This window comes from Festucalex cinctus, chromosome 4, assembly GCF_051991245.1.
Source record: "Festucalex cinctus isolate MCC-2025b chromosome 4, RoL_Fcin_1.0, whole genome shotgun sequence".
Lineage (NCBI taxonomy): Eukaryota > Metazoa > Chordata > Actinopteri > Syngnathiformes > Syngnathidae > Festucalex > Festucalex cinctus.
The window spans coordinates 12711212-12836505 of record NC_135414.1 but is presented as its reverse complement, the minus strand read 5'-3'; the positions used below and the strand labels follow the sequence as shown (position 1 = coordinate 12836505).

Sequence of the window (125294 nt, the reverse complement as noted above, 5' to 3'; positions counted from 1 at the left end):
CTAGCTATCTATTGGTCTGATCACATCACATATCAACAGTTGACCTTCAATCGGAATTATTTCAAACAGAATAACCAAAAAAAATAAATAAATAAATCTGTTTTGCTATCCATCGCAACTATCACTAAATCTTTACACCTCTGTGAATACACTGATGAATTTAAGAAGCTACATCTTCTTCTTTTTTCTTTTTTTTTAAGCAGAACATTTTTCCAAAAGTTCAAGAGCAAAATCAGAAATCTGACTTTTCCACAAGCCCTTCTATTAGACCATATTGTGTGGTATGTTTAGTGTTGTTGCATGGCAGTGAAAAAGCTAGTGAGCATGAGAGTGTCTGCACATAACTGTTACATCCGACTGCTCCAGTTGTGCTGAATGAAAAGGCCTCGTTAAAATTTAATTGCCTCACAGGGCTGAGTGCTTCACTATCTACATAAGATGCATGCAATCTTTTTTGTTTCCTCACTTGCTTCTAGCAAATGAGTGTGTACGTTTCATTTGTCCTCTTGTTAACGTAGGAACTGCGTAATTAAATAAAAAGGCTCCTGGAGGAATCATGGGCACATTTAATCCTCACCACTTTAATTGTGAAAACAAAACACAACTGCATTAAAAAGATGTTTGTATTTATTTGTGTATCAAAGGTTTTATTGGTGAAATGTTCACAGTCTGGTGAGATAAAATCCAGGAGCTTCTTAAGTGGACCTTTATTACAATTTTTCTCCATAGATTTGGCACATTTCTTGAAACTGAATGACATTTTCAAAACTGCAAGCTCATTTGACCAAACAGACTTATATTTGTGCACAACCTCAGTTCATTAGCGAAAGCACTTACCTATCCCAAAAGTGGTCACACATGCTTCACTCCAAGCCAGGGCTGGATTTGCCATCTGGCATACAGGGCAGATGCCCGGTGGGCCGATGTATTATGGTGCTGATGTGGTGCTATTCAATTATTATTTTCCTCTATTTTAGCCCAAGAGACCAGCCCACAATTTTTCTCTATGTCATATAAAGTAGTCAGTGCCCCCACAATGCATCATCTCTTTGGTAATGTGAGCACTGCAAGTTAAAATCATTACATGTTTTGTCACAACAGCAGAGGTGTTGCTAACAAAATACAATTATATATAAAACTGAGGGGATGGGGGGTTGGAGAGGGTGAAGGATTTTACAAGAGGAGTTTTCAAAGTTTGCGGTTTGACATTCTCTACTCACAATCAAGGAAATTGCAACAGTTTTTATTCACATAAAGTTGCTTACATATTAGAGTGCAACAAAAGAAAGTGTAAGCCGAATTCTGTATATTCATGAAAAACTAAAATATAATAAATAGTGCACATCGTAAATGACGAACCAACTACTGTAGCACTTTCACTACACAGTAAATTATGTAGAGTAAATTTGACTCTATTTAGAGTGGGACCAAATAGATTCCGTTTAAGAGTGGTATTTATACTTGGAAGACAGTAAAATCAAGAATTGAAAAAATACATAAATAAAAGTCACTCAAGGGTTGAGGAACAAATTCACGACCTTGATTGACTTTTTTTTTTTTTTCAAATTCTTTATTGTACTCTCTTCCAAGTGTAAATATTACTCTAAAACTGAATATATTTGGTCCCGTTCAAAATAGAGTCAAATTTACTCTAGATAATTTACTGTGCAGTTACTATCGTCACCTTCCCCCTCTTGTCTATCGTCCTCATTCTCTTGACCACCTATACGCTGCTCTCTGCTTGGCCAGAGAGCTTTCATCCACGTTGCAGCGGATATTTTCCCTTGCAATGCAGCGAGGACAAAACGGAATGCCATTCAGTTGACACCAATTGTAAGGTTTTTAGATTGGTCCAGGGTATTTTGAAAATGTAATTTTAGTTTCAAGAAATGTGCCAAACCTATGGAGAAAAACTGTAATACAAATGCATGTTTTAGGGTGGCCCTAAACACAATGCAGTGCTTTCCATTACTTGTGTTGCAATGGGAATTTACTGTAATCTGCAACTGACAAAATTAGCAGATATTATTTTATTCTTGATTCCTACCCTTCTGTAGTACAGTACAATTAGCCGTTGAACTAATTGTATTGTGAGTGCTTTGACAAGATTATGTTGATTAAAATGTCAATTTCCGAAACTGTGCCTCTGTGTCAGCCATTCTGGACTACCTAATTTACCACTCCAAGTTTATTCACCCATGACTGGGTTGCTACAGTATCATGTAAAAACATCATTTTACATCTCTCAAAAGTAAATATATGTGCCACTGAACATGTCAGTACCATCGGAACGGCAAGTCTTTGAGTCAATGGGTACGGATAACACTGTCAAATTACGTAGTCACGTCAATGAAACCACAGACTGTCCTGATATGGGCATGATTCTGGTTTAAACAGTTGCCTTGAATATTACAAACCACATACTCATATTTTCAATCATTTCAGTCTGGTTGTTTCCCAAACAAAATGAAATTGCTCAAATAAGATGAGTTTACTTGCGATGATTCTTAATTATTATTATTAGTTTTGCTACGCCCACAACCACCAAAACCCGGAATAAGACAGTGAGAGCAGCACTGCCACCTACTGCAGTGGATGTGCAACTACACTTTACGCGCTGCTTAACTCACGCACAATACCGTGTTTAAACTACTGGACCTGCAAAGAACATATTGCAAAGACATGTTGTGGTTTGACTTCCTTTTTATATACCAAATCATGAAGTCAATATGGTTTTAGAGACAAAAGAATTACTTCAGGGTGGCACATGCACATCACAGTGCGGACATGGGTTTGAATCTGGGCTCTGGCCTTACTGTGCGGAGTTTGCATGCGTGGACGTTCTCCAGGTGCTCTGGTTTCCTCTACTGGTCAGGCTCTACTCTTTTTGAGTCAAATAAAAAAAATTCCGAACCCAAAATAGATTAGGCAATCTTTTAAATGTGACCTTCATCAAACCGTGTTTGAAATAAAAAGGACATTTATTTTATTTGATTTATTTTTTTGTTCCTTTCAATGACACTACTTTGACACTGCTGTTTTAAATTGAGTGGGTAAAACATTTTAATTCTAATTCTAATTTAAAATAAATAAATAAAAATCACAACTCAACAAATGTGCATCCTAAACTCAGCTAAAGTACTGTCTGATCATTAAGTGTGCAGTCTGTACTGGCACTGTAGCCTACACGACACAACGGTAATGTCAGCACCAACCAAAAATGGACAATATAGCGACTACGTGTTCCAATTGACCACTCAAGTATCTGGAGCAGGGTTGCTGTTCTCCTTGCACACACAAGCAAGTGCACAATAATGGCAATGCTAATGTTTCAACTTGACACTTGTACCCAGCACTCAAAAGTAGACAATGCATTTCACACTCCCCACCAATGGAATTAAAAGCTTCAGGTTGATATAAAAAGAAGCCAAGTGATGAGGAAACAGCTTGTCTGGGATGCATGATGGAGGAGATTGCTGTGTGTTTATCGTCCTCCTGTCCTGGATGGGTGTTGCATTACAAAGAACTGTCTCCAACCTGACAAAATCAATTACGATGAATAATGAATGTATTCAAATGCTGATAGTTTACTGCTTATATATTGTCAGAGCTGCCATTCTCCTTGCAAATGCACATTAGTTTAATATTGCAGGTGTAGACAGTTAAGTGAATTCTTCAGATAAGAACATGTATTTTATCTTTTGCTAAAATATTTCTTGCATCATCATTTACAAGAGGGCCTTTTTTCTATTTGTGATCTTACTCATAGTTCTGCTCTGTACTTTTCCACAGCCTCATCACTAGTCCAATTCATAGCATAAAGGATGTGTCTTTTTGATTCATATCACCATCTTGTGGTAGCCTCCATTATCTCTTCTGAAAATGCATACAGAATGCTTCTGCAGTTCCCGAAAATCCTGATTCAAAGGAGTGGAAATGATACAGAACACTTTTGGAATTGATACATTAATTGTTCACTGGTGTAACAGAATAAGCCAGTTGACTTCAGTCACATTTGAATAAATTTAAGTCAGGCCCATTTGTTCCTATTGTCTCTAACTGTACACAGGTTGTGACAGTGTGTAGTATTGTCCTCTGCAACTCAAATCTCTACTAAAAACATGGATGTTACATTAATTGAATACGCTAAATTGCCCATAGGTGTGAATGTGAATGACTGTCTTTTGGGTGCCGAGAACATGGGTGTACTCCACTTTTCGCCAGGCTCCAGCACATCCATGACCCTAATGAAGAAGCATTGTAAGAAAAAATAAAAAAGAAAAAAATTGATGGATATTTGCATTTTAACATTTTTAACAGTCATCCACAGTTCATAGAACTTGCATCTTTAAATTCATATCTGTAAAGCTTGTTGCAGGTGGAAAGCGAGAACGTTAAAGTCGATCATACATGTTTTTGGAATGTGGGTTGGAAGGAAGCTCAAATACCCATTAAAAAAAACAAAAACAAAAAAACGGGTAAAAATGATGAGAACATACAAACTCCACACACGAGGGCCAACCTGGGACGACTCTATTGTGAGGCAGTGTGCTAACCACTGCCAATGTATTTATGCATTAAAAATTAACAAATTGTGGTATGGGGTTATTTTTGCTGCTATATCCTAATAAATGTCACATGTAGGTCTTTTGAGAATAACCATACTCGTATACTAATTTTACTAATTAAGTTATGGACAATTATCGTGTGGAAGAAGTGCACCGATAATGGGTGTATGTCAGACTCAATGCATGTGTCCATTAAAACAAAGAAAAACAGAAGCTCATGATTGCCGTCGTGCTTTGTTTATCCAAAACTCAAGATGTATTCAGAATGCTAGAATATAAAGCTCAATTTAAGGAAACTTAAGGGCTGGAGTCACTAATGATTTAATAATAATACTACTAATACTACTACTACTACTACTACTAATAATAATAATAATCATAATAATCGCTTAGTTGAAACAGTCTGAAAATGCCCATCCAGAACAGCTGTAAATTTAAATATATGCTTAAAAAAAAGGAAAAAATAAAAGTCACATTTCACTATTGGATTATGTGGACCTTTCTTTCTTTGCTCCGGTGACGAACTAACACACTGCAATAGATAAACTGCGACCTCTAGTGTTCTTCATCAAGAAACAACATTTTGAGCATTATTATTTCTTGAGCCACACAACACAGCTGCATGTAGTAGCAGATCGCTCTGACAGCTACAGTTATAATAATCCTACATGATTTGGTACCCTAGGCGAAAATGTACATGGTAGCCCCCCCCAATCCCATAAAAAAAAAAAAAAAAAAAAAAAATTATAGATATATTATATTTAATTAATAGCACACCACACAATAAATACCAAATTCCACAAACAAATAAAAATAAGAAAAATAACAGAAGTACAATGCAATGCAACTTTTTATTGCAATTTTTGCAAAATGACAGTATTTAAAACCTCAAAATGTTTTCACTATGTACATTAATAATTGTGTAAGATACAAAAAATAGTAAATGTATCAATATACAAACTTTGATATATCGTAAAACTTTGGCAATAAGGTGATTCACAGATAATGTGAATAGTGTGCAAAAAAACTTCACGAAATAACTTAGGAACATAACGGCAAATACTTAAAATAGTGCACGCCGGGACCTCCTTGCAGCAAAGGCATCAATTGGTGCGTCAAAGGATAGCTGCCTGGATACTTCTTGATTGATGCTGATAAGTGCCAGTCTAGTTAGCCGTTCTTGTGGCATGGTAGACCTTAAATAGTTTTTTATTAGTTTAAGCTTGGAAAAGCATCTCTCAGCTGATGCTACAGTCACTGATATGGTAGCGGCCACTCTGAGTGCTACCCACATGTTGGGATAGATTTCTCTAAGTTTTTTCTCCTCTAGAAAAACTAAAAGTTCCATGCTTGACATATTGGATTTTGGCCAGGTAAGAAATGACTGCATCTCTGCTAAGAGTTTTTTTTATTTTTTATTTATTAGAGTACATATTGCACAAATAAGTAGACCCCGAGAAAAAGGCTTGTTAATTCCAGGCCTAGCAGACATGTTGCTACCCATAACAGTCATGGAGCTCATAGAAAATACTAGATGTAGTCGTTTTTGTTGTGGGTTGCTTTTTTTTTTTTTTTTTTTGCATTAGTTAATTTGATTAAATTGAAGATTTTGTAATCTATGCATCCCATTACAACCTTACTTTCATGTTGTGAGTCAAGTGCGTATTCTACAGAAAACATTTTGTCAATATTTTGGAAATTGTTCTTATGTTTATTGAGATATTGAACATCCATCCATCCATCCATTTTCTTGACCGCTTATTCCTCACAAGGGTCGCGGGGAGATATTGAACAAAATCTTTACATTTTTCAAAGGTGGTATACTCATATATGCTGAGCACTGTACATGATGCAGCAATAGCTGATATAACTGAAATAGTCACCTGGATCGAGAAGATCGAGCTTTGTGTCACTCAAAGTACTGCTGATTGGTGCTTGACTGGCTGTTGCTTCAGCTGTACATTAAACAATCTACATCACTTCAAATTATTTTGGTGTTAAAGCAGGGAAAACAAATCCATTTGCATTATGATAGAATACAATGTCAGAAATTATGGCTGTTTGTATTAAATGCACCATCCATGCACTTACATTCAGTAGCCTTTGGTGAAGATGACACTGAAGGATTGTTTACCACAGCTTCTGCAGGTGCTTGTTGTGGCTGCAAATATTTTCTCAGCGCATCTAGTTAAAAAAAATGCATTTACTATATCGATGTTTGCATTAAACCAGCACATAATTCTTATTTTCAATAAATTAATGTGGTTATGTGAAACAATGACTTGTGCAAATCCATTTGCAGGTATCTGGACTTACTGGCTGTTTTAGTTTAAACTCAGCAAGCGTTGCCCCACTCTTGTGTGCAAAGTAGCTACTAGCATGGATGTAATGGTGCAGAAAACAAGTTACAAGCAAGCTAAGAAGCTAACGCTATTTTCGTGTTTATTTTATAAACAATGATGATTGACTGACATACATACCTCTACCCTGGGCCCGTTTTTCCTCCTCCTCCTTTCGCCGCTTTCTTAATGCAGCACGTGAAGGCTTGGACCTTTTCATTGTTGTCGATGTCAATGTATAAACAACACAAGTGTGCCAACCATCTATCTTTCTAAAGTGCTGCCACTACACTCTGAGATGATATACGACCCCTCCCCCTACCTTTCATTCATTGTAAGCGGCAGCAGCGGGTCAGGTTCAGGGCGCCAGGACAGCAGGTCGTGAACTCACAATCATTTATTTGAAATAGAAGTAATTTAAAAAAAAAGGAACTCAATAAAATATATTTGCTATATAACATTTTATGCTAGAAAACACGAGAGGGGGGGGGAGGGCTTTTTGTGTTTGTGTTTTTTAAATTTTATTTATTTTTTCCTTTCTGCAATTTGGCGCCCCCTCCACAAGATGGCGCCCTAGGCGATCGCCTAGCTCGCCTGTAGCCTGGGCCGGCCCTGGTTATAATATAATACTGTACTGTAATACAAACAGAGAAAATGGGCAAGGAATAAAGGAGAGTGTTGATGTTTCAGAGGCTCTTGGAAATTGCCCCATTCATTGATTGCACTCACGTATATATGTGTCTGTTACTCACCAACAGACGCTTGTTTACTTCAAATTTAGCTAGTGGCAGGCGTACGTGACGTCAGGTATGCTGTGCTTATGACATCTTGATTCACTGAATCGCTCTAACTGCTTCAAACTACAAAATGGAATAGAGAAAAAGATTGCTGGTTTATTACGATTGTAGCCTATTGTTTTTTTTTTATGTATTCTGTAAATTGCTGCTGGGAAAGCACTATATAAATAAAATTGAGTTGAATTGATATATACAGTACATTTATTAAATACATCTCTATCTCACTAAATTATCAGTACAATTGCATTCATGGCTGTGACTGTGTATTAAGATAACTAAAATCAAGCCATTGTAAATTAATATTAATGCTTCATAGAATAAATCAATCACAAAATGATTAAAATATTTGCTTAGCACAGACATTCCAACAACACACACATGGATATACACATATATACACATATATATATATATATATATATATATATATATATATATATACACATATATATATATATATATATATATATACACATATATATATATATATATATATATATATATATATATATATATATATATATATATATATATATATTTTATATAATACAGGCAGTGATGGATAAAGTTCTCGTAAGCACACAGTTGTTGAGCACATTAATGGAAATAATCTTTCGATGAATCTTTACTTTGTGTTGCTGCCCTTGTTCCCTCTCTGCAGATATGACCGGGGTTAGTCATTAGCTTGACCTTTGGTCAGACTCATCTGCTAGCGTCCACTGCATGTGTGCACAACTTCAGTGGAGCTGACCACCAGCGGGACTATGCCATGTTGGCAATGAGCATGTTATCAAACATATAGCAAATAACTAGGCTACTTGTAAGGAGAGAGAGAATGACGAGTCAAGAGCTGGAACATAACTTTTTTTTTATTTTGCAGACAGACCATCCTTTTATATGAGAAAAAAATAAAATAGAAAGCAAACATAAAAATACTAAATTTACCAAAATCTGACACAGCAATATGTGCCTGGCTCGAAACAAGTCCAGGGTGTACCTCGTTTCGCGCTGAAGTCAGCTGTGATAGGGTCAAGCTCACCCGTGACCCCAACGAGAACATTATAGATGGTTCTGGATTGTGGGAGTAAGACAGCAATACCCAGAATAAAACCCTCACAAGTGTGAGAAGAAAATGCAAATGCCACAAAAGAAGGCAAGACTTAAACCGAGAACCGCACAACCGTGATGCAACTTTTTACGTTATCTCTGAAAAAGTAATTGGCACTTTTAAATAGTGTTGTTTCAATACCATTTTTTGGCCCCTGGTACAGATTCTGATACCTTGTTGTTGTTTTTTTCTCAACATGAAAAAGATGCCCTGCCATTGGCTCAGAGCATTCAAAGGCCAATAGGATATCTTGGTGCAGCACACATCAGTGAATGTCATGCATGAGAAAGACACAAGATGCTGCATCCAAAGTCCAATATTAGTGTCAGAAATAACGGGATTGGCATGTTACTTGTTAGTACTTGTCGATGCCAATACCACTGTTTTAATGCAGTATCAGGGCCTCTCCCGATACCGGAACAACACTACTTTTAATTAATTAAGAAGCATCTTTGCCACTCTGATTTGAATGAAATTCTACCCCTAAATAAAAGGCGATGCGTTTTATCTGTTGTCAGACAATCTGCCTCATAGTTGAGAGAATCTGGGTTCAAATCTTAGGGTTTGACCTTTGCATGTTCTCCCCATGCTTGTGTGGGTTTTCGCTGGGTACATCGGCTTCTTCAAATATTCTAAAAACATGCATGTTAGAGTAATTAAATTCCTAAATTTAAAAAAAACAAAAACAAAAACAAAAAACCCCAACTAAATTACCCATAGGTATGTGTGTCCATTTCTAGTCCAGTCATCTAGGATAGGCTCATCATACCCACCTGCCATCTATGACCCAAATGAGGGCAAGGGGCAGATAAAATTATTATTTTTTAATTTACAAAATGTTTATTATTAGTTAGTGTAGTACCAATGGTGTGTATTTCATTTCCATAGCTGTTCCATTTCCGTTCCACGTGTAGGTTCATTGTCTTTTGGGGGGGATGCAGTCCTGTCACTTGGGGGGAGGGGAGGGGGGTGCGGTAATTTCTTCAGTGTAACTGGAGTAAAAGAACAGCTAGCAGTCGACAACAAAACCCCACCCAGTTCGATTCCATTGGTGCATGCGTATGTAAATCCGCTCGCTCTCATTTCAGCGCATCTCATTGGTCGACAGTGACGACAATCCCAAGCCCGCGCCCCCGCCCACCTTACCGGATCAAGTTTGAATGAACTGCAACAGCCTTGCTCTGGAGGCACCAGGAGCATTTGTGGTAATTATTAAAAGTGTGTATCAAAGGGCGAACTGAACCAGGATGGAGATGAAGAAGAGAATTCACCTGGAACTGCGGAACCGTACTCCGTCAGACGTAAGTAAACACGCGGTCCATCGCTTTCGCGTCTCACCGGGCGGTGAACGCTGTCGTGTGCGTTCTTGCCGTGGTGGAGAAAGAGAGAGAGGTACAAAGTTTTTCAAGTCTGAGGAGGATGCGGACGTCTTGCTGCGTTGTTGCGAACATGTTGAGAAGAGACAGGTGCTGCCAGCGAGTCAATTCTATCTCCGGTGTGCGGCCGTATAAACAAGGCGAGCGGCGTGAGGAGCCATATTAGTAACTTTTGATCTCTGCTCGGCGCTCGTAAATTGTTCGTGCCCGTATTTTGACACAACGCATCTGCACGACCATTTATCGAATAACAACAATTTTTGAACCATTGCACACGCAAGTAATGACAAATTAATGATAAACCTCGAGGTGCCGCTTCCAGCTCCACCCACCCAGCACCTCTTGTTAGCGCAGCTCCACACTTACTGTACAATGGTGAGGGGCAGACATACTGTCGTGCAGTGCCAATGTCGACAGAAAGCGCCACTCGTCTCCACCTAGAGGCAAAATACGCCGACATTCTCATTACATGACTGTAAATTGGGTTCTCGTCGATGGTGTCGTGTCATGACTGCGTCGTAGCCACCTATCTAAAACACTTCGCTCGAACACCGGCGCGTGGTTGTTTCTAGAAGTAGGACACACGCCGCCATTTTACTACCATACAAAGGTCCTATTTTGAAGCACTTGAACGCCGCGTTTATTCGACGCAAACGACGCACGATTTTATAATACATGGTTATAATTATCAACCTTTAAGCGATCCTCGATCCTATCTGCGTTTGTTTGTCGTAAACAACAGGAAGAAACGTTCGCCTGGCAGCGGCGTAATCCGCTTTAGTTGCCCCTCCTACTTACAAACGAGCTTGTGAACTAGGATCTTTGGCTCCGATTTGTTTGTTCGAATAAACGTGACTCTTCGTCGTTCGCACGCGTATCTGCTCAGTACAAAAAATACATTAACCGGTTATCATAATGATAAGTACATAAATTTATTATTTGCGCAATGTAAATGAGCCAATTAATCGCGAGAAGAATAACTGTAGCGGAATAATATTATGCAGGTCTATGTTCCGGTTCTCGATGCTGATTGGCGTCACATTGAAGGGCGCAGCACACGTGAATATCCATCCGCTCAATTCACTCACTGTTCTGTATACTGTATCTGTACAGCTAGTACAGTACTGTGCAGTGGTTTTTATGCTGTACTCAGTACTGACTGCTGAGGTAATAACTTTAATAGAATAACACCATGAAAGAACAGAAGCGTACATACGTTCTGACCAATACCAGTCCTGTTTGTTACATCAATTTAGGTTATTTTTGTGGTTAAAATTGGTTAATTCTAATACATTTGTCATGTACACATGTTCTCATTTAATATTTGGTATTATTGTAAATCAATTAATGCATTTTACATATTTATTTACATGTGAATGAATGGTGTTTGTATGAAAACAAACCATGTTATACACACATTTTTATTTATTTTCTTTCTTTACTTCTTCATTTCTTTATTTATTTTAATTACCTGTTTAAAAACAAAACAAAAAAACAAAGGTGTATCCACCCTTATATTAAAGTTTTGGGTAGGCTTCTACATTGATGCTAATTGATGCTGTACTTGCTTGAATTTTGTCATAAAGATGTTATTGACTTATTTTTGAATGAAATATCCCTCTTCTCTAAACAGCTGCCTTGAGTTTAGAATGATGTTGTTAAAGTATCGCTTCCCATTTCAATAGTTGTTAATGCATAGTCGGACAAAAATCAGAGCAGTGCTTCTTAAACTTTTTACCTCTAATACCACCTAAAAAATATTTAGCTATCCAAGTACTTCCAATATGACCAACATTAAAGGTGGAGTTTACTGTTTTCTAACTGGTATGAAGATTTGAATGTAGCATTCAAATTGAAACTGATATCTAATATTCTAAGGCACTGTAACATTTTATGATTTGAAAAACAAGTAGGTTTTATTAATATAGTAAATAGTAAGTTTTATTAAAATATATTGCAAATTAAAGTTGAGAAAAACGTGTATATTGATCAAAAACGTATTTATGATTAAAAGCAAATGTGTTGTACTTAAAAGATAAGTACAACTAAACTGTACAGTACTATACTTGATTATTTTGCGTACCAGTAGAGGGAGCCTGCATACCATTGTACTTGTACTACTCTTTTCTGCTAATCACTGGATTAGAACAATTAAAATATGATATGTATGCTATTAATTGACACTTAATTCAGCATAGTGTCCTCCCAAAAGTTATTTGTGAGGAGGATTCTGCCTGTGTGTGTTATTTTTAAAAAAAAATGTATTTTATTATTAATCATTTGGTTTTGCAAATGATAACCAGACTTAAATGTTTTTGTACTGTAGGTCAAAGAGCTTGTTCTTGACAACTGCCGCTCCAATGACGGCAAGCTCGAGGGTCTCACGGATGAATTTGAGGAGCTGGAATTCCTGAGCACAATGAGGGTTGGACTGACCACAGTCGCCCACTTGCCGAAGCTAAAAAAACTCAAGAAGGTTGGTTTTGATACATAAATAAACTGTTAAGAGTGTGCATCTTTCTGACTGTTTGAATTATTCACAGCTCGAACTCAGCGATAACAAGATCTCAGGAGGCTTGGAAGTGTTGGTAGAGAAATGCCCGAACCTCACACATCTCAACTTAGGCGGAAATCGGATTAAAGACCTCAGCACCATTGAACCACTGGTGAGTTAAACATGTCTGAAAAAAAACAGATGTCAATGTACAACCACATTATTAAACATACATAAATTGCTTTCCATGCAAACCAAAATGTGGCATAACATATCATAGCTTAAATTGAGTTGTCTTGCACATTAGTGCAAAGTGAACAAAATTGAGCAAAAAATGGAACTCCTCAAGATGGAAGGTCAAATAGTCATCTGTGGGTTGTGTTTCTTTAACTGTGTCGCTTACAAACGACGTCATCTTGCAGCAGCCAATAAAAAAGCGCCATCATAAGAGCGCTGAGGTTGCGTGTTTGTTTTGGCCTGCTTTTGTCAGTTAACGCACCGTCAAAAGGCGATGATAGGTAACAAGTGCTCTCCTTTTTTGGTTGAGAAAAAAATAAATAAATAAATCAGTGAATCCGTAGGTACCGGACCACAAGTATATGTGTGTCCAGTGTCATTTTTAAAATGTTTGTTTTTTTAAATTCCATTAGTTTTAATTGGTTTAGAGTGTATTTGTTAGTTGTTTTTTTTTATTTGATTTAGATTTTTATTTTTTTAGAAAATGCGTTGTCATTTTAGTTTTATTTGTTTTAGTATTAAGGTTTTTTTTTAATTAATTAACAAAGACATTTTCGCAATAATTGTAATTAATTTTAGTTAAACATAAAATGTGGTTTGTTAAGCACACTCGTTTTTCTTATTTTGTTAAAATATTTTTTCATTTTAGTTATTTCTTTCGTTTTTTGTTTTTTTTTGTTAACTCTAATAATCTTGGAGGGCAGGCATTTCAAAGACCCAGCTAATTGCTTGCAAACAAAAACAGTCAATATTGCGTAATATATGCCTCTTTAAACACAAAGGACAAATTTGAGCTGTTGTAGAGCGCATACGTTGCTGCTTTGTTCATGAGACTGGTCCTTCTGACAGAAAGATCTGGGGACCCTGAGAAGTCTTGAGCTGTACACGTGTGAGGTGACAAACCTGAGCGAGTACAGAGAAGGTGTTTTCAAGCTACTACCACAGCTCACTTATCTGGACGGATACGACAAAGATGACAAAGAGGCGTCGGATTCGGATGCCGAGCTTTACGCAGAAGGTTGGGAGTGCGGCGATGAAGATGAGGAAGGTACAGTATATTTACATTCAAATGATTATACAGTACTGATAGATACACATACATTTTGCTTAAAGCCCTTGGTTTTACGCAGATGTAGATGAAGAGGATTTTGATGATGATGCACCATCAGGAGGAGAAGAGGAGGATGAGGGAGATGACAATGAAGAGGAGAATGAGGAGGGGGGCCTCAGCGGAGAAGTCAGACTTCAATTATTATTGAAATATTTTAATATATTGAATTTTTTTTAAAGTTGTTTACAAAATTGTGTGTTGGAGTGTTTTCTGCATGCTACAATACAGTCTTAAATTATGTGTCATAGAAAGTTCTTTTTGAAGTAATGAGACAATCTGATCCTCAGGAGGAAGATGAGGAAGATCTGAATGACAAAGATGTAGATGACGATGAGGAGGCAGAGGAGGAAGCGGGTGAGTATGTAGGCTTGCTGACAAAAAAAAAAAAGAGAAGAACCCCCCTATTTTAGGGAACACCTGTTGTAGCTGACCCTGGTAAACATGCAAACGCAGATGAACTCGACTAGTACAAAACATCTGTCCTTTGTTGGCACCGTGAAAATAAACAAACAGTCAAGCAAAATAGTAAACAAATCAGAAAATAAACACGAAAATACAGTCCATCCAAAACCATACACATTAGGGGTGGGAATCTTTGACAGTCTCACAATTCGATTCCAATTTTTGGGTCTGCGATTTGAAATGATTTGATTGACAACGATTTCCACTTCATTTTGTATATGAGCAAATAAATGTCAGGATTTACTCCAGTCTAACTCTCTAATACTAATTAGCGCGCTACTTTTATCCCTCGAAAGAATGGCTATTCATACGAAACGCTTCAGGAATATATACAGAGAAGTATCTTAACATTACTCACTGGCATATGCTCTTCCTACGCTGCAAAAAATAAAAAATAAAATCAACTTTTATTAGCATATCTTGATTGTGACTTTTTCCTTCTACGCTCTAATGTGGCTACAACTTAACTGTGTATCAGAACGCACAGAACCACACTGCCTGCAAGTGGCCAAATTGGGTACAACATGAACATCGTTCCCAGTACACAAACAAGGGAAAGAAAGTATAAAATAATTTAAATAAAATCGATTTTAGGACATTTAAAATCGATTCTGAATTGTACTAAATAAGAATGGCGATTCTTATGAGAATCAATTTTTGTATTTTTTTGGCACACCCCTAATACACATGCAGTGAAATCCAGCTTATCACGGCAGAAACCACAATCACATTATTCATTTGATTTAAACACCTGCTCCTACACAAGTTTATACAAAAATAAAACGCACATAGCTCGTTCTGCTGACCAAGGGTGCTAAGCACAGATGTTGAAAGTGTGGGCGAAGTACGCGCATTCACAAGTTAAAATCTCGAAATGACAAAAAGTAAACCCTCTCACATTGACATCATTCGCTATGCAATTTACAACTCCGACAAGAATAAACTACTCATACCTCGCTCAGCTGACCGAGGACGCTAATCAAATCACAATGTTGGAAATACGAACGGAGGCGATACGCGCATGTTGATTCATAAAAGTCGATGACGACACTTTAAAGTTCACCCGGTCAGCTAATTAAATAAAGAAAAGTGATAAATTGCACAAAATAATGGAAATACTGTTGTCAACAAAGAAAGAAAAGTGGGGCAGTTACACCTAGAAAGCTTATTCTGACTTCATAAACAATTTGACTGTTGCTCCAATAGAACAAGACCGGGGTCAGAAGCGAAAACGAGAACTGAATGAAGAAGGAGAAGACGATGACGATGATGACGATTGAGGGTCATTTTGAGGTTAAATGTGAACTGTTTGAACTTATGTCCCAAGTCTCTTCCCAATAACCAAGTGTTTTTCCCTTCAGTAGGAGAGCTCTGGTTCTTTGCCCTTTATCACAGGCTCTGCACCTTTGTGTACCTTTTGAAGGTCTTTACAGTCCACTTTTAACTACTTTGCAGACACATTTTATAAGCGAGGCAAGGACATTTGAAGAGATATTTGGGGTGTTTTCTGACTCTTTGTATGAGACCAGTTTGTGAATAAATCTGTAATTTAAAAGGAACCCCAACTGTAATGACATTTTTGCTCTCTAGTATGATTTATTCGGTTGTTAGTGTAAGTAAAATACCAAAAATATTTTCCAGTTTAATACATTTTGGAAAAACTATTTGCAAATCCGTCGTTATTGTTGTTTACGTTGCAAATGCGCTGGGTAGTGACGTAACATGGTTGCACGCTGTTGTTTTTAACAGTCACAGTGATCTTTTTAATCTTATTTACACTGAACAAAAATATAAACATTTTTCCGTGTGACAGAGGTGTGACATATATTACCAACAACCTGATCAACTGAAGGAGATGCATTGAACTGGGTGAGGCAAAATGGTGGTCACACCAGATGCTGACTGGTTTTCTGACCCCAACCACAATTAAGCAAAAACATTTCAAAGTGGCCTTTTTGTGGCCAGCCTGTGGAATAGTCATGCTGTTTAATCCACATCTTAATATGCCACACCTATGAGGTGGGATGGATTATCTCGACAAAGCAGAAATGCTCACTCCAGATTTGTGTGCACTACTTCGGGTAGGTGCTGCCTTGAATGATATGAAATGACAAGAGCACAGTTACGGGTCTTTGGGCAGGTGGATGCTTCCAACTGCATCCGTCCACTGTTTTCTTAACTTTCTTTAGGATAGCTTATGGAGGCTTACTTACTTTTTCTTTATTCCCCTTTGATTGAAAATTACATCCAAAAGCCGCGTAGTGTGGCATTTCACTACTGACGCAACTTTGCAATTGTTTTGGTTTGCTCGACAGAGGGCAGCAACCATATCACGTCATTATCCCAGAATGCATTACCCAAACAAAAACATGGTAATTGGTGTGAATCAAGTTATGTTGTCAAAAATATTTTTTTCATTTACAAGAACTTATATAATTTTTAAACGTGTTTATTGAGGCCGTTTGTCGTTATGGTCGGGGTTCCTTTCAAGCCCCTCACATTAAAAAGTACGTTAAACCAACATAATAATGCATGTCTACTTCTAAATCTAAAGCCAGTAGTAGTTCAGATATGTGAGCTGTGGTCCAGTCATCACAGAAATGTTATTTTTGCATTATCCTTTTATTTCCTAGAAATAAACCATGTGTGCTATGCTATCTTGATGTGAAATGTGTGCTGAGGAGAGGGTGACCCTCTGAGGCATTTAAACTATAGCAGAAGTCAACCCTTGTCAAAACCTAAGCTTTGATAGTTCGGATATTACGTGTTCTTGTAAATATTGACCAAATCTATTTTTTTGTATTCTCTTTGATGGCAGCAGACATTAAGCATATAACTGATGTGAAACTATACATTGTAATAAGATATGAATGATGTATTCTATTTTACCCGGAATGTGCAGTGTGAAGCTTCTTGGATTTGGACGGAACTTTTTAATAAGCATAATCTCTCCATAAAGATGATTAATTCCGCATCAGAATTCTCTCTGTGTCTGTCCATGTTCTTTTCTATGACAAACAATTGCAGCTATCCGGAAATGTCCTGGGAGTACAGAGAATGTCTCATTGGTCCAGGAATAGTAAAACTGCATATCATCGTTGCTTTGTGAAAAAATTTCATTTTTTTTTTTTTTTTTTTTTTTTTTTTTTACATTTGTATGGTTTTGGGAGGAAACTAAATGCAGTCATCCCAAAAAGCGTAAACATTGACACAAGTATTTTTCACATAGCAGTGACGATATGTGAGCTGCTAACAACCACATTTACAGTATTATTATTTGAATTTTCACATTAAGCAACATGGTCAAATCATCAATACTCATTCCATTTGTTATTTGCTTTTTCCATTTACAATAAAACCAGTTTATATTTGGAGCTTTGTAGTTTTTGCAACATGATAAATGTATTCCTCATTTTTGAATCTAGGTTTATCATGCATCCTGGATAATGTTACTTGCTGTAATTATCAATCATTTGCCATCATGTCACACTACATCCTGTTGGAAGAGGCCCTCTTACGGCTCTTATACCACACTTCAAAAAGTGACTAGTATTCTTTTTTTTTTAATGCTACTCAAACATGTTGTTGACAGGTCAACTTGACATGACACACCTAAACGTACCCCTCACCACATTTTATATTCCCATTCAAGATAATACTGCTCAGTTTTGAGTCACACCGATTGAGACTTATTACACTTCACATGTTTAGTTCTTGTGTGTTGTCATTGTATTATACATCTGATTAGTGCTACACTAAAATATTTGTTTACATTTGGCTATTTAGCATGAATGGTCAGATATATACTGCAGCCTAAAAATGATGCAGGTTGCAAACACAGCAGGGGTGTCCAAACTATTTCATTTGAGAGCCACATACAGAAAATCAGAAGGACGCAAGGGCCACATAATGTTATGAAGAGAAATTGTTTAGTCCTAAAAATTGTACAAATAATTTATTTGTGCTTTTGCATATTTAGAAAAATGCTACACTATATAAACCAATTTATTTGTAACATGGCAGTAGGGTTATTATAGTTTTGCAATTTTTCATTTTAGTTTTTATTTTGTTTTGAGTTTTGTTTTTTTACATGTAGTTAGTTTTAATTAGTTTTCAGGGTGGTTCTGTTAGTTATTGTATTAGTTTTAGTTCTTTAATAAATGCTTAGAGTTTAGTTAGTTTCAGTATTAGTTTTATTTTTTTTTATGTGTATTACCATCCATCCATCCATTTTCTTGACCGCTTATTCCCCACAAGGGTCGCGGGGGGTGCTGGCGCCTATCTCAGCTGGCTCTGGGCAGTAGGCGGAGGGCACACTGGACTGGTTACTTTTATGTGTATTACTTGTGCTCAATATTTAAAAAACACCATGGGCGTGACGTCATTATTCCGGTTTATATCAAAATAAATTACTAAAAATCACATTCAAAATCATCCCCATAGGCTCATGCAAACACTAAAACAAAGGACATTTTTGCTATAATTATAGTTTTATTTTAGTTAGTTTTGTAAACATAAAATGTAGTTTCAGTTAGTTTTCTTTTTTTTTAAAAAAGCATCTTCGTTTTTATTTTATTTCGTTAACAAAAATTTTTGAATTTTAATTTTTCCATTGGTTTTAGTTAACTAAAATAACCTTTAATCGCACCTGTGTTTTTTAATACCCTCCCTTCTTACGTTGACCATCTCCAAACATTTTTGTTTTTATTTTATTTGAACTGAGTCAAATGCCATTTTTAGCATATGTCAAGGGCCACTGAAAAATGGACGGCGGGCCGCAAATGGCCCCAGGGCCGTAGTTTGGACACACCTGACTTACAGGATTCTACAATGTACTAAAAACAAAGTAATTGACACAAGAAGTGCTCAAAGCGAGAGAATGTGTGGAAAAATCCACCTTTATCTAAAACTTATTAGAACTTCACATTTCATTAGTGTTGTACGTATTCTGTAACCAACATATCATTCACTCTTTCAACATCCACTCAAGACAGGATCAGGATGTTTCTAAATAGCCAAGGAAAAAATAAACAGCAGTTTTATGGCTATTAAGTCAAAAAAGGAGAACATATGGGCTTTTAAAACACATGGTTTAAAGTTAGCATACATGTCTTTCCACTATTAGAGGCAGAGCAAAATTAGAGATTCGCTAGTAGTAAACATGGCTTATAGTAACAGTGATATAGAACTAAAGGGATTAGTTATTGAGAATATAATACCTATACATATATCTACCTTGTCTGCAGTTATGGTGTCATTGTCAACCAATTCTACAACAATCTTGCATCATTTACATGTAAACGTTCAGCAAAATCCATCAATCGTCACAATCATTACTTGCCCAGCCACATAGTCATAAACAATATAAGAAAAAAACAAAAAAAACAAATAAATAGTAGCAAATGTATAATACAACCCGGTCCCTGTAATTAGCCCTAAAATCAAATAAGTGACAACAAAAGTTCCCTTAAATGCTAGTGCAGACCCAAGGGTGCACACCAGCTTGTTACACGTTGATTCTCCTCAGAAAAAGACAGTACTTGAGCAGTTGGGAAGACGTAATAGAAAACGTACACAAGTACATGCCGACCATTTTGAGATGACGCTGTAGCTCCCTGCAAACAAGCTGCAGTATCGTTTAAGGCCTTGAGAGAAAATGTTTTAGTTGAATTTTATCCACTAATTTGGCTTCAAAAATACAAATACTGTTGCTTGTCAGTACTTATAGTGAACATACAAGATTTGGAGGCATTTTAGATCAAGTGTAATGGCTGAAAGTGAGCCAATATGGGTTGGATGGAAAAGGTGCAGTAATACATCACCTTTTACAATCCAATGCATAGCATGTAAAATAACATTTTACTGATTGCAATTGTCTATTACAATATTATAGTACCGTAATCAAAAAAATATATATATTGTTCAGTGACCATCAAATGTGTGAGGCAGGGCAGCTGGAGTTAGGCTATATTGTATAAGGTCAAACATGGTGGAGGGCTCCAAAGCTTTTTGGAGGTCCAAACTAGAGGCAAAGCAGATGGCCTTGTCAGAGGTCAAATGTTGTTGAGACTCAAATTCTTCATGTTGTTGAGTTCCAGCTCCAGTTGGCGTATTCGCACATCCTTGGTGCTCAACTCCTCTCTCAGCCTCCGCAACTCGTCCTGCTGCCGGAAGAACATCTGCAGGAGCTGCATTGGGAAAAGAATAAAGAATAAAAAAGTGAGGATAATTGGAACGTTTATTAATTAATAATACATTGATATTACAGTCCCGTGGAATTAATATTAAATATGGCCAACTGTAGTCACAGAAACATCAAGCTGCTTGGAGATGGTCTTTATAGTACCTGTAACGTGTTTATAATTTTCTATCAAATCTACTCTCCCCTTCGCATTCTGTAGTCCATGTTCAGTGTGGCACAAACCATGTCACCAAACGTCACAGTAACTACTAGTCACCCTTGAAATAGGCCAACTGACGAGTTACAAGTTTGAAGACACCTGTGATGCTTAGATGACACACCTTAGTTGAACATGTCCCTATGGTCAAATTAGGCTGTACCATAATTTGTATCCATGCCTGTTTCATGAATTATTTATTTTTAAGCCCCACTTACTAACTTTTCAATTAATATTTTCATAACTCTTCTGATGAAACATTGATTTACAGCTAGATTAATGGAACCTTTGTAATTGCCTGAGGGGGTCTGTCTCGTTTTTAATGGCGCTAAGCAACTTTGAGGACGCTGGTGGGAACACTGCCACAAAAAAAAACTACAAACAAAGGTGCAAAATAACCCAACAAATGTCTATTTTTGTTTGATGAGACAAGCTACCCATATATAAAAGCACAGTCCAGGGTTAATATTGTCCTGGCTTTCACTCACTGGCGTGAAGTCAAAGTCAAGGAGAGATTTCCGACAATTAAATCGACAATTAAAAATTTGATCAACCTTGCATAACTTTCATACATTTTAATTTACATTAATTACTCTTATTATGTATGATAATGTACAACATTTATTTTAATATTAAGACCAAAAAGGGTTAAAAGCTCTTTCAAATGCATGTTTTGTTTTGTTTTTGTTATTTTCTACCTCATTTTCTGTCCTGGGTGGTATGTTCTCAAGCAAGTCAATACCATTCACGACCACGTTTTTCTTCTCCTTCACTGGGGCCTTGAACACTAACTTGTTTGGTCGGCGGAAGCCATCCTTTAGTGACATTAAGACTGGATCTGTTTGCACAAAACAAGCCACACGGTGATACCATTGATCAGAAACACACAACATACACAAACGTGTCAACTGTGAGTTTTGAATCTGTTTTCACAAGTTTCCCATACCTCTGTCGATGCCACTGAGCCACTCGGTGGCTGAGAGTGCAGGTTCTACTCCCGCCGTCATTGGGTAAATGTCTTCTTGGTATGTGTCTGACTGTAAAACATATATACCGGTACATCAAATCCACTGCCAGTGAATTCACTCAGCATTGTTATTGTTGTAAAGGATTTTCCACTAAGATTCAAAGAAAAAAAATATTATGAGCTTTGAGCTTCTCACTAACCCTTCTTGGGACGATCATTGAAATGGGTTCTATCAAGCCCTTCAGGGTGATCAGCTTGTAGAATCGGAACACCTCGCAAGCTCCCACATCCAGACCACGCTTTGGCATCACGCCTGTAAATAAGAGTAAATAATGTGACTGTCATGTGCTGGAGGTTGGATCCCAAAGCGCAGACACAAATAAGGTTTTAACTATTTATTCACATAGAGAGGCAAAGAAAAAACTAGATTAGACGAGAAACAAAGAGAGTTGCACAGAGGGACACAAAGCAATAATCCGTCAAACACACACAATTCTCAGACTGCTACTACAGACAGTGAATTGATCTGATTGGTTGTCACTAAGTAGAGGATTAAAGATTGACATCACATAGGTCCAGACATCACATAGCATAAAACCAGTTGAAACAACACATAGCGTCTTTCCAGTTGAAACCAGATGATGGTTACATCAGTTCAAAACAGACAATTGTTACATCAGTACATAACAGACACTTGAACCCAACTTCTAACAGGTCATGAACTCAAACTTAACCCTGGCGTGACCCCAGACATGACAGTGACACATCGATGACATAAAAGGTGAAACTGAACTAACTTGGACAGCACAGGACAAATTGGGGGTGAGGGAATTTTCAGTTGACCTGACTATCTTTCATTACTTCCTGCTCAAATCATTCCTCTTTCTTTTATAAGACCACTTTAGTACAAAATACATTTCCATTGTGGCCCGCTTGCTTGCCTTCTACTGTCACAACGGACTAATAATGAAGTAGGTAGAGCCTTTTTTTTGTTAAGATGAGCTCCTGATGGTGATGATGTATCATAACAGATCATTAAAGCTGCACTGTGTATCTTTACAATTGCCTTATTTGACCATTTATGACTGAAACGTTTTAGTAGATTAACACATTAGCTCTTCATAATGGGAATTCCTGCAAGCTTCCGCCCAATAGTTTGCAGACAGGATTCGGGTTTGAATTTCCCACCCTCTGTCTGCAGATGTGACGTCATGTGAGCAGGATATATGTGAAGAGGGAAAATGCAGTCTCTTTAAAATGAACTGAGATTTTTGTTCAGGAATTTATGCAAGAAATGTTCTTGAGTGTAATTATGTTCTGATTGTCTCAATAAAAGTTTGAAAAAAAAATGGAAAATGCAGTTTCATTTTTTTCGGCCACAGGTGGCAGTAGTGATTCGAAATTCAATTTTCTGCGTTCAGTAGCTTTTATGTAAAGCGCTTTGTGACAACTCAGGCTTTTTGAAAGCGCTATATAAATGCACTTGAGTTGAGTTGAGTTGAGTTGAGTTAACTGACTTACCTAATCCTCTCTGAGGAGCCGGGGACCGGAACTCCATTAGATACTGGATAAATGGTTTCTCTGTCATAATCTCAAAGTAACGGATGTTGCCATCTCCCTAGGAAAACAAGAATATGTTCAAAGGTGTGAGAGCAACAGAGTCATGTAACTACTCTGAAGATTGTTGACCATTTGCCACATTTCCTTTGTAAACGGTTTTGAAGAGAACTAATATAGGCCTAAGTGAAAAAATTGAGATAACCAATGTTATGAAAGTGCCTGGTGTAGTTCTGAAAATTACATATTGTCTATATTAATAACCACTTTACTTTACTTTGCTTTTTCCAGTATGGTCTAGTATCTAGTAGTAGTAGTAGTGGTATGTAGAGTTTTTTTTAATTTTTTATATTAAATAATAAATTAAAATATTTTGCATTATTTCTATTGCACTACCCATTATTTGGGCAACAAAATACAGATTCCTTACAGTAAATATGACTTAACTACAAAAATATGTTCAAGTTTGAGACAGAAGTGTGCACTGCTAACCTTGCCTGCCAGGTACAACATGTGAGTGTCAGAGTCATAGAAGGGAAACAACAATCCTGAGAGACCATCTATGTCCTCTTCCATCAGTGGCATGGATAAATCCTCCTGGGAAGAGCAACATACATAAATATTGATGCAAACACAAGCACACACTAGCTCCTCCCATTCACAAACTGCCATACGGAGGTTGACCACACCTGATCCCAAAGAGCAATCTGACGTGTGTTCCAACGAGAGACACCTGTGGTGAGCAGCCGCTTGAGGTTGCCCAGGAAAACCACTCGGTTTACCCGGTGGTTCTTGTAGCTTGCTTGCTGGAGGAGGAGCACAAAGAAAGAGTGTCTGGGATGCTCAAAAGAAAGAGCTTAACCTTCAAATGTATTAACAAACTGGAATCAACCATAAACCTAAACTCAACTAGACTAAGTGCAATTTCTGGAGAAATTGAGTGGAAATGCTGAAAGCTGAATGGTCAATGCTAAGATTTCAATCCATGTAGAATGGTTATAAAGTAAATTGAGAGATAAATTATGAATTTATGGCCTCCTGGTTACTGGACAATGCACTTTACCAACTGTGCCAGCGAGCAGTATCAGACACCTGGTAATGATGGTAAGTTAAATGTATGGAAGTGGGCGTGGAAAGTGTACTTAGAAAAAGTTCAATGTACGTCCCATTGAAAATGAATGGGGAAAAGTTGATATTAAATGTTAAATTGTGCAAATACTGTGCAAAAAGTAATGTTGAATCAGATGATATATACCCCGGGAGATGTGAACTTTTTAAGTTAGTTGAAATTTGAACAATGTAAACTGGAAGTATTAGGTGGGAGTTGTTGCAAAAAAGTGAGGAGAATAAAAATCACAATAACATATGTGGGAATGCTTCAGCATTCCCACAATTAGTGAGATTTAATCAGCAAGCTAACTTAAATCATTTAAAAACTGGAATTGTAATATATCTGTGAAAGAATACTCTCCTTCTATCGAACCTACCTGAAGGACTCTTCCAGAGCGCGGCTCAATGACTCGCAGCTTCTTGTCTTTACAGCTGGTGGCCAGCAGGCTGCCGTCTGTGTTGAAGGACATGCTAAGGATGACATCTGTATGGCAGTCAATCATTTTTACTGGCTCTCCAATCTCCAAGTTCCAGATGAGGATCTGACGAAAAGGGGTGTGTCAGTGGAGTTGATAGGCTTGTTTTGATGTGTTTTGAAGTGGCCTCTGGCAAAAGAGTTAGATGCTGATTTGCTAAAGTAAAGGTTTGAATGTGGAAAAAAGGTCACAAACATGATTATCTCATTCACTCCCAGCCATTTTCACATTTCGCAATCCCGTTCGCTCCCGGCTGTTTTACTGAATTTTGACTGATTTTGCAAGGCCCACAGAATATTGTGTTCTATTGCTATAAATGCATGGAACCTAACAAAAGAAAGATTAAAGTCTCTTAAAGCATGTTTCTATCTGTTTCCATTTTGCAGCAATTAGCATTAGAAGAGAGCTAAGTTTCATCAGTTTTCAAAAATCTATTTAAAATTGTAAGTAATTTAGCTTTTTTTCTAGATGGCCCTGGTTGATCTCCTTTGCTCTGCTGCCACCTGCTGGCCATTTGTGTAATAACTGCCATTTCTGCAAGCGTTCTTTGCAGTTGAGAGGCTGCCTCAAAGCCTTCTGTATGCTTTAGTATAATAATAATAATTTAAAAACAAAAACAAACAAAAAACGTATAAATACGTCTTTGGGACACTTAAAAAACTATTTACACGTTATTGGGAGCAAATGAGTTAGACACACAAACAGATGTGGAAACGGATCAACTAACCTGGCTCAACCAGGATTGTGTCAGCCAAACTATTTGCCGGACAAATTGTTTTGCAAGGTGTGGAAACCATGTACATATAAACTGATGTGATTCAATGTGATTTACCAAATTTGAGTTGAAATGCACTGGATTTTTTTTTTTTTAATTCCAACAAAAATTATTTCAAAATATCATCTATTTAGTAATGCCATTTTAGAGCTTCTGAATAGTCTTATTGCTGACTTGGAGTCAGTTACAAGAAGGAGTCATGCCTTATGACAAAAACTACTTTTCTATCTGCCTTTTGGTGCATCTGCGTCAGCAGGTTTTCGGATGCAGTCCCGAGTTTTAAACAAACAGGATGGCTACATACCTATTATGTTGTTTTATTATTATATCCAACATTCTATTGTCACTCACTTGGGGCGCAAAGCATGACTTTTATGTGGTTTCTGGAAATCCTCCCCCCAAATGATCGGCACAATATATTTATTGTCTCTTTCTCAGTAACATGTTTGTCGTAAAACACACTATAAATGTGGCTGTTTACAGTGTGCACAATCTGCCAGAGTAATTAAAGGGATACTTGACTCATTGAGCCATTTTCAACGGAAGAAGATATTTTCTTTTTTTGTCTACAATGAATGGGATAACTTAATTATTTTTCATGAACAATTAATACATTTAATAACAAAGTTTTCCACTTACACTCGACTGAAGATGACATCACCCGTGCTCACTCAGGAATGGCTCAGTTTTCTGACCAAATCCAGAAAACAGGTGCACCGTGCTTGGTCCTTGCTTAATTCCTCAGCACAGGTGATGTCATCTTCAGTCGACAGCAAGTGGAAAAAATGTGTTTTTTAAAGGTTTTGAATAATGAAGTTATCAAATTAATTCTGGACAAAACTGTTTACTGCTGAAAATGGCTCAATGAGTCACCTTTCACTTTAAACACGCAATTTAGTGCCTGCTATTTGGGATGTTAGCAAAAGATCACAACCTGCGCAACATGCTCGCCAACAATGCACGTAATCTGTTCGAAATGCTGTCAGTCAATTAAGAGCCCACAATTTGGGATCATAAAGCTTTGACCATTAGTGATGGTGTTTAGTGACTGATCAGCTGTGTAAGTTGCTTATAAAACTTAGCATACTGGATGGCCAGTTATGTGATACGAAACAAAAAAAAAAGAAGATTGTTTTAAACACACAATAGTTCTTCTAATCTGTGTACTGTACATTAAATCGTGTTTGTGAAGAAATAGAGAAGGAAAACAATTGTTTTTTTTTTGTTTTTTTTGTTCCAATATGAATAGTCTACATTACTCTACAGTTGCTACATTTGAGGCTCATATGTTTTGCGTGTTATGATCTTATCACGTCAACGGTAGTACTGATGTGATACCTTATAATCATAGCCAGCGCTGAATAGGATGCCACTGCTGGTGGGATGCCACTCAATCAGACCCACCCGTCTGCTGTGACCGTACAGCTCCAGCACTGCCTCCGTCATGTTACGCCTCAGGCCCCCGTCTGGGATCTCCCACACCCGCACCTGTCACATTCACAAGTCCAACTGCATCATGAGACAGGCTAACAGAAACCTACAAGCGTATGTGGATTATTTTTGTTAGGGAAGGCCTCATTTTGTTCAGTGGCCTTTATAAGGATCTAACCAGAGATCCACTGATCATTAGACTGGATTACAGCTATGGCTGGAAGCACTATGATGACCTAGAGGGGATTATTCATCAACCGTGAAACTACTATACAGCACCTTCTGCATTATAATGTATTCACTGTGACGTCATTGTTGAAGTTGTGCAATTTATGTAGCTCAAAATTAAGATTGAAATGAGCCATAGACAGGACCAATCTATGTCTAAAGATGTCTGCTAGTACTTTAAAGTACAATACTGAAAGGACAAAGGTGAATCCGTAAATCTAAATAGGTATACTGTAATAGTCTTCAATAACACGTCCTAAATCAGGCAAAGATGGGAGTAAAGGGACATGAAAGTTTGTGTTCCACATACAGAATTTGCATGCCCTTAAGATCTGGGACCAATTTCCTCCTGAGCTAAAAAGGAAGTCTTCATGGAGCTCAAATTTAGCATGCTTAATAACAATCTACTGAAAGGGATAGAATAAATGTGGCGAGGGTTACTTGCCGAGCTGTCCTCCGAGCATGACGCTATGATGTTTTCAAAGAAGGGGTTCCACTTGATGTCGAGTACATTGCTTTGGTGCCCGCATACCTTTGGATAGTAAGTGTCTAGACGGCCTGACTGCAAGACAAGGGGAAGAGGCATGTTTGCTTTTCTCATGTTTAAGCATGTACAGTACAATACAACATAGGCTAGCTCGCAATGTAATCTCATGAATGAATGAATGCTGCAGGTGAAAAAGAACCTATTCCATCTGACTTTGGGCAAGAGATGGGCTACACCCTGGACTGACTGGTTGCTAGCCAAACAACAAATACCACACGGGAAGGCCTGAGCCAAGATTTGACCCTGAACCAGAGAACTGTGAGACAGATGTGCTAACCGTCATTTCATTGTGCTAGCCAAATTATTTTGTAATCAAACAAAATATCATTTTTAGAAGAAACACGGTTTTCCAAGCAATATTTTAAGTTAAGCAATCTAAGTCGTAATTATACATTATACAATAAAATACAAACGGAATATTGTTCAATACTTGTTGCAGTAACCCCTTGTGTCCACTGCGGGGCATTGTCTCATAATAGCAAGATACGAGTAAATTGATGGGAGTGATGTAATAAATGTTTGATGTCACTTTAGTCCACTGACCTCTTTTTTTTTTAATTCCCAAGAGATTTGTGTTATGTCACATTCAGTCAAATCAGGGTTCTGAGCTCTCAGTTTGTTAATGTGTGCATCACTCTCCACGCTTAACTCTGAGGATGAACAAGACACATTTTTTGACACTGTGTAGTACTCTACTCATGTCATTTAAAAATTGAGAAGAAAAGAGAACTACCCTAACTGCTATAAAAGTTGACACAATGTGATGAATATTTGAAAGTTCACAGCAGAGAAAATGTGCAATCATGATTTCCATTGCTGTATATTTTAATAAGGTTCCAACAGAACAGTATTTAGTAAAAGAGGACATTGTCCATTATAAGGACTAATGCTGAATCCACATTAATATTCTGTATAATAGTTGCAAAGTATCCAAAAGTATTGGAACAGCAAAGGTCAATTCATTTGTTTTTGTTGTATACTGAAAAAATTGGGCTTTCAGATTCAAAGATGAATATGAGACAAAAGTTCAGAATTCCAGCTTTTTATTTAGCATGGTATTTACATTTAGATGTGTAAAACAAATCAGGACAGAGTATCTTGTTTGAAACCATCCACTTTTCACATGAACAAAACTATTGTGGACTATATAAAACTATATGTGACTAATGGGTGTTTGGAGCCGCTCAGGTGTTGCTGTTTAGATTGATTGGTTGATTGCACATTAGCTAGAGATGGTGCTCGTTTTTGACTTTCTGTTTCACCTGTGAAAACGGCTTTTGCTCTTTGGCAAACATGAAGGCCAAAGAGTTGTCTATGGGAGATAGCAAACCATTTTTGAAGCTGAAAATCGATATGAGCTATTGCGTAAACATTGGGCACAATGAAAAACAAATAAGCGAAGCAACAAAGGGGAACTGTAAGAGTTCATAAACGTGTTCTGAATCAAGAATTCCTCAATCATTATCCTCATTAAAAGACACTACAAAGAAAAAGCAGTTGGGCTAAACGATGGATGGATAATCTTTACTGTTGAGAACCATATTTCCTAACAAAGCTTTATAAAGAAGCTTAAATGAGGGTGAAGCACGTCATTTAATAGTAGTACTGTAGTACAAACTGTATTGTATTGTATTGAATTGTTTGATCTTCAAATTTGCAGCACTTTTATATTTTTACATTATAACTAAAAAGTCTGCCAATCTTTTCAGAACAGGTTATAAATATTCCGTGGCATATTCTCCCACATGGCCAGCCACTTCTCATTAGACTTAAATGAATATGCTGAGTCATGCGTCTGGAGGTTAATTGCTATTCTGCTGCTGTAGTTTATCAGATGGACAAAGGCATGCTGCTGCTGTTTAGTGTGGATAGGCATCAGAGCTGCTTGTTTTTGAATCAAGACAATAGATGGTTATGAATGGGTATTAAATACGGCCGCTTGTTAAGGGGCTACTAGCGTTGTGTGTGAAATTGTCTTTTTTGTGTTCATGACAGTCCCAGTCATAGATGGAGGAAGGGGAGCAGTATCTACAAATTACAGACTCCACGTCTGAGGTGTTGGTGAGTGATCCTATGTGGCACATTGTGGGTCCTTCTGTGTGCCAGGTGGTGCCAGTAATAGCCCTTCCTCCTGCTGATGGCTTTTGTGTGAGGGCCAGCTGTGTGGTCGTTACAGTAGCAGTCATCATAATATGGCAGCCTCGATGGAGGACATGACCTTGGTGTCGACATCCGGGGAGGAAAGGGAGGTGTGTCACTCAAAACCACCTTCTGGCCCAACACATTTTGGAGATTTAAATCATTTGTCACTCTTTTTTTCCCCACTCGGTTCTGTGCAGCATTACAAGCTGCATATTTTACTTATACTGCCTTAGGGTCACTCCTCTCTGTCATCATTCTCTGTATTCTCATGACTGTATCAAGCGACATCTCAGGGACAGTTAACGAATGAGACTCAAATGGATGCGGTGCACTTTTGTGTATGGCAATGGCATCACTTATTCAGCCTAGATGGTTTTATTTTCAGATGCAGTTGAGCTGCAGAACCCTTTCGCATGGCAAAGTTTAATGTGAATGGAACTACACACCAATCAACAAGGAGTTTTAAGTGGGAGATCAACCTCGATTTTTTTTTTACAATATCAGGTAACAGCCAATCATGGCTCAGCTTCAGCAAACAGGTGCACCGTGATTGGTCGATACCTGAACCTGAGCAACTTTGATGTCATTGTCAGTCGAAAACAAGTGGCAAAATGGCTGCCCCTTGAGATTGAAGAATGTGAGCTTTTGCTGCTTAACTCATATTCCACAAAGGATATTAATATCGTGTTTAATGGTGCTGCATAGAACATATTGTAAAGGAAATGTTGGGGTTGACTTGCCCTTTAATTTGATAACCAGCAATGTATTCCTCCTGCATATCCCTGAATTTTGTCCCAAGGATTAATATATTGCTGTTTGACAATTTTTCTGTCTGGCCATGCATGGGTATGCATGTGCTTTTCAAACAAACAAACAAACAAACAAACAAACAGAGAGAGAGAGAGAGAGAGAATTTACTGTAAGATTTAATTTCTGTAAAATAGAACACCAAAAAGGGTGAACATTGTTGTCGTTTCAAAATAGTAAATGTATGTATATTGTCTGACTATATCTAACAGTGAATATAGGCTAAATTGTTGTTTATATCTGTGCAAAACAGCTGCCATTTCCAGAGAGAGGTTATTGTCTGTGTTGCACAGTAACAGGATTAATGTCAACTCTGAGCTCATCAACTCAGCGGAAGAAAGGGCCAGTAAATGCTCAAGATCCACTTTGCCCACTTGAAGTCTTTGGGTGGTAATGGATTGTCCAGAAGAGAGTGAATTAGTGTTACAGGAAGTTAGAAACAGAATGACCTAAGTCTGAAGAATGAATGGTGTATGGAATTGAGGTTGCATGAAAATAAGAAACCTTATTAAATGAACTCTGTAGACTAAGAAAAAAAAAATCAAGACTAACAAGGTGCATGAAAACCCTCTGAATTATCGTAGAAATCAATTAATTGAATGCATTATTATTATTATTATTATTATTATTATTATTATTATTATTGCCATTATTAACTAATATAATTTTAAAAACACCCCCTTGCCTGCCTCATAACTGGTGTACGTTTGTGTGTTTCAGTTCCCTTTAGATGTATTTTCCGCGCACCGATCACCGCCATGTTAACAGCGTGCCTCACCTGCGTTCAATTGAAAGGTAATGAGGGGAGCCGCCTCTATTGGCCTGGACTCAATAGTCGGCTGTGATCACGCCCACAGCGGCATAATCACATATTTCTACTTCTGGACTTCGCATTAGACTTTCACTGCATGGGCACGAAAATAGAGCCCTAAGAATGTATTTAACAGACATCATCATACTGTATGGATTAACACAGTGTGATACTGTTTCTGATCTCCAAGTCCAAGTGAAAGGCGGGTGGGTTTGGCGAAAGACTTGAGTTAAATTGGGATCTGTTAAGAAGGACCATCTGTTTTTTTCCATTCACAGAAACACTTACACATGTTCCATGCAGCGGCCCCCTTCACTCTGCATTTTGAAGTGGTACTGTACAATTTAATCTTTTATAGCGTTCATATAAGGCCTGTTAGTTCATACAAAAACTAAAAATAGAGACTGATTGCAAACATACTGATGTCATTCAATGAATTTCTCAACATGAGAAAAATCTTTTTTTTTCAATTTCTAAACAACAAGGTAAGATTTTATGTATGCCAACACAAACAGAGATTCACTGATGACGCATTTGACATGTGGCATGCAACTTTAACAAGAGTGTTACCTGGGAAATAGGAATGATGATGAATGAGCCCCCACCAGCGCTCTCGGTGACCACGGCCAAGAACTTGGAGTTGACGGCACAGAAGTGGTTGTCGTGGACGTTCTTGGTGATGGGGATTGCCTCGTAGCAGTGCTCCCGACTGCCCACCTTCCCGTAGACGTTTCGAAATTTGGAGCTTCGGTAGGTTGGGCGCCATGACATCTGACATCAAAAGGATGTAGTGGAAGTTAAACACATATGTTGTATGATATTTGGTAGAAGCCAAATGTTCTCAATACTCATAAAAGAAGCTTTCAGTTGAGCTGTTCCCTCTTACACTTCTGATATCAACCAGGAGGCCGGCAAATGTCATGAACTACATGCGATCAAATCACTGGTGAAGAGGATCTGATTGACTTTCATTAATCCATTTGCCTGAATCAGAAGTCTCCGAATGTAATCAACTGGATATCTAACTTCATGGACTTGATGAACTGAGTGAAATTTTATCATCTCTGCTGATTTTCATTATTATTGCTTGATTTTATGCGTCCTAGTTTAGTATGGGGGCGGGAATTTATAAGCTTTATGCTTCTTCCTGCCAGCCCTTTTTCTTTTCGGTTATTATATGTCAAAATTGTATGATGAAATGTTTGATTGTCAACAATGCTGTCCGAAAGGAAAAATGAACAAATAAATCAAATCAAATCAATCAAATCAAATCAAATCTGCAAATAAATTGTACCCCATCTCTCCAACCACCCCATTGGATCATTTTCAGGAATTTAACTTCGAAAGCAAACTCATAAAAAGTTTTACTAATTTCCTAGAATCATTTTTTTTTGAGTGGACATGATAGGCTGAGGGAATAATTTGTCACATCTCCATCGAACAAAACCACAGTGACAGGGTGGGCTGTCCCATCTGTGTCTGTCTGATAAAAGTCACGCATGAAGTGGTGGGAAATACTCAATGTGAGGCTGGATGGATGATATCTATCACTCTCAGATAGGGACTGATAAAATTCTTTGCTGTTAAACATACCATTGGTAAGATTTGTGAGCCATGCAAAATCAATATTGTTAAGATTTTTTTAACTGCTCAGATGCGATCAGCTTCAGTTGACGATCAGAAATGGCTTGCTCAACACTTTGCACTCACTACACGGCCCAACTTCATTTAACATTATCTGACGTGCAAATAAGAAATATAAAAATAATAAAACAAAAGTTTAAAATCTGTGGAAGCGTATTGCGTTCACTTGAAAAAACAAAACAAAAAAACTCCAGGTTTTTTTTTTATTATTTTTTTTTCTGTTTTATTGCATTTTTTTGGCATTAAAAAAGATTCAGAAAAACAGGAGGCAAAATTACTCTAATTGGAGGATAGCTTCCACCTCTTTCCCCACCTGACTACTCAATGTCATCCATCCATCCATCCATCCATCCATCCATCCATCCATCCTTTTAATTTTCACTAAGCACACAAATAGACATTTATCCATTGCTGATTTAAACCACTAATCTTCCCCCGAAGAATCACATTAAAAACTGTCAACAGTCCATCACGACAAGGGTGCAGTGCCTTCATTCAATTGCATGTTATGCACATTTGCATTAATCCTCATGACTTCTGTTCTTTGCTCCTGGGATTTTTATCACATTCCCTCCCTTCGTAATTTGTGGTGCTTAGTTAAATCCTGTGTGAAATGATTGGATTGCTGTGACATTTTGGAAGACATCTTGGCCCTGTCACTGGGTGAACAGAGATAGTCTAGCAAAGCAAATTAACCTTCACCCCCAAACTGAATGTAACTAAAACCACACATTTGGTTTCAGTCATGAAATCGTCAAAAAGAAGTAAAATAGTTTCTTTGTGACATGATCTTACCCCTATTTATAAATGCATTCCTTATTATCTGTCTTGGAGGTTGGCCGTATTTGTGTGATTGACGCCAGACCAAAAAGAACTGCCTGTTTTGCATTCTTTCCACTGATCCTGAAATATTTCTTCTTTTTTTGAGGAAGAAATAACCACAACAGCCCCAGGTCAGAGGGACCGACGGAAGCAGGGAATGTAAAAAATAAATAAATACAAATACAGTATCCCCTTGATTATTGTCTACAATTTGTTTGAAATGTCTCCAGCCTCACTGCATGCTTTTGGCCTCAACATTGACAGTGAGAGAGTGTACATGTGATTTTGATATAACATTTAATAGCTGTAAGGCGGACAACTGCAGAGAGCAGGGTTGTTTTAATTTTGTTTTTGTATACCTTGCCAGAGGATACTGCTTCTTCTCTTTCTGCCTCCCTTTCTTTTAAATGTCTCATTCAACATGCTTCTGCTGGTCTTGTGTGTGAATTCAAAACAGCCAGTGGCATGTTTAACTGTGTCATTTATGAATGTATGTATCTCACAATGTTTAGAGTACATGACAAGCTAGCAAAGAGATTGGCTAGATAAATGCGCTGCCAACCTCTTTGGTAAAACACAAAAATAAATGCATTAATTTTATTAACTTTGTAGGGATGTGTTACAGTGGTCACACATAGTTTGTCTATTATGAGACTATGTCAGGAAAACACAATAAAAAGACGTGTTGTTTTTAGTATTAGCGCCAGGAACATAGAAAAAAGACAAACAACACATCAGGATAAAGACGCATTGAATTTAAAGTGGAAGTCAAACTGAAACATTTCTTGACAATAATATGTTATACATGACCTCACCAGTTCTGAATAATATTACATTAGTGGAATATGAGTTATGAAGCAAAATACAGCCTTTTTTATCCCTCTCAGGGGGCGGCCATTTTGCCACTTGCTGTCAACTGAAGATGACGTCACAGAAGCTCAGGGTGCAGGAAACAACCAATCAGAGCTCACCTGTTTTCTGAAGCTGTGCTGTGATTAGTTGTTACCTGAGACCTGAGCACCATCGATGTCATCTTCAGTCGACAGCAAGTGGCAAAATGGCTGCCCCCTGAGATGGATAAAAATGGCGAGATTTTGCTGCTTAACTCATATTCCACAAACACAATATTAACCAGAATACCATATTTTAGACTAGTGGGGTTGCAGAGAACGTATTATTTAAAAAAAACAAAATGGGTTGACTTCCTCTTGAAGAAAAAAACAAAAAAAACTTTGTTAAACACCTTTAACTGTCATTTTGACATCACCCAGAAGTTTGAAGCAATTTCAATTGGGGGGGACTTCAGCTGTCTCGGAATTGAGGCATTTTGACCATCTGGCATCATACATTCTTCTGACACACAAAGAAATCCACAGCATGAGAATAACTCATGTCATTTAAATATATCAAGGCCCAGTCAAGTCACTGTGTCATCTGTTTGGGCTTCCTTCACAGTGACAGTATGCAGTCATTTATCATGACTTCCTTTCTCAGAGAAAAGTGAACCTCACAAAAACAGAGAAATGCTGTCACTGCTTTAGCCAAATCCAAATTTTTGCTCAGCTTGAAATGAGCTTCCTATTCATTCACACAGGAAGTGTTGCCATTTGGCTGGAATAGTTTTCTCTGCCGTGGGAAGATGGCAACTTTTTGACAGTCAAAGCAAAGCCTTTGCACTTTAGTTTGTGAAGTTCTGTGAGTGAGTGAGTGAGTGAGTGAGTGAGTGAGTGAGTGAGTGAGTGAGTGAATGAGTGAAAAAATAAAATAAAATCCGTGTGTGCTTTCAAATTGCCAATTGCAAGCTTGATACTGAACTTTCTGTTGCCATTCATGTTGTCATCAGTAAGTGAATGAGGCGTTAAAGTGCTTTGATGACATTGAAGGGAGAAAAGTGCAAGTCAATTTCAGTATAGGAACTGGATTACACAGATAAGGCCCAGCACTGAGTATGTTTTGGTGGAAAGAATATTTTCTTCATTTTGTTCTCATACTAAAATACAGTCATAATTCCGGGAGACTCAAAAGCAGAGCAAAATGGCATTTCAGGCCACAAGACACCCCCAATTGTGACAGGAAATACTGACATCCTGCACAGCACACAAAGAATGGCTTTCCCAGAAGCCACCCATCTTCACTGAGGGAAAAAGAGATTTATTGTTCAGTCCAATTAATGTACTATTTTTGCCCCATCCAAAATCCTCACCAATTATAATTTGTTTGACACCCACAAGTCTGTCTCATAAAATGGTTCCAGACAGGCATTTGTTGAAAGAAAAGATCAAAATGAGTAATCTCCCAACCCCCATAGTTGTCTGAGCCAATGTACAATATGACACAGCATATCACAGACAGATGAATTCCTCTTTGTCATACTGCCAATTAATTTGAAAGGCATAAAATTTTACCGTAATACTATTAGTGGTGTGTTTTTTTCTTTAGTCACCATACACACTATAACAAAATCTCCTTTTTGGCAGTCATTCATTATATGCTTAAATTTGGCAGAAAAACAGTACAAGGGTTGAAACGAGAGAGCAAAATTAAGTGATACAGCTATTATACTGTTTGAACATCATATGATCATTGTGTAGCAGAAACACAGTGCAGTTCTCGTTTGGGGGGTAAAAAATGTTTGATGAGTGTACCCACTCCATCCATCCATCCATCCATGCTGCTCCAACAGGATAATGAGCCAAAAGCAACCATAGGCCAAAAAACGTACATATCCAAAAAAATAGAACTAATGTGAATTGAAGAACGTGTTAGCGTCGAGCAACTTCCCCCGCTGCCTCGGCGCTCACAATAGGTGTGACAATAGCCCTCTGAGTTTAAGCATCCAAGGAAGCACAGAAAAAGAAACTAACAGAAACAAGGTCAGTTGATTATTTTATTTATTGCTACTGAGATTATTCTATTGCTGAATTGCCTTTATGAAAGCTCACATCTCACTGTGCGGTGAAGGTTTGCAAGGGTAGCGGGTGCTGATTTTTTTTTTTTTTTTTTTTTTGTCAGGGTTTGATCAGGATTGCAATTTTGCCAATAGTTTGGTCACAATTTTTAACAAGATAGTTTTGAACATTAAACTGTTTGCAACCATTAAAATTGTCTGTGTGACCTTTTGTGACCTATCACAGAAAACATATAAATAAGCAACCATTCACACTGACACCTTTGGACAATTGAGTCTTCGATTAACCTAACATGTACACAGGTATGCTTTTGGAATATGTGACAAAGATGGATAACCCAGAGAAAACACACAGAGGACAGAAAGAGTACCCACCATAGAAAATGATTTTAATATAGTACATCTCTGTAATCTAACTCTCATTTCTGAAATAAAATCTCCCCTGGCAGTGTTTCACCGATTAAAGCCAAATCGCACAAAACCTAGCAGGAACTTTCATCATATTATAAAATATATCAAAGCCCATAGAAATGGCACTGGATAAACAGCTGTGAATTTTTAAATCTTGAAATAAAGATGCAAAACAGAAAGCTGATTGCTCATAATCTGTTTCAGTTTATCCAGGAAATGCTCCTCGTCCATCTAATTTGGACAAAATGAAAAGCTTTCAATTTTGGAATCACTGGGACTCAGTATGCCAAAAAAAAAAAAAAAAAAAAAAATCACGCTCCACTATTTCAGCAACCACATGGACTGAAAATCATTTTCTTATCATTAGCTTGTCGATCAACCACTTTTGAGCTCGATCTGTCTTCAATCCTCTCTTTGGCTCTCGCCATCTCTGTCTTTCCTCCCATCACTGGAAAGACGGAGTGATGAATTGATAGAATGAAAACACAAGCCCAGATGGAGGACACGAACGGCAAAGTCGAGTGCCAGACCATCTGCCTGGACGAGACTTCACCATCCGGCAGTCTGAGGGTTCTGTTTTCATAAACGGCTCATCTGCACCTTGGCACTATGCTGTCAGATCGTGATGTTCTTATCAGTGTAAAAGCTTGCTGCACGTGCTAACCAATTTGGCAGACCGATCTCCGGCAAGACCATCATCAAAACGATTGTCTTGGAGATACGCCTGGCTGAGGGACAACTTGGTGTCAGAAAGTCCATTGAAACCTTAAGGATGTTCACACCATGTGTAAATGGCCGGCACAGCTAACAACTGGTCCAACGCGACATATTTCATTCATAAAAATGTAAACACTGCAGGCATGAACCCCTCTTGTATTGATTGCAGTATATATTTTTTAAAAGCGTTCGTCTTCAAAGTTATCAACATCAGGTCTAACCCACACTGCATAGAGTTACGCTGCGCAGGAATTACTCCAGGCAAGAAAATAGACTTCTGAATTGCAGCCCACAAGGATTTATATTGTTAAAAAAGCCGATCAAGTCAGTTTGTTTCTTTCTGAACCACTGTTCAATGTCATTATATCCACAAGGCTCTATGGCTGACGTCAAGGGGGAAGTTATGTTTTCCCATTGTAAAATATTTGCCACGTTAATAAATTCAGATGGTCATTGGAAGACAGAATAATCTGTAAATAATACGCAAAACAGACATCGTGGACATATTGGTTTACATACACGCTATATAAGTATTGGAATTAGAAGTAATTCATTGCCATTATGGCGATACTGTCTGAATATCTTAATTCTCTCTTTAGTTATTATGAAGAGAATAGCTATGAAGCAGTGTTAGGCCACACTTCAAAGAAATCCAACAAAAAGGAAAATAGTAGAAAAAAGTTGTAAATCTTCAATAACAAATTTATATTATGTTGATAAAAAACACATTTTTCTTGTATAATAGTCATAATATAACAACATAATTTTTTATTTTATTGTATTTTTTTTAAGTTTTGTCAGAATTCCTCCACAAACCTAAAAGTAGCAGTCATCAGCAACAACAAAAATCCCTTTTTTTTTTTGCCTTGCAGTATTTTTACTTACACTTACTTTGCTTTAGAACTATTATCGTAATATATGCGTATTTTCATAGTTACTGTATTTTTTTCACTAATCAGTCTGACCCTAATAATACTCCTTCCTAAATTGCATAGCAAAACAAAACCAACAACAACAACAACAACAAAAGAGTACAGGACTGTCTCAGAAAATTAGAATATTGTGATTAAAAAAAAAAAAAAAAATGCCATACATTCTGGATTCATTACAAATCAACTGAAATATTGTAAGCCTTTTATTATTTTAATAATGCTGATTATGGCCTACAGTTTAAGAAAACTCAAATATCCTATCTCAAAATATTAGAATATTTCCTCACATCAAGTTTAAAAAAATGCCATAATCAGCAATATTAAAACAATAAAAGGCTTGCAATATTTCAGTTGATTTGTAATGAATCCAGAATGTATGGCATTTTTGTTTGTTTTTTTAATTGCATTGGAGAAAATAAAGGACTTTATCAGAATATTCTAATTTTCTGAGACAGTCCTGTATACTGTACATCAGGGCCATCTTCGAAATTGTGTATTTTTGTGCACATATAAGCAGATTGAATCCCAGCCTCAACATCTGGCTACTTTAATACAAAATTTGACAAAGGCAAATGTAGCTTTATTCATACACACGCATGCATGCAACCAGTCACAAGTGCAAATCCAGGTATGAAAGGACTGTAATGTAATATTATGGTTGATCGGTATGTGATTTGATCATTGAACAACACACAACAGTGATTCATACCTGTATGCACGATTGTGTTTATATATCCAAATATACATTCATAGAGGCCGCATACCGGTACATACATACAGTACACACACATTATATTTCATTTTTCAATCTGCTGCAGTATCATAAGCACCACCAATGATAGGAAAGTGCTTGACGAGTATGTTATGTTAGATAGCGTATCTATTAAAAGGTCACTCATGCACATCTTTCCAGTCTGCTGCATTGATCTGTTTATTGCCAGCCTGTCAACTGGACTTCCACAGTACAGTAACCCTGTAGCTACAGTAGCTACTTTTCACTATACTTTTTGGACAAATATAACATTTGATATTTTATTACATATGTTTTTCCCACCCCCTTTTTTGTGGTGTCATCAATTGCTTTACACATTAATGATCTTGATCATTTGACAATGAATACCTCCACAACTAAGCTTAAACGAATTAACAGATTTGTGTAATACGTCCTGTGTAGATAATACAACATAAACCAACACTGAGAATAAGAGGGAGCAGAACAAAGTAAAAGAAACTGTATTATGTGCTGCGAATAAAGTAATATCTATATTTACACTGCTATCAGAGCCTATGGGCATAATACATGGCTGAGTTTGACCTGAATGAACTTCAGCATGTGTGTGCGCGCGAGTGTGCGTGTATGTGTGGGCGTTTGGATCATTCACCATTGATGTGCTCTTCTTGCCCCTCTCAGCACTCACTAATGTTCACTCAGCTCTCTGCTGACAGCTCAGGATGGGTCGTGTATTTCATTTTAAATCTCGCTGCAGTAAAACGAGAAACGGAATCATGGACAACAACCAAATCATACGTTGAGAAAAAGCTGAGGATGAGGACGACACAAGGCAAATGTGAGTTGATGTTGCGCAAGCATATACAAAATGACAACACGTTACAGTATACAGTACTGCTATTGTCAGTCTCACGCATGAGAATGTGATGTGGGATCAAATTATGTATTCAGATTCCACAAGACTTATCAGCCAACTACTGTTTGAGGTTGAGAACCATCATGATTGACCATCAGTAGCACAACAGCCTCCATATTTTCGCCAAAAATATAGCGTCAAATTTAGTCTTTTTCACACGAGCTGGACACTCAAAGGATAATAAATGCAGAGAAGAAGCAAGACGACAAGAAAAATATTTTTAGTTCATTTTCTGTAGCTACAAGTAGGGATGTAACGATCATGGCAATATAAGTGCCAGAATATCGTCGTCGTCATGTCTCGATTTTAAAATAAGCACATCCGTTAAAAAGGCAAGGTTGTATTTCATTTACGCAGTTCAAGCACCATCTGGTGGCTAGTTTATTAGTACAGTTTAATTTGAATTATGAATGTTTTGGCCACACCTTGTGAGAAGTAAGCGGTTAACAAAATGGATGCATGGATGGATGGATGGATGGATGGATGGACATCAGTTAAAAAGGCGAGGTTGTATTCCATTTGCGCAGTTCTGGCACCATCTGGTGGTTAGTTTATTAGTACAGTTTAATTTGAATTCTGAATGTTTTGGCAACACCTTGTGAGGATTAAGCGGTTAAGAAAACGGATGGATGGATGGATGGATGGATGGATGGATGGATGGATGGACATCAGTTAAAAAGGCGAGGTTGTATTCCATTTGCGCAGTTCTGGCACCATCTGGTGGTTAGTTTATTAGTACAGTTTAATTTGAATTCTGAATGTTTTGGCAACACCTTGTGAGGATTAAGCGGTTAAGAAAACGGATGGATGGATGGATGGATGGATGGATGGATGGATGGATGGATGGATGGATATCAGTTAAAAAGGCGAGGTTGTATTCCATTTGCGCAGTTCTAGCACCATCTGGTGGTTAGTTTATTAGTACAGTATAATTTGAATTCTGAATGTTTTGGCAACACCTTGTAACCCCGGGTTTTCACTGGATGCGGTTGCGGTGCGGTTGCAGTGCGGTCCGGCGACGCAAGCAATTAGATTCCATTCATTCGAATGGTGCAGTTTACACCGCTTGCGGGTGCGTTGCGTGTCGACTGCGGAAGGCCTGCGGCGTGCCGCAAGCCTTCCGCAAGGATAGACCTATTTTCTATTTTTGCCGGACGCCGCAGCGGTAGGCCTCCGGCAAATGGCAAGCTAGCACAAAACACATCGAGCGGGACAGGAAGACCGAGGCAGTTTCAAAATAAATTTCCGGTTACCTTTCAGAATAAAACACTCGCCAGCTCCTATTTCGCAAGTTTTTCATCAAAACGTGATGTGGGCGTCGCCGCCGGGCCATGTGCTCATTCACGGTTTAGACACCAGCGAACATGGACGAGGAGAGGTTTATATTGGAGGTGGAAAACCACAAAATAATATATGACACGGCACATCCTTTTTATAAGGACTGTAATGTATTGTGAGTTTGATGTTCGCGATTGCTTGTTGTGCCCGTCTCGCTTGCCGTACTGAGCGGCAGCCGGACGCGGAAGACAGAAATAAAGAGTGGACCCGCACTGACCCGACTCTCGTTATTAATATACTTTACAAGGACAACCAAAAAAAGGATGCTGCATGGAATCTCATAGCAGAAGAAGAAGAAAAGGTTAAATCAAAAGAAGTCCACCTCTCTTTCTGCTTCTCTGTTGAGCAGACTTTCTGTATGTTTGTCGTTGTGAAATGCCACATGATCGCGCGCGCGCGGTCCCGCGAGACACGTTGGGAAGTGGGCGGCGACGGAGCTGCCGGACCGCAGATGTGCGGAGCCGGTGTGGATTGACAAAAAAATTGACCCGTCCGGAGCACGCAGTCAAGACGCACCGCACCGCAACCGCACCGCAACCGCATCCAGTGAAAACCCGGGGTGAGGATTAAGCGGTTAAGAAAACGGATGCATGGATGGATGGATGGATGGATGGATGGATGGATGGATGGATGGATGGATGGATGTTTTGGCCACTGCGGCGGTTATCACGCCTATCGATCAGTCAAACCAGTAAATATTTTTCAACGTCACCATCAAAAAAGACCTTACCAGTACTTTTGGCCTGCTTCAGTCAAATTAACACAACATTGTGAACTACATAGACCATGATGCTTTGCGCCACTGAGCCAATAGAAACACATGACAAAGACATGGCCAAGCCTTTTTTTCTGTCACTGCTGTTATGATGTACAAAAACACATTGTGCTGAAAAAAAAAAGGATTTTATTTATTTATTTTATGTATTTATTTATTTATTTATTTTACAACATAGTGCATTTTCACACATTATCATGACCTTTTTTTTTTTTTTTTTATTTTTTTTTTTTAATCGCCAACACAAACTACAAGCCTCATTTTCCAGCACAGCACACTCTAATCTGCTATAAATTGTGATCTAATTGTATTTGGACATAAGGGTATGATGCCCATATTAAATTAACAACTGGTTTGTGTGTTTGTTTTGTTTTGTTTTTTAAACCTGCCCTCTATTAAATACAAATATGAACACTACAAAAAAAAAAAGAAAGCAACAAACCATTCCATTGAGTGCTTTTCATATTAGTTCCAGTCTGTCACTGTCATTATGTGAATGCTTTCAGCATGTGGTGAATGATATTGTCTACACAGAGTGAGACATAAAGAAGTGGAGACCTTCCCCATCTCATATGGAAATGTACTTGAGCCCATTCAGACAGATTTGAAATGTACAGTTTCACAAACCCATAGTCCCAGCAGATTGGACGTTTGCTGACAGGCAATGAGCTCATGAGATCTGAATTTCTTCCAATGCAGAAAACCTTTTCTGTGGCTTTCTCACAGCTATTTACACTTTACCCTCTTTTGTATCATACCTTTTGTCTACCCCTTTGCACAACTTGCTCTTTCTGTTTATCTCCCTTGCGTGTGACCGTTATCTGCTCTTTTCAGGCTGGCAACAAAAGATTAACTCTGGATTTAATATTCTTAATCTCCTACACTGGTGGGGTTTTCAAACGTCAAGAAAGGATATTTAATTTGCTAGATTGCCGAGTTAGCTGCAGATGATTCCGGAATGTGTGGATGAGTGTGTGTGAGTAAACAGGCTGCGAATTATCCAGATGCTTAATTCAAACTCCAGTTTAGATGTATGGTAGGCGTTGAGTTTCAACAGGAATGTTCTTAAAGACATGCATAGATCCGAAAATATAAATAGAAAATATGAGCCTCTCAAGAGGTGACATATAAAAAGAACTTGTATCATTTTAATTAAGATACTCAACTAGCAGAGGCTTTACCATAAACACATTTCTCAAATCGTTCAAACCACATATGAGCGAATGACGTCAGAACAGCATCGGCCTCCTGCATAATTGGGGTGTGTGCAGATATGTAATTGCAAACACACTCGACACAGCTGGAAGCGCGTTCACTCACATCACTGGGATGGATATGATGCTTTGGCAGTAAACAAATGTGTTTATGCATATGTATTTTCCCCCAATGTGAGCACACTGTGGGTGCTCACCCTTCAATCACAGTTCAAGGATTCAAGTCAAGTCAAGTCAAGTTCATTTATATAGCCCTTAATCATACAAAAGTCTCAAAGGGCTTCACATGCCCACAGTTGACAAATAGCAACGACATCCCCTGATCAAACCACAAAAGGGTAACATCTTCTGCTCCTAATTTGGGGATTAAAGCTAAAATTGGTTTCAGATTGTTCAAATCCCAGATACTTTGTTGTGCTTTTTCAATATGGGCTAGAAACATCAATGGAGTCCTCAAAAAAGTAAATAAATGTAATCTTAGGAAGCACAAGAGTGAGACTAAAGGCCCTATTTTCGTGTATGTTTGTTTTGTTGATTGATGACTTGACTTGACTTATATATTGTAATAGCACCCCATGACCATCAAATAGAGAGTGAAGTAGATGATATCTACCACACACTTCCGCGCAGGGCCAAATGAGTCTGCTTGAACCTCGATCAAATCCATCAAAATGCCACCTTCGCCACTTGTTAGACCTGGTTTTACAGAGTCTAAAATATTGTCTACTTTTCGTCACCAAATTGGAGTCTAATCACACTCCTGTTTTTAGGCCAAGTGTAGTCTAATTACTGTTACCAAATTGTGCGGCAGAGGTGTGGCAGCTGTGACTGCTAGATCACTCAAAAAGGCACAATACGGTCCCAAACACGGAACAAAATACTTGGCCCAAAACAAAAATTGATATGGGCCCGTTTTTATGCCAAGCGTGTGTGCGTCTGTCTATGAAAATTGAGCCCATATTGTTGAGATGTTAATAAGTGAGCAGGTTTACACAAAAATAAACTTTCAATTAGCAAAAAAAAAACTCAGGAAAGGATGAAACATGTGAACGGTAATGAACCATTACATCTAAGGAAGAATCTGGATGAAAGTGTAGATACATGATATATTTTCTACTTACATCATTCATTGTAATGTTTGAAGTCATTCTCCATGGACCAGGAAGAATGACTTAAAATGAACAGATGACTGACTGATGGTTTGCTCTTGAAAGAGGCTGGCATTCAAATTAGTGCCATTGTCGTTGACAATACTTTCAAACAAACACTATTTAGTTTTAACTAGTTTTATTTGTTTCTGGTGTTTAAAGTAATAAAAAAGGAAAAGCTGAAAGTCAAGGTCCCTTAGTACTGTCTGTCATGTTCAATCCTCTTGTCCATCTCCTACGACTCACTCTCATTCATAACACACTGCTTTCTCTGTAGTGCCCCTCACAAAACAACGGGACCATTTGAGGACTTCATGTACAAATCACAGCCATCAAATGGGGTCTATGTGCAACCTTTCATGCCAGTATCTGGCTATGAATCCTTATGGAACTTCTGAATAGTTGCAAAATGAACAGAAATGAGTTTGAACATAAGGCACAATTCAGCTCTTTTTTTTCTTGAATCCCCAAATTCTCCCACAAGAGACTTGCAGACAGATTACAGTCAGAAAGCCTACTTGAAGCACTGACAAGGAGTGCAGGTTGTGCAACTATCAGCACGAAAGCCTTTGTTAATGGAGGAAACTGTCATGAGTTCCGACTGAAAGAATTTGAGAACACCATATGGGGTTCCTTCTTCCCACTTCGATCTTACGTAAGGCAGCAGATGCAAGCTCCGGGGTTTTATTTAGAAGCCTTGAGGATGTCCACACAAAGTTGCACACATTCAGGTCATAAACCAGGATAATGGTTCTTTCGAATCATAGGAACTCCAATAGACTACACTGCTAGAAATCTGCCCACCTACAAGTTATTTGTTCACCAACTCACAGTTCTGCCCTCTCGCTCTCTCTTTCACACGCACACGCACACACACGCACACACACAAACGCATTATTGCAATATTGTCATGCTGAGCCATGAGGTTTAAGCTGTGAAGCTCATGGCATGACATGCTAACCCCGGGTTTTCACCGGTTGCGGTTGCGGTGCGGTTGCGGTGCGGTTGCGGTGCGGTCCGGCGACGCAAGCAATTAGATTCCATTCATTCGAATGGTGCAGTTTACACCGCTTGCGGGTGCGTTGCGTGTCGACTGCGGAAGGCCTGCGGCGTGCCGCAAGCCTTCCGCAAGGATAGACCTATTTTCTATTTTTGCCGGACGCCGCAGCGGTAGGCCTCCGGCAAATGGCAAGCTAGCACAAAACACATCGAGCGAGACAGGAAGACCGAGGCAGTTTCAAAATAAATTTCCGGTTACCTTTCAGAATAAAACACTCGCCAGCTTTTTCAGCAAAACGTGACGTGGGCGTCGCCGGCCATGTGCTCATTCACGGTTTAGACACCAGCGAACATGGACGAGGAGAGGTTTATATTGGAGGTGGAAAACCACAAAATAATATATGACACGGCACATCCTTTTTATAAGGACTGTAATGTATTGTGAGTTTGATGTTCGCGATTGCTTGTTGTGCCCGTCTCGCTTGCCGTACTGAGCGGCAGCCGGACGCGGAAGACAGAAATAAAGAGTGGACCCGCACTGACCCGACTCTCGTTATTAATATACTTTACAAGGACAACCAAAAAAAGGATGCTGCATGTTATCTCATAGCAGAAGAAAAAGAAAATGTTAAATAAAAAGAAGTCCACCTCTCGTTGTGAAATGCCACATGATCGCGCGCGCGCGGTCCCGCGAGACACGTTGGGAAGTGGGCGGCGACGGTGCTGCCGGACCGCAGCTGTGCGGAGCCGGTGTGGATTGACAAAAAAATTGACCCGTCCGGAGCACGCAGTCATGACGCACCGCACCGCAACCGCACCGCAACCGCATCCGGTGAAAACCCGGGGTAAGGCAGGGGTGTCAAACTCATATTAGCTCAGGGGCCACATGAAGAAAAATATATTACCAAAGTGAAGTGGGCCAAACCGGTAAAATCATGGTTTCTAATTTAAAAACAATTACCAGCAGTTACCAAATTGTGCAGCAGAGGTACACATTTTTTTTCTCATTTGCAGGCCATCCCAAAATAGCGAAGCACAACTGTAAATATATCCATCCATCCATTTTCTTGACCGCTTATTCCTCATAAGGGTCGCAGGGGGTGTTGGCGCCTATCTCAGCTGGCTCTGGGCAGTAGGCGGGGGACACCCTGGACTGGTTGCCAGCCAATCGCAGGGCACACAGAGACAAACAACCATCCACGCGCACAAGCACACCTCGGGACAATTCAGAGCGCCCAATTAACCTGCCATGCATGTCTTTGGAATGTGGGAGGAGACCGGAGTACCCGGAGAAGACCCACGCGGGCACGGGGAGAACATGCAAACTCCACCCAGGAAGGCCGGAGCCTGGACTCGAACCGGAGTCCTCAGAACTGGGAGGCGGACGTGCTAACCACTTTTTTCACCGTGCCGCCCACTGTAAATATATTGTTCCAATAAATAACACAAATGCAAATGGAACACGGCAATACTTTGCACGTATGAGTTCCGGGTGTGTTATATCTTCCTGTTTTGCATATATATTCTTCCCAGAATAGAATGCACTGTGTGGCATAATTAATGAAGTTATAGGACATTACTCGATGTCATGTGTTTGTGTTACCAGTAGCTGAATGTTTTTGTTTGATTTATGTTGGTCTATGTAAAAAAAAAAAAACCTAACTTTAGTTTGTTTATAAAACAGTGACGTCCAGGCCAATTCCATGTACAAGTTGCATTGCCCATCTGAGAATTGCTTGTAAAATTACAAATTTATATGTTTTGATTTTGGCCGCCTGATTAATTGGTCCAACATTACTTACTTTTTACTTTACAAGATCATCTCATGGGCCGGATTAAACCCCTTTGCGGGCCCGATCCGGCCCGCGGGACGTACGTTTGACACCCCAGTGCTAAGGTATGCAGCAGGAAACATCGCATTCAAGGAAACAGTGGTCACTACTTCGCGGTTCACTTATTGTGGATTCACTCAATCACAGATTTTTAGTTGGGTTTATTTATGCTGCTATTTTTGTCCTTTTTTTTGGTATTATTTGATTCAATAAAAACAGATCTTTTTTTTCATTCAACACAATCAAAATATAAGAAACATGCAACATGATAAGTTTGAAAAAAATATATATTGACATTTTTTTTGCTTTTGAGTCATCTGAGCAAGTCAGTGTCCCAACACTGGGAAGCTATTTTTAGAGCAGACCACAGTTAGTAAGGCCAATGTGTGTGTCTTATTTGTCCGCCCTGCCTTCTCCATGCACTGCAGGAGAAGTAGACAATCAACTTAATTGAAGGCAATTAACTTCAACAAGGCCACTAGTTTAAGCAACTCTGCAAGAAGAGCTCATTAAGGTGACAGACAGTATAAGCCGTTATTGAAGCGGGGGAGGGGGGGCAACTTTTTTTTTAACGACCTCTACTACATGGGCGTGGACCGTACCACCCACAAAAAGTGAGGGAACACTATCTTCTAAATAAAATCTGTCATTATTCATTGAAATGTTAATTTATATGTATTCAGTATGTGAATTCATTTTACAAATCAGTAATCTAAAAGCAACAACAAGCTTGAGTCGAACAAATCAAATTTTGATTTTCCATACAAAAATGTTTGTATTGGCTCAAGCTCCAGGCTCAAAGAAAGTGGACCAAAGTGTCAGTCCTATAAATAAAATTGAGTTGAGTTGAGTCTTAAAAAGGTTAAAGAGCTTACGTTCCTGTCTGTCTCACAGACGACTCAACCAAGTGAGGCCTTGTTTGAAGTCAAAGGCCAAGGAATTAAACAAGCGGTGACCTATTTTCATGGCACTAGCTTGGTGCTTGATGTTCAGTATTATGCTAGCTGAGCTTAGAAGCTCATTCTCTAGAATGAACAAATGTTTTGGTTTTTTTTTGTTTAAATTTCAAATAAAAAATTGTTTCATTCATTCAGGGAAACTACTTTGAAAGTTCTAATTAGCTCCGTAAGTCATTTGGAATAATGAAAGTTGGACTCGTGGAACCATGTCTCACTTTTTGTTCTAACGATTCCATTTTAAAAGGCAGATGTAAAGTTGATATTCTTTTCAATTATATATTACGAACTTCAGACTAGGTGCTAGTCACACGACATCTTTGTCTAGTTATCTATGTGCACCATCCTGTGTGGGTGTGTCCTAGTCCTAGTATCCACATTATCTCCTCTAAAGGAACATCTTCATGAATAATAAATATGATGTTAATGATAATAGAGAAATAAAAAAAAAAGCCTGTCTACAATATTGTTGCTATATGCTGAGGCATGTAGGGTCATTCAGCACTGTCAGCATGGTAGCACTTGTCCCGCATCCTGCCCCAAGGTGACTTTCTGCTGTTGGCAGGCAGAGCTGTGAAAATGGCTCATTTTCATCTCTGCCTTGCTCCTCCCACTCATCAAAATTTAGTCAACAATAACATCCCCCCCATTGTCTTTTTTTTCCCCTCTTCTCTAAATTTTGGCCAACTGCATAATTGTTTTGCAAAACAGATGAGGAAAATTCAGTGCTCGTCCTGTCTGGAGACCGACTTTGGCATTGGCTCTTGTCTAACAAAGGAGCACATGGCCTTTTCCTATTTCAGTTGTCATAGTGGAGAATCTACGCAGCAGCAGCAGCAGCAGCAGCTCTTACACCTCCCACGTAATCACACACAGGGAGATAATTTGTAGTTTGAGAGTTTGCTTCTGTGTTCTTATCTGCGCTGTACAAGATGAAGAAATGACTGTTTTATATTAAAGGCAACATTTTGGAACCCAAATGAGGCCATTGTCCTGTGCCTCCACTAGGTCATCTATTTTAGTCCAGGTTAATTCTCCTCCTGGGCATAGGTGTCCTCATTTCCTTTATCTGTCTTCCTGCCACTCTTCCTCTCTCATATTGTGCTATTCCCTCACCTGGTTAATTGATTAAGAAGATTCAACCTGATGCTGCAGTCTTAAGCACAAACCACAATCTTGGCTCCACATAAACACTCAGATCAACTTATGACTGTACACACACGTCACCCAGAGATGTTGCAACAAAAAAAAATTGCCTATTGGACCTCAGGCCTTGAGAAATGACTGACACTGACCTGTATCCATGACAAACTTAAAGGCACAGCTTTAAAAATGGCAACATTTAACATAGGGCCTTTATTCACTATTGCTCGACACCAGGTAGTATTCTATCACTATTTTGGGGGTTGATGGGGTCCACCCCTCTTCAGCCTATCCCCAAGCTCTTGTTTGGGTTGCTTGACACAATGGGTGGGAAACCTTCAGTCCAAGGTGCACATACGATCAAATGCAAACAGTCATTCAATTCTAATGAAAATGTTTTAAAAAGCCCAAACTAACAGCGAACCCAAATGAGCTATTAACACCTGTTTGTTTTTTTTAAATTAAGATAATTTATTTTTTTTTTAATCCATAGGCAAAAACAACTTCTGACACCCCTAAATAAAATAAATAAATAAATAAATAAATAATAATAATTTAATATCCACTGGCAGAAACTGAATAATAAAACTATATATATATATATATATATATATATATATATATATATATATATATATATATATATATATATATATATATATATATATATATATATAATTATTACAGGACTTGGAATTTTCCATAAAAAAAAATCCAATCAGCCTTTTATGGGGGAGAAAGATTCTTGCCCCTGCCTCCCAGTTACTAATCATCCTCAATTAGGTAGTTAGTCCATGTGATGCAACTGAATTATTATAATTAAACCCAGTAATTGCAGCATCAGCTAGTTTGTATTAGAAAAGCGGATGCTAGCATGCAAAACGGATCATGTTGCTTCTCTGTTACATATTTAAAAAGAAAAAAAAATGGATTTTGCAAATTTGAACGGGTATCTTATCAGATTTTAACGGAAAAACACTTTACAGATGAAAACTTGTAATAAAGTAATATATTGCAGATGAGAAACTGCCATCCTTCAGTTTACCACAACCAGGGTCTGCTACATCAACAAAAGCATGTTGGCAACTAATCAGCACACACTTCACTTAAACCAACCAATCATATCATAGGAGTCATCCGGAAACAGAATTAAGCCATGCAGCACCTCTTACCTTTGTGACAGTCATGCAGAATCAGTGGTTGAGCTGCAGGCCAGTGTCCCGTTCAAACAGAGATCAATGCTGCAGGAGTGGCAGAGTGATGAGGAGGAGAGGAGGGCAGCTACGGTTGCTGGATATGCAGAGAGAGAGAGAGAGAGAGAGAGGGGAGTGGACAGACAGGTTAGTGTGTCTAGCCCACTAAGTACCGAGAGGCTGTTTGCTGCTGCAGTGAAGTCACGGCTGGTGCTCTGAGCACGGTTGGTTACTACCAGAGAGGGAAAAGCTTCCCCGCACTCTGCAGGACACACCCCTCCCACCCCACCACATGCACGCAAGGAAACAACACATGCGCTAGCCTGGGATGGTGCACACAAAATCTGGCTGCCCTGCTTTTTCACTCACTATCACAGTATGATCAGTGGTGGCTTAATACAGCTCATTGATGGGTAGTCAGGCAGAGCTATGCAGGAAGAATGACTCTGCAAAAGCACGATGATTGGTCGGAATTGGAGAGGAATGTTGGACACTGTGTCGCACTTTGCTGCCCTGACTGCTGCACTGCTGTGCATTGCAGTGCTGAAAGAATAAATGCATTTTTTTGTTATCTGAACAAAAAAAGAGAATTATTCTACATCAGCTCAAATTTGTGCCCTGATGTGTCTAACTAAGGCAATCTTCACACTTCAGAGCAGAAACCAGTTGATATTTTGTTATCCTTATAAATACCACGTTGTATTGTTTACTGCTGTAAGATGAAATATGTTCTGAAGTGTTTTGGGCAATATTATATGCTCATATTCAGTCAAATGCTTCAGAACTCATTTGGCCGACGTTCACAGTGCAGATGGACAATGCCCTGAACCATACTGCAAAAGAAACCAAAGACTTTTTTAAGGCAAAAAAAAGTGGAATGTTATGCAATGGCCAAATCAATCATCTGACCTGAAATTAACTGAGCATGCATTTCACTTGCTGAAGACAAAACTGAAGACAAAATCAAATTGAAGACAAAATGCCCCAAGAACAAGCAGGAACTGAAGACAAACTGAAGTTGTAGTTGGAGGCCTGGCAGAGCATCACGATCTATGATTCTAGTATCCGATGATGTCTATACGTTCCAAATGGCAACATTTCACAAACATTCCACCAGCATTCATATTTTAGCATTCAGCATTCACATGCATTTTCTCCAGAATTTGCACAGTCTAGTTAAAAAGTGCAAGCTTCATTTATGATTGTTAATTTGTCCCATTATTTTTGGTTCCTGAAAAAGTAGGAGGCTACAATGTACACCTGATTTGGATGTACAAAAAAAACAAAAAAAACAACAACATATATTCAATCGAATACATAACAAAAATTTTCCGACTGACAAACATTATTCTTTTTTCTTTCTTTTTATTTTTGTTGTTCGTACTCACTCATGTTGAGTTTAATACCTGAAAAACGTTCCTAAAAAGCTGGGACCTGAGCACGTTTACCCCGTACATCTTTTTTTTTTTTTCTTCTATTAATTTAATAAGCATTCCTCAACTTTCCAAGCTTTTGTTCCCCTCTCCAAACTTTTTGGGAATTTATTTGTTGGAATAAAATTCAAAATGACAGAATATTTCCATAAAAACATTTAGCAGTTTAAATAGTGAATACAGTGTGTTGTCAATGTAGTGTATTCAGCTGGATATAGAATGAAAATGATTTGTAAATCATTGTACAGTATTTTGTATTTATAGAAGTCCCAACTTCCTTGGAATTGGGGTTTGTAAATATCCTCAAATTAAAGCGGAACGTCTGCAGTTACAGCACTTTCTGTTCATTTCAAGTCTAAGTGTAAAACTAAGTCTAAGTATAAATCCATTGTGGTGGCATCCACAGCCAAATACGGTAGGTGAAAACTGTGTCATCCCAATATTTATGGACCTGGCTGTATCTTGGTTCTAAAATGTTTTGGTGTGTTCATAGTGCGTTGAGGTTTGCAAATAGAAGCTGTGATCATTCCTTGGTGAGGACATGGTGTTGCACAAAAGCAGTCTTTGGCCAGTCTCCCAGAGTCACGTTTGTCATACTAATCTGTTTTCATGGTGCGATGATAAAGACAGGCCAAGATTCCAACTCTGTCTCCATGGTTTAACTTTATTCTGTGACTTGTTTTTCTTGGTTATACAACAAACAATACTGACTTTGTTGTTGTTGTTGTGTTCTGATGCGTATTAGAAGCTTGTTTGTGTGTCGCTTTTCTTTTTACTTACTGTAGTTCAATTGTCAAAGACAATTATCATTCCCCTCTTTGTGTTTTGAGGCACCATTCCTAAGTATTTCCTGTGTACAACAATAGTTTTCCTGAGGACAGAGTCTTTGAATTGTTATTTGGAAAACAAATGAGCTGAGTTTTATTTCGCTATTGAATATTGTGCACCCAGGCCAACTTTTTTTTCTCTATTTTCTACTGTATGGATCATCCTCATTCAGGTGACAGACTTTGGTTAGGAAACGTGTTACACCCTGGACTGGTTGCCAGCCAATTGCATGGCACACATAGACAATACAACTCACACTCACACCTGGCCAATTTAGAGTCTTCAAGTTAACAGGAAGCCTGAGAAAACCTACACAAGCATGGGGATAACAAGCAAACTCTATAAAGGTAGGCCAGAGGAGATATTTAAACCAGAAACCTCAGAACTGTTAAGCAGATACATTAATGACGTGTTCTAATTTCCATCCATCCATTTTCTTGAATGCTTATTCCTCACAAGGGTCGCGGGGGGTGCTGGAACCTATCTCAGCTGGCATTGGGCAGTAGGTGGGACACACCCTGGACTGGTGGCCAACCAATCGCAGGTGTTCTAATTTATATTGTGAAAATGTTCTCATTTCGAGTGTGTATGATTTTGTTTTTGAACATTATAATATAATCTCCATCTGGATGAACTTCAATAATCCATGCTGATGTTTTTCTTTATTCTATCCATTTTACTGCTTGTCAAGGCCATTTACTATGAGGAATCCTAGAATCCCCTCATAACTAACCGTTTGCTGCCCTCTTGTGGTAAAGTTGCGTTATTACTATAAACCGTTTGCACAGTAAAATCACCCACCTCCCTCCTCAGTGGTAGAGTGGTCATTTTGCAACCGTGAGGTTGTGGATTTGATTTCAGGCCATTGTGACCATGTCAAAGCGTCCTTGATACTGAACCCCCAGTTCTCCTGATGCTGTTAATATTGTAAGAAGAATTAACATTCACTATATACATTATATAATACATTATTATTACCATATTTGACCTATTGTGTGGAAATTTGGGGAAACACATATAAAACAAATACAGACACTGTTTTTAAATTGCAAAAAAGAGCCATAAGGATTATTAATAGATCAAAATATACAGAATCAACACATCCACTATTTATTAAATTAAATACAATGAAATTTTATGACTTGGTTGAGTTTAAAATAGCACAAATAATGTATAAAGTATACAATAATCTACTCTGCCACAGTACTCAAAAGTTGTTTGAAATTAGAAACTGTCCTTATGAGATAAGGGGTACAAGTGTATACAAAAAACCCAAAACAAGAACAAATATTAAGCAAAGGTGTGTCTCCGTTAAAGGAGTTAATTTGTGGAATAACTTGGGAACTGAACTGAAAATATGTAATTCACTTGTTGAATTTAAAAGAATGTTTAAAAGTAAAGTTCAATATTATTATTTAAATCAGATATGAGTTAAGAAGATTGTAGAAATGATTTATTCATTTACTTATTTTTTCTTTGATGTATTAATATGAGTGTAATGAAATTTGTATATATGTGTGTTACTATTGTGTATTTTTATTTTTCTATTTATTTTATTTTTTTATACGAGTAGCATTATATTTTCTTTTATTAAAAATGTAATTTATTATAAATAAGGGGTAGGACTGGATAAGTTTTCAACTTCTTCCTACTCCCTTGAACATATACATAGATATTTATTGGATGTTTCTTTTATTTTATTTTTTTACTTTTAACTTTATGTGTTTATATAATTATACGTGTATATATGCATATGTTCAATAAACTTCAAACTCAAACATGATCAGTGTCATCATCCATCCATCAATCCATTTTCTTAACCTCCTATTACTCACAAGGGTCGCGGGGGGTGCTGGCGCCTATCCCAGCTGGCTTTGAGCAGTAGGCAGGGGACACCCTGAACTGGTTGCCAGCCAATTGCAGGGCACACAGAGAAGAACAACCACTCACACTCACAAGCACATCTAGGGACAATTCAGATCACCCAATTAAACTGCCATTCATGTCCTTGGAATGTGGGAGGAGATCAGAGTACCCGGAGAAGACCCACACAAGCACAGGGAGAACATGCAAACTCCATCCAGGAAGGCCGATGTCAAGAAGTGGGGGTGTTGGAGGCAGGACCCAAATGCAGGGGGCAACAAAAACAGGTCAAGGCAGGGATGCAAGTAAAAAAAAGGGGTTTAATTAACAAAAAGGCAAACGAGGTACTCTGTGACTAAAACAACAAGGTCGAAAACACACAAGGCATGGCATGGCATGGCATGGCATGGCATGGCATGGCATGGCATGGCATGGCATGGCATGGCATGGCATGGCATGGCATGGCATGGCATGGCATGGCATGGCATGGCATGGCATGGCATGGAACACAGGGACAACAACAGGCACAATGACTCCACAAGAACCGAACGGAAAACAGGTGACTAAATACACACAGGCTAATTGACAATGACTAGGCACAGCTGGGCAAGACACAAGTGGCAAGGGAAGCTGATTGGTGGATACACTGGGAAGGGAAGAAACACTCAGGTGGACGTGGTTTGACATAACGGGACAAGGGAAGAGACAAGGAACACATGACAAACAACCAAAAACACCAAAAGCAAACAAAATCCCACCCCCCACAAAACCAAAACATGACAGCCGAAGCTTGGACTCAATCTTGCGTCCTCAGTATCAGGAGGCAGACGTGCTAACAACTAATTCACCGTGCCGCCCCATGTCATCATACATTTATATCATTAATTATTAAAAACAACAATATTATTAAAGTTAATTTGAGAAACTGTTATTCAAGTAGGCTGACTGTGGCAAGTATCTATATTATGTTCTTTTATCATTATCTATCGGTTATGCTATACATCTTTGTAATTAAAGGTTCCTAAATAAATTACAATGTTCTTGTAAGGTCAGCAACAGTTGAGTGACTGACTTGCCTTTTAAAAATGTGGCCATTATGAAATCTCACCACACCATAAATTTTAAAACTAATGATCCAAACAAAACTGTGAACCCTCTTCCACAACATCGAATTTCTCTGGTGGCGAACAGACTATGAATCAAAGGTTTCCCTGCTGGTATCTCTACAAATTTGGGTCCAAAAGGCATTAAAAGATATGTTATGCCTGCCAACATCAAAAAGAGATCTGGAATGCTGAAGGCCTCTAGTTTTAATCCCGAACCGAGTTTTCCTCAGCTATTTGAAGTATGCTCTTTATCCAAGTTTAATACCATAATAGACGTCTACTCAACTAATATTTGTATTTTTCATCATCTTTATTACCTAAATTGTTGTGGTTTCGTTTTTCAGGGACGGCGTGCTACAAAACTCTCAGATTTTAAAGTGCAATGACATCTTCGATGAGAATACTGCAGTTTGCACCGAGACCACCAGAGGGCATGGTTGTAATAATCAGCAGTGCGCCTATTAAAAAAAAAAAAAAAAATAAAAAATAAAAGCCTCCTCTCACTCTTCTTCCAACCCTAAATCCCTGAAGCCCCCCTTCACAACCGCCCCCACAATTTCCCTTCAGAGAAACTGTTGCTCGATTGGAACATTTAATGTACAGCTCCTCAAATTTCAGCTTCTGGAACTGATGGCACAGAAATCCAGTCAGCCGCAGTCTGCGCACAAAAACACTTCCTCTCGCCTCAGCAAAATGAAGAAAAAGAGGGGAGTGGAAGAAAGGGGAGTGGAAGGAGTAGGACTGTGAAAAGAACAGCGAGAGGAAAGTGAGCACCATTTGGATTAATGTCATTTTGTCTCACCGCTGCTTGACCGTTCCATCATTTATGGATTTATTGTATCACTGAACTCACACCTTCTATTAGTTCGTTTTTCCACGATTGTATAGACGTCTCTTTTGTCAACTTTTCCCTTACCAGAGCCACTTGTTTTAGCCTACCCTCTTGTTTTTTCACCTGGCGGGCATTTATGCTGATTTATGATCAAATGGTTGGGGGTTTAAGATGCCTCGCTATAAACCCTGAAGATACCCTAAAGATCATACCCTTGTCATAAAAGAAAGTGGGGGTTTAAAAGCTAATAGAAATATTGAATTAAGTGAGACGTGTTTTTTTTCTTCTGCTATTTGGAATAGGGCTCAAAACAGTCATTTCTTTACTATCCTTTACTTGTTTTTATATCTTGCACCATTTAATTATACATACATTGATTACTTTGTGCTGGTATCCAGTGAAGGATGTACCTCACCTTTTGCCCCAAAACTACTGGAATGGGTTCCAGCTCATCTGTTAGCAGAAATTGGATGGATGGATGGATGAATGAATGAATGAATGAATGAATGAATGAATGAATGAATGGATGGATGGATGGATGGATGGATGGATATTTTATTGTGTCTTATATTTGGTGTTGTAAGTCAAGATATTTCCTCACTATATAAAAGGGCTGAGAAGAAATATTTGCCCTCTTCTCAAATTCCTGCACTTTTGCATAATTTCTCCACTTTAATGTTTAATATCATCTAACATATAGTATGTAAATATTAGTGTTGTTCCGATATCGTTTTTTTTTTTGCCCCCGATACCGATATAGATACCGATACCCAGCTTTGCAGTATCGGCCGATACCGATACCATACCGATACTTAATTTTTTTTTTCCTCAACATGAAAAAGCTGTCCTGCTATTGGTTCAGAGCATTCAAGGGCCAATAGGATATCTTAGATCGGCATGCAGTGAACATGTCACATACCAGTGAATGTCGTGCACGAGCAAGACACAAGATGCTGCATCCAAAATCCTATATTAGCGTTGGAATTAATGGTATCGGCATGTTACTTGTGAGTAGTCACCGATACCGATACCACTGTTTTAATGCAGTATCGGCACCTCTGCCGATACCAGTATCGGAACAACACTAGTAAATATCAGACAACACTTGTTGTCAGTTGTTTTTCACAAAGGGCTAAGTCACATGTCTGATGATTTATAAATAAATGGGGAAACTATTTTTTTTTTTAAAAGAGAAAGAGAAGAGGGCAAGCACTTTTTCAAGACACTGCACTTATTTAACACATCAGTTTATGTTTGCATTTCTGTTTATTTATTGTAAACAAGTCAAATTTATAGCCTTTAATCACAAAAGAGTCAACATTTAATCCAATTCTATTATTGTTTCTTTTATTTATCGTTGTTTAGTTCAACTTTACAACACTGCTGTTCTGTAAAATTATTGTTATTATTTTTATTTTTTCTGAAAACCACAAGTTGAAGTATGTCCCGCCCCTTTCTGTTTGTACAACACTGAATTTACAAGAACTTTTCTTTGCTGTCCTTCATGTTTATGTAATCTGAGGAAGTTGCATTGGCCCTCTGTTGAGATAGTAGGGTCACAAAAACAGCCGTGCTATGTTTGTTGTTGTGTGGTCCTCTTCTTTCCAGCGTGCAGAGAAAAGACAGCCTAGCTTCTGGTTCAGTACTAAATCCAAGACTCTTTCTTCAATTAGTGAAGCTGCTGCCATTGCTTACACAGCTTGTTGGCAAGTCTGACGTTTTCACTCCCTCACTCAACACTAACAGACTTGGGATTATGAAAAAAGCAATGGAATGCTCTTGAACCTTTAGATCCAGAATTGTAAATATGTAAAAGTAAACGTAAAGGGATCCAACATATTTGAATTGTGTTTAAATACACTTTGGAGTGACATGATAAAGAACCTCATCTGGGTACTGTAAAAGTCAATTTTCCAGGCGATTTTAATAATAATAATAATAATAATAATAATAATAATAATAATAATAATAATAATAATAATAGTCTAAATGTGTCTCTTTGAGCTCACTGTCTGCTCTACTGAATTGTTGGAATCCGGCGAACTATCTTGAATCTACTTGGATTTTGATTACATTGCAACTTCCCATCTTGATTGTGCCTGGTAATCAAAGTGGGCCTGGAGCACATGATTACTGCCAGCCGCCTGACATATTTCCACCACATGGAACAAGTGACAGCAGAATGGTCGGAACTTTCTTTATGGTCTTTTTATGTTCTCCCTGCCCCCTAACTCTACATCCTTCCATATTCCAAAAGCATGCAGGTATAGGTTTAGTGAAAACGCTTGCCAGTCTATAGGCGTGAATGGTTATTCGTCTATATGTGCCCTCTGATTGGCTGCCACGCAGTTACATATTTTTTAGACTGAATCCAAATTAGCCTGGAACATGATGTAGCAAATGATCGTTGACAGTTACATAAGCTTGACTGATTGTATATACAGTATTTAAAGGCGGGGTCTTCCGTTTTCACTCAGGAAAATGCACTATAAAAATACAGCATGCATACCCATGATCTCCTTCCCAATCTACACCTCTGGGCTTCTGTTAATGTGTGGTGGTGATTTTTTCCTAAACCCCCACCAAGCCTGTATTTTGCCATTTTGTGTTTGTTTTGTCAACAGAGGGACGTTTCTGTGGACAGACAGTTGTTTACCCCTCTGTCACACAGCGATGAGGTTGTGTCTAGGGTTTTTTCTTTCTTGTCATTTCCTGTTTTATTTTGAAGATCCTGACTCTCCTCTCGTTTCAGGTCACTTGCCCTTCGTCATGTGGTGTCAGTGTCAACCCTGATTCCTGATTGTGTCCACCTGTTTCCCATTACCCTCATGTGTTAAATAGTCTACGTCTCCCCTGTCTTGTGCCAAAGTGTTTCGTCTTGATCACCAAAGCCCATCCACAACCTTGAGCCACAGTCTTGCTATTGTTTGCCTCGTGTGAGAAACTTTTGTTTGTATTTGTCATAGCCACAGTTTAGTCTTTAGTTAAGGAGTGCCTTTGGTTCTTTTGTTGTAGTTTAGATATCCTCCCTTTTGGAGCACCCTTAGTTTGTCTTTTCAAAGCCCTTGTTTTTGTTTTCCCCTCAGAGTGAGGTGGTTTTTGTTTAATAAACATCTGCCTTGGTGGCCTAAAATTTCTGCACCTGAGTCCTCGATTTGCCATCCCCCAGCCAATCGCAGAGCGGGGGGTGGGTGTCACTCACCCTCTGCAGACGGGGCCGGGCGAATTTCTCGGCTGCATGATGTCACTCCTGCGGCAACTTCACAGCACGCACGGATTTATTTATTTATTTATTTAACTCACTCACTCACTCACTCACTCACACAAGCTTCATATGTGTTTTTTCACTCACTCACTCACTCACTCACACAAGCTTTTTGTGTGAGTGAGTGAGTGAGTGAAAAAACAAAACCGTGCATGCTGTCAAGTTGCCGCGGGAGTGACGTCATGCTGCCGACAAATTTGCCCGGCCCCAGTGAGTGACACCCCCCCTCTACGATTGGCTGGAGGGGTAAACGTCCCGCTGTTGACAAAAGAAACAGGGAGGTGGGGGTTTAGGAAAAAATCACCACCACACATTAACAGAAGCCCAGAGGTGTAGATTGGGAAGGAGATCATGGGTATGCATGCTGTATTTATATAGTGCATTTTCCTGAGTGAAAACGGAAGACCCCGCCTTTAATATGTGTGCTGCTATGGAATTATTTTGCTTAAATAATAAGTTATGATGAAGATATGCTTGTTGTTGCTAAATGTTAGTTTGTTCTTTTTAGGTGGGGTAAGCCTGTAATGGGTTTCTAGTTCACCTTCACCTTCTGTGTTTTATCTCTATTTATTTTTTGCTGCCATATTTATGTTTTTTTTTTTAAGATTGTGTAAACAAACGTAAGTGTGGCAAAAGCTGCAATATATAAAGCTGTTGGATCATCATTATTCATCATTAGGACTTGTGTTTGGCGCGCACTTGTGCGCACACTCTGGGCTCTGCTTCTGTTGCAAGAAGCAAAGGCGGAAGAGGAGACAGCCAAACGAGATCTGGCCCACTGCTTCGCAATCAAATGAAAGGAGGGCTTGCTGTTAGCCCAGCAGTTTATGGAACCAGATGATGATGGCTAGCGGATTGCTTGAGTCATTGTCTGCCCCCAAAATGAGCCAACGTCATTTTCAGTACACCATCATAGGAATGTTGCCATGAGTCAACAAGAAATACAAACGATCAGAGACAAACATCTCGCAGTATTTTTCACTATTTGTTTGACTTTCATCTTAGAGGAACTGATAAGCTTTAAACAGTTACTGACTTGGGCAAAAATGAATTTATTTTTGTTTTTAAACAAAAATAAGTTACGTACTGTATTGTTAAGTAAAACAGCTGACACTCTTGATCTGGCTTGATGAGCTTTAGAAATGAGAAACTGTTAAAGTCATCCCCTGTGAGCAGTGATAAGAAGGTAAATGGAGAATGTCATGAACCTACATATTTGGTGTACAGAAGGCAGCCCTGAAACTAAAGATATTGAACAGGATCTCCAGCTGCACACAACCACAGCGGGACATTTTGATCTGCAACAGGCAAAGGGGAGACACTTAGCAGCCTGCTAGCATTTAATCAGTAGCAGTCAGTAGGTATTGCTGAAAAAGCTGAAGTCTGAGTTGCTATTTCCAGCAAAAAGTCTCATTCCTGGACACCAGCTGTTTGGCTGAGGAAACTGGGGCACCAGCCAGCTGTTTCAGTGGTTTTGGTGTAGGTACACTTTCTGTGTCCTTTTTTCCATAGACTTCTTTCTGATGTTCTTTTGCTGGTTGTGTGTTCAAGTCTAGCGTGTCTGTGCTAAATGGCTCAACTTTTCTCACGACAACTCCAGGATGTCTGATGAAATGAAATCCACTGTAATTCATCAGTTTGAAGGTTTCTTGAAAATAAGCAGATTGAAACAAGTCAAAATATAAACTAAAAAAAATGTTGTGTAATGAAATATCTTTGAGCTAAGGGTTGTTGGTGGCACGTTTACCTGTCACCTAACTATTTGTCTAATAGTCAGTTAAATTCAATTTTTTAAAATTTATTTATTTATTTTTGCTATTGTGGAGCTTTCTCTGTCCCTTGGCCACAGAACAGGACGTTTTGATGAGTATGTTTGATATCCCATATATAAAACATAGCACTGAAAGCTCTTTTCTGACAATAATACCTTATTCCCAGTCAAACAAGCTACCAAATACAACTTCTGTCTGTTGGCCATTTTATACTTGAAGACTGTTTTTGTAACACTTTTTTTTTTTTCCAATCTCCCTTGTGTCCAGGGGCCTCTGACTAAAGGTAATATGAGGTCCTGGCGACGACGTTTTACCCATTCCAGCATCTCAAACGTATTCATCTCCTTTTTCACATTTGCATTTTTCACAGCTCTGTGTCATGCCCCAAAATATATGACTCCAGTAGATTATTCGGTTTGCATTAGTATGTTGTCCCTCTCCCTTTCAAATGACATAAACTTGATTAATATACTGGACATTTAATTACATTAATACAGACGATTACATAAAAAAAAACTGTACAGTAAAAATTGAAAGGGTGTTGTCCTATTCAGCATAATCATGCCTTCTTTTTATACTATGGGCGTCAACATGCTCTGATATGCCTGGTGTCCATGTTAGACCTATAAAGGCTTGAAAGAACTGGAAAAACATGTCCGAATTTTGATTCAAATGTGAAAAGTACTGACATCGCTGAACCGTAGTGCGCCATGGATACTGTGATCGACCATGAAAAACCTGAACAAGACTTGGGAACGGGGCTGTCCATGCCGCCATAGTTTTGGCACAGAGCTTTAATTTTTGCAATAGATAGTTTACAATTACGATTGGCATTTTTTATTTATTTTTTATCTTTCATGTTGATGGTCAAACTGGGAAGAAAAGCTAGTCTTGAAACGGAAAGACCAGTAGACCGACTCATGTTCATTTTCGTTCATTGTTCACTCACACAGTATAAAATTAAGTATAAAAAAGCTCATTTTCTAGGAAAGTTGAAATATATTTGTCTTGTCTTCTGCATTTATATTTATATTTTTTAAATGTATCCGAATACCCAAATATAGATAGAATTTTCAATATATCTTAATACCAAAATATTTGATGATAGCTGCAGCCCTATAGGGGACGTAGCATGCAGTGTTATACTGTCCGGTTCATACATAGTAGAGATGGATAATGAAAGATGAACAGTCACCTAACACCAGGGGTGGACAGGCCATCGGGAATGTCATTAGTTTCTCGAACGGCCGGTCCATTTTCGGGCTGGAGGCCGGTTGCATTCGTTGATAAATATTAATCGCCACATGTTGCCAGCCGGCGTGCACACTCCTTTCCCACCTCAGCATCAGCAGGCATGTCCGGAGGTGAATGGCATCAAGAGAAAACATATCTATAAGCACAATACAGTATAGAGAATTGACTGGATTACAACTACCTCCTGTTTGCAAATTAAATAATTATTTGAAAAATACAATTTGCAGAGTTGTCATCTCTGTACCAAGCAAGCTGCCAAGCCCCGTAGAAAAACGTTAAATCTTGAGTTTGGACAGTGCCAGCTGCAAGGGTGTCGAGCTACAGAGAATAATGTCTCACATACACATTCCCTTTGCAAAGTGTTGTCATAAGTATTCCATTTAAAAAGTCTAGGATTTGTGCATAATCTTTGTGTGCAGAATATTGTAGCTTGTTTGGTTTTCCATTGAACTCAAGAAGGACAAAAATCCTACGATAATTTTTCCATCTCTCATCAAAATGCAAGTGCAAGGAAAGAAGATCCAAATGATGAAGGCATGACCAAAGCATAACTTTATGTTAAACCACATGACGGCATGACCTAAGCATCTGTTATGAGCAGCATAATTGGAGAAATGAATGTGGTGACATTTTTTTTCAACGTACTGTATTTGCCCTGGAATGCAAGAAGACAAGAGAAGGGTTTGTATAAGATCATTTTGGACACATGTTTCATATTTAGTTTTATAGTATGACTGATATAGCCAGGAAAATCATAACAAAACAAACTACAAGAGGAATTTATTTATTTATTTATTTATTTACAAACAGCATATATATATATATATATATATATATATATATATATATATATATATATATATATATATATATATATATATATATATATATATAATCTGTAACTGTCATTAAGAGAGGGAAGAGGGGCAGAGTTCAGTAGCCACACAGCCTGTGGATACAGCAGACCGTTGACCAGTCTTGAAGTTCTGGCCTGGATGGACCTGTACCTTCTCCCTGAGGGCAGCAGGTGGAAAAGGTGGTGAGCCGGATGGTGCTGGTCACGCATGATGTTGCACACTCTACTCAACCAGCGAGTGGAGTTTATGATGCAAATCTCAGGGAGAGTCATTCCAATGATTCTCCCAGCAGCTTTCACCACCCACTTTCATCACCAACGTCTTGTCAAAATATAATCAACATGATGCAGAGGGGAAGAATGTCTACATGGTGGCCCTGAAGCCACTGAATTCCTCTCAGCCTGCACACCGTCAGTCATATTGCCCTTACCCACTTCCACTCTTAATGCACTGATTTGCGTAACCTCAACAGTGTTGAACTACTTCAACTCATTCCTGAAAGATGAGTTCATATATGACCCGCTCAGGCAAAATGGTCCACATGTTGTGAGGATCAATCTAGAGAACAGACAATATTAGACAGTTGAGATTTCGACACAAATAGCCGCCTTGAGGTCTCTACGTTCATTTCATTATGAAAATAAGCCATTAGGGCTGGGAATCTTTGACTGTCTCACGATTCGATTCGATTACGATTTTTGGGTCTACGATTCGATTCAGAATCGATTTTCGATTCTCGATTCAAACGATTTTCGATTCCAAATTATTTGATTGACAAACGATTTCTGCTTCAATTTACAGATTTGCACAACATTGTCATGATCTACTCCAGTCTGCTTTGCAAGACAAAATGACAAATAGAGACATTAAAGTTTCTTTTTTTTTGTTTTTGTTTATACATTTATTAATTTTGTATCGTAAGTTGCCTTTTTCCACAAAAAACAGCATGTGGGCTACAACTGCCTTTTCCCTTCCTCTTCATTTCTAATTGAAATAAAATCGATTTTTGGATATTAATATTGATTCGATTCATAAATGAGAATCTCGATTCTTTTATGAATCGATTTTTTGGCACACCCCTAGTAGACAGTATGCATCGTAACTAGGGGGAATGTTTTTAGACTAGCTTCTAACTAGTGCCACGTCTTGCGCAACTCTTTAAAAACAACCCGAATTTCCTATCCTCAAATGTAACACATGAATTCCCAAATAAATTATGTAAATGTGAGGGGATAAGCTGATCTCGTAATGGATGGATGGGTGGACATAGCAACCAAAAAAAGTCGAAACAGACAATTCAGCACAAAAGTGACCAAACAGTCATCCTACCTTGGAGCAGAAGCTATGTTGTCATCGATACCAGCGAATTGTAATCCAAACAGACAGAGATATTCTCCAGGATGTCTTTCTTAATGAATCGATTTCTACTTTTAATTGAAATGACTACATTCACACACTAAACCATGTCCAATGCCAAGGAGCAAACTCGAGAGAGCAGCTGCAGGCTGGTACCCCCACGGAGCAGACTGACAGGCTGCCACTTGCTCTTTCACCCACAGTGAGTCAGGAATGAAAGGTTATGACATGTGCCAGTGCCTTGTATGTAATGTAGGCTAATGTAATGTATTGTAAATAAATACTAATGAAAAGTTTTGATTGCTTGTCGATGGTGTCAATTTCATATGGCGCCGTTACACGCCAAGCTTCAGTCTGTCTGCTCTGCAAATATCACTATACATTTTTTCACTTTTTTGCTCTTTTAGGTGGAATTGCTTGAACATAAAAATGAGCTATGAAATATGAAACTTGAAGATGAAAAATGATCGCGATGGTCCTCTCAAAAAAAGTCACCATGACGGGGGTGGTGGGACAAAACAAAACAAACAAAAAAACCCTAACAAAAAAAAAAAAACTGTTAACCCATCACATTTTCATTTTGACCAAAAGCAATTGAGATATCACATCCATGATAAATGATCAATAAAGCACTTATCACAGGCCACATCAAATGGAAAATAATCTTTTAATTGACACAAAATTATTAAATCAAATTTCCCACTGTGGTAATATGACCTCATTTGTGCACAAATAAAAAATAAAAATACCACAATAAAATAACCAAACTTTGGCTAATGCCTCGGAAGTTTGAATTGTAAACGGAATGTGAGCTTCCAAGTTGAGGCTGATTTCATCTCTTGAGAGGTCAAACATCTAAAACCTTTAAAGTGTAAAATCTCTGACCTTTTACCAGAGCAGGTCACATATTAATTGTCTTATTCCAGCTAGAGCAAGCCTAATAATCTGTTGTTATTTGAATGTCACAACAGAAACTTGATACTCAAGAATGCAAAACACTTGATATTATTGTATTTATTCTGGTATCACCTTCTAAATATTATCTCAGTTCAATGAAAAGCATGTTGTTTTTGTCTGAGTGTTGCTTGATTTACTGTACATTACAGCTTAAATTGAACAAAATAATATCTATCTGCTTCTTCCTGTAGATGTCCTTACACACCCTCTAACATGTTCTCCAGATGAATATTCAGGGCCACCTGTTGAATCAGTAATCGCTTCCTGCTGTCCTCACAAGCCTTGTTTGATAGAACTCCATAAAACCATTCATTGTTTCATCCTGCCTTACTTGGCTGTGATTTGTGGAAAGTAACATCCCTATTGGCGGCAATATGCTCCGGTGTGTAGTTACTGTAAATGTCTGAAGGATGAATTCTAAGTTTCAAGCACTGGGAGAACAAGTTGGACAGCATAACTTCAGGATATGGGCTTGTAGCCATTAAAGGTAACAAATACTGGTGCCAATGTTATTAAGAGAAGTTGGCAGAAGGATGTAACTGTTCTTTCAATTGGCTCATAAGTGAGTTGTAGGGCACATTCTTTTCCTTACCGATTGCCGGGTGAATTGGGTCCCATTTCCTCTAAATGTTGCTAGTAATGCTTGTAATTGTATTGTTAATCAGGATACACAATATGTTTCCATGGAGGCAGATTATTTTTCTTTGTTCCATCATGTTACAGTTACATTGTCATGGACAATGTGCAACACTTCACGGCCTACCACTCAGGATTTCAACAATGGCAAAACTGTTATTTTTTATTTTTTATTTTTGTCAGTGGTCTCAACCCACGCATAGCAAAGCTAATAGTGGATGAGTGATTCATTTTGATTGTCTTGTGTGCTCCTTCCTTGCAAGATTAGTCTCACAATAAGTGGAAGTCAACCTTAAACATTTCTTGACAGTAATATGTTCTATTTAGCCCCACTAGTCTAAATATGGTATTCTGGCTAATATTGTGTTAGTGGAATATGAATTATCAAGCAAAATCCAGCTGTTTTTATCCATCTCAGAGGACAGCCATTTTGGGATCGAATCCGTACTTTATGGTTTGGTAGTGCAGTGACCTAAATGTCGTGTTTTGCACATGGTGGGGGGTGGGGGGTGGGGGGGGAATCCATGTCCAGAAATTAAAAACCCTGAAAAAGTTTGGCTTTAGCCACAGGTGCCTCTACTCAACTGGACAGTAAACAAGCTCGTCTCCACCTGTTGAGTAAAAGCAATTGTGGCTAATGCCAATCTGTTTCAGGGATTTTACTTTCTGGACTGGATTTCCCAACCCTAATGTTACATTAAATATCATGTACATATTCCATCTCATTTCATCATACAATGATGCATCAGAATAGTGTTTAAGAAAGACACAAATTTGTTCACAGAAAGTTGTCTCTGTTAAGAAGACATTTGTATTTGTTGAAAAAAAAAAATACACAAAAGTATTCACTGTCACAAGGCTGGGAAAACTTGGTCCTCGAGGGCCGGAGTCTTGCAGGTTTTGGATGTTGCTTCTATGATCAGCTCGTCCGCAAGCTCTGCATACGCCTGATAACGATCCTGTTGATTGGAATCAGCTTGTGTTGGAAGAGGGAAACCTCCAAAACTTGCAGGACTTCAGCCCTCGACGCCCTTCCACTGTGAAGAAGACACCAGTTTTAATATTGTGTTTCAGTGATGGTACACAAATTAACTTTTTTTTCTCATTTAAAAAAAAGACATCAGTTTATGCTTTGATTAGTTTTATCGTAGATTATCGTGGATTTATTACCTGACCTTTACATCCTGTTATATTCCTGTTTTAATTGTATCTTATGGTTTCCTGGACTACTTAAAAAAAAAATAAAAATAGAGTATACCCACTTCTCCAAGGACCAGTGCACTCCGCCTCCCATTTGTCGCACAAAATCGTCAGTCAAATTCAACACAAACCCGGGCATTTTCATGATTTTATAACAACAAAAACCCACCCACCCAGAAACAGGACAGGCAGGGTGTAAATAAAGGGACATATCCAGGCAACCGAAGACGTTCGGCCACCGTAATTTTTGTTTACTCTACATACTGGCAATTCGTCTAGATTGGGTTGTTGTTGTCATAGCAGTAACCTAAAAATCTCGAAGGAAATGTTTTTGCAGAAAGACAATAGCGGGAATTGCTTACTATTCTCTCTGATCACTGACAGATCCTTGGCATATTGCCTTCATTCACAGTACTTGGCTTTAAACGTTTTGAACCAATTTATCATCTTTCTTGCAAGCTCTGGGGGACTCGTATGATCGTTTTTTTTTACCCACAAAAGATGACAACAATCCTTATTATGAAACATTTGTTTCTCATGAAGAATGCTTTTATGTTTTAATTACAAACAACCCATGTAACCTCTTGAACTCGCCTTGAATTTAAGAATTTTTTTGTCTATTTTAGTGCTACTTTATGTACCGTACAGTTTTACTTTCTGGATATCTGAAAGCAATTATAATGCCTAATGCCAATTTTACATTAATGGGTTTTAACAGTGGCCACAAGCACGTGTCAAGATCTGGTCCTCGAGGGCTTGAGTCCTGCATGTTTTTGAGGTTTCTCTACTCCAACACACCAGATTCAATGATCAGGATAATTATCAGGTTCCTGCAGATCTTGCTGATGAGCTTAAATATGATTCAGCAGTGTTGAACGTGGGAAATCTATAAAACATGCAGGACTCAGGCCCTTGAGGACCAGACTTTGACACCACTCGTTTCTATCAGCCTTATTTACGTTCACACACCGTTTAGTTTCATGGAACCTGATCAGTGATATTTATTGATTGAATGTCAGAGCAAGCTAAAAAGCATGAAAAGTAGGAACTTTAGGCCTCTAAATTAAAACTAAAGTCTCGGTTTTGATATTCACATTGCAAATTGTTCATTTTAGCTGTAAGATTTGTCTTCTGTGGTGTGTAATTTCTGTGCCAAAGACACAAACACAATTGAAGAAGTTTGCTCATTTGATTACAGTGATAAAAAAACAACTCGAGGGGAGTATTACTGGCACAATTTTTTTTTTAAGAGTGTCCAAACAAGATTTCTCTCATAAGTTTACAAGGCATTGACATATTCAGTACCGTGAAATAGAGTTCTTTTTGCACAAGACCTTTGCAAGAAAAGTAGTATATTAAGACGATATATAACATGACCACAAATGGATTTCAGAGAAGCTAATGTACATGCATTATTGCCTAAGTAGGCTCATTATACATTCTACAGTTAAGACTGGATGGTCTAACTGCAAGGGTATGAGGTAACATAAACAGCCCAAGTTTGTGTTCCACTGTTAATACTCTGATTAGGTTGTGGTTGGAAAATGATGAATAGTTTGAATCAGAAAGACGACTTAACATTTGCAAAGGGAGAGAGCTGCGGCAATGCTGATGTTCTGATATTTTCACTTGAATCACTCAAATCTTTGGAAAGTTCAGCGAGCTTGGAAGTGTATGAATGTTTACAATCTGTTCTCTATTCTCAAGGCCAGTGACCCTTAACCTTTTTTTTTTTTTTTTAATACCTAGGACCAGTTGTTTAGAGCAATTTTTCCACAGACATTGAAGTTTGTCCAAGGGGCGGGGCAAGGGTGCACTACATGATACATTAAATCAATTTACCATTATGTAGAATTAGTGATGGCTAATCCTCTTTTACAACTATGTTTCCACATCCTTATGGTGCTAGTGAAAGAGGAGCATTTGCTATTTTTTCACTGCAGCCTCTCCAAAAAGTTCACTGAAAATGTAGGCTAAGCAGTATCAGTTGTTCACTAACACTAAAAGTGCCTATTAGCCTCAGCTATGTGTTCAGACACGAAAAAACAAGTTTTCAGCGCAGACACGTTGCTGTTTATAGTTTCATGGTTTGTTTTTTAATGCAAAGAAGTCTGTCTCAATTTGGTGACACGGAGCTCTATATTCCTAAATGGGGCAGCTGCATTGGAGCGTAAAAACAGCTGGATGTTGATTTTCGCGCAGTGCATGCTTCGTTTAGGATTTTTTGGAATTTGGAAGACAGCTCAGCGCCATGCTGGGTGTTCCGGCGAACCGAGGGGAGTTTCTTCGACATGCCCCCAGTGCACTTGATAATTTGGTGGCTGAAAATAGTATAGGCAACTAAACTTTACACCATTTTTCTGGATGGTTCTTTTTGACTTGAAACTGTCATGACCTGAGCTTTGTTTGGTTTGGTTTAGGCCCCATTCACACGAAAGCCGAAGTTTCTTACCATCTGGGCAGTTTGTCCACACGGCGGCTCGGTTTCGGAGCTTGAAACTGTTTACTTTTGAAACTGGACTCCGGAGAGGAAAGATTTTAAAACGGACCCCGTACGTTTCAATGTGGACACCATATGCAGGATAGCTATTTCCTCCGGTGATGACGTAATGGGGTAAATGCCACGGACTTCCGGGTTTCACACCTCAGCGTCGTTTCCGGCCACTGATGGCCGCGTTCCAACACTCGCACCCCCCACCCCTGCGCCCCCCAACCGTGCGCTCTCGCCAATGGATGGATGATGGTGTCTCAGCTCTCTGAAATGCTTCGGACAACTGAGACACACACACTACAAAATCGCACCCGTCGATGGGAACCCGCAACCATGGGGCACAAAAGTGGAAGCGGAAACAAAGCTGATGTGTGAAATCCAGGAAGTCGGAAGTCCCGCCTCCTCCATGGCAAATACCCCATTCTCCCGTGACTGCGCACAAACCGCCATGTCGTTTTCGTTTTGCGCAACTCCTTCTTTAAGCTTTTACAGCAAAATGTTTTGCGTAATGTGTTCGTCTCACTGATCTATATATGTTATTGGATAGCCAATAGCCTATACACACCCATTTATTGCTCAGTTCCTAGACCCCAATATTAGATTTGGCAGGAGCATCTTTTGTTGAATTCGTTATAATTCTTTAATAAAAAATAAATAAATACAATAGTCGTCTTCTTTTGCACACTCGCATGTCTTGAGACGGTTCGGTCTGTATGAGATTTGTTTGGGGAACGAAGCCGGCTTTGCTTCAGTGTAAACAGACATGGCCTTAGTTTAGTCCTTGTCGGTTCATTGTCAATGTCCTTGCAATGTACAGTATTGTCCACTGTGTGGTTGCTCCCTGGAATCTTGATTTGGGTTTGAAGATTTTCTGGGGGGTTTCAATAGCCTTTGTTGAATTTTTGTTTTATTAAATTGCAGTTTTGAGTTTATGCCTGTCTTGCCTCGCTGTGTTTGGGCCCACCACAACATTAAACATGAACATGAAACGGAATGACAGATTTCTGCAACGTTAAAATGAACTTGCCATAGTTCGCCACATTTTTCACATGTCAGATGGGTGACGCAATGAATCTGTAACTTCAAGTAGGACTTGGTGTTTGATGATATTTCATGCTCAGTCTAGTTGGAAATCCATCCATCCATCCATTTTCTTGACCGCTTATTCCTCACAAGGGTCACGGGGGGTGCTGGCGCCTATCTCAGCTGGCTCTGGGCATTGACACTTGAGATCATACATCAAATTAAATTAAGCAACAATATCTTGCGTAGCCACATTCACAATCAATCCTTTTTCCATCCCTCCACATGGGCCATTGTAGTAAAATGTTGAATGACTATTCCTGCCTGATGTCTGCAGATGTGGACCTCCTCCTTCTGCAGCTGTAGTCCCCTCCTACTTCTCTGAGACATAGTCAACGCTTTAACTAAGAGTTGCAGTCAATCAGAGTGGGATCTTTAACAGGGCTTTGCACTGGGATTCTTTGCCTCAGTCCACCTCACACACATTAAACAGCAGTCATGCATAGTTGTACCCGCCAAAATATGGAGTACTACTACTTACTTATGCTCTGGATCTGCAGCCAGCTATTAGGTGAGTGAAAGTTTGGTAGATGTGCATGTCATTGTTTCTTATAGATTTAATCTATAGTTTAATTATGGTGCTATTTTTTGTTGTTAGTTTTGGTGGACCTCTTCAAACTACTACATTTCTATTGCTTGGTTTGTGAAGTTGACATGAAAATAAAATTAATACATTTTCAAAGTTAGGGTTAATAACTTGAAATACACTTGCCGCGAATAAAGAATTCTTAATTCTTAGTCTGTATTTTGTGTATTTTAAGAATAGTACTTGATACCTTCTGTGAACAAATGTCTGTTAATATGAATAGCATCCTTTCCTGACATCTTGACCTTGTATCAAGAGTGAAGGAGGGAGGAGAGTGCACAAACTACTGAGTATACTGAGTATATCAACTGTCTCACATGGTCAGCGGTGCCCTGCGTCTCATTGGAAGCAGACGTCTCTGCTTAAAAAGAAAGTTGATGCTCTACTTCTCACAGTCAAGTTTCCAGTGACAGTGTAGGTTCTGGTTCTCAGCCAGAACTGTGGTCAATTACCAGTGAAATCACTGTGGCGGTAGACTTAGCAAAAGATTTAATAAAAAAAAAAAAAAAAGACTAGGCAAAAGAGACAGACAGTGTGAAATATATTTGATCAAATCGCAGAAAGCCTACACATAATCTACACTTTTTTTTAAGAACACAACTAGTGGCATACATTCTTCCTTGCTTAGTCCCAGTCAAGTGTTATCCAAGTTCCTTGAACCCTCCGATGTTGATTTAGGGATAAACATTTGTTAAAGGTTGAGAATTTTTACATCCAACAGTAGTAAACAATACAAAACTTTTCGGAGTAGGAAAGAAATTTATTTTCTGAATATAAAGCTTGATTTCAGAATTTGCGGAAACAAGGAACTGGAATTGTGCCAACTGACCTTCTTCAGTATGTGAGGAATGAGATGAGAGGATGCTGGATGTGGTGGGAGGATATCTGTTTTGTCAGAAATATTCGTCAAACCAGAATGATTCCATGTTAGAGTCCACTGTTTGTGTATTCTGGGGTTCGGGGTTTGACGATCCCATTAGATTACATCAAGTGAGAATTCTACAGTATCATCTGAGGGAGGCAGATTCTCAGGCTCAGACAACAGATTCCCTTCCGAAGGTCACATACCCTTTACATGTCACGTCAGAGCACTTCTGCTCTCTCTTTTTAAAGGTGTCCTCCCTTCCCTTCTGTTAGCTCTTGGTTAGCATACTCACGGTTAGCAAGCCAGTCGTTTAACAATACTTCCTCCTCTGTTAGCAATATAGCAGCCATTGTTTTCCTGTTTTTTTTTTCTGATTTCCTCTGGTCATTAACCACAACTTAAGTTACAATTAATCACCAATGACATCTTGCTTAATTGTGAGTGGTGGGAAGAACTATATTTCACCACACACACAAAGAAATGCTAATCTTTCTGTCTGTTAACTCTGAAAACAATATTAACATCACTGTACCTTCCAAATTTATATAACCTGTGATCACATACTATTTTTCCACTGTCAAGTCGTTATATTTTTCTGTTACAATAGTTTTTACAGAGCCATCCCTAAACATAGTGTGCAATGTGTTAGTGATGTGATGTCCATCCTTATCTTGTGATGGTGCTAATGACAAATTGTATTTGACCTCTCCTTTGGGTTTTTGAGGATGTGTTGTTATAGAACCCAGGGTGAACTAGCTGAAGAGTCTTGTTCTGGTTCACAGGGTTAATAGCCTGCTAAGCAGAGCACAGTTGGCTGTTGTGTGTCAGGAACATCTGGTTTCAGATACGCCATTTCACACAGTATTTATGTTGGATTAGTAACGTTGCTATATGTTGCCAAAATGTTTCATACAAAGTGTTGTCTGTTGTTTTTTTTTTTTCCTAGAGAAAACCATTGAAATAGAAAAACCCAGCGGATCAATGGAAAAACCGTGCACTCTGTAGACTTTGAACTTCAGTTAGTGAATGTTGTCATTATATTTTATCCTCATGTCAGTAGCATGCACACCCACGTCGACATCCCAGGACAGGAAGTAAACATCCACAACAGAAAAAGCTGTGAACCACATGCTTAATGTTCACCCATAACTGAAACATAATCATACATGTCTGACGTAAGTGGCTAACACGGTGAACCTAAGCGGCTGCTTTGCCTCGTTGGGTTTGTGGTAGAGCTCCTACAGCTTGGTTTTGGGCCAAACGCAGCGATGAACTCATGTGGGTCACACCGGCACCCACCGGCTTTAGGTTTATTTGTTTGGGCATGAAAGTAGGTACACAGGAAATCCAGCAAGACCCCGACCTCGCTTTTAACACATGCTGACATTTCGTGGAATATTAAATTGTGCTGCCACTTTAGCAGCTTGAAATGGAAACTGGAATCCTCATTCTTTCTCATATTTTCACTTGTGCTTACTTTTTCCTGTCCATGTCTAAGCTTTCACTGGGTTCATGGTAGCACATTATTGTTCCTTTGGAAATTCCTGTCTCCAAGCATGAAGCACTCGCTGTACTTCTACTTTTTCTACCAAAAGAACAAATTAATCCGAAAGAGTGGTTCACCTCGATCTGTATAAACCAGGGGTCTCCAAGTTCGGTCCTCGAGAGCCCCTATCCAGCCTGTTTTCCATGTCTCCGTCCTTCAGCACAGCTGAATCTAATGATCAGCTAATCAGCAAGCTTTGCAGAAGGCTGATAACAATCAAGATCATGAATCAGGTGTGTTAGTGGAGAGAAACATGGAAAACAGGCTGGATCGGGGCTCTCGAGGACCGAACTTGGAGACCCCTGGTATAAACATACACCTCGATTTGCATAAACATTTATTGTTTCTCAATAAACATCAATTAAAGTTTGAGAGTGAGATCAAAGGTTAGTTTAACATGGGAAGCATTCTACAACAGGAAATGAGCGCGTGGAGAACGTGTCAATATTTACATGAAGAGATCACAGTGGTGCCTTTGCGATAATCCTGCCCGTTTATTTTAGTGTAGTTTTTTTTTTTAAACCAAGCAAACTGAACCACCTAAATTTATGCTGTGTGTGACAGCCATGACTAACTTGATTGACAAAACATCAATGGTCTATTGATAGACCATTCCAACTGAGCCCAGTCACTGCATAATCATGTACTTTGTAGTGTGCGAAGAATGAGGTTTCCAAACACTTGCAAAGGTACCAGGGAAATGATTACCATGTTTGGTTTTCTGTTTGTTTATAATCCTAACATGCGTAAATCTTCTTTATCGAAGGAATGCACATTGTGTCAAACATCTGTTCAGATGTAGCGGTCCTTAAAAACTTGCACAGCTGCACAGCTTTCCAGATGAGAAACAGCAGGAAAGGAGTCCTTTCACCAATCATCACCATCAAAGCAGGATTATACTGGATATTCTGCCATTAACAAACAGCACAATTATGGTGCATTAATATTTCACAACATCAGGTTCACCATCATCTAACTAGACTTTCTAATTGTTTCTTCATTAGACCCCGAGGGCAGACTGGTATAGAAAAAGATACATATCCAAAGACCCAATCAGTGTTATGTTGAGATCAGGGACGTTCAATACCACTTTTTTCATAAACAATACCAATTACCAGTACAAATAGTACTTTTTAATACATAAAATTTCCCCCCAAATAACCCAATGACAGATAATTTTAAAGAAAGGCCTATACATTACAATATAGCATTTCCCTTTACAATTGTATGAAATTAATGACAATTCTGAAATAAAACCGGTTATCAGCCTGATACCATACCTGGTATCGGTACTCGCCCATTCCTATTTTGTATGGACAAAAAGCGGTCGGACACCAACCAGTTAGGCTACATAGTACCAGAAAAGACATCTGTACATTCTGGGTCTTACTGGGTCAACTAATTAGTGATTCATAAATCTCACAAATGAATTATAATTGTAACTATATATTCGGTGCAGCAGTGTAGATCAACAAATTTAGTCGATTCTTTTGCTAGTCACATGACAGACCCAAAGCTCAAAGCCCAATGTTCAAATAGCAAACGTGGGTCTGAATACAATGTGTCGGCATCAAACAGAAACAGGAAATTCGACAAACACGATTACATACAGTACTTAAAGGTGGGTACTATATACTTATGCATATGATTTGCAATAAGTTAACATAACATTAAACATGTCACACATTTGGATTTACAGTAGTAGATCAGTTCTCTGATTTCTTCTTGTACATTTTACATAAGACCTATACAATTATACAATACAATACAGTATAATTAAGACAAAAATATCCTTGTCTCAAGTGTTTCTCTTGCCTGTCGCCTAACTTGTCTTGCACAGTTTCATTCCTTCCCCTCATTGTTTGCATTCAACTAAAAGGCCCCCTAGCTGGGGAAATAAAGGCACACTTGACTTGACACACACCCCTGGACCCTCACATATGGGGAGAGAGATCTGAGAGGATGTTTAGCATGTGGGTGAGTGATTGAATAAGCCTCATAGTGTGTGGACAAGAACTGCTGAGATGTAACATGGGGGAGTTTGTGGTGGTGGTTAGGCCAGATGACAAGCTTTTGTGTTGTCTCCTCAACTATACCACTGAGCATTGAGAAAATGTTAAGACTAAGCAATCATTTCCTTCACTGCTTCATCAAAAATACTGGTCATTTTCTCAAGGTTCCCTTTTATGGCCCATTTTTATTAGTACGTTGTTGTTCTGTAGTTGGACTCAATGTGAACAATGTCAATATGTGTCATGATGTGGAAGTGAGACAGACTTGGATTGACGTGGAGAAACTTGACTAGACATAGAGAAATTTGACTAGACGTAAACACTACTAGCGCAGCACACCTCAATAGAACAAGACAAGACAATACTACCACCATGCGTGAACAAACACCACTCACTAAATACAACACTAACGAACACTAACAAGACACACCTGGGAAACAAAGCAGGCAGAGGGCACTAATTAGCAACACATACGTGGAGGGGAGACACACACAGGTGGACGAGGTTAACTATGACGAGACAAAACCAGACAAAAGACAACATAAACACCCAAATCTAAACTAAAATTCAACCCCCCAATACCGAAACATGACAATATGGTCCTTATCAGAGATGGGAGAAAACCAGGCCAAAAAAGTAAAAACCCTGGAAGAGTTTGCCTTCTCTGCTTCTGGTCATGACCTCGTTTACCTGCCGGTTGCGTAAAAGCAGCTTTAGCTAAAGCGAAACTGTGGCAGGGGTTTTACTTTCTGGACATGGATTTTACATCTCTGGTCAGTCTTTGACCTTTTATCGGAACCGGAGACAGAAAGTTTCTGGTGACCAACGAACAGACCATCAGCAGATTAAGTCGATGACATATGAGTGGTGAGCGCTGGACAGAGACCGCACAGAGTGGTTGGTTCTGTTTTCCACTTCTTCACACACAGATGTACAGTCTCGATTCTTCAAAAAGTGTGCTAGTCCATACATGTAAATGCAAACGTCTACTTGGGTATCATGTGTGTCACGTCAATCTTTTATCCCGTGTCTGGCCTTTTGAAAACCAGTCCAATTATTCTTTTCTACCACACGCAAAGCTGTCAGATGATATGAGTGACAGTTGAACAGAACATGATGGAGAAAACACATTCGCCAAGATCTGCAATCAGACCAAGTGCCTTTGAGGTTTCTCTATGGTTGTGTTTTCCAGCATGGCTGACTGCAATTGAGCACATCATTACTGCAGCACTACAAAGAGCATTGTAGGATAGCATGGAAATGATTGTGTGAATATGTACCGAAGAAATGTAATCCCATGAGGTAGACGGGTTTTTCCGGTTTGCACACCACAATATGTAGTTATAATACCATTAAGCACAGCATATGCCAGATGGTACTGTATTTTATGCATACTGTAAGTACATTTTTCATCCCAGGACTGTCATTTATATAGACTTTAAGGATTGCTCTTTGGTGAAGTGTTAAACAGTGATATCACAGTATTTTGCCTTCTTTATGGAGACTTACTCAAAAAAAAAAACCAAAAAAAAAAACTTACTGGCTTATTTACTAGCTATGAGCTAAAATGTTAAGTCACCTTTTACATTCCCTGCAAAACTGACAATTGTCTAGTTTTCAATATTTTATCTTTCTACTCTGTCCATCTGGTTTTTGCAATGCATGTTTGGTCTGGTGAAAAATTAGATGCCGTATCAATATTAAGAAATGAAAATCATATTAATGATAATGAATGAATTAATCCATCCCAATACAAAACTTTTTGCATCCTAAAACTTTAGTGTTGGAGCCATTATCTCTAAGGGGACTTGGAATTAATAAGTCAATGAATTTGTAAAAAGGTTAAGATTAGTTAAGTTTAACTCATTCACTGCCTTTGACAAGTATACTTGTCAATTGTATTTTTTAGAGCGGTGCTAAATGGGGGCGAATCTGAGCATGCTCCACTGTAAATATCAAACTTGGAAACAACTTTACTGATGCCCAACCACCGGTAGATGACATCATTGCCCCATTTTATAGGAAATAAACACAGTTTCAGAGTCCATGGGAGAAATGGCTGTATTTTGGCAAACCTACATTTTTCTGCTGTCAATTATAAAAGAACGGGACGGGACAAAAAGTAGGGAGTCTCTTCTGTTATTTGGTAGATTCGGTTTATATATAATTATTGAATGTAATATCACGTGAGTATTGGAAATGTAAAAAATTTCTATAATGACTGGCAGTGAATGAGTTTAAATAAGCACGTATCCAAGTTGTAACTTAGTGTTAGTTCTGCTTTGTTTTGAAGGTTTAACCATAGTGGTAATTTTATGTTTAGTATGCCCCCACTGGCCAGTTATGGCTAATGCATTTAGATGTATGTACTTCCTGCTGGGTAAAAGGCTTAAAAGCAAGATGGCTGCCTTAGCTCAGGTGTGTATGTGTGTGTGGGAGGGGAGACAATCTAGGCAGGCCTCTCGGCTTGATAAGGTTTTTCAAGCATTAGTCGCATTATCAGCATTATTCGCATTATTAGCATTATTATTTGACTATCATTTGATATCCTGTAATATTTCAAGCCAAAAGATTAGTATTGTTCACATATCACCTCTTCAAACTACCCAACATCCATAACACGGTTCCTGACATCCACGCCTGACCAAACAATTGGTGAGTCAATGTATTGAAGCCCTGCTGAGACCTGCACTTGTCTTTCAATTAAGAACACTTGAAATCTGAGAAAAATGGCACAAACATTTAGTTTTGCTCAACAGCAAAGGTATTATTCTAACATTCCTAATGGCTATACATATGAAGTTAACCACTGTATTGCAGTAAAACAATGAAACATATTCTGAACTTTAATAAGGGTTGAGGACAGCGTAATAAAAGTACTTTGGTGGACCCACCTCGCTTATTTCATTTATTAAGCATCTTACCGGTCCAAAATTGATTAGACAGTTGTGCTGGAAAGTTTACATACCCTAGAGCATATGTAAACTTATGAGCGCAGTGCATGGTGAGAAAAGATTTAATGCCCATAATATCCAAAACACTGTGGCGATTGTATTGATATTTTCAGAGGTTAAAGTTGACATGAGTAGAGGTGTGTATGTGGATTTTGGTGACGATTCATGGCACTGTGTCATTAAGTAATGTTTAGCTTTTGTAGCCTACATTGACAGTTGTGCTCATACATTTACATACCACAAGGGTATGTAAACTTTCAAGCACAACTGTTAAGTACTTTAAAATATTAACATAACAAAATAATGAGTCGCGGGCGGCACGGCGGATGAGTGGTTAGCACGTCCGCCTCCCAGTTCTGAAGACTCCTGTTCGAGTCCAGGCTCCGGCCTTCCTGGGTGGAGTTTGCATGTTCTCCCCGTGCCTGCGTGGGTCTTCTCCGGGTACTCTGGTCTCCTCCCATATTCCAAAGACATGCATGGCAGGTTAATTGAGCGCTCTGAATTGTCCCTAGGTGTGCTTGTGAGTGTGGATGGTTGTTCGTCTCTATGAGCCCTGCGATTGGCTGGCAACCAGTCCAGGGTGTACCCCGCCTACTGCCCAAAGCCAGCTGAGATAGGATCCAGCACCCCCCGCGACCCTTGAGGAATAAGCGGTCAAGAAAATGGATGGATGAATAATGAGTCCCAGCATTTAGCAGTCTATCAGCAGCCATTGAATCTACTTAATCTTCAGCCTACATTTCTTTATCTACTCACTCATCAATTTGGCTACCGGTGTTAAAAAGGGGGGACAAAAAAACAACTTAATACTGTGCTGGCCAACGTGATTTCAAGTGTGGTCTTGTGACATCTTGACATCTCGTGAAAAGATTTTGTATCTGCGAAGGCAAACACATTTGAAGGGGACTATATAATGACGTGTCGAAAGAATAAACACACACACACACACACACACACACACTACTTGATTAGTTGTGTTGAGTTTTGCATATTGATTATTTAATACGTGTGTTTGGGTACTGGAAGTAAGGCATTTTCATTTTGTCTTATTCTAGGATGCCATGACTGCTTTAATATAGACACAACAAAACACAGGATCATCAAAGGTCCGAAGCAAGCACAGTTTGGATACACTGTTCAGCAACATGTGGCGTCTGGGGGAGAAAAATGGTAAGCTACTTACTCATCCTTTGTAAACATTTGCCTTCCTGATCCTGAGCAGGTCAATCTCATGCAATTATAAAGATTACTAAAGTAGAATGTATTTTATGTCTAGTGTTTTGATTTTGTGTATCACTTTGCTGAACTAATTTCTGCCCTTTCCCCAATGGAAGCCTCACATTCATCATATTACCTCATGAAGAAAAAAGCATACTCCTGAATCAGCATGCACAAGCCAATTGGCGCAAAGTTAGTTTCTGGCGCGCTCAAAATATACCCGAAAAGCAGTGTGCTATTGATGAGTCGTGGAGCTGTGTGTGTGTGCGAAACACATTAGTTCTCTTTATAGATTTTTATGGATCTGCATCATTACTATTTCTGTCCTCAGTGACAGAATGACTGTACGAATAAAAGGATCATTTGTATTTCTGCAGATTAATGCATCAGTGACATCTGGATAAAACCTATGTGACAATTTGACAACATTTGTGTATTATAATTATTTATTTATTTTAACAAATTATTGACCAATATAAAGTGTTGAAAATAATTTGCACTCTTTGACAATGCCATTTTAAACAGACATGCCCTTTTTGGGGTCTCCTGAAAAGTGATGACTTTGGAGGTATGAGGATTCCGCCCAACACCGGCAACATGTTCTTGTATGATGTCCACTATCGAATGTTGAGGGACCTCCATTAGTCTGCTCGGTACAACATTGGCATTGGGACAGGACTTCAGAACATTCACTACGAGATTCTTATAACTCAATAAAACTGAAATTGAAGATAAAGAGGAAAATTGGAAATATCAATGGATGATTTTCGTCGAATGCCTTTCCATAACAGGAAGTGGAAATCGTGGTGGGGAAGTGGGGGTAGTGGATGGAGTTGATATATTGAATACAGTATGTTGTACAAGATTGTCTGAAAGCTTTTTTTGGTCATTAATCCAGAAGAACATCTGTTGAATAGAGTTTGGGATTCTGTGTGGACTAATCTAGTTTTTTCCACACCAAACTAATTTGCACTTGTATACCGGTAAACTGTTGGCTAATGTCACAAAACAGGGCCTTTCCCAAACTGTTCCCACAAAGTTGGAGTTAAATAATTGCCCAAAATATCTTCGGAAAATGGATAATTGAGATTCAAGGGGAACAAGTCAGTTTTTAATCAGCAGTACGTAGGTTTGAAGTGCCCAGTTGAGTATTATTCATATATTTCCCCAAAACATAATACGCTATAGTTAATCACTGTTAAGTGTTCAATCATAGCAGTTGAATCTTTATGTGTTAAATGATTAAGAATGCATCACACATTCAAAATTAAATTGCACTCTGGTCCAAATGGTAAAATATTGACAAAGGTATTTGTGCAAAAAACATACTTCTTGCACTGTCATATGCTGATTTATTTGACTGTTTCTCATGTTATTAATCTTCTTTCACCCTTAGGCAGCTTGGGCCAGTCATGCTTTTGCCTTTGCTTGCTTGTGTGTATATTGAAATGAAAGAGAGTATTGTATGCAAGAGGCTTCAGCTGCCAATAAAATCAACCTCAAACCTCAAAGCTTCACTCAAAAAATACCGAGGTTTTGAGAGCGAGCGAGTAGGTGAGTGAGTGAGTGAGTGAGTGAGTGAGTGAGTGAGTGAGTGAGGTTTTTTTTTTTTTAATGTAAACACAAGGCCTAAATGTTCTAAAACAAACAGTAAAATAGAATGTAAGCCCAGGTTGTGACTGTACTATGCTGACAGTCACCAAACTGAAAAGTCTTGTCAAGAAACTATCACTACGGATATACTAAATAGCGATGCAACATACTGTAGTGGCTTCTCAATCTCCCAGGATTAAGCCTACTTGCTTGGCGAGTTTATATCAATGCTTTTCACATCGTTCCCAGAGTTCATGCTAATGCTAAAACTATCGTGGGTCGTGTAGGCACTATATGACCACCAGCTGACTGAGGTGCTAACAGAAATATTCAACGCCTCACTTTTCCTTGAACACTTTTCTTTTTGTCAAGTAAAAAAAAAAAAGACCTTTTATATCACGTGCAATTGAACCTTCTACATTTTCATTTTGCTGCAGCCACACTTGGAGCATACACATTGAAACCTTGAATAAGCATCTCCATAATATTTCTCATATTTTTGTATCATTTTTTTTCTTTCTCTATTTTTATTTTTCACAAGTCCTGAGACTTACGGGGCTAACCAGGGTATTTAGGGTATCACATGTCATGCCATATCATGGGGAAATCAAAATATATGACTGAAAACAGCTTGATTTTAAAAAGTGATGAGATACATGGAGAGGCTTCATTGTAACGTATACCTCAGTGCACGCCTCCCTTTCTCTGTATAATTTTCTAGTTGTCCTCGGGGACCTAGTTGGAGATATGACCTTTACCCTTTTGCTCAGTTACACAGTTTGCATGCCAGAAATGCTAGCAGCTCATAAAATTTTTCACCGTTGAGTTTAATATAGTGTAGCTTTGTAGCTAGTATGTTAAAGCTGTATAGAAACAAAAAAGTGTTTAACTTTTTATAAAACGTCAAACAAACTCATTGTTGGAATAATAATAATTGAAACAATTAACTTGTGATTTAAACACACCACTCACATAATGTTACTGTCTTTCAGCATGATAATACAAGTAATAGTGAACAATCCAAGGACACAAAAGAAATTAACATTTCTTTCCTTGCATCGCCTGCGTACTCATCAGACATGTCAAATTTTGTATACCAAAAGGTTCCGTCGCATGCAAATGTTCAGAAACAGAGGAAAAGTGAGCCAAGTAGGCGGTGAAAATCGATAACCGACTGAAGGAGGCAAATTTGGGTCATACAACAAACCTAAAAGGTTTTCTCTTAGGAACCTCGTAGCTCACTTGAGTGCGCCGATAGCTTAGTCTTGTAGTCCTGTTGTGGACAAGTAGAAGGAAAACTGTGACTGGTAGTATTTTTCTCCCTGTAGACTAGTTTATTATTATCACATATTGTATCTGTACGTGTAAAATCTGGAGTATGAGGATGACAGCTGTATTAGCTTTTGCAGGGTAGTCCAGTCTAGAGTATCCTCTCCCCAGACACTTTGTCCAGCTTTTCCAGGGGAATCCGAAGGTGATACCAGGACAGCCCGCATCATTCAGAGTGTCCTGGGTTGTCTTAAGTGCTCCTCCTAGCAAGACATGCATGGAACTCCTCACTAGGAAGGTATCCAAAACATGTCATAACAAGATGCCCAAGTCGGCTCCCTTATCTCCCTTTGGTGCAGATAAGCAGTGACTCCACTCTGATCCCTTCCCAAATGAGCCGGCTTTTCACCCTATCTCTAGGAGAGAGCCCCGGCACCTGTAGGGCTAAGCATAGTTAGAATGTACGATTCTGGTACTGGTCCTTTATCTGACTTTTCCACTGATCCTCTTCTCCAAAAATTCGAAAGACAGTATACCTTGCTATGAGGCTCAGGGTGTGATTCCCTGTCGTTGGAAGACAACCTTCAGTCTCCTTTCTTAATAAGTGGGACAACCTCCAGGCCTGGCTCCAGAAGGCGGCCCTGGTGACCCACATCTGGTCAAAGGAAGAGTCACTCAGTTTTTGGTCCTCTTCAGAGCGATTTCTGACCAAGCTGTGCTTTGTTTGGCCCCTCACCTACGACCTGTTTGTCCTAGTTCTTGCCTGGAATGGACTGCTATTTATATAGCACTTGTTTAGCTATCGTGCTCAAAGCGCTTTACAAAGCCTCACATTCACCCATTCACACATCAGTGGTAGGCTGTCACCATGACACCCCACCCCAAAATGCACACAGGCTATAATGACGTGTAAATACAACAGTGGAGTTTCCCTCTTCTGTTACTTGAGGTGGGATGGTGGGACAAAACATACGGACAAAAAACAAACAAACTCTTAAACATCACATTTTCATTTTCTTCATGTGACCAAAAGCATTTGAGATATCACATCCCTGATAAGTTAACAATAAATCACTTTTCACACACCACATCAAATGGCAAATAATCTTTTAATTCACACAAAATTATTAAATCAAATTTCCCACTGTGGTAATATGACCTCATTTAAGCAAGAAAATACCAAAACGAGCAACAATAAAATAAGCAAACTTTGGCTGATGCCTCAGAAGATGAATTGTTAGCTGAATGTGATCTTCAAAGTTGAGGCTAATTTCATCTCTTGAGAGGTCACACTTCCAAAACGTTTAAAGGGTTCAAATCTCAGACGATGACCTTGCCTGCTATTGGAATTGACTTTCCATTGATATTTTAACAGTTCCCGAAAATTTCAGGCTCATATCTTTTTCCCAAGGTACTGGTTGCTATGGACATTTGAAAGATGCAAGTACCAAAACGTTAAACACCTTTTTCTCAAAACTAGGGATTTCAACCTTCCAACATTAAAATTGCTGTAACTTTGTCCATTTTTTAGGTACGTCCATTTACTATATATCATTTTAAAGGGAATTAAGTGCAGAATTCAAATATATCAATATCTCAATTTTGACCCTTTTGCCAGAGCCGGTCACATATATGGATGTATCTCAGCTTTTGACAAACTAAAAACATCAATGATTAAATTGCATTCTTTGTGTGATGTGTGTGTTGTTTTTACGATTCAAACTGCATAGCAGCCTTGAAAGCAACTACTCCAGAAACTGCAAGACTGGGTTTTTATTATTTATTTATTTTTTACTGGCTTATAGTGACATTTATGAGACGAATCTGACCCCACTCAGGAGATCCAAAGCGAAGTCAAGTGAGAGACTGGCTTATATTAAAAAAAATAATAATAAAAAAAAAAAGAAGAAAAAAAAAAAGACTACATCATGGAGGAAGAATGTCTTCCTCTGAAAAGTATTTTGATGAGGAGACCTAAAAGTTCAGTACACCCAGGTTGTCTATGACCAATAGCAACAACATGGGCCCATAATGTTAAATCTGAGTCATCTTGTGCCTAAATAGACTCGAGTGCTAAAGCCTGCCACCGACTTCCGTAAGTCACATACTCACGCCGTTTTCGGCCACTGCTGCGACACACAGGCCGCGTCCCAACACTCGCACCCCCACCCCTACGCCTCTCAACCATGTGCTCCCGCCGATGGGCGCAAGTGCGCAGGTCGTTTTAGGTCTTTGAAATGCTCTCGGAGACCTGAGACCGACACACTACACACTCGCACCCATCGACGGGAAGGCGCAACTGAGGGTCACAAGGGCGGAAGCGCAAGCACTGCGACGCAGCCCGGCGCACACGTTGCAAACAGCAACCGGAAACAGCGCCGGTATGTGACACACGGAAGTCCCGCCCTCTGTGGCATGATATACCCCATTGCTAACATAGACAATATTGAGGTAGTGTTGAAAAATTATTGGGTGTCATATTGGTTTCATGGTGTCAAGATGAGAAAACCATGATGAAGAGGACTTTTTAACTATGAATTCTAATTTCCATGGAAATGTATTGATCATTCATGGCCCGAACACCTGTTTTGAATTTTGCTATCATTTCCTTGTTAGACAGCAGCAAGTTGTGAGTATTGAAACAATGAACAGTTTGGACATGAGATAGAGAAGGTGGTGTATGGATATTTTAGTACAATTCATAGAATGTGCTTTCAAACAATTAACAAAATCTAGTCATTGCAGGATAAAATTTTCTTGCAGAGTAAAATAAAAGACAGTAATGTCTTTGTTAGACAACGCTTTATTTCCCAAGTGATGTTTATTTTCTTCCCGTTTGTTGCTGTTGTATGTTATATCATTTATTAATCAATATGTCCATAAGAAAAATTAGGTATTGTAGCAGTCTTGATGTTGTGAGGTTCCTGCTCTTATCTGTGACAGCACATACTTAAAATTAACATTGACTTTTTTTCTATGCTGTTTTTGCAGGTTATTAGTCGGCGCACCATATGAAATGAACGGTGCTTACCAGACAGGAGATGTATATAAATGTTCACTGACCAAACGAACCAATGGAAATGGTTGCACCAAGCTTAACCTAGGTAAAGTAACTCGTTATCACCACGATACAACACAGTACACATACAGCAACTTGCATGTATTCCTGCATGTGACTCATTAAACATCATGGTTTTGTGTGTGAGACAGACATTAGTATCAAACCAGTCATTACTCATTTTACAGTTTTATAGGTTGTTTACATTTCCATGTTTTGTACCGCTAATGTCACCATGTGGCACGCACATTGCACGTGTTGCGCTTGTGAATTTAGACATACAGTATGCAGTTTTGTCCAGTAAATCTGACTGTAGTTAGTCTGCGTGTAGACAGGGAGACACCCAAGTCCGCGAAAGTGAAAGTAATCTTTGTATGTACAGCATGTTTGTCTGTAAATGAGCATTTGAGATCATCTCTTGTTTTCCATCAAGGAAGGATATCTCTGACCAATGTATCTGAGCGGAAAGACAAGATGAGGTTGGGGATGACACTCACAACCAATCCCAAAGACAACAGTTTTGTGGTGAGACCATCTTAGTACATTTTGAACTGATTGCCAAATTTAGCATATGGCAAAGGAAAAATTGTGTTAATAGTGTCTTTCCTTGCAGAAAGAGAAACCCCACAATTTACTGATGTTGTTACTGTTTATGTATGTTCTTTTCTTATGCTCCAAATTGCACTCTGACATGTGAGCTCAGATTTACTTTTTCAAGTTCCTGCCTCATCTGGCAAAGGATCCATCTCACCACAACCCTGCTACGGACTCATAGCATAAATAATGGATTAAGAAATGGATCGTTCCTGTTCTTGTTCGCTATGGTCTGACATATATCAGATTTTTTGTTGTTGTTGTTGAGACAATTGGGTCAGAATTAATCAATAAGATGCCAGCGGTTGAGTTTGTTTATTTTGGGACAGTCCAAAAGTTTCTCTGTTTTACTTAGAATTGTGGTACCATCATCACCATAAAACCATTTCATTTCTGAGGGTTGATTGTATTAAAGATATCTATTCATTACAGATTTCCTTTTCTGCAGTCAAAATATTTTAAGGTCAAACAAAATACAAATGAATGAATACAAAAAAACCCTAACTGAAATCATTATACATTGAATGTATCTGCTCTATGATACAACACCTAATCTTTGATGTTTCAGGCCTGTGGCCCACTTTGGTCTTACGAGTGTGGCAGCTCTTACTACAGCACGGGGATATGCTCCAGAGTCAATGCTAGCTTCAAGTTCTCCAGAACGATTGCACCTGCCTTTCAAAGTGAGCTTATACCCTTCACTTCCTGTCCCAAAGAGGTGTATTTATTTATGGGGATGTATTCTTAAGTAGCATTTTTATCATTAGTTATCTCTAAATGTTTTTTTTTTTTTTTTTTTTTTTAAAGGATGTGAGACCTATATGGACATAGTTATCGTTCTGGATGGCTCAAACTCTATCTACCCTTGGTATGAAGTGCAAGCTTTTCTCATCAACATTCTTCAGAAGTTCTATATTGGACCAGGTCAAATTCAGGTGTTTCCTTTTTTATTTCCAGAACATGTTGTATTGCTGGAGCTGTACTAATTGTGGTTTGTTGTGTGTTCCTTTGGCCAGGTTGGAGTTGTTCAGTACGGTGAAAAAGTTGTGCATGAGTTCAAACTCAATGATTTTAAATCTGTTGAGGAAGTGGTAAAGAGAGCACGCAGCATCGACCAGCGAGGCGGCGAGGAGACCAACACGGCTCTTGGTATCAACATTGCACGGTACATGCCACCATCCTGTATGTTTATCAAGGCTCGAAATAACTTTTCTTTGAGGAACAGTTTTGTAAACAATAACTTCATATGAGGCGCAATTTTCTAATTCTGAGGACCAATTTTTTTTGATAAGTGTACTCGATCACCAAAGCACTTAATTCTGGTGTTTCACGATTACATGCCCAATTTAGGTTAGCTTAGCAATTAGCTAACATCTACATCGTTCTACATCTTTCCTCATAATTCCTTCATGAGAACAATATTTGTCAGACCTTAGTGTAGCTTATTCTCCGTTAGGGAGGTGATGATTGCTCACCTCGGAGTGACTCTGCAACTTGTTTAGCCACATTAGTAGCCAGCCAAAGCTCTTTGCTAGCTAGGTTGCTGTGGCAGAAGTAGCACTGAACTTGCCTCGCATAAGTGACATAGCCTATGGTAAAAGTTGTTTGGGACTGTCAACTTAAAACTCTGTGATTTTCAATTTTGCTATTCAATGTGTTTTAATGGGGTGCAAATTGTGACACCTTGACTGTTTTTAGAATATGATTTGGTGAAAATCTGGTGCATGTTGCTGTCGCAGATCTGAGGCTTTCAAACAAGGAGGTCGACGTGGAGCAAAGAAAGTGATGATAGTGATAACTGACGGCGAGTCACATGATAGCGTTGACCTCCAGCCAGCCATAGAGGAGAGCGAGAAGGACGGCATCACCCGTTACGCCATCGCTGTGAGTCTGCTAGACATATTATTCACCTGGGTTTGGGTTCCTATTTTATGAGGGGTTTTTTTCCCCCCTTTTTTTCCTGGTGGCTACTGAGTTTTGAGTGCAGCTTTAAAGTCATATTAACAGTAATGACATCATTAGGTTATGTAGGAATCTTATGTTAGCAGTGGTGCCAAAAACAATCAACCCCAAACTCTACTGAGAGGATGTGCAATTAAAGGTGTAAATGATGTTGTCCAGACCACACAATGCTGTGGTTTCACCAGTTTGCTAATAACATACTTTATTACATCTATGCTATGAACTTTGAGTTAATGGAATTGGTGGGAATAAAAATCATTATAGGACAACATTCGCTGAGACTTTTTCAAGGTAAATTAAACTGTGATTTGGCTAACAGTGCAGCATATTACATGAATAGAAGTTTTTATGTCCATTGCTGAACATTTCATGCGTCTTCACAGGTTCTTGGATACTACAATCGGAGAGGAATTAACCCTGAGGCATTCCTCAATGAAATCAAATACATTGCCAGTGACCCCGATGACAAACACTTTTTTAATGTGACAGACGAGTCGGCACTGAAGGACATTGTGGATGCACTTGGGGAACGCATCTTCAGTTTAGAAGGTTAGCTTGAGAATCCTTTATTTATTTAGTTATTTTTCAAGCATCCTGTTGTACTATACATATACTATATACAGTACAGGCCAAATGAGACTTTCTTATTCAATGCATTGTCTTTATTCTCTCACTGAAGCATCAGAACTATATATGAACTCATGTGGAGTTGTTTACTTCACCAAAAAAAAAGGTGAAATAACTGAAAACATGTTTTATATTATAGATCTCTTTAAAATAGCCATCCTTTGCTTTGGGTGCTTTTTTTGCATACTCTGGGAACTCCTTAAAGACTGTTGGAAAATCCTTTCAGATGCAACTACCTTTTAAAGCTCATCGAGAGAATGTCAAGAATGATAAAGAAGTAATCAGAGAAAAGAGTGGCTATTTATTTATGTATTTATTTTACTATTTTCACTTTATTTTTTGGTGGAGTACATAACTCCATGTGTTCATTAGTTGTCATAGTTTTGATGCCCTTCAGTGAGAATCTACAATGTACATAGTCAAGAAAATAAAGCAAATGTATTGAATGAGAACGTGTCCAAACTTTCTCTCTCTCTCTCTCTCTCTCTCTCTCTCTCTCTCTCTCTCTCTCTCTCTCTCTCTCTCTCACAGGTTGTGTTTGAGCAATAAACATAACTACATGCACTAAAGTAAAGCATTTAAGAAATGTTTGCGTATGACGTACAGAATATTTTGCTCATGTCAAACTATCCTTTTCATTTACTTTTTTAATTATGCAAGTAATTAACTGAATTGAAAACGAGAAGGATGAGAGTGTGCAGTGAATCAAAAAATTCTGACGACATCCTCATAACATTAAATGTCGAAAGAATTACCACATAACATGTGCTCTTTAAATTTGGCAGGCAAAAGATTGGATTAAAAGCATTTTAATTAAGCGATTCATCGTGATTAATCAATATTCGAAGATGTGATTAATCTGATTCAAAAATGTAATCGTTTGACAGCTCTGATATATATCAATGTCCTCGCTCTCCATCAATATGGTATGGGAGATTAATTTTGTGCACTTCAAAGGCCTTCAAGACTTATTTGCTTACGCAGGAACCAGTAAAAATGGAACAGCGTTTGGTCTCCAGATGTCTCAAGCTGGATTCTCCGCTCACAATGTTGAGGTAAGTCGCACTTATGCTATCACATTGTCTCATACTGGCTGTCATCGTATGGAGCAACACGTCTCAATTTTTATGGCATCATAATGTCTCCTCATAACCCACCATTTATCACTTTTCACTCCCCCTCAGAGGTGCCAGAGGGACCCAGTGGTCTAGGTGATCTTGATTTAGGGGCCCCTGGCAGATAATACCAATTTTCTTTTCCACTTCAGCCATGCTGGGATGGGAAATAAAACACTGCTTCTCTCCAGGGAGACACTTTACTTGGAGTTGAAAAACATTTCGTCAGTTTTGCTGCAGTATGAGTTGTTATTCCTTTTTTGCTTTGCAACCTTCTATCTGGATGACACGGCAGAAGAGGGAAAGGGAGTCATGTCTCATCTTGGACACTATATAGTACCGAGAGTAGTTCATGAAACTGTATGCTCACCCAATGGGTTAATGCTTTTAAGCTTCCCCTCACAATGTGATTTGTCAAGAGACAAATCCATTTATCCACTTATGCTGAAAATAGTGGACAATTTGCAGACGGGTGACAGAAAATGTCGGAAATTCTGTCCACAAGGCCAGATTCCGTAAATGCTCCACAGCAGTCAACCTGAGAGTTGAAAGTAGGATAACTTATTGGAAGGAATGTTGGGATTTAAAAGAGGAAGAATGTCCTCAAGGCCCAGATGTTTTTTGTTTTTTTTTAAGACTGCAAGCTGCTTATGTCATATACTACCAGACATTTTATACATCAGCATTTATGGTTTACCCAGGTGTTGTTTATTTAGCATGCTGAAACTCAGAGTAAAAAAAAGGTGTTGTTTGTTTATATTCTGTAAACACCAGCCCTCCACAGGATTCTGGTTGTAGAAAATGGATTTGTATGGATTAGATGTATTTTTTTTCATGGATAAACTTAACATGGCAAGTTGAGGTCTGCACATTCCCTGACGTGAAAGTCTAAACAAAAAGTAATCAATAGTTTCAATACTAGAAGTCAAGAGAGAATAAAGAAGCGTGTGATTACTGTAATGTATCATTTAATTCAAGATATTATCAACAGAACACAAATCACTAATAAGACTTTAATTAGCCTTAAATGTCCCAATCCATATCAGGCAAATTGATACAAAATGAAATTGTTTTAGCTCTATTGCTATCGCTCTCTTTTCACACTAGACACAAAATAATCCCAGTGCAGTGAACATCTCTTTAAAGTTTTTGAATTCCGTTTTGACAGTGATATGAAATGTCTATCACCTTTAGGATGGGACTCTGGTGGGAGCCGTTGGGGCTTATGACTGGAACGGGGCGGTGCTAAAAGAAACAAAGCAAGGGAAGGTGGTTCCTCCAAAAGCTTCCTATGCGCAGGAGTTTCCAGAAGAACTCAAAAACCATGGCGCCTACTTGGGTGAGTATTCCTCCAAATGTTTTTAATTAACATGTACTGTATTTTATTTTATTTTATTTTATTTTATTTTATTTTATTTTATTTTATTTTATTTTATTTTATTTTGTTTTTATAACGGGACTCAAAGGAGCTCTGCCTTTGACATTAATTATTTTTACATGATGTAGTTTAGGAGTATATTGAAATCCAATCTGTGGATTTGCATTTGAGTTAACTTGGTCATTTACATACATAAGTTCATTCATTATGAGTTTCCACATCAATCTCGCTTTTCAACATGAAATTTTTTTCTGACATATTTTTGAAGAGGTCAATTAGGTTTCAGTTTTTACATATACATGAAATGAGGAGCCCCTTTTTGGTTGAGGTTTTCAGGGTTGTCTTCATGCCGGACCCCGGTGCCCCACCATTCAGTCTTTTCCATCCCATCCAGCACCATCTATCTCCTCCACCACAAAACCTGTGTTTTTACCATCAGTGGTTTGTTTGACTAAGCTTATCCAGCTGGCTGCCAGCTAAAGTAGCTCAAGTCGTAATATGAGGTGGAAGTAAAATTCGAGACAAGGGGTATTATAGAGGTGGAAAAGTACATGTTGATCAAGTGGAATTTTCAGTGGGAATACACAAAATAAAATACTGGAAAAAGAAGTGTATTCATTGCATTTCAGCTCACATTTCTACGTACATCTGTTTAAATTCCCCCTCAAAGCTAATATACTCTATATAAATGTATAAACGTTATCATTTTCAAACAACGAATTTGCTTCAATAATGTTTCTTCGTTTGCAGACTTGCAGAGTAAAAGTGTGGGAGCCTTTGAACTTTCAAATGTTATCTAATAGTAGATTTTTTGTTTTGTTTGTTTTTTTTCCCCTAATCAGGTTATACGGTGACATCAGTGGTATCAGCTAAAAGTGGGCGTCTGCTTGTTGCCGGAGCGCCACGCTTTAACCATACTGGCAAAGTGATCATTTTCACTTTGAAGACTCCTGGTAACCTCACCATCCTCCATTCCCTCAAAGGCCAGCAGGTAGTAATATAAAGTACTTGTGCTCTCACACAGAATTGCATAGTATTCCTATTTTTTGCACTTCATTCATTATAGACAGGAACATAGTCAGTAGTTTTTCAGCGGGGTTGCCAGGACAACCTCAGTGAGGGGTGGTCGCACATGTGTGCTTAACTCTTAATCATACCATCCCCATTCAGGCTTTCATGAATTAAAACGTGCACATAATCGAGAACCTTGCTCATCACACTCATAATACAAACAAGGATCAAGTCTAAGTGAAAAGGAACTGACATATTATCTTACTAAATCATGCCATTTTCTTTGCTGTTACTTTTATTTTGAATACTTTCTCATGCACTAATATACTAGCTCAAAGCCAGTCAGAGTGATCGTCATGATGGTCTATGCCATTTTGCATACTGCGAACAATGGCTCATTCATTCAAATATCTTTAAAAAAAAATAAAAAAAAATAAAAAAAAGCACAATGACACAAAAATGTCTTCATTCTTCACAATTTCAAATGTTGCCTTTTAATTAGGTTTGCTCCTGCTTGGATTATGAACGTGTTGAGCAAGGTTCTGGATATACAGTATGTGCATTTGATTTCATGAAACCACAAATGTGTATGTTATGACAATGACTTCCTCTCAGCCATGTTGATTGCCTGCTACAGTGTGGAAGTAATGATTATGATTGATGTTGAACATCATAATCATCCATCATCATCCATCATCATCCAGTCGACAGCAATAGGCAAAATGGCCGCCCCTGAGATGGATAAAAATGGCTGGATTTTGCTTCATAACTCCATCCATCCATCCATCCATCCATTGTCTTGACCGCTTGCTCCTCACAAGGGTCGCAGGGGGTGCTGGCGCCTATCTCAGCTGGCTCTGGGCAGTAGGCGGGGGACACCCTGGACTGGTTGCCAGCCAATCACAGGGCACACAGAGACGAACAACCATCCACACTCACAAGCACACCTAGGGACAATTAACCTGTGGCCAATTAACCTGCCATGCATGTCTATGGAATGTGGGAGGAGACCAAAGTGCCCGGAGAAGACACATCATAATCAAAAGTTCTTTTTCTAAAGATAGATTTTTTGGAGTTTGCATTCAGATCAAACAGTTAATATCTTTATATTAACTTACGGCAGACTATCAAGGTGTCTAAGAATATTACATCCATGTAAAAATAGCAGAAAAATCAACGTTTTCCCCGATGTTTGGGGGTGGCAAGTGAGTGATAATGGGTGGCCATGGCCACCATGTAGCTCCGCCCCTGAATATAGAACTTACTTCAAAAGTTAAAATCTGGTCAATCGCTGTCACTTTGACACCTGCTTGTGTTTCTTCTTTGCGTACTAAAAGGCAAGTAAAAATAATCTGATTTTAAAGACCACCTGAATACAAAGATGAACATTGCAACTCTGCCACTGGGTGTAATTAAAGTCATGGAATCTCATCCAAACAGTAACTGTGTTTGGCATTCATAGATTTAACTGACTTAGAATTTAACGTTGGATAAAATGTTCTCTTGTTGTAAATGACTTTTTATAGTGGCACTCATAGTCTTTTTTTCCAATTAAGCAGCTGATTTCTTTATTGTGTATACTCACCTCACATCGTTCATTTTAATTAAAATATGTTGATAAAAACACAACACTTTAAAACAAGCATTTGTTGACCATGTTAAGTTAGTTAAAGATGTATTCAAGGATCTTTTGTTGCTGCGTCTTCTTTAATGATTGGTTCTCGATCCCGTCAATCAATCTGACGTAACGACTAATGTGTGCTCGTTCCTAGCATGCTCACTTCAAGCATTTGTAGCATGCAACCGTTGTGCTTCGGTTTCAGCCATTCATCGTTGTAGCTCCACCGAACCTACCGCATACTTTGAAAATGGCTGAGATCCGCAAATGGACATCCGACTATAAAGTGAGGCCGGCTGCAGAAGCCTGATGAAGATGAGCTTGCACGTTTGATATATGAAATGTCGGGATTTACTTGAAAAAAAATCTAGTTAAGTTTTCCTCCTTGTAAAATGTACTTAAAATTTCTGAGTGCATCAACCTTTACTAGTTTTTTTTTTTTTTTTTTCCAAGTAAATTTCACTCTATTTATACAGTGTAGGCATTTCTCCCGGACGTGCAGGAGAGCTGGTAGGATGGTCTTTTCGCATGCGCATTTTTTAAAAAGTGACAAACGGACGTTTGGCTTTTACTTTTCGAGAAGATCCTTAAATACACATTTAAGCTAATGCAGACACAATTCAGATGATGTTTCTTTGTTGGGAAATTGCCAGCTGACAATGAAAACAAAAGAGCCACTGTAGATTCATTTGTCAGAATATGTAAAACAGTATTGTATGCAGTATTCCTACAGGAATAATATCTATATATAATAATAATATCATTAAAATTTATAAATATAAAATAAAATGATTGAGCCTGTTCTCGTGAGCGGGTGTGTGGAACTGGTATATTCCAGCTGAGAGTGGAACAAACCCGACCAGATAAGATAGAAGAAGAAAACTTGCCACTCTGATGTTTAGAAAATGTCAGGGTGTCTAATGTCTAACATACTAAATATTGTCCAACCTTGTACAATTGATTGTTGGAAAGGTCCTTGTGTCAGCAAACACATATGTAATGATCAGTAAAACATAATAAAGAGGATGTGGCAATGTCTTCTTGACCACTACACTCGCCACTGGAAACTGGCCTGTGGCCATGAGCCGGGAGCAGTTGACATTTTACCTTGGCAGCAGCGACATATCACAAACAGTGGAACATTGTTAATTCCTCATCACTTCTGAAATTGTTTTTTTCTTTTTTCTTTGTCAGATGTTTCTAATCAAAAGCCAGATAGATGTGCTCCATGCAGTGACTTATCCAGTAATGCTCCCACAGTCGGAACATTGACAAATATGTCATAACAGTTCAATTCACAAAACACAAACCCACATTTGCTTGGAATATTGAAGATGTAGAGCCAACTTTGATGATCAAACATCACTGTAGCCAGACTATTAGTTTTACAATATCAAGATACATCAGACAAAAAAAATGCTATACAGCTTGAATTATTTTCAAACATGTGGTCTGTTTTCAGATTGGCTCCTATTACGGCAGTGAGATTGCCCCAGTGGATATTGATGGAGATGGTGTAACTGATAACCTTTTGGTGGCAGCACCAATGTTCTTCAGTGGAGGCATGGAGAAGGGGAAAGTATACATCTACAGAGTGACAGAGCTGGTAGGTGGAAACTCTTCAGAGGCAGACCACATACTGTACTGGCATCAGTCTAGTTGAGGCCAAGTAAAGTAAACGAGGTCAACACCTGTTCAGACTCCAGTCATTTCACAACACACCTCAGCAAAGGTACCCAGCATTGCACAAAGAAACAGATTGTTGCATTCCAGCTCTGTAGTTAACTGCAGGCAGACGTTTACCAGATCAAATGTGGGGATCAAAAAGGAAAAACTTTGCGACGCCAGTGTATTGACTTTAATAGATATTCTATAATGAACTCAACAGGAAAGTATTCTGTCCCTTCTAAACCTGTTGCAGACTAATCATTGCAGGCGAGAACTTTCTGTAATTGAAGGAAATTTGACGGTGTTCCAGGTCTGTCTTGCTCATTGGAAAAATAAATGGAAAGGGACACTTTATGGCATGGACCAACCACATGTAACTGAACAGACTGCAGATGAACAGAGAAAATCTATATGCAATATGGTTACTTTTTAGTTGTGTGATACTGCCAAAACATAGGCCAATCAGATGTTTCGTCAATCTGGTTAACATTGCTTGAAGAATTATTAACATTTATTTCACCTCATCCATATACATATAAACCAAAAGATGAATGCCATGCAATTTGTAACTATAGTGTCTCTGTGAGGTTGAAGTCATCAATCAGTAGGAATTGGCAGCTGTTCTAAAGCCTGGTTTGAATTCTGGTAGCAGGTCAAAAATAACATTCTATTCAGTGTCTTATATAAGATAGATACACTTTTAACTGATTTCTACCATCCCCGACTAAACAAATATCTCAACTCGCTCAGAATATATATTTTGTTTTCACTCTCACTCTGCATACTCAGGTAGCCGAGAAGGAAAACCGGCCCTCCTAAATCAATTCCGTTCACATTTATTCAAGTGAAAAAATGGTCATCTCATGTTTCGTCTGCTCTAAATTTTATTATGAGCTGAAAAGCCAAGTAGAGCAATGACATGCATGACTACTGGTTGAGTTGCGTTTTTCTCCATTCAGTCAGAATGCCTTCTTTGAAACATTTTCCAGTCAGTTAATTACTTCCATAAACTTGGATATTTTCCATCTGACCTTCTACTTGGAGTCATTCTGGACTGCTTTTTTTTTTTTTTCCTCCAAGGATTTTAAAGCCCCTTAGTTTAGTCAGCAAATTTTATCTAGATTTGATAAAAGTCCATTTGTGACTGTTTAACTCTTCAGCTTCCTACATTCCATCACGATATGGTCACTAAACAGCCAGAAATAAATAACTGGATTGTGCCAGTGGTAAAAGCTGTTGATCCATCTTGTTACGGAAAAGTTGAGCAAGCAGTGAACGAGAACCTAGACAGATATTATTGTTTTTTGAGGCATTTCATCATATGAAGTCCCCTGGTGCCTACACGTAATTTCTCATCCCATCATGATCACTAGCTGTAATTAATCAAGTCATCTATGACATTTAAACCCCAGACGCTGACATAAGTGCTTTTCAAAGTGTAATATGACTTTTTCCATGTGTCTTTTTTCCTGTTGTTCTGTTTTGATGTTTTATGACATGTTTTTGCTGATAGACAAAACGTGTTCTCTGACTAAGTATACTCTAGGTTCATACCGTCACTGTCTTAAAATTTGTTTTGTTTTTTTGGGCGTTATTTTTTTAAATTGTTTTTTTATTTTTTATTTTTTATTTTTTTAAAATTTTTTACGAGCCTCAGATTAAAAAACAAACAAACATTTTTTACTACTCCTTAAATGGTTACAGATGTTAGAAATTATTATGTTCAAGATCAAACAGAATTAATGGCTTATACATCAATTACAGTAGCTGACTATGATTTTTTTAAAATATAATTATGTTAATTAGATAGATATGGAAACTCAGTTGCTGCTTTTTCTGAATGAATGGCGTAAAGATTATGGGCATAAAGATGTGAAAGATATTAACTGGGGTCAGATGAATACCATCATCAATATGCTTTAATGATGGAAAACTACATTTAAGACAACATTCCCATAATGAGGGCATGCCCTCCAATGTATGCACAACATGTGGCTCTGAATGTCAGGCTGTCTCACAAAGCCACAAACGCGGATTGCTTCATTAACTCCTGATGTGCAGCCAAAATGAACTTCCTGTTCAAGATCATGCCAGCATTATTTCCTGTCTATAACCAGTAGCCACTCATGATTGTTTTCTTACTGTTATTTTCTTGTTGACTTCAAAATATCCCAAAACATCTAACAAATGTGTTTCATTTTTCACCTTTTTCAGAATCGTTTTGTTTTTGAGGGTGCTTTAGAGATCCACAATGGTGGTCAGAATGCTCGTTTTGGCTCGTCCCTTGCACCTGTCCCTGATTTGAACGGGGATGGCTTCAATGACCTGGTGGTCGGAGCTCCATTAGAAGATGATCACAAAGGGGCGATCTATGTTTTCTTCAGTCAGCACACCAGAATACTGCGTAAATACAAACAGGTATGTTGTCATGTGAACTGGACTTTTATCATAATGCTGGAGTCGGGCAGAATCCTCACATCTCCAAATGTTTTATCAAAATGTGTGTTGAGTCATTAACATTCATTGTCAAAGAGAGCACACAATTCAACACTTTAAGTTGGTCATTAATTTGTAAAATCAACACATTGGTCGGCGCCTGAGCCCTGAGCAACTGTGTTGTCATCTTCAGTCGACATCAAGTAGCAAAATGGCCGTCCTCTGAGATGGATAAAAACGTCTGGATTTTGCTTCATAACTCATATTCCAAAAAACGTATTATTAATCAGAGTGTAATGTTTAGACTAATGAGGTCACATATAACATATTATTGTCAAGAAATGTTTAAGGTTGACTTCCCCTTTAAATACATTTTGAGTGACGATATACACTACCGTTTGTTGATATGCTGTCCCTGCTGACTTTGGCCAAGAAACGAGGTACACTTGCGGTTGCTAATGAGTACCCATAGGAATCATACGCAAGCATAAGGGCAAGGCAGACGTACTAGCAATATGCACTACTGTGCCATGTCGGAAAATACATCAATACAAAATTCAATATTACATTAATATCCATGCCTAGTATTCATACATATATTTCTTACCTTGCGGCTATTCAAATTTTCCTGTTTGAATGAAATTATTGATGTACGGTACCTTATGAAAAGGATTTTCTAAGAAATGTAAGCTCACGATCATAAGGGGGAGAGTATTCCAGAATTTGAAGAGTTTGATGACAGTTCAAAAGAAAGATCTTAAGTGGAGAATGGAAAAGTGGAGGCAAGACATCAAGAAACAGACTCAGGTCCAACATCCAAGACAAACTAACCGTAGACTAACCTTGTAAAGAAGCTGGAATTGATAGACACGTAAAGTTGCTATAAAAGCCATCTTTCCATGCACATAAAAACTTGTAAACAATGGTGCCATAGCAGCCATTTTATCACAATCCTTAAAGTGGAAGTTAACCTTGACAATAATATGTTATATGTGACCTCACTAAACATGACATTCAGATTTATATTACATTTTTGGAATATGAGTTATGAAGCGCCCTGCGATTGGCTGGCAACCAGTTCAGGGTGTACCCCGCCTACTTCCCTTAGCCAGCTGGGATAGGCTCCGGCACCCACCGCGACCTTTGTGAGGAATAAGCGGTCAAAAAAATGGATGGATGGATGGATGAAGTTATGAAGCAAAATCCAGCCATTTTTATCCATCTCAGGGGCGGCCATTTTGCCTCTTGCTGTCGACTGAAGATGACATCAATATTGATCGGGGCCCAGGCAACGACCAATCAGAGCTCACCTGTTTTCTGAAGCTGTGCTGTGATTGGTTGTTACCTGAGACCTGAGCAAAATTGATGTCATCTTCAGTCGACAGCAAGTGTGAAAATGGCCGCCCCCTGAGATGGATAAAAACGGCTGGATTTTGCTGCTTAACTTATATTCCTCTGACGCAATATTAAGCAGAATACCATATTTTGACTAATGGGGCTGCATACAACATATTATTGTCCAAAATATAGAGTTGACTTCCTCTTTAATACAAAAAAACAAAAACAAACAAAAAAACTACGGAATGGATGACTTTTCTTCCAATCCGACTTGGCAAGAGTATGTGGCTGCTTGTCAACTAATAGCGTATTTCCACTGCAGCCCAGCACCGTGCTGGTCGGCTCGCTGGTGGGCCAACTCAGCTCAACTCACGCACGCACTGCGTTTCCACCTCAAATGTGCATCTGGAACACTGGGCGGAAGTGACGCTGCTACACAATAGTCGAGCGCGGGAAACAACACATGACCAAAACACAGCCTGTGTCCAAATTCACAAGGCTGGATCCTCTGAAGGTCGAATTTGTCGGCTGCATGACGTCGCTCCCGCCGCGACTCGACAGCATGTACACATGAATGGACTGTCGGTCAATGTGTTACCGATGAACAGCATTGAAAATCCATTCATATATAAATCCGTGCGTGCTGTCGAGTCGCGTCGGGAGTAACGTCATGCAGCCGACAAATTCGCCCTTTGGAGGACCCAGCCTTCTGAATTTGGACACAACCTGCAGAAGCCATCGAGGAAGACGCTGCCCGGTATCGGTTTCTTGTTGTTATTTGTGGCGCTTCTTCAGAGCTCAACGGAAGAAGGATTGCCGCCGCGAAGAAAAGGACGATATTTTATCGTCGGGAACCCCTCGAGGCTAAACACGCTGATAGCAATGGGGACGAAGAAGACGACGAATAAAAAAATAATAATTAAAAAAAATAATAATAATTGGCGAAAAGGGACGCGGCTGGTAAGCACATTGTTGACATCACAGGACCAACCGCCCAATCAACTGCCGTGGTGTTTTACGTCACATCCTGAGCTCGCTGTGGGTTCGCTCTGGCCCGGGTAGGTGAGAGGGCCGCGAGCAGCTCGGCAGCTCGGTCCACCTCCGACACGGTCAGCTGTAATGGAAATGCTCGCTAACACTGTGCTGGCTTCGCACGGCGCGGTGCTGGGCTGCAATGGAAAAACGCTATTAGTGGTGTGTTGTTTACTATGGCTGCACATACCACATGTCATTAGATTGAATATATTACTAAAGCTTTTGACAGACAGTTTATCTGTTAAATTGCCCTCCAGCTGGCTGTCCTTAACTAACTGCTTTGTGTTGTTGTTTTTCTTGAAATATTTTTATAACAAATGTTTTTGAAAGGAAATACCTGCATTGTCAGAAGAGTAATGAGCAGCCTGGCAATAGTTAAAGAGGTTCACCGAACAGTTATGGGTTGTGAGTCACAGTGAGCGCACTGTCATGCTACTCACTGAGGTGTGTGACAGGTGTAATTTAAGGAAGGTCTCTGCATGAAAAACAACAGGCGAATAAACACTAGTTTGTGAAATGGGTTGAAGAGAAGTTCCCATAAAACACACACACATGGAAGCAAGCATAAATCACAAAGAAAAAATATCAAATTCAACCATAATCAAATGAAGTCCAACACTAAATGCCATTCCAGATGGGATTGTGACAATGGAAGTATTATTTGCAAAAAAATGTTTGGTAGCGTGGTTGTGTCTGAAAAACCCACAATGCTAACTGAAATTACTTGAAACTGACGATAGTGGAATTTGCCAAAATGCTTGTGACAAGCCACAAAGCCTCTGGGATGTCCTTCGGACAAATGAAACAAAACTGGAGCCTGTTAAAAACTTACATCAGCTCTATGTTTACACAAGAAAAAAGGATGAATGCATATACAACACTCCCTACTTTGCAATTATGGGAAAAAACAACTTTTTTTGAGCTTTTAGCAATGTTAAAATTCAAATTCCTCACCAAAAACATCACCAAAGTGGTGTTTTCCTCCATTCGCCCCTCTATGAGAAATTCTAGGTCATTCTGCTCTCCAAGCACCAGCGCGCAACAACATGGGGAGAGGCGGGGTTATACTGAACCGGGCGTTTTACCTCCACGTTAGAAAAATAGCCAGCAAAATGCATAATATTTCCTAAAAAATGACATCGCCATGGTGTCAAAGGTAAGATTTAATCATTATATGCCTATAGTTAACTGGAAGGTATTAAAATAACGAGATACATCCCCTTTAAGGTGTCGGTGTTATGTTCTGGAGCATCTTTGCTGAAGCCAGCACAGTTTATCTTGAATCTGTGCAGGATACAATCAAATCTTGAGACAATGAGACATCGTGGAATGAAATGTGCTGTCCACAAAATCTATATTCCTGTTTATTGAAACAAATTATACATATTTTTTCTAATGGGAAAATGAAAGTGTAAGAAGATTAGAAAAAATAATGTTGCTCATATGTTGCACATATTGTCCTTTGTCCTTCTTAGAGGATAGCAGCAGCTGACTTGGCACCTGGCCTGCAGTACTTCGGCCGCAGTATCCATGGAATGATGGACATGAACAACGATGGCTTAGTGGACCTGGCAGTGGGATCTCTTGGTGCGGCTGTTCTCCTCTGGTTAGTATTTTCATCGACATGCCCTGATTCCATTTTTTTTTTTTTTAAATAATGATGTGTCTTGACATATTTTATGTTCTCACCAGTTAATATTTCTTGTGAAGAAGACATCATTGTTTCTTTGCTCAAGTCTTGAGGCAAATTAATGTTCAAAATCCGGATTGCTCTACTTTTGCCTTCACAAACATTAAACGAATGATTGCAATGGTAAATTCAATAATTGATCATTGTTCTATTCGTAGTCAGCAAAGTTCAGAACAACTTCCCCTTGTTTTAGTGCTTAAGCCTTAATGCAGTTTAGTTTTCAGAGATACAATTTGATCAAATATAATGCTAATCAGCTTGAACAATAAACGGAATGCATCGGCTTCAAAATCCTAGATCAAGATTTTCAAATGAGTTTTGAGGGTTTACACGTTCATCCATCCATCTTCCACTTTTTACACATTCATCTTTTGGAATAATAGGATAACTAAACTGTAGTTTTTCTTTTTTTTACTATGATTATTTTTAGAAGACAAAGAAATATTGTATTATCCGTCTTATGACCACTTTCTATGTCACAGAATAAATCAAGACAACAGCCTTCTAATGCCAAACACTAATGAAACAACTCTCAATAGTTCCAATTTGGCATTCTGGTCCCCACTGACATAATAGAAATTCATAAATGACAATACGTTAATAGTTAACCATCAGGTCCAGCAAGGCATTTTTCTTGGCCTAAATGCTAAGAAGCACCCATCTACATTTAAATTCTAATATTTATATACTTTTTTTTAATTTTAATTTTATTTTATTTTATTTTTTATTTTTTTTTGTCCAATGAGATTTAGGTTTAATCATATGAATTATTTATACTACCAATGACTGTTTCTTTAACTAAGGAGATTTCAAATTCACCAAAGTATATACCAACAGTACTTTCTCATCCTCTAACTGATTGGTCAGAGGCAGACAAAACTGCTACAGTCTGATTAAACAAGTAAAATACGTGTGTTGATATCTGCACAAATATATTTAATAATCAGCATCTCTAATATGTATGATGTATGTTGTTTTTTGTCAAATTAGGCTAATGTTGATTGAACTTCTCCAGATGATTTTAGCATTTTTTTGCATGGTAGTGATGATTTCTAAATTTCCGAAATTTGCTAAATCTGCTTAGCACATGTGCCTCACAATACAATTTGTTTCCCTTCCTGTGTGATATAAAAATTTGTATGTTCTCCATGTGCCTTCGTGACTTTTGTCTCGATTCTCCATTTTCCTCCCTCATTTCAAAAACATTCATGGCAGGTTAACTGAAGACTAATTTATCTCTAGGTGTGAATGTGAGTGTCAGGGATTGATTATTTGTGTGCCCTGTGATTGACTGGATGAATAAGATCTTCCAATGCAATCATATTATTATTATTATTATTATAGAAGTATGTCAAGTGCATTGTTGAGGTCACATTATGTGATATTTACACTGTTGATCATTGGAAAACTAAACAATTACAAGTAGTAGAAGGTTCTTCATTCTGTCTTTTAAGAATGAAATTTCAAATCTAAAGTATTCTGGAAACATTCGGCCTTGGCTACTTAGTTATATGGTCTGTATGTGTTCCCAGGTCAAAGAGTGTTGTCCGCATATATACCAGCGTCAGGTTTGAACCAAGCAAGATCAACATCTTTGTGAAAGACTGTCAGAGGGGTGGTAAAGACGTGACCTGCATGTCAGCCATTGTTTGCTTCAACATCACCGCGAGGACAGCCATTGCTGCCACAGAGGAAATTGGTAAGCCAGCGCAAATAATCAACTGCTGTCAAAGTGCCTGAGTAAAGTTCCCATATTTTTCTTGTGGTGTGTTTATAGTTTGGTTTCATTTAAAACGATTTAAAAGTCAGGCACATCTTTTTAGGCCTAGCATAAAATCACACTCTGCTTTTGATAAAAAAAAATAAAAAATGCTGACAAGTGTTCAACTGTCACGCGAGAATATCACGTTAGTCAGCTGTTATTTTGTACTTGATGAAACAATCCAGGAAGAAACATGGCAGGTTTTGAGCGGAAAAGGCCGTAAAAGACCCAGAACAGTATATCCTTTATGTCCTGCATTTTCAGGGTGTGCCTTCCTGTGCACTGGCACCAAAAGAAATCTTTACTATTAATCTCAATGCTGTTTCCAAGTCAAACGTTGCTGCATTTACAGCTGCTTAATGACGTGGTTGCATCCAAATGTCATGTGTTTTTTTTTGTCTTTTTTTTTAAGTCTGAACTTTGGTACCAAAGTATCTGAAAGTCCAATCTGTTTTGCTCAATTGTAAACTGATGGCTCAATCTGTCAAACGGGTGATGGTTGGCCACCTACACACACGCTCAGCTTCTTTACGAAAAGTTTATTTGAAGTGATGTCATCTCAGGTTCCTGTTTCTGTGGAAAGATGGCAAGGAAGCTGAGGTGTGTTCTTCATGAACCTTTTTACCCCATACTTATTTATCAAATAAATCAGACATGCTAAAAACAAAGTGGAAGGAGAACAGAGAGGAGTTATCTTGTCTTTCCTGGTTGCGTACAGTGAAACACATTTATTTAATTTTCTGCTCATTGCCATGTCTGGCGAGTAATGCTCGGCAGATGTGATGCATTAGTTGAAAAATAAACTATAGTAGTGAAATGTTCATGCAAATTTGTATTATGAGTGTTTCAAAGTGACGTTGTAAACACATTGTCCTAAATAGCTTTGCCAATGCTAAATGCTTAAAATGTCAAAGTCTGTGTGCGTCTTTTAATTTTTGGGTCGTGCCTAGTTTCAAATTTAGCAGCAGTCACTTTTTCCTTTCACAAAGTAGATTTAAGGCAATACATGGAAATTGTCTAAACAATGTGGCTTGGAAAGGACTCTGAAGTTCAGGATTTGGATTCTTGTATAAATTGGTCTCACAATCATCCCATGTTAAGCTAATGTTGCAATGGACCACTGCAATGATGTCATTAGGCATTGCCACATTTTTAGCCTCTTATATTTTTAGGTCGACAAATGCAAGCCCATCTACAGCAGAGACATTTATGACAGTCATAATATTCGTCATACAAGTGTTGTGTGCTGAAGGGTTGGATCCCAGAATGCAGACACAAATAAGGTTTTATCTATTTATTCACATCGAGAAGCAGAAACTAAGAGAGCGGTACACAGAAACAGTTGGACAATAATCCGGCAAACCACGCACAATTCTCAGATTGTACCTACAGACGGTGGATTGTAAAGGACTAAAGAACACCATCACATAGGTCCCCGACATCACCCAAAGGAATAAAGGTTGACATCACGAACAGCACATTTTGTAAACAGACACTTGTTACATCAGTACCTAAACAGACTCATAACAAGCACATAACAGGTCATGAACTGGCGATGAACTCTGGCGCATGCGGCCCAGGCCATGACAAGAAGTTGTTTTTCTTTTCTTTTTGTTTTTTCTTAACTGCATAAGTAGGCTACTACATATCATATAAGATATTAGAATGAAATCAGATTTTGTCAGTGTGCAAAGAATGAGGATTAGCCTCGATTTTGTCAAGGTCATCAGAATATTGTACATTACGCTAATAATGAATATATTGTAATTATATAATGATAAATGTGAGACATGCGAGTTAAAACGTGTTAGACTAGCATGTGGTATGTTAGCTAGCACAGAGCTGTGGTGGTTTGATCTCGGGTTGAGTTAGCCTGGCCAGCCAGTCTACACTCTTTTGATATTATATACAAAGAGCAAGCGATTTGTGTCAATAATTACAGTGATTTTGATAATTACAGTGATGTTTTGCCTATTTTCTTTTAAATAGCCCTTGTGTTTGCCCTCCAGGCTGTTGCTAAGAGAGCGCAAGGGGCTTATATGACTCCAATTATATAGATAATATGCAAGCTGGTTAATGCATAAAATACAGTATGTAGAAAGCAAAATAATACATTATATCACTCAAAAATGATTGTTATCACTTAGGTCTTAGAAAGTGCTCACTACAAAGCACTGTGGTCTTGGTTAGCCTCCATTTTGAAATGTCCAGTTCCATTCTTTCACTGCTTTTACACATTTTCTCCGACATTCAGGGTCCATAGGAAAAACATGGAATGTAATTTAGTTTCCATCATGTTATTGTTGGAACATCCAACCACACAACAACTTTTAGGCATGATTTTCTGAGGGCACAACAATACAATACACCTATCTGTCGATCTGTCTTTCTTTGTCTGTCCATCCGTTTTTCTAGTGTATAATGTACAAATACAACTTGATTCTCACAACATTTCAATGTTTTTCTTTTAACATACATTTCCCTTGTATTCTCTGATAGTCTTCTGACTTTCGTCATAATTTAAAAAAAAAAAAAAAAAAAACATGTATTTTATGATTGTGGCTTTAATAATAGTCCATCACCTCCAAACTTGACTAACTTCATAAATTTCTCTTATGCCCCGTTAGGCATTAAATATAATGTCTCCATTGCGGAGCGACGTTTTAATCCTCGAGCAATTCTGGACAACCCAAGCAGATCCCAGCCTCAAAACCTGACCCTTCTTCCTAGAGATGAAACGTGTGAGCACATTTACTTCCATGTCATGGTAAGATCAATTTATTACAAGAAGTCCAAAATGTCAGATATTATTTGTTTCATTATTTAAAGGTTAAAAAGTTTTGTTTATGGCCAATTTGTGATTAGTGAAGTTACATTTCTTTAACACGTGATAGCGTATGAACAACCAAAGTCATATATCACTAAAACAAATGAAAGTGTGCATGGTTGACAGGAATACTTTTTCTTGATAACATTTATTCAGCAAGACCCACTGGAAAACTTAGTTTCAAGTGCCGCAGTTAGGGAGTGCAGCATTTGTTCTACAAGTCTATAAAACTCTACAGGACACATAAACAAAATTCCAAAATGTGTTTTTAATCAAGGTGGTGATGTTGAACATATTGGTGAGAATGTCAACATGAAATCTTTTTCATTTTGTCTTTTTCAGTTGTCTTTATTCATGTTCATTCCCCACCCCACCTTTTGATATGATGAATGATTTTTTTTTTTCTCTTTGCCAAAATAAGTTATTCTAGATTTAATTTAAGAATGCTGTAGTGGTGTGATTCTCCCCCCCCCCACCCCCCCTCTCCAGTCAAGTGCTGGCCTGCTCTAACAGTTCTTGACAGCGTTTCAAGTTGTACTATTCTAGTTCTATTGTGCAAAATGCTGGTTATCAATAACTGGTGAAAGAAGCATATTTCAATATGTCTATGATCTGCATGTACAAAGTACTTGTGTGTTAGCCAGTCACAATCTTCCAAATAATTTGCCTTTGTGGTTTAATTTGAGTCTTTTGAGTCTCAATTTCTTGAAAGCAAGGTAACCATTAATAACTGGCTGGGAGAAATCGCATAATTGCAATTGTATGACACATCTATGTTCATGATCAAACATAGCAGGCTGTGGGCCACCTCTTCCAGATGTGCTGGGGAAGGCAAGGCAAGTAAGCTATACCAAACTTGGGTATGGATCAGCATATTCACACGAGCAGCTAATAATGTGTAGGCGGGCATTCCAGTGAGACTTGATCGTTTTAATTTTGTTTGTAGTTCTGTATTTTTAAGGAGTGCTTTAAAAATAAAATGTATTTCCTGACCTACAAACTTAAGTGAACCAAAAGTTAGGTCACAAGTGTGCCCAAACTGCATGGATAGTGATTTCTTGTCATGTCACACCAAAATTAATCAAATTAGATAACAAAACATTCGTTCTGTATGCTATGTTAATTTAAAAAACAAAAACTGTAACTCTCAAAACTAATTGTCAAAATAATATTCTGTATTATAGGAGACAACTGACTATGCGAGGCCCATCGTGTTTGCTGTACAAGTCGGCCTGCGAGATCCAGACAATGGACCAGTTCTAGATGAAAGCTGGCCAACTATAACAAGAACTGAGGTTAATGATAAACAATAGTCAGAAAACAAACCTGAATGATCTCTCTCTCTCTCACTCTCTCCCTCTCTCTCTCTAATTACACTTACATTTCTATATTACATTTCTGTTTCTAGTTGCCATTCTGGAACGGCTGTGATGAGGATGACCGCTGTATGCCAGACCTCGCTCTACATAGTGTGACAGATCTGATGACTCAAAAGTAAGTAGTGGAGGGACTAATCGTTCGATTCCCTGCTGATATTCTAAGTTTGCACACTAACAAATACATGAATGATTTCAGAATTTCTAAGTTTTGTTTCTGGCCACAACAAACTACCTGCCTCCTGGTTATGTGCATAAAAGATACCTTGTAGACAGAATCGATATCTTCCATTACACATTTTCTACCACAATTGGAAACACAATCACAAGTGATTGTGGACTTGACTGGAATGGGCTGCAAAGCCATCACAACAAGCTTGGTGAGAAAGTTTAAAACGAAAAAGTACACAATAGCCATCGATTGCCCTTGGCCTGGAGCTGCTGTTGATTGGCTCCACTATTGTCAAATCTTGGAAGATGACGGGTTGTCAATGGATTTTCAAGTATGACTGGTTCTATAGTGAATGGAGGTAACGGTTCGAGTTGCCAAGTGACATCTTTTTAAACTATTAAGGATTTGGAATGGATAGTACAGATGATTTATTTGTAAGTGCAGGGCAAACCTCCAAAGTCAACAAAGTTATAATTATTTCCATCACTTAATCCATCAAGACACATGATTGATTAAATTTTCTTTTCTCACCTCCCTGCCGCCCAGGCAGTTCTGTTCACAGGCTGTTCAGTCCCGTGGTGCTTTCTGCCGCCATCTCAATGAAGGCGGTTCAGAGGGATCTCTACGGGTTCTCGAGGCAAACAGGAGAAGGGTGGTCGTGGATGTCCGGCTGGAGAACAAAGGAGAAAACGCTTACAACGCTCGCCTCAATATCAGCTACTCCCCCAATCTGCGCTTCTCAAGCCTAATTTTGAAGGTCAGTCCAGTTCTTTCGCGAGGAAAGATGTTCGTGCTTTGTGAACTGTGATGTTCTTGGATCGTAGGACAACGCTGAAATCAAGATTGATTGTTACATTGAAGACAAACTGAAACATGAAAAGATCTGCAATGTCAGTTCTCCATTTATGAAGTCAAAAGCACAGGTGAGCTATTGTTTTATTTCATTCAGTTTGACAACTGCCAATTATCTCAATGATGTCGGCACTCCATTTTGCAGAATTATTAAACATTGTTGAATGTTTTTTTTTTTTAAACTCATTCACTCCCAGCCTTTTTCACTGAAACAAAACCCTTCACTCGCAGCTGTTTTACTGGATTTTGACTGATTTTGCAAGGTCCAGAGAATATTGTGTTCTATTGCTATAAAAATATGGAACCTACCAAAAGAAAGATTAGAATCTCTTCTTTCATCAGAAAAAAAGTATATTTTTATCTGTTTCCGTTTTGCAGCAATTAGCTTTAGTTTCTTCATTATTCTCAAACCTGTTGAAATCACTTCCAAAAACAGGTTGTTGCAACAAGACCCTGATCTCTTATACTCCGCTGCCACCTGCTGGTCATTTTTTGTAATAACTACCATTGCTTTAAGCATCCATTTCATGTCAGAAGCTGTATCAAAGCCTTCTGTATGCTCTAGCATAAAAAATAATAATAAAAAAAATAAAAAAACGTATTAATATGTTTTTGGGAGTGAATGACAAAGTATTTAAAAACGTATTTATACGTTTTGGGGTTTGAATGAGTTCATATATCAGAGATAAAAAGAAACTACAATATTCAAAACATGCAGAAGATAAGGTTCAATATTTCTCTTCCTAAAATGAAAGAAAAAAGATGAGGCTCAATATTTCTTCAAATTATCTGAATTATTTAAAAGTAAATTATGTTTTCACGCCTAAAAATGAGAACGAGTATTGTATTTTGTCAGCAACATAAAAATCATTCACATTTCAAATTAGCACATAGCAAGCCAAACCACAGGCCTGACTTGAAGATATAATTTATGTCCTCTGACATCAGCGACATTTTCCCAGTTTAATCACATTGTTAACGAGCAAACGAGCATAAATTATACTCTTCGTAGCATTTACAATGAAATGATGAGTGGCCATTATTTAGCTCACATGGACGGAGCACAGTGTGACTGCTTTGTACGTTCACTGTTGATGTGGTAAATACAGTACATGTATTCGTATGATACATGACTTTGAATGGAATCCATCTCAAATGTTTAAATTGTAGAGCAATAAGTTTTAGCCTACAGTGCAGTATAAGTCCATTCCTCCAAAAGTACTTTGCAAAAAATACGTTGTCAGAAAGGTTTTGGACCTGTGCTTTGCCATTAGTTACAACTATAAAATCCATGAGGAACACTTGAGGGATGTATTATACAGGGAGCTTAATAAGGAACAAAGTTTATCATATTGTTTAGATGTTGACCAGTACCGAGGAGTTGTGGATCTCTCTCTCTCTCTCTCTCTCTCTCTCTCTCTCTCTCTCTCTCTCTCTCTCTCTCTCTCTCTCTCTCTCTCTGAAAACATCACTTTCGAACCATAGATCTCGGAAAAGAGCGGATTATTAGCATGAATTTGAAGGCACTTTATTGGTATATCTTGGATCTTCATTCATATTATTCACTAGGGATACCAGCAAATCAGGAGGTCATATTATACATATATTATTTCGGGGGTAGGATGGAGTATTATACACGGGTTACACATGTTATTCACGGGATTTTATGGTAATTGTAATTTACTCTATGGTAAGACATTAGGTAACTTCGTGTGTAAAGTTTAAGTGAGGTGAAGAACAGTATTATACAGTGCAATATATCAATACATGTGACCACTTGGTAGAAAACTCCATTCATGAAAGACGGAATAGAAAAATGGATACATTTGTGACTGAATAGAAATATGGATATAAGCTGTAGTGAAAGATGGGGGGAAGTAAAGATTTGTTACACAGGTCAAAGCAGCTCATTCCTGAAGTTTTTATTGCCATATGTATTATTTAGTGTAAAAGACATATGATCAGTGGCAAAAAAAAAAAAAAAAAAATCTGGAATAAGTGACTTACTTTGTGTAAGTCGGAGAATTCCTGGGAAGCAGGCCAGAACGTATGTCTGTCATGTTGCCATCGTTTTGTACGCATCTGCTTGTGAGTCAGACTGGCTTTCTGAATTTCCATGACGAAGATATTTTATATACAGGACCATCTTGTTAAGTTATAACATTCATATACATCGACCTCAACGGAAGATTTTTGAAACTTTCTGTCATCTGTAGCCTGCAGGTGAGAGTGAATAAAATCTCCTTTTGTCATCTGTTTCTGATCATCACATTCAATTTGTGCTTTTTCCAAGTCTTTGTGAAGGCTTGTAATGTCGGATATATTTACGAGACGCAGCTCTCTCTGGTGCACTTTCCAACCAGGTGTCGGGTTTCACTTTCAAGAAGGCGATGTTTGAATTAGCTTAGATAAGGATGACACTGATGGCACTCCAAATGGGACAATTAAAGACATTAAACTGAAAGCAGATTACACATAAGCCATCTACTCTATTGATGTCTGGACATGGTTGCCGTCGTGTTGACAAAGATGCGAGGAATGAAACACAGACAGTGATTGAAAGAGTTTACGCAATGTCCTGACCACACTATTATCACAAACAGCAGTCATCCCCTGGGTAACAAAAATATCACATTTCTCTATAAGCACTCCCCAGCAAACTAAACCAAGAGGGCTCCTGTCACCGTTAAAATCTGCCAGTGATTCATACTCACTCATTCACGCTGAACAGCATCCAGAGCCACAAGAGTGCTCTGCTGTACTCCGGAGAACCTTCCAGCATGCAACACAGGATCAAACAAAGCTTATTGTAAAACCATTGTTGTTCTGACCAAGTGAAAATGGCAGACTTGAGGATGGGACTTGAACTGGTTCTGCTGACCTAGTAACTACTATAAATTTCGTCAGTCCGGCCACATCAGTTTGTACATGCTACCAAAAAGTGTACTGTCTTAAAAGTTTTCTGTGTATTTTCTTCTTGCATTTCTCCTTTTGTACCCGACACACATTCATTCCAGTCTCTTAAAAGGGGCCACGAAAAGGAAAAGATAAGCCTTCTTTTTCCAGGGTATCGCGGGTCATTTTCCACAGCATAGATGGGATTCGGAGGAAAAGAGTTCTTCATTTGTTTATGTACTATGTCTGTGGTCTGTCAGGGATGAGTCATGCTATGTGGAGGAGGGAAGCTACAGTAAATATTGTTTTACATTCCTTTTTGCTCAAATGGAACCGGTCAGCGTTTCATTATGGCAAAAAGGGCCGCGAACAACGCACAGTTTGGCTCCCTGCTGCCATTCGACCGCCCTCTTCTCTTGTCTCCGCAGTTTTGCATGCACACTTAAGAGCTCATTTTGTTTTTCCTTAGGATTCCTCTATGAGTTTCCTTTTCTTCAACAGCAATGGAATATCAAAACTCCATGCTACTTTTCCCACCTAAAGTGTGCTCATGCTAAATAGCATTTTGTATATATTTGCATCGCCTTTACATGGCGCTAACCGGTAAAAATGGAGCAACCCGGGAGCACCTAATTCACTAAACATGCGCAGATGGAAATTCGTCACGCCAAGTGCGCTGCCAACCAGAATGCCACCCGGTGCGCTGGTGTTATTTGCGCGCATGTAAATTAGGTAATTTGCATACATTTGATGCAAAATATGCCCACCCCAATGCAAATTAGACTCACTGATAAACAGCGTCTAATTCACTAACGCCAACGCAAAGAACCACATGGAGTTTGTGTGACGCATAACGTTTATGGAAAGCATGTATAAACTTTGACGTAACCTCAATCCAGGGATCATGACAGCAGTGCATGCCATTTGTGGCACAACATTATCACGCAGAGAGAGACAGACAGACAGACAGACTTTTCTATGTTGGTTTAGGACACAGAGAGAGAGAGAGAGAGAGAGAGAGAGAGAGAGAGAGAGAGAGAGAGAGAGAGAGACTTTTCTATGTTGGTTTAGGACACATAACGTAACCCGGTTTAGGACACATAACGTAACCCGGGCTGATCGGCAATGATAGGGAGGCATTTTACGATCATTTTTACATGCCAGATGCATACTGTACGCCCACCTCTGAAAATATATTTTTTTTAAAAGATCGCACCAATAATTTTTACTTTATGAATGAATGACGTTGTCGTCGTCCTCACTGCTCTGTACAGCTTAATGGCTCTATAAACGCTTACTCTCGGTCCAACCTCGCTTTCTGATAATGTCATCTTTCTCGCCACTGTTACTATAACAACCATGTTCTTGGCGCAAATCCATTGCCATGTGTGGTAAATCAGGTGCAAATTTGTTCCAAGTTGTTAGTCTTGTGGGCGTGTTTGCGCTGATATATGATTTAGAGCAACATCCTTAGTGAATAGGATGGTAACTGGGCACAGACTGCGGGTGCAGTTGTGGTGCAATATTCCGCGCTATTACCTGACGCAGCACATATAGTGAATATACCCCATTGTTGTCAATTAATAGAAATGGGTTCCGTTTGTATTGTCCAAATTTAGAAAATCTTAAACTGTTATTGAGCTTGACGCATTACAGCCTATTGGTTGGATGGTGGACTATGACACTCATGCAGGAATTTATCCTTGCGGTGTCATTACCCATGGTGACAAAAATAACCGTGCTAATACTTCGTAAGAGATAACTATAGATGCAATAGGCAATTTCTGCTCTTCAGTTAACTCAGTTCTTCTCAATTATTTTTGTCCCCACCAATGAAAAATAATGTATTTCTCGGCCGCCTCTCCGTCGTAGCTATAAATGGTACATTTTGTCGATAAAATGGTTATGTGTACATCTCTGCAGACGAGGAAATATTCTGTCTAAAAATGAAAGCGCCACTGCCACCAGCTGTAGTGGATGTGCAATTACATTTTGTTCTAGTACGGCAAAATAAATAAATAAATAAATATATAAATAAATAAATAAATAAATAAATAGATAAATAAATAAATACTGTAAATAAGCAGTATCCAGCCGTTTTTATCCATTTCAGGGGGTGGCTATTTTGCCTCTTGCCATCACCTAACAATGACATCATAGTTGCTCAATGCTTAGGTCAGTGTTTCTCAACCCTGGTCCTCGGGGCACACTATCCAGCCTGTTTTCCATGTCTCCCGGTTCCAACGCAGGTGAGGATCGTTAGCAACCAGAGGTTTCAGATGAGCTGTCATTGGAATCAGCTGCGTTGGGAACAGGCCGGATAGTGTCCCGAGGACCAGGGTTGAGAAACACTGGCTTAGGTATAGACCAATCGCGGCTGAGCTTCCGAATGTCACATGGCCAAACCCAGAAAAGAGGTGAGCCGTGATTGGTTGTTACCTGAGCCCTGACTAACTGTGATGTCATTTTCAGTCACCAATGCAGCAAGTGGCAAAATGGCAGCCTGTTGAGATGGATGAAAACAGATGGATTTTTCTGCTTAATTCATATTCCACAAACAATATTAATTAGAATGCCGGATTTAGACTAGTGGGGACGCATAGAACATTTCATTGGAAATATAAATTTGCGGTTGACTTCCTCATTAATGACTTTGTTGGAAGCAGATTGCTCTATTAAACGGTTTCCATTTTTTTTGTACATAAGCACATATTATTGACAAATTTAAATTATAATGATCTCAGTCATCCCGGGGGATTAGGGGACACAAAAGGACTCATTTGCGCATATGTGAAATGGATGTGCATCCTGTGCTACCATGAGGAATACCAAGTTAGTCAGAAAATGGAGAGAGGCGATGATTGCTGCAATGACGGCACTTGACATCTCTGACATTTGACATCTCTGACATCTCAACATATTTGGGTACCAATTTGGTCAAGGGCAATGCTGCAAAATTGCATTCATGTTAGTATTTGTGCTTGAACAAGGCTGTCACTTTTCAGGAGACCCCCCTCCCAAAAAAAAAAAAAAAAAATTCCATTAACATCACAACATCAAAGAGACCAAGCAACATTTTCAACACTTTAGATTGGTCAGTAATTTGTCAAAATAACACCCACACGTGAGTTGACCTAGTATAATTTTCTGAAAAAATACTAATTGTGACCAACGGCAGGTATATACTTTTTCAGATGCACAAGCGAGATTAACAATATGTTTTTTCTGTAGGTATTATTTCGTTTGGAGTTTGAGTTCAGTCGCACTGTCCTCCTCGATCATCTCAGAATAATCCTGGAAGCAAACAGGTGTGGACAGTCTCGTCATAAACTAAACTTGTGCCTAAATAAGTTTCTTCCGGTCTGTAGAGCAATAAACAATTTTTTCTCCCAACAGCAATGGCGAGGAAATGAGTACGGCTGATAACTTCAACGATATATATTATTCACTGAAATACGAGGCAGACCTTCTCTTCACAAGGTTCCGAATTTTTAAAGTGGTGCATGCAACTCAGTATATGTATATACCCCAAATCAATCAGCAATTAAACTAACCTGGCTACTGCATTTTTTATGTGTTTATTCATCACTTCAAAAGGGATTCAAATCCAACTCGATATGAGATCAAATCAGACTTATCGCTGGAGGACCCTGGCGTAATTGGACCTCCTTTTAACTTCACTTTTCAGGTGAGATTACCGCACAGTCCATTTTTAATTACCTTGGTATGCAAACACCCGATTTACTTCATGCTGTCCCTCAGATCCAGAATCTTGGCTACTTTCCTGTGAGAGATCTACAGCTGAACATTGAAGTCCCAGAAATGACAAAAAATGGCAACCAGCTACTGCAGATATCTAATTTGCACATTGACCAGGTGAATGACGAGAACAAATGAATATTTGACATTTAAATTTGAGGTCATGCTTGTCTAATAAATTGAAAAAAAAAACTGCTTCATTTGATGACAAACACTCACCGCCTCAGTTGAGGCTGCATTTGTTTTAAAAACAAGAATAGCAGTGACATTTTCAGATGTATGATCGTAACAGATCTCCTTCACATGTCCTACAGAGAGATGGTACACGCTGTGTACCACCTCAGCATGTGGCACAGAGCAGGGCCTCACCCGAGGACCTCACCCGCTTCTCTCGCTTGGTACAGTACAGTCCCAAAACAAATTCACCCAAGATGTAACATGAGACTTTTTCCTCATTCTAAATGTTTGTTGTCACAGAATCGAACCAACACCCTGATTCTACCAATACAGTGCACAGTCAACGTGGCCTCCTACAGAGAAATCTCACTTCGAATCACAGGTGCTCTACGAGTACATACTTTACATGCAGTGAGTATACCTTTTCAAATTCAGTACATGACAGCATTCTATTCATTCGTTATTGAGGTATATCCAGTATTTTGTAAAAGAAAAATAATGACAGCATGTTTTGCTTGTTTTTCCTGTCTAGCTGAAGTTTAAAATCCTTGAACTGGTCACCAGTGCGTCAGTGGAGCTGCCCTCCACCAGTCAAATGTTTCTACATGAAGAGAGACCCGTCAGACAAGTGAGTCAATACAAATTCTGTCCAAGTTGCCTATTTTCATACTCGATTTTTTTTTAAACTCTGTAAAAAAACTCTTGAGGCCACTATTGTTTTTGTTTTATCCTCAACTGTAATCTGAAATTGTTTAATGGTACAGAGATGGACAAATACACACGTGCCATGAATTTACAGTGTATATATACAACCTTGGGATATGAGCGGCAACTAGTGGGCCACCTAAAAGCAATTCAATTTGGCGCCTTTGGTCCACAGGGCAGCTGTTGAGTACACAGAGTTGTTGCTGTTGCTCTAAGGTTTAGCTTTAGCTTTCTTAGCTGAAGGCAGTTATTTACCTGTGCACAATAAGTTGAAGAAAAAAAAAAAAACTAACATTGAAAACCATGGATTAAGGGCTGGGCAATACATCAAATTAATTTGATTAATCGGCATTTTGAAAGTCGAATCGTTGAAAATTTGCTAAATCGTAAAATCGATTTTAATCTTCTGGATTATTGAAAGTTGTTGTTCTTATGTTCTGTAACTTCTGTTACATCCAGATGTTATTGTGAGTTTTAATTTTGCACAAGGGGCAGAATGCTGGATGGTTGGTTTAAAAGACATGTTTACAATAGCTACTACTTAATTGTGGCAATTAAGCACAAACTATGAATGTTAAGGTTATGTTAAAGCTGATTTTGAATCAGTATTCAGTATACATTATTGTTGTCTGAACATTTTGCACAAGAATTATTTTTGAATAAATGAAACCTTTAAATAAATGTTTGTTGGATTTATTTGACTAAAATCGTAATTGAATGACTGAAAAAAAAAATCGAGATATTATTTTTTGGCCATATCGCCCAGCCCTACCTAATAAGTATTTAAAATGAAAAATAGAAATCAAAGGTTACATCTTTTTGCTGAGGTGATTATTTATTTTATTTTTATGTATTAATAAGCTTGACATGAGACTCTAAACTTAATTTATTTCAGGAATTCTATGCCTCTATGAAAGTTTATAAAACATCAACAAATGTCTTTTTGATTATCACATTTTATGAGGTCATTTATTTGACATCGTTTCAGATTTTTAAACTGTAAGTGGATTTAATTTAGTTATTGAATACACACGATAAAAGTCAACACAAATTTAAAAACAGGATGGATAGATGGATGATGGATCATAAACGCACATGATTGACAAGGAACTACAGAAAATTTCCATGAGTGACATGCAATGCATTCTGGGAGCTGCTGGCACAAGATGCATAACTGAAAAGCCTAATGTTAATGCTCGGCCGCTAATAGCTGACCTCAATAATCCTCATGTCAGCCATCCAAAGAAAGTAATATACTGGTCCAATATATATGGTCCGATATTATAGTGTCGTGTCTGCTTGCACAATAACATTAGAGACAAGCCATGTTCGATCAATATTATTGTTCAAATGAACGGCATGACAGCTGCAGAGAGAGTGCATGAGCATTAACAGCATTTTTTAACTTTGGCACGCACAGCGATGTTATTCACAATTAATGTGTTTTGAAAGTTTTAGTGAGCATGATGATCAAAGAAAATTGCAGTGCACTGCATCAAATCGAAAGCAAAGCCAGCAGAAGGGCCGTGTGAACGCTGGTACAGGAGCTCATTTGCTGTGTGGTGCTCAGGGACCGAAAGGACCGACAGCACAACGCTTCAAAGTCGAGTCTCACGTGCTAAAGTCTGTGCTGCCATCTATTGGTCAATACACTGTAGAAAAACAATGCTTCATTTATTTTTTCCCGCATCTCTGTACTGGAGACTGCACATTTATAAAATGAATCTGGAATAGGGATTTTGAGATGCATCGCCTCATTCATGCAAGTCCTTACAGGTCAAAATTCAATAATATTTGTACTGATATGGATTGTTTGTCAGTGTCATGCATTGAAGATAATTATTTCATTTGTCTCTAATGCAAATTTACATTCTCAGTTTTTGATCACACATTATTATGCAATAAATTGTGGCTGTATTTCTATGTACTATTTGACTTGAAGAAATTCTGAGCAAACCAATCAATTTAAAAAATGACTACTTTTTTTTTCTCTTTTATTCAAAATTGATAGATAATACTGGAAGTCAGAAAAGACGGGGATCACAGAATCCCAACCTGGATAATCCTCGGTAGCACGCTGGGAGGACTCTTACTGTTAGCCCTGCTCATTTTGGCTCTCTGGAAGGTAAGTGCTGTGCAATCATGCTGGGAAAAATACAGCAATTTGACCACACTGTAAAAAAAAAAAAAAAAAAAAAAAAATGCAGAATGATATTTACTTGGGGTGAGGGGGGTTACTCAAGTGTTGAGGAGCGAACCCGCAAAATTCAGGTTGCTGTGTGTAGTATATTGCTGGTGTCGGGTGGAATCCTCGTACCTCCAAGAGTCCAGGTTTTTGGTCTCATTTTGGACACACCATCAATGCAGTACAGTGGCAAACGGGAGTGGCATGGCTCAAGTGGTAGAGTGGCTGTCTCCTTTTTTTTTTTTTTTTTTTTTTTTTTTAATAAACTGGTCAAATATGCTCAAAACTCTCCTTGTAATATTTACTTAGAAATTCTGAGTGAAAAAAAAAACTTTAAAAAATTTTTTTTTACTGACAGTTCATCACAAATTTCCAAAGCATGACTGTATAATTGTAAAATAATAATAATAATAATAATAATAATATTAATAATAAGTATATAGTAACGCTATATATATATATATATATATATATATATATATATATATATATATTAAGATGGTATCTCCATAATAGATGAAAACAGCAAAAGTCATTCCTATTTTTAAAAATGGATATAGACATTTATTCACAAAGTTAGACCAATATCACCTTTGCGACAGTGCTAATTTTTTTTTTTTTTTTTTTTTTTTTTTTTTTTTTTTTATAAACAGGTCAAATATGCTCAAAACTCTCCTTGTAATATTTACTTAGAAATTCTGAGTGAAAAAAATGTTTTTTCAATTAAATATTACTTCTTTTTTTTAACAATGCACATGTAGACCACATTCAAAATTGTTTTTGGCACTGCTGTTAAATTATTATGAAACATTTATTTATTTTTCTTGAGGAGGGCTAGAATGAACCATAAATTGCTCATCATTTGCACATGCTATTTGCTCCCTCTTAACTTCTTGCTCTGATTATATACCACCAGCACAAACATTGTTTTGTACATTGCAAAATGTCAGTGTGAGAGACACAAGATTGGATGGATGAGGCATGATTTTTTTGCCCCCACATATATTTACGAGGTACTACTGTCAAGTCATAATGCTTGTTTTGACAAAATGAAGAAAACAAGCTTTTGTTTTTAAATTTCAAACTTTCTTTCTTTCTTTCTTTCTTTACGAATTTGAAATTTAACAATGTGCTTGAAGTGTCAAATTTTAGATTGAAAAGGTTTTCATAAAAATACATGAACTTATGATTGCTATTTTCCATCTAGTAAATTGAAGTTAGCAGTACAGCATTTTATTTCTCTGTATAAAATGTCATTCAGAAGTGTAGATTGGTGAATGTGTGAATAAATGCCAAAAGTACTTCAGTGGATATCAGCTCAGAAGTTGTGCCTTTTTACTGTAAATGTATCTGAATTGCCTATAGAATATGGCGAAGCTTTGCTTTATACCCTTAAAATTGCTGGGTCAAAATTAACAAATTTTGGTCTGAAGTTGGACCGACGCACTACTTGGGTCAGTTTGACCAAACTTTAGGTTGTTTTTGCATCAAAATGCCCCCACTTTTGTGGTTGTTTTGTAATCAACGATCCTGAAGGAGATTGAACAAACAAACAAAACAGGCAGAACAGGCGGGCCAAAAAGACGAGTATGACAAAAAGTGATAGAAGATTACGAGATTACAGTTGCGTCACTTTGTCCAAAAACTTTTGAGCCCCAGAGAATGACGCTACTTTGCATTAAATGTCTGGAATTCCTAAATGGTAAATGCCATATTCTTATCAAACATCTAAAGTTCTTAAAGGGATACTTTACTTATTTAGCCATTTTGGTAGTCAAACAATAATGTTTTGCCTATAATAAATTTGATATTTTCATTATTTTTCATGTACAATTAGTACCTTTAAAAACACATTTTGCAACTTGCTGTAACCAATCACAGCTCAGCGTGTAAATGTCACATGACCAAACCTAGACCTTGTGATGTCATTTTCAGCCGACAGCAAGTTGCAAAATGTGTTTTTAAAGGTACTAATTGTACGTGAGAAATAATGAAAGTATCAAATTAATTATAGACAAAATATTAACTTTTTATTGCTATAATGGGTTAAATAAGTGAAGTATCTCTTTAATCCATACTTCAATCACATCTTGACTGTTTTCTTACAAATATGCAGTCATAAAAATGATGAGCGCCCCAATATTGATGCTGCTCCCGATTTTGCTCTTTCTCCTCCCAGTTGGGTTTCTTCCAGAGGCAGAAACGGGGAGATGAAGACGAGCGGGAAATGAACGGAAAAGTGGCTGAAGAACGGTAACGCAGGCTCGCTGACGCCCTTCCCACAGGGGGAGCCGACACTCAGGGACCACTGCTCCTTCCACTCTTTCGCCAACATCCGCAGTGGCGCCAGCTGGACAGCTCCGTGTGATAACGGAGGAGGCAAAGCATCATCGGCGCCACGAGTCAGCACTGCAACGTTCACTTAGTTTGACTGCACTGTTCCGACATGAGGACCTTCTTGGTCTATGCAACCCAACGTCCTCAGTGTCAATCGTCACAGGTCTTGGGGCTCTTCCTTCTTCTGAGCGTTCTCTAGCCATTTCTAAGGAACGATTGACTGCTTTTTTTGGGAGAATTTCTCGCAAATCTTTTTGAATCTTCTCTTCTTTTTGTAATATTTATTTAACTCTTGTGCTAAATGTATAATACATGAGCAACCTCAAGGGTAACAGGTCACCCAAAAAGATGCCGAAAATGTTAAGATATATTATTGTATTTTGAATTTGATATTTAAAAGCAGCAGTTGACTTTCATCGTGGTATGACGATATAAAACTGTACCAAAGTCTCCAAAAACTTAAGTTGAAAATGATATTAACGTGAAGGAGTTTTATTTTCTCTGAAAGTTCTGTTTTTATTCCATTCGTCCTTGAAAACATGCAGGATGCTTTTATGATATTTGATGCACTTTTACTTTGTACAAAATTTAACTTGAATGTGTACATAGATGTGTACTTTTAAAAAATAGCCTTTCAAATATTATGAAATATTATTCTCCATATGGCATTATGTGTATAAAGAAAACAAGAACATGATTGTTTGGTAGTGCACCTTTTACCAACCATCAGGACAAAACACTGCAGCATTTTTTTTTTCTGGTACATGAGAAAATGTAAGAAGATGATGATATAGATGAAATCAGTGTGCCACGATTCTTCTGGTATTGCCAATGAATGTTACTCTGTCCTGTTGGACGGGGTGCAAAGAGCTGTAATACGTCAATGAATAAAACATGTATTTACATGTACGTCTGTCTGAAATTTCTGATGCCACGACAAACTGAGTACTGACGGGATTGTGATGTGAAGGGAGCTGACATGAAGGAAGATGTGTTTGTCTGACTGCCTGGAGGAGTGCCTGGGGTGCGTATTACGAATGCAAGAGAAGATTGAGCAGAAATGTTAGTTTGGTGAGGTGAGCCATGCTGCAGATATGAAAGAGATTGTTGATCAACCACCTCCTTGACATCATTTCAACATGTGGTATATCCGCTTTGTGGCTTTTTCACACTGCACTTGATTTTCTTGATGTTCATCGCAAGGCAAGGCACAGTGAATTGGCCATATTTGGAAGTGGTTGCTTAGCAGCCACCCAGGAAATTACCTGCAGTCTTTTCCCATTAGTTTGGAGGGGACCTCAGTAATTTGGATTTGCCGTTGTTGGAAAAGAAAGGAAAGGGAGTGCACAGTGATTCTTAACCTTGGTGGAGGTGCTAAACTGCAAATTTCATACGCATATTCACTCAACCTTTCGTAATTGGATTCCCCCCCCTCAAATTCAAAACTGGTATGTAGGTCCTTTATACTTGTTTTGAACAATACCATCACCATCATTCAGACAAAGGTAAGTGGTGTCATAATTTGTAGCATCAGCAAGAGTCCAGTTAGCCAACTGCTTTAATGAAAACGGAAAATGAACCGTCCTAAAAAACTTGAGTGCTTCAGCTGCTTGCAAAATTAGTAGATAAAACGCAACCCTTAATTTCCATCCCAAAAAAAAAAAAGTGGTTGTCTCAAATGAGTAGGCTACCTTTGTGCTTTGCACAGAGCGAATCGCTATAATGTTATAAAATTAGCTTCCACAGTTCCCGCAGTGGAGTTTTTCCATCTGTTCATTTTCCAGCTGTCGTGAATGGGGCAGAAAGGTGACCGGAAACTAATTTGATGATCACTTGGAGGTCTTAATTATGTCATAGTCCTGTTGCATGTAGTCCATGAAAGAAATGAGAAATAATGCTCCAACAGGATGGATGGATTTTTCTGTGAATGCACTACCTTATTTCTTAATAATAGCACGATTGAATACAGCCATTTACACGTCTCCGCTGGAGGCACAGACAGCAACAATAGTCACATTGTTCCCGTCAGTATTCCGATCCCGTCAACATGTTTTAAATTCAGTGGATGAATCACAGTGAACCAGATAACACGCATGCAATGAAGGATTCAGAGTGAAAGTAATGTGCAAAGTGCTGTTTCTTTGGTCTGCAGTAGGACTCAAAACAGCGTCTTCCCGATTCCAAAGCTAATGTCCTCACAGGATGTGTTAGTGGGACCGTTACTGCAAATCAGCATTAATCTCAGATAATCGGTACACAGCAGGGGCGATCAGAAGTGTAGGGGTACTGATCGTGCCAGAGCACATGGTCATTATTTGATGG

At 38.5% G+C, this 125294-nt stretch overlaps 3 protein-coding genes across 6 annotated transcripts; 2 read left to right on the top strand and 1 right to left on the bottom strand.

Annotated features, from left to right (window-relative positions):
• Positions 1–9944: 9944 nt before the first annotated feature.
• On the top strand, positions 9945–17472 carry anp32a (acidic (leucine-rich) nuclear phosphoprotein 32 family, member A). The gene is made up of 7 exons (XM_077518997.1): positions 9945–10113; positions 12515–12664; positions 12732–12854; positions 13769–13967; positions 14050–14156; positions 14318–14384; positions 15699–17472. The coding sequence occupies exons 1-7, from the start codon at positions 10060–10062 to the stop codon at positions 15770–15772; spliced, it is 774 nt and encodes a 257-aa protein (XP_077375123.1). The 5' UTR covers positions 9945–10059; the 3' UTR covers positions 15773–17472.
• A 1900-nt stretch (positions 17473–19372) lies between these two features.
• coro2ba (coronin, actin binding protein, 2Ba) lies at positions 19373–51668 on the bottom strand. Its single transcript, XM_077518996.1, has 12 exons — positions 51399–51668; positions 32312–32512; positions 27880–27996; positions 27114–27263; positions 24902–25066; positions 24104–24220; positions 23907–24011; positions 23379–23475; positions 22058–22170; positions 21837–21927; positions 21589–21728; positions 19373–20680 (listed from the first exon to the last, which is right to left on the bottom strand). Exons 1-12 carry the CDS (start codon positions 51411–51413, stop codon positions 20546–20548), a joined length of 1446 nt encoding a protein of 481 aa, XP_077375122.1. The 5' UTR covers positions 51414–51668; the 3' UTR covers positions 19373–20545.
• Positions 51669–72790: 21122 nt separating this feature from the next.
• itga11a (integrin, alpha 11a) lies at positions 72791–123881 on the top strand. Of its 4 annotated transcripts, none has more exons than XM_077519001.1 (30): positions 72791–72863; positions 81371–81485; positions 87387–87499; positions 87887–87978; positions 88616–88730; positions 88855–88982; positions 89064–89212; positions 89787–89931; positions 90393–90558; positions 91621–91691; positions 92946–93090; positions 93972–94120; positions 97221–97364; positions 99641–99844; positions 103711–103841; positions 105458–105624; positions 108315–108454; positions 109699–109809; positions 109923–110008; positions 110609–110819; positions 110887–110985; positions 117041–117117; positions 117206–117289; positions 117407–117497; positions 117572–117685; positions 117883–117966; positions 118046–118156; positions 118278–118373; positions 120462–120575; positions 122815–123881. In XM_077519001.1, the coding sequence occupies exons 1-30, from the start codon at positions 72791–72793 to the stop codon at positions 122890–122892; spliced, it is 3603 nt and encodes a 1200-aa protein (XP_077375127.1). In that variant the 3' UTR covers positions 122893–123881. The 4 variants fall into 4 exon arrangements, with proteins under 4 accessions (XP_077375127.1, XP_077375128.1, XP_077375129.1 ...); XM_077519002.1 differs by lacking the exon at positions 72791–72863 and adding an exon at positions 78161–78228; XM_077519003.1 differs by lacking the exons at positions 72791–72863; positions 81371–81485 and adding an exon at positions 86826–87024.
• Positions 123882–125294: the final 1413 nt, after the last annotated feature.

What these genes read in the sequence shown, in the direction of transcription:
- anp32a (XM_077518997.1), top strand. Translation starts at nt 10,060, where the DNA reads ATGGAGATGAAGAAGAGAATTCACCTGGAACTGCGGAACCGTACTCCG. An exon ending in GGAACCGTACTCCGTCAGAC is followed by an intron (nt 10,114 to 12,514) that starts GTAAGTAAACAC and finishes TTTGTACTGTAG; the next exon opens with GTCAAAGAGCTTGTTCTTGA. An exon ending in AGCTAAAAAAACTCAAGAAG is followed by an intron (nt 12,665 to 12,731) that starts GTTGGTTTTGAT and finishes AATTATTCACAG; the next exon opens with CTCGAACTCAGCGATAACAA.
- itga11a (XM_077519001.1), top strand. Translation starts at nt 72,791, where the DNA reads ATGCATAGTTGTACCCGCCAAAATATGGAGTACTACTACTTACTTATG. An exon ending in ATTCCCTCAAAGGCCAGCAG is followed by an intron (nt 94,121 to 97,220) that starts GTAGTAATATAA and finishes GTCTGTTTTCAG; the next exon opens with ATTGGCTCCTATTACGGCAG. An exon ending in GCAGACCTTCTCTTCACAAG is followed by an intron (nt 117,290 to 117,406) that starts GTTCCGAATTTT and finishes TCACTTCAAAAG; the next exon opens with GGATTCAAATCCAACTCGAT.
- coro2ba (XM_077518996.1), bottom strand. An exon ending in GGCTCCTCAGAGAGGATTAG is followed by an intron (nt 22,171 to 23,378) that starts GTAAGTCAGTTA and finishes TCTTATTTACAG; the next exon opens with GCGTGATGCCAAAGCGTGGT. An exon ending in CAATGATCGTCCCAAGAAGG is followed by an intron (nt 21,928 to 22,057) that starts GTTAGTGAGAAG and finishes TATGTTTTACAG; the next exon opens with TCAGACACATACCAAGAAGA.